General features: G+C 35.7%; 1 protein-coding gene across 3 annotated transcripts; it reads right to left on the minus strand.

Annotated features, from left to right (window-relative positions):
- Positions 1–11,260: 11,260 nt before the first annotated feature.
- ATP11B (ATPase phospholipid transporting 11B (putative)) lies at positions 11,261–116,278 on the minus strand. 3 transcript variants are annotated; one of them, XM_087439970.1, is made up of 31 exons: positions 116,045–116,278; positions 96,048–96,164; positions 90,777–90,866; positions 89,038–89,118; positions 83,919–84,026; positions 83,605–83,733; positions 82,887–82,990; positions 76,886–76,933; positions 74,702–74,766; positions 71,727–71,808; positions 70,891–71,041; positions 69,820–70,017; positions 67,566–67,805; positions 66,813–66,988; positions 66,078–66,146; positions 64,143–64,216; positions 63,966–64,069; positions 61,303–61,484; positions 59,863–60,066; positions 54,148–54,301; positions 52,476–52,578; positions 49,411–49,556; positions 48,122–48,181; positions 46,200–46,327; positions 45,008–45,146; positions 36,605–36,670; positions 35,967–36,070; positions 34,248–34,413; positions 31,624–31,709; positions 20,631–20,764; positions 11,261–16,240 (listed from the first exon to the last, which is right to left on the minus strand). In XM_087439970.1, the coding sequence occupies exons 1-30, from the start codon at positions 116,069–116,071 to the stop codon at positions 20,662–20,664; spliced, it is 3,504 nt and encodes a 1,167-aa protein (XP_087296096.1). In that variant the 5' UTR covers positions 116,072–116,278; the 3' UTR covers positions 11,261–16,240; positions 20,631–20,661. The 3 variants fall into 3 exon arrangements, with proteins under 3 accessions (XP_087296096.1, XP_004424738.1, XP_087296097.1); XM_004424681.3 differs by lacking the exon at positions 31,624–31,709; XM_087439971.1 differs by lacking the exons at positions 31,624–31,709; positions 48,122–48,181.
- Positions 116,279–144,179: the final 27,901 nt, after the last annotated feature.

Here is a 144,179-nt window from a genome sequence, read left to right on the forward strand (position 1 = left end):
GTTTCTGCTGAAAAATCTGCTGATAGCTTAATAGGGGTTACTTTGTAGGTTACTGTCTTTTACCCTGACTGCTTTTAAAATTCTTTATTATTGACTTTTGACAGTTTTAACATAATGTGTCTTAGAGAAGGTCTTTTTTGCATTTAGATAAGGTGTTCTATTAGCTTCGTTGACTTGTATATCCAGTTTCTTCCCCAGGTTTGAGAAGTTCTCAGGTATTATTTCTTTAAATATGCTCTCTGCTCCTTTCTCCTTCTCTTCTTCTGATATACCCATTAATATTGCATTGGCTCTTTTTATTTTTAGTGTTCGCCTTAAACTTTTTATTTTTCCCCCCAAAGCCCCAGTAGATAGCCGCATGCCATAGTTGCACATCCCTCCAGCTGCTGCATATGGGACTCGGCCTCAGCATGGCCGGAGAAGCGGTGCGTCGGTGTGCGCCCGGGATCCGAACCCGGGCCACCAGCAGCGGAGTGCACGCACCCAACCGCTAAGCCACGGGGCCGGCCCTACATTGGCTTTTTTAATGAAGTCTTAAAGTTCTCGTAGGGTTTCTTCACTTTTTAAAAATCTTAGTTCTCTCTCCTCTTCTACCTGAAACATTTCTATATTCCTATCCTCGAGCTCATTTTCTCTTCTATCTGACCTGCTCGATTTCCAATGATTTCTAATGCAGACTGTCTTCATCTTATTGAGTTCTTCAGCTCCAGAATTTGGTTGGTTCTAAGAATTTCAATCATCTCTTTGGTAAAGTACTCCTTCTCTTTGTTAATTTTATCCTGAGATCATTGTGAGGTGTTTTCTTATAGCTTGTTGAATTTCTTCTTTACAGCTATTTTGAATTCTTTATCAGGTCACAATATTCCATATTTTTGGCTTCAGTTGCTGGAAAATTGTCATTTTTTGTGATACTGTATTACTGTGATTTTTCATAGTGTTTGATGAAAAGTGCCTCCGGTGCTCCATTTGAAGTAGTGAACACTTATTTAGGTAAGGCTTTGTTTGATTCTAACAGGTCAATAGTTTAGTAATTAGGAGTCTTCCTTTTGTTTTCTGGAAGGTGGTACTGTAGCACAAGTTTTTGGTTTCTGTTACCAGAGCTAACTTCCTGCTAAGGTTTGGAGTGTATGCATTAAAAAAAGCTACCAGAGAGAAATAAAGAAAAAAAGGGTGGTGGGGAGGCCAGCCCTGTGGCCTAGTGGTTAAATTTGGTGCGCTCCACTTCAGTGGCCCAGGTTTGTGGGTTTGGATCATGGGCACAGACCTACACCACTTGTCAGCCATGCTGTGGTGGTAGAGGAAGATTGGCACGAATGTTAGCTCAGAGTTAATCTTCCTCAGCAAAAAAAAAAAAAAAAAAAAAGGGGGTGTCGGCAAAGTGGGGGATGTGTGTGCTTGGCACTTGGGGCTTTGGGTGTGCCCACAGCCCAGCAGGGAATCCTTGAGTTAGGGGATTGGGTCTCAGAGGTCTGTGAACAGTCGTCATCTTCTCAGAATCCCAGGGCAGACAGCAGGGAACGCATTCGTTCAGTTCTCTTTGTCTCTCCTACTTTCCTTTTCCTCCTTCTAGTCACTGTGATCTTTCCTCAGAGGGAACAGTGGGTCCCTCCAGCTGCAGAACACACGGCTGGGGAAATCCCCACTCACTGCCTTCACTCTCCATCTCCAATGCCAGAAAGGTCATGCTGGCCTGCTGCTGCCCTTGTCACTGTTGCCCACCACCACCTCCCTGCGTCCTCAGCCTCCTTCAAAGTCCTACCCACTCACTTTCAGGTGCACAGGTGGATGGATCTCTTGGGTGTCTGGGTGGGCTGTGCAGAGGCATCTTTTTTTGGTTATGGATGTCCAATTAGTTGCAAGTCAAAGGGGAAAGGAAAAAGTAATGACTCAAGCCATGATGCTGATGTCACCTCTCCTGATTTGCTAAAATCTTATTGAGGATTTTTAAATATGTTCATGAGAGATATTGGTCTGTAGTTTCCTTTTTTCCTACCAGTTCCCACATTGATTTCTGCTCTGGTAAGTCATGACTCCCTGTATTTGCCTGTCTGTCTTGCCAATATTGGGGGCAGCAGTTAGCCCCTTGTCCTCCCCTCTCCTATAGATCCAAAAAGAGTTGTTGATTTTTTAATCTGTTCAGCTTTTTACTTCTTGATAGGACAGAGTGGCAACTTCCAAGCTTCTTAAGTGTAGAACTGGAAACAAAGTCTCTACAGTACACTTAAAACATTTACCAAGATAGATCAAATGCTGGGTTTTAATATATTCCCAAAGATTGAAATCATACAGAGTATGTTCTCTATGACAGAATTATAAATCAGTTAAAAAAAGATATCCTCCAAACTTAGAAATCAATCACTTATAAATTATTAATCGCTAAAACACTTATAAAGCTTAATTACTTAAAGCTTAATCACTATAAAGATTAGTCAGTTATAAAGCTAGTGGTAAGGTTAAAAGACAAAAGTAATAAAAATAACTATAACTACAATAATTAGTTAAAGGATACACAAGATAAACAGATGTAAAATGAGACATCAAAAGCAAAATGTGGGGCGGGGAAGAGTAAAAATGTAGAGCTTTAGAATACATTCAAACTTAAGTTTTTATCAACTTAAAACAGACTGTTATAAGTTGTTATATGTAAGTCCCATGGTAACCACAAAGCAAAAACCTATGGTAGATACACAAAGATAAAGAAAAAGGAATCTAAGCATACCACAAAAGAAAAGCATCAAATGACAAGGGAAGAGAGCAAAAGAAGATGAAAGGAACAGAGGAACTACAAAACAGCCAGAAAACAATTCACAAAATGGCCGCAAGTATATACCTATCAGTAATTACTTTAAATCTAAATGGACTAAATTCTCCAGTCAAAAGACATGAAGTGGCTGAATGCATTAAAAAACAAGACCCATCTATATGCTGCCTACAAGAAATTCACTTCAGACACAAGGACACACAGACTAAAAGTGAATGGATGGAAAAAGATATTCCATGCAAATGGAAACCAAGTAGCTATACTTAGACAAAATAGACTTTAAAACAAAAACCATAATAGACAAAGAAGAACATTACATAATGATAAAGGAATCAATCCAACAAAGGATATAACATTTGTAAATATTTATGCACCCAATATAGGAGCACCTAAATAGATAAAGCAAATATTAACAGACCTAAAGGGAGAAACACTAATACAATAATAGTAGGGAACTTTAATACCACACTTTCATCAATGGATAGATTATCCAGACAGAAAATCAGTAAGGGAACATCAGCCTTAAATGGCACGTTAGACCAGATGGACTTAACAGATATACAGAACATTCCATCCAAAAGCAACAGAATACACATTCTTCTCAAGTGTACATGGAATATTCTCCAGGACAGAGCATATGTTAGGCCACAAAACAAGTCTTAATAAACTTAAGAAGACTGAAACCAAATCAAGCATCTTTTCCAAGCACAATTGTATGAAACTAGAAATCAATTACAAGAAGAAAACTGGAAAATTCACAAATATGTGGATATTAAACAACACATTACTGAACAACCAAAAGGTAAAAAAAGAAATCAAGAGAAATCAAAAATACCTTGAGACAAATGAAAATACAACATACCAAAACTTATGGGATGCAGCAAAACCAGTTCTAAAAGGAAGTTCACAATGGTAAGTGCCTATTTCAAGAAATAAGAAAAATGTCAAACACCACAAGGAACTAGAAAAAGAAGAACAAATGAAACCCAAAGTTAGTAAAAGGAAGGAAATAAAGATTAGAGTGGAAATAAATGAAAGAAAGACTAAAAAGGCAATAGAAAAGATCACTAAAACTAAAAGCTGGTTCTTTGAAAAGATAAACATAATCGACAAACCTTTAGTTAGACTCACTGAGAAAAAAAGAGAAAGGACTCAAAATCAGAAATGAAAGAGGAGACATTATAACTGATACTGCAAACATACAAAGGATCATAAGAAAATAAATAAAATTATAACAAAACAAAACAAAACAAAGGATCATAAGAGACAACTATGAACAATTATACACCAACAAACTGGACAATCTAGAAAAAAATGGATAAATTCTTAGAAACATACAAACTTCTAAGACTGAATCAGGAAGAAACAGAAAATGTGAACAGACTGATTACTAGTAAGGAGATTGAATCAGAAATCAAAAACATCCCAATAAACAAAAAGTCCAGGACCAGACAGATTCACCCAAGTCTACCAAAAATGTAAAGAAGTAGTAAGACCAATCCTTCTCAAACTCTTCCAAAAACAGAAGAGGAACGAACACTTCCAAATTCCTTTTGTCAGGCCAGCATTACCCTGATCCCAAAACAAGATAAGGACACCACAAGAAAAGAACATTACAGGCCAATATCCCTGGTGAACATAGATGCAAAAATCCTCAACAAAATATTAGCAAAGTGAATTCAAGAATACGTTAAAAGGATCATACACCATGATCAAGTAGGATTTATTCCAGCGATACAAGTATGGTTCAACATCTGCCTATCAATGTGATACACTACATTAACAAAATGAGGAATAAAAATCATATGATCAGCTCAATAAATGCAGCTGACAAAAGCAAGTGACAAAATTCCACAACCATTTATGATTAAAAACTCTCAACAAAGTGGGTCTAGACGGAACATACCTCAACATAATAAAGGCCATATATGACAAGCCCACAGCTAACATCATACTCAATGCTGAAATTCTGAAAGCTTTTTCTCTAAGATCAGGAACAAGACAAGGATGCCCACTCTCACCATTTTTATTCAACATAGTATTTTAAGTCTTAGCTAGAGCAATTAGGTTAGAAATAGAAAAGAAGGCATCCAAATCAGAAAAGAAGTAAAATTGTCATTATTTGCAGATGACATAATTATATACAGAAAACTCTAAAGATTCCACCAAAAACTCTTAGAGTAAACAAATTCAGTAAAGTGTCAGGATATAAAATCAATATACAAAAGTCTATTGCATTTCTATACACTAATAAACTATCAGAAAGGGATATTAAGAAAATCCCATTTACAATCGCATCAAAAAGAATAAAATATACCTATGAATAAATTTAAGCGAGGAAGTGAAAGACCTGTACACCACGAACTATAAGACACTAGTGAAAGAAATTGAAGTAAACACAAATAAAGGGAAAGATATTCCATGCTCATGGACTGGAAGAACACTGTTAAAATGTCCATACCACCCAAAGCAATCTACAGATTCAATGCAATCCTTATCAAAATTCCAATGGTATTTTTCACAGAAATAGAACAATCCTAAAATTTGTATGGGACTACAAAAGACCCCAAATGGCCAAAGCAATCTTGAGAAAGAAGAACAAAGCTGAAGGTATCATGCCCCCTGACTTCACACTATCTTACAAAGCTATAGTAATAAAAACAGTATGGTATTGGCATAAAAACAGAGAGATAAATGGAACAGAATAGAGAGCCCAGAAATAAACCCACACACATATGGTCAATTAATTTACAACAAAGGAGCCAAGAATATACAACGGGGAAAAGACAGTCTCTTAAAAAATGGTGTTGGGAAAACTTACACCATACACAAAAACTAACTCAAAATGGATTAAAGACTTGAACACAAGACCTGAAACCATAAAACTCCTAGAGGAAAACACAGGCGGTAAGCTCCTTGACATCAGTCTTGGTGCTGATTTTTTGGATTTGACACCAAAAGCAAAGGCAACAAAAACAAAGATACACAAGTGGGACTACATCAAACTAATAAGCTTCTGCACAGCAAAGGAAACCATCAACAAAATGAAAAGGCGACCTAGTGAACAGGAGAAAATATTTGCAAATCATATATCTGAAAAAGAGTTAATATCCAAAATATATAACAAACTCATACAACTCAATAGCAAAAAAAAAAAAAAATCCAATTATAAAAAATGGGCAGAGGATCTGAATAGACATTTTTACAAAGAAGACATACAGATACCCAACAATTACATGAAAAGGTGCTCAACATCACTAATAATCAGAGAAATGCAAATCAAAACCACAATGAGATGTCGTCTCACATCTGTTAGAATGGCTATTATCAAAAAGACAAGAAATAACAAATGTTGGTGAGGATGTGGAGAAAAGGGAACTCTTGTGCACTGTTGGTGACAATGTAAAGTGGTGCAGCCACTATGGAAAACAGTATGGAGGTTCCTAAAAAAATTAAAATAGAAATACCATATGACCCAGAAATTCCACTTTTGGGTATTTATCTGAGGAAAACAAAAATAACTCAAAAAGATATATGTCTCCCCATGTTCACTGTAGCATTATTTATAATATCCAAGATACAGAAACAACCTAAGTGTCCATTGATGGATGAATGGATAAGGAAAATCTGTGTAAAATAAAAAAATGTTTAAAAAAAAAAAAAAAAAAGGGCCAGCCCCGTGGCTTAGCGGTTAAGTGCGCGTGCTCCACTGCTGGCGGCCCGGGTTCGGATCCCGGGCATGCACCGACACATCGCTTCTCCGGCCATGCTGAGGCCACGTCCCACATGCAGCAACTAGAAAGATGTGCAGCTATGACATACAACAATCTGCTGGGGCTTTGGGGGGAAAAATAAATAAATAAAAAAATCTTTAAAAAAAAAAAAGAAAATCTTGTATCTGTTTCAGAAGTACATATATACACACGCACACACACAAAGTAATATTATTCAGCCATGAAAAAGAAGGGAATCCTGCTATTTGGCGCAATATGGCTGGACCTTGAGGACATTATGCTAAGTGAAATAACTCAGAGAGAGAAAGACAAATACCATATGATCTAATGTGTATGCGGAATTAAAACAAAAACAAAAAAACTGAGCTCATAGTTTAGAGAACAGATTGGTGGTTGCCAAAGGTGGAGGGTGAGGGGTGGGTGAAATGGGTGAAGGGGTCAAAAGGTACAAACTTCCAGTTATAGAGTAAACAAGTCATGGGGATGTACTGTACAGCATGGTGACTGTAGTTAATACTGTATTGCATATTTGAAAATTGCTAAGAGAGTAGATCTTAAAAGTTCTCATCACAAGAAAAAATTTTTTTAACTAGTGACAGATGTTAACTAGACTTATTAATCATTTTGCAAAATATACAAATATTGAATCATTATGTTGTACCCCTGAAACTAATATAATGTTATATGTCAGTTACACCTCAGTAAAAAAATAAAAAAGAAAAGAAAGAACACATGTAAAAATAATCTAGAGCGGCCTGCCCAGTGGCGCAGGTGGTTAAGTACGCACGCTCCGCTGCGGTGGCCTGGGGTTCGCCGGTTCAGATCCCAGGTGCACACTGACACACCACTTGTTAAGTCATGCTGTGGCGGCGTCCCATATAAAGTAGAGGAGGATGGGCACGGATGTTAGCCCAGGGCCGGTCTTCCTCAGCAAAAAAGGGGAGGATTGGCATTGGATGTTAGCTCAGGGCTGGTCTTCCTCACACACACAAAAAAATAATCTAGAAAGGAGAAATTACTTCAGACATATAGAGATAATAAGTCTTACGAACTAAATTGGAAAATTTTGATAAAACGGATAAATTCCTAGAAACATATATAAAATGTATAGGAATAACTTGAATAGACCAATGAATTGTAAAAAAAAATTGGAAATGGTAGTCAAAGACCTCCCCTCTCAAGAAACCTCAGGCCCAAATGGTTTTAAGGTTAATTCTACCAAACTTTAAAAACAGCTAATTCTATTTTATGCAAGCTGTTTCAGAAACCAGAAAACCGGGGAAAGTGGGAGACCTTTCCAGCTCATTTTACAAGATTAGTGTAACACTGACTCCAAAACCAGAAAAAAAACAAGAAAAAAAATTATAGGCCCATTTCATTTATGTACATAGATGCAAAATCCTAAATAAAGCAATAGTTAAATGAATCCAACCTAACACTAAGAATAATACATTATGAACAAGCAGGATTTGTCTCAATAATGCAAGGATGGCTCAACAACAGAAAATCCATCAATATGCTTCTCCACATTAATAGAGGAGAAAAAAAGTATGTGATAATTGAAGCAGAAACATCATTTTGCAAAGTTCAACATCTGTCTATAACTGAGCAAAGTAGGAATAGAAAAGAACATTCTTAATCTTGGGAAAAGCTACATACAGTCATGCACCACAGGATATTTTGGTCAATGATGAACTGCATATATGACGGTGGTCCCATAAGATTAGTACCATATAGCCTAGGCGTGCAGTAGGCTACAACATCTAGGTTTGTGTAAATACACTCTATGATGTTCATACAACAACAAAATCACCTAACGACTCATTTCTCAGAGTGTATCCCCGTTGTTAAGCAATGTATGACTGTATACCCAAACCCTACAGCATATATCATACTAAATGGATAAACCTTAGATGCATTCCCTTTAAGATAAAAAACAAGATTAGGATATCCATTATTACCACAAATGTTTAACATAGTGTTGGTAATCCTAACACTATAAGAAAAATGGAGTGAAGGAAATGAAAGGAAAAAAAAAATTATATTCCCCAAACATTTAGACATCAAACAAAACACCTCTAAATAATCGAGAGATCAAAGGAGAAATCCTAAAGGATATGAAATATTCTGAATGACAATGAAAATAAGATAAAATCTGTGGGATGTATCTAAAGCAATGCATAGAGGGATACGTACAGTTTTAAAGACTTTATTAAAATGAAAGGTTTAAAATCAATTAAGCTTCAAAAAAGCCATAAGTAAACAGCAAATTAAAACCCAAATAGAGGGCCCGGCCTGGTGGTGCAAGTGGTTAAGTGCGCGCGCTCTGCTTCAGCAGCCCGGGGTTCGCAGGTTCGGATCCCAGGCACGCACCAACGCACTGCTTATCAAGCCATGCTGTGGCGGCATCCCATATAAAGTGGAGGAAGATCGGCACAGATGTTAGCTCAGGGCTGATCTTCCTCACCAAAAAAAATTAATAAATAAAAATAAAACCAAAATAGAGAAGGAATAATAAAAATGAGAGCATAAGGTAATAAAATAGGAAAAAAAAAAAAAAACCAGATAAAATTAAGAAAGCCAAAAGTTGGTTCTTTGAAAAGATTAATAAAACTGATTAAACCCCTAGCAAGACTGGTCAGATAAAAACTCAAGAACAAGCGTGCCAATATTAAAAGGGAAAGCAGGAACATTACTACAGATCCCATAGTCATTATAAGAATAATTAAAAGAATATTCTGAAGAACTTTCTAGCAAAATATCAGCAATTACATGAAATGGACAAATTCCTAAAAGTCAAAAATTACCAAATTTGACAAAAAATAGAAAATGTGAATAATCCTGTATCTGTTTCAGAAATTGAATTTGTTATCCAAAGTATTCCCACAAATAAAAAACTCTAGGCCCAGATGACTTCAAAATTCCTCAAAATATTAAAAGAAACAATACCAACCTTACATAAACTCTTCCAAAAACACTTCCCAAATTGTCTTATGAGGCCAGCATAACCCTAATACCAAAACCTGACAAGGACATTATAAGAAAAGGAAATTATAGACCTATGTCCTACATAAGCACGGATACAAAAGGCCCTAACAATATTAGCATATCAAACAGCAATATATAAAAGGGCAACATATCATAACCAAGTGAGATTTATTTCAGGGATGTAAAGTTGGTTTAACATTTGAAAATCAACCAAGATAATTCACCATATTACCAAACTAAAACATAAAAAACAATGATAAATAGAGAAAAAGCATTTTCAAAATTCAACATCTATTCATGGTTCTCACCATGCCTATTGAACATTGTACAGGAAGTTCTAGCCAGTGCAATAAGAGCAAAAAGAGATAAGATTGGGGAAAAAAATTGCAACTTTTTATTCTCAGATGACAAGATAGTGTATGTAAAAATCAAGAAGATTCTACACAAAAGTAAAAAAGAATACTAGAACTGAATGAATTTAGTAAGGTTTTAAGTTACAAAGTCAAAACTACAAAAATTAATTGCATTTCTGTACTCTAGTAATGAGTAATTGAAAAATAAATTAAAAAACAACTCCACTTACCACAGTATCAAAAACCCGAAAAATTTTAGGAGTTTAACAAAGGTTTGTGAGATGTCTACACTGAAGACCATGAAACATTCCTGAGAGAAATTAAAGACCTAAAATAAATGGAGAGATGTATCATGTTCATGGATTAGAAGACTCAATATTGTTAAGATGTCAGTTCTTTCCAAATTGATCTACAGATTCAGAGCAATCCAAATCAAAATCATATCAGGACTTGTTTAAAAATTGATCAGCTGATTCCAAAATTTATATGGAAATGCAAAGGACCTAGGATAGCCAGAACAATCTTGACAATAGAGTTGGAGGATTTACATTACCTGACTTCAAAGCTAAGTTAAAGCTACGGTAATCAAGACATCAAAAGTGAGCTACTAGGTATAAGGATAAATGAATAGAACAGAACAGAAAGTCCAGAAATAGACCCACATTTATATAGTCAATTAATTTTAAACAGAAGCACCAAACAAATTCAATGGAAATAGAGAATATTTTCAACAAATGGAGCTAAACCAAACAGATACCCTTATGGGGTTTAGGAGGAAAGAATATCCTCAATCCTTGTCTCACACCATACACACAAATAAATCTGAGATGGATCACAGACTTAAACATAAAAGTTAAGACTATACTGCTTTCAGAAAAAAACATAGGAAAATATCTTCATGACCTTGGGGCTGACAAGGATATTTTAGACAAAACACAAAAAGTACATAACCATAAAGGAAAAAGAAATTGGACTTCATCAAAATAAAGCACTTCTGCTCCCCAAAGTCACCATTAAGAAAATATACAGGCAAGCCACAGCCTAGGGGAAAATGCTAGCAATACATACATCTGACAAAGAACTTAACATCTTTATATAAAGGATTCCAAGCATTCTATCATGAGACAAGCAACCTAATGAAAAAATGGCCCAAGACTTGAACAGACATTTCAGAAAAAAAGATAAATTTGCCAATAAGCATATGAAAAGGAGTTAAACATCATTAGTCATCATGCAAATTAAAATCACAAGGAGATATAATAGAACAACTCTCTCATAATTTCAAACAAATGCACATAAAATGGCACATACAATCACTTTGGAAAACTTTTTGGCAGTTTCTCATACAATTAAACATAAATCTACCTTATGACCCAGCAAGTCTACTAGTTATTTCTTAAGAGAAATGAAAACATGTCCACAAAGAATGTTCATAATAACTTTATTTATAATCGGTCCAAACTGTAAATAACCCAAATATCCATAAACAAGACAGAGAATAATTTGTGGGATGTTCATGAAACGGAACACCACTGAGTAGCAAAAAGAAACAAACTATAGATATATGAAACAACATGGATGAATCTCACAGATTTTGAGCAACAAAGCCAGATGCAAAAGTGAACATACTGTAAAATTCCATTTATATGAAATTCAAGAAGAGGTAAAACTAACCTATGACAATAGAAAACAGAAAAATGGTTGCCAAGGGCAGGAAGCAAGGCATAAATTCACTGGAAAGCAGCATAAGGGAAACTTGCTGGGATGATGGAAAGGTTCTTTACCTGGATTGGGGTAAGGATTACACAGATATATAGATTTGTCAAAAGTGATAAAATGCAATCCTAAAATCTTTGCACACCATTGTCTATCAATTTTACTTGTATACCATTTTACCTTAAAAAATTAGTATTAAAAATCTGATGTATCAGAAGAGGGCCTTCTGCCATTCCCAAAAAGAACCGTTCAGAGACATGTGGACTTATCTCCATTTACAGTAGCTTTGTCAGCCAGTTAGCTCTTCAAAATAAAACTTGAATTGTTTTTGAATTCACAAATTTTATGGTGAAATGCTGCTCATAAAATTTTTTTTGTCTTAAATTTCTTATTAAGAACATGATTCATCATGTAGTATAATAAAAGTTAAAGACTGAAGTTATCCTAAAGATAGTCCAAATCCTCAACTCCTTTTAAAAACAGATGCCTAAATTGACTTGTCCAGGATCACATTCTTATTTCATTTCAGAAATAAAAATACACTACATATATCATACATTGTCATCCTTTGCAAATACTAATACTCGGGCAAAGACAATAGCATACCCTTTTAATAAACATAGATTAAACAATTATGTGTTTTAACTGGCAACTGAAGAAACATTAGGAATAGTGATTGTCAACAGGAGGTTAGAATAGTTTATATATAAATATACATTATATCAGGTATATTTTAAAGAAAGCACATATTTTCTATGGACCAAAGTATTTCCAAATTCACACTGGCTGGCTTTTCACGAATGATGCAATTTTTAGTTGAAGTGTGTTGGTCTTTACAGTTGGTGCATTTCTATCACATCCTTTTTCAGGAGATGTACTGATGATCTATAAAACCTGAGTAACAAAGAACTTCTAGATTTTTGAAAACTGCAGTCAGTGAAAGGCATAAAGGCATTCCTATACTATAACGGAGGATAAATATAGTAGAATTTAACTCAAAACAAATTTGGCAGTGCTCGTTGTGATGGGCAGAGAGAGGCTAAAAATGCCTAAGTAATGGAAAAACACTTTTATTTATATAGGAAAATATTTATTCAATAAATATAATTTAGTAAACTTTAAAAAATTACTGAGAGCTGTACAATAAGTATACTGCATTTACTCACAATGCACAGAATTTTTAAAGGATTGTATTAGACAGCCACAGTGTCTGAGGTCCAAAATTTTAAACTAAGTGTTGCTACAGTATTTCCAGCTACTAATAAAATCTAACAATCACCATTATTACAAACATATCATTAGTTATGATCTATTTTTTGAAGGAATATCATTCAAGTTATCTCACAGAAACAGCATTTTATAATATTCTATTTTTATGAAAATAGATGACTCATTTCAAGATAGAAATAAAAATGTCTCTAAAAGGGGACCAAAATTAATGAAACATGTTTTTCATAACTCTTTGGTATGTTAGTTTTATTAATACATGCTTATATCATACCCTAAATCGATCTTTACAGGAAAAACACAAACATGGAAGATTTTCCCTTTTCCCCCAGCCCCCCAATAACTTTTCAGAGAAGCATCTTTAAAAAACTTTCAGTATTAATCGTAAATTTTTTAGTGGCCGTGACTCTTGCCTATCAGATAGGAGTCTCAAGCTTATCACATAAGCCCAAATTCACAATCTTAGGCAGTAGAAATGACCCTGGTCTGAGTAAAGGTATTTCTTAACAAGGTGATTTGCCTCTTTTTAATCTCCTACTCAGGACAGTGCCAGAGTTTGCATGAGGGAAGAAGACATCATGGGACATTAAGACCCAAGGAAGAGGGTAGTTAAGAGAAATTAAAACTGTAAATTTTCCCTTTTTCTTCTCGACCCCACAGCAAGCCTAGGGCTGCAGTGCTCCTGGCCCACACTCTACTCCTAGGGTGATCCTAATGCTTGCTGAAGCTGTGGCAGGGTGCTGAGTCACCTAAAGCAGCTGATGGGCAATTCTGGAAACTGACTCGGTGCTTGCTACTATCTTTAGGGCTACAGCCTTCAGAGATGGCAAAGGCAAGCAAGTGAGGCAAATAGATTTGAGACGGTTAATTAACTAGCAATAACACACGTAGCATCTTACTCTGGTTTTGGCAGATAAGAGTAAGTTAATTATCAACATCGTAATTTCCAAAGGATTTTCAAGAAACATGCAAAGGGGAAATTTTCTGTGACTACTGGTTATGTAATAATAGTTTTACAATATGAATATTAACACTAGAAAACTATTGAAAACTTGTAGACAACACTATTATTTTCTTAAATACATACAAGAAAATCCTTGTCTTACAGTTACAAGATAGTCTTCCTTTAAAAGGAAGGTCTTGAACAACAGAGCAAGATGACCATATCAGTGGAAGTCATTTACTTTTTTAAGATACAGTTCTCGAATAACTTCAAATAGTGAATGCAGAAAATGACATCAATCATTTAAGCACCATATAGGTTAGCTGACCTCCTGCCTTGCTGCAGTTGTCAGAGACTTCTTGACGGCTTTGTAGTCCTTCTCTAGTGTCAGTGGTCAGTTTAGTTGATGGCAAATAAACACTGTAAGGCAGATGTAATGCAGGCCTACTGAACGTCATTTTGTTATATGAACACTTTATAAGACATTATAAGGAAAAGCAAAGTCCATATTATCCTCCACTAAACTACTCTACCAAATATTTTCTGCAGTATTTCCTCTTCTGGAACATGAATTGCTGAGTGTATACATTGGACATTTTATCATCCCTTTAGTGTATTTCCAGAATAATAGTGTCTTCCTAAACCCAATTTTGGAATATCCAAGTTAAAGAAGGGCTATTTATGAAAAATAATATTTATGCTGAAATTCATAGCCTAATATCCTTGCATTATTAAAAAAGACAAATGTTATATTAGTAAAAATAGTTTATCAGTAAACAAAGGTAAAGTCTTAATTCTTGACTCTACATTCTTTGCTTATCTGCCCAATTCCAGAAGTCTTATATTCATGAAATGGGAAATGGGTGGAAGGTTGTGCAATAAATCTACAAAAAGGAGTTATTATATTCTCAAGGCAAAAGTTTTGCAAAACCTTATTTAACCATTCCATACAATTTTAAATGTATATGTACACAAACATTATATGCTTAGAGTCGGCTAACAGTTCTTAAACCAACAATCATTTCCAAAGTTTTAAACATTACTTTTTGTCAAAACAAATGACAACAATGGATCTACATGATAAATTTAGTATGGAAATTAACTATTGAAGTGCAGTGAGTTAATTACACTAATATGTAATCGATTCATCATTCTTAGCATTTTAATTTATTGCTGCCATTACCTCACAAAATTTAGCATTTTAGACTTTGTTTCACTTACATTCTATAGCCACACCTGAAAATTTACCTTATAATGGGACACTGGGCAAATTTCACTTCACTGTGGTAGTCTGCTGTAATTTAGATAATATATACTAACCTAAAAATAACAGGATTCCTATCTGAAATCCTTTATTCTAAAATCTAGCTTACAGAAAGGCAGAGCAAGTCTCAGTTAGCCAAAGAAAGAGGCTCTTCTCTTTTTATTGGTTTAATTACCATAATATTTTGATTTGTATAATTAAAAGTATTTGCAATATTTAAATACTGTCCAAATTTGTTTTTATTGATACAGTTGAACTTTACAACAGTGTCATAAAATACTATAAACAGAGCCTTCAGAGAGAGAGAAAAAAAAGCAAATTGAAATATATTAACCAGATTAAAGCATGCAAAATATCCAATGATAAACACATTAAATAATAATATGCTAATGGTATATAATTTACCCACTATAGGTTCTTCATATTCTGTCACAAAAATATTAGTAAACATCATATTGAAATTTGGTGAATGGACTTGATTCCAATTTATGTATATGATATACCGTTTGCATGTATATGGTTAACTTTACTGGCAGTGTTACAGTACCTAGAGAGAAGTTTGGTATTGGTATGTATTTACTACCAAAGTGCAGTAAACGATGTTTGGAAATGCATTCTCCTAATTTGCTCTGTGAACTTAGAAAGCATTAATGAATTAACAACATGGGTCACTGAGGGACCAAAATTTCTTACTATTCACATTAACTCTTCCCATGAAAAGCTTCAAATATAACTCTAATAAAAAAATAGAGTTTTCAAGGCAACTTTTCAGCATAATTTACAGAAGCAGATTTAAACAGAATACTCAATAACCAAGCTAATACTAAAAAATACAATTCACTAGGAATTATTTCCCTTTTCTATCTTGATATTAAAATATAGTGGCCTTAGCAAGAGGCTGAAATGCCATTAAGGAGTCCCCTAAGCACAAGGGAAGATCCAGACAAAGAGATGCAAAATGTCTCTTTATTCACAAAGTTTAACATAAGGGAGTTGAGAGGGGTTCCCGTTAATGCTTTTTGTTTGTTTGCCATTATAACTCTGAGTGGGTATGAACTACTCCAGAGATTTCAGAAAGTAAATCTGAAGAGCCAGTATGGCCATTACCAGGATGATCACACTGAATTTTAGGAAAGGAGTTGAAATGGCTCCCACAAAGTACTACTGCCACTTTAACAAGTGGATGATTCCATTGTGGAGAGAGTCAAGATGCTCCTGTCGTTGGTATAGAAAGGATCCGATGCACTCCATAATCTAAAGTAACAGTAAGAGAAAAGTTTAGCTCACCAGGACCTATGTTTTAATTAAGAAAAAAAATTTACTCTAAAACTTAAAGACCAAAGTGCAATGAGTATTAAAATAATCATTGATTGATTCATTTTTAAACACTAAAGAGAAGTTCTTCATACTAGCATTGAATGAACATTCTATTTATATTATAAAAAAACTTGGGAAAAATGCTCTAGTCATTATATAAAAAAATATTAGCCAAAATTCAGACATTCATCAGCATTAAAACAATTTGTATAGGTAGTAAAGCATATGACACTCTTAAAATCTTAACAATTCAGTAAGAAATAAGCACGTTTTAAGAGTTATGCATATTCAGTTTTACTGAAAAGCAACTAGGCTGTATTTTGACATCACAGAAGCAAACAAACAAAAATCCCATTTATCAAAAGCTTTGGAATCAAATAGTAGTATGTTCATATTATATTATTATCTCTTTTCAGCTATAAACCCTATTCTAAAGATTTTAGCATAATTAGCTTGACTGTAGTGAATACTTTATTCAATAGGTATCAAAGATACCTGTAAGTCACTAGGGTTTTCATTTAACTAAAACAAACGATCCTCTACTGGTCTGGAAAAGTTAACTACTGTCTGAATGATAAAGCCGATTAGCAATTAACACTTTATTTGCAGCTGTATTAATTTAAGCTAAAATAACTCAAGACCAAAAATAGCCTGTCATGCTTCAAGTAGCCTAATCTATTTCAAGAACAATATTAGGATTACCAAGTCAAAGGTGGTTTTTCTTAGAAGACTAAAAACACGTAACACGAAATACATTTTATGTAACTTTTTCAGGGTTTCCATTTTCCTTAAACAAAGATGTTAGAGGAAGAGACCAGCATTTAAAATGCCCAAATTCACTTTTATCAAATAATCTGCTATTTCCTAGGGACTCTGTTTGTATGTAGATCGAGTTTAAATCAATTAAGTGAGCACAGTCATAATGAAGTTTGGACCTAGAAATTTTACAAAGTTGGCAAAGAGGAAGACAAACAAGCAACCACCATACCAGTGGTTTACAGGTTCTCTAATTTTACTAGTTTCCAGAAAACCTTAAACAATATCTACCTTAGTTTAAGGAAGGCCTTGTTCACTACTGTTCTCTAGCACCTCGAACTATGCCTGGTACATAGTAGGCACTCAGTATTTGTGAAATAAATGAATGAAATGAGACTGAGCAGTTCTTAGAATAAGTATTTATGCAAGAAAAAGTATGCTCAGACACATATTACAAAACATAACTATCAACACCCCAATTATCTGAAGTCAAGTTTCCACTCCCAAACTGCCAATATTTTGTATTAGCTTTTCCTCTTTTCCAACCATTGCTTACATAGAAGAATCTTATCAGGTAAGGTTTCCTTCATTTTTGATCTTTTCAAAGCACACATGTGCATTCATATGTTAAATATCATATCTGAGAGAACACTAAACACCTGAACTACATAATAACAGTCATCTCCTTTCTATTTAGAAAATAGTTTGAATTAGGATAAAGTAACTGTTGGTAAAATAATAGAGAAAGTCATTTATTGTGAAGTACAGCCCTTTCGGGTACAAGAGGCCATATCCTTTATATAGCACCCTGATGCTATCTTTGAAAATGAGCTTGCAATAATGGCATATTTCTTTGACAACATCAATTAACAAAATGTAAGTAGAATTTTTAGGCATGGATGGTAAAAGTTTCTCAGCAGAGAAATCTGTCATATGAAAGCACGAGTTGTATTTCTCAAGTAATGCCCATTACCTCTTATGTTTAATATGTAATGAATTCAAGGGCTGCTACATTTTGTAATAGAAGCATCAGCCTTGCCCTTCCTTTCAATTAGATGTGAAATAGAAATGTAGAATAGAGGCTGTTCCAAAATCAAAACAGGAATGCCAAACATATTTCACTAATATAATTTTATGTAAAAAACAAAAACAAAACTCTATATTTCAAAATGACTTTCAGAGTTTAAATATAATGTTAATGGATCTATGGCAATTTTCATATAGCCCTTGGAAAAGCACCAAGTGGTTCTGCATATTGTATGATTTTATCCACTAGAAAAAAATGAACAGATCTCAAAAGACTTATTATTCATTTGAAGAAAAAAACGGAGATAATGACAGTAGTAACCAAAAATATAACCTGAGATATCAGACAAAATTGGAAAGGTATTTATAGTCTGTCAAATAAGATATTAATTACTATTAAACATTTTATCAGAAAAATGAAAAAATAAAGTCTTACGAAAGAAAAGAATATGGTACAATATTAAGTGAAAACAGGTACATATGATAACAGCCACCTTCAAGAGAATATGCCAAAATAAATCCCATAATTCCCGGGCCTGGTTCAAAACGGATAATGCAGTATAAAAACAGCTATGTAAAGAATAATGGGGGCATATTACCTAAATAATTGTAATCGAGAAAATGGGAATATATATAAAGCAGAAAAATATTTTTTGGCTCATTTAAAATTAATTCTAGGTTTTTTTTAATAGTTAATGAAGACATATATTGTCATTGAGGAGAATGTCCTGTTGAAGTAGAAATTTGAGAAATTCCGTAGAAGTTCTATAGTAGTCTCTTAGTCTAACTCCTATCTTAGCTCTGCAGAATAAAGCTGTCTTAAATAAAAGTCCTTCTGGAATTTCCTTTGGGAAACTTGTTGGCCTGGGTACATGACAGTGCTGCTTTCTTACAATGCATTTTAAAATACAATTGTGTAGGTCATAACATAAGTTCCAACAAATTTAACTGCTCATGGTAATTCTTTTATGTGGAATAAAATTACTACAAAATGGTATCATAGCATTACGGAAATATTTTTGATCACACTTTATAATCAATAAATGGAGACTGAAACCCTAGCCATTATATTAACATAAGAATGCTATTTATAAATGCAACTGTACCATCAAGACATGGCCATAACTAAAGGCAAAGTAGGAACTAACAAGTTTGCCAGTAACAGTTACCTGAATTTTATGATACATGAATGACATTATACTCATCATTTTTAAAACACAAAGGCTAAGCACGTATTAAAAATTCTTTTATCAACAGATACAAGTAGTGCCTCCTCCTCCCTTCTCCTTCCTCTTAAGATACTTGTTCCAACATTGTCCAAGCCACGGCACATGCAGAAAGTGGTACTATTCACATGGCACACTGTGGACAATGGAAATCACCATTTATCCCTGCCCACTTGTAACCCTTCATGCACACCAGTGCACTGCTGCTCTGCTTTTGGGAATATGATATCATTCACCAAAAAAAACACCAAAGTGTGAAAAAAGTTATTTCTACTCCTTAACATCCCCTAAATAATATGTCTCTTGGGGAAATGTATGAAGCAATGAATCCATTTCACTTTTAAATAAATTTAAGTGGCAGTTACCAAAAAAAAATGGCATTTTTTGTTATGATCCACAAAAGCAAGCACTGATAAATCTAATTCAACAAATAGATTTGGGAGGGGACAAAAATGCTAAGATTCTTCTTCTTTTTTTTTTTATAATTTTATTTATTTATTCCCCCAAAGCCCCAGTAGATAGTTGTATGTCATAGCTGCACATCCTTCTAGTTGCTGTATGTGGGACGCGGCCTCAGCATGGCCGGAGAAGCGGTGTGCTGGTGCGCGCCCGGTATCCGAACCCGGGCCGCCAGCAGCGGAGCGTGCACACTTAACCGCTAAGCCACGGGGACGGCCCAAGATTCTTCTAAACCATAATTTAAAGAGCCTGTTCTAACTTATGAACTTTTAATTAGACCACAAATACCATGTAAAAACTTAAAAATCACAACTCATTTTAAAACCTCATTACAGAGATAAAAACGGGTGGGAGAGCAGAAATACAATCTTTCGTGTTTATAAATACCTCAAAATCTCAAATGACTGTCAGAAAATATACATGAAAAATAAGAAAAGCAAAATCTTTTGTTACGTGTAGATTATTCTGTAAATACAAAAAGCAAAAAGACAAAGAAAGAACAAATACAGAAAATAAAACAGTATTATAGGTATAATCAAAAAAAGAAAGCTATAAAAACCAAATAAGCGCACCAGATACACTCCTAGTTAGTACATTTTAGAAAGACTGTAAAGCAAAATTTTTTGTTCATTAGATGAAAAGTCTCTTCAAAGGTGCTTCTCTTCCTTTGTTGAAAGAACCCCCTACCCCAAAGCACAAAGTGAAATCTACTATCAAAGAGTGCTAATAAATAGCACACTTCCTGCTTCAGTTGGTAAAACCAGCTGCTGATTTATTAGGCGTCTAGAGATGCAGGTTCATCCTGTCCCAGTTTACAGGATACTCATCTGCAGCAAAGGCTACTTAGAGAAATTTCACACCTGCTGACATGGGTTGGACTACATCTTCCTATTACTCGTTCCAGCATTCTTCCAACAGATGCGCACGTTGCTTCTCCTTCTGAGAAACAGCACATGGAGTCCAAGCACTTGACACTTGAATTTGTTTTAATAAGCTGGGGGAATCGAAGCAGAAAAAATTAGTTATTTAGAGATTTAGATTTCCAAAAAGCATTTCAAAAAAATTACAATAAGCACTTCAAAAACAAAAGTAGTGTATATAAACATGTTTTCTATAATACGGAAATGTATGGAAGGCTTTAATTTAAGTGTAATCATATAAAAATATTCAAAAGGCACTGTGTCTTAAATTAGAGGTCGAGTAAAATAACTATATAACCACAGCTGGATATTACTTAAATCTGCAAAGACTTTGGGTTTTAACATCTTATTTTAATAATTTATTATGGTCAAAATAATTTACATCAACTACTTGGAAACTTATTGCATTCTAATTCTTTTTTGAGTTTTTGTTTAGGTGAAATGATCCTACAATTTTAATTAAAAATGTTTAGCAGTTGAGAAAAGTGGAGTGTGAACTATTTTGAAGACTGGGAAATAACCAGGCAGGACCTAACCCAAATGTTCAACAACAACAATAACAGCAGCAGCAACATATACAGTCATGTGCCGCATAATGACACCTCAGTCAACGACGGACCACATATACAATGGTAGTCCCATAAGATTCATACCATATAGCCTAGGTGTGTAGTAGGCTATACCATCTAGGCTTGTGTAAGTATGATGTTCGTAAAACAACAAAATTGCCTAATGACACATTTCTCAGACCATACCCCGTCGTTAAGTGACTCATGACTGTAGTGGCAAACACTTTATGTAGTGAGTGTTTACTATGTGCCAGGTTCTAAGCACTTTACATATATCCACTTCATAATTATCCTTGAAAAAAGCATCATTTACCTTAAATTGCTAAGCAAAGATTAAGTGCCAACCATGCTCATAATCAGATTATCTTGCTTTTTAAAATTTAACTGATGGTACATATATTAAAATCTATTAAACAAGTGACTAAGAAGTACTATTAAGATTTAAAATTGAATTAATTTCTGAAAGTGTGCAAGATTCATATTGATTCAGGCATAAATAACCCAGCAAGATAACTTAAAGCCATACTACCACTAATTCTAATCCTGTTAAAATGAGGGGAAAAAAATATTATGACCACATAGCCCAATGAACCCCAACCCTAGTTTTGACACAGTCAGGGGTACCCCTTAATTTCTGAAGGGTTGTCATTTTAAATTTATTTTCATTCACTTTCTTTTACATATATAACACATTGCATAACAAATCTTTCGAAAGTATAGAGGAAGAAGGACAACAAAAATAGATTACAGTGTTGCAATTCACAAAGGTTGGGAATCACCAAGTGTCTAGTGTAGGCATGGCAACAGGGGACATTTGTGGAGACACTCACAATGGACAGAAGAAATGGATGGGGTGGAACGTAAATAACCTGGCATTCCAAACCTAAGCAACTGGTGAGGTCCTGCAAAATCCCTGCTTAGGGTAATCTTGCCAAATACCAAGCAGAGACAGACAACATGGTTCCTGTCTGGCAGTTACCAGATTGCACCAACGTCCTAGGATCTGCTAAGCACTGAGAAATAGCCAACTTTTACTTGTTCTTTCATTGCAATACTCTTGGTTTAGGACTGTTTACGGTACCGTTTCTTAAACTGTGTTTTGTGAGATGTTCACAGACACTTGACGAAAAAAAGTTCTGTGGCCAATGAAGTTTGGGAAACACTAGTTCAACGAAAGTCTCAACTTTAGACTTTTTGAGTAAGATACTACCAATAAGTCAGGATGCATGATCAGTCTCCACAGGGAGAGCTAGACATAGGGCAATTCTCAAATTTGTTTTCTCAGTAAACTCCCTCCCGCCCAGGAACATTAATATTCAGAGGTATAGTTTAGGAAATGCTAGTTCAGGTAACAGGATTTCATCAGTTTCCTAGGTTCCTCCTTGGGTCCCTGGGCTCTAGCTTCCTCCATGTCAAAATCACTGTCTGTAGGAAACAGGACTCTACAGCTCCTCCATGCTCAAAAGAGAAGAAGCATATCACCACAAGCAGGCCTTTAAGGCCCTTTATAACCTGGCCTCAGGCTGCCTTTCCTGCTCCACTTCCCAATGCTCCTGTGCAGTCTCCACACAGCCAACCAGGTCATGTTCCCTGCCTGTGGGCACGTGTCCGGGCCTGTCACCAATTACATCACATTCAGTTTAAATACCATAATCTCCATGAAAATTCCTTTACCTCTCCAACTATCAGTAATCTCTCTCTCTGTCTGGATTCTATTCCACTGCTTGTTTGCATCACTTAAATGGCGCAAGCACTTAAATTCAACTTATATTTAATGAGTAAGGCACTGTGCTGGTTCCAACAGGGGATAGCAACCCTATCCTCAATCTAGTGAGTTAAGGGTAAAGGAAAGGGTGGGAGATAAGTCAAGATCAAATAATAATGGCAGTTATATTAATGGAATGTTTACTATGTATGTACCAGTTACTACGTAAGACACTTCTCATGAATTATCTCATTTAAAACTTAGAACAACTTTTTGGGATGGGCACCATACTCAGACAAATTTTACAGATGAGGAAACGGAGAGGTTAGGAATTTGTTCAAGGTCACCTAGCTGGGGTTTGAGTCTTGGTTTCTTTGATTTCAGAGCCCAAACCTCCTGACTATGCCATTATACTGCCTTCTTATAATTATGGTATGAGGCAGATTACAAATATCAAGAAAGAGGAGAGAAAGCTCAAACCCAGCTGTTGTTGGTATTAGTGGGAGGGCACAAAAGATTTGATGAAAAAGATGGCATCTGAAATACATCTTGAAGACTGGATGGGATTTCAATAGCTGGAGATGGGGAAGAAAGAGCATTCTAGGCTAAGCAGAGAGAATGAGTAATTGTGTGTGGGCAGAAAAGCATGATGTGTATTCAGCACACGTTTAGCCTAAGTGTAAGGCAGAGTGGTTGTTACTGCTCCTCCCTTGCAAAAAGACCAGTGTGACTCAAAGCGTGATCCATGGATCAGTGCTGGTCCGAAAAAACTGTTACGGTCCCTTCTGGAGATAAGTGTTTCCGGTCTGTGAGAATAAGGGATTAGAAAATTCTATGGCAACTTGACAGAATACTTTTATAACTGTTGAATTTGAAAATAATTTAAAAATTGGGGCTTATTTTATGTATCTTTTAAATTTCATTTCCCAGTCATTCATTTTTATCAATTTTACAAACATAATGGTCTGCAATGGACTGGAAATTAAAAACAACAAAAGATACAAGAAAAAAACAAATTGGTCCTTCACCACATTTATCTGGGGAGCACTGAACTAGACCAGAAACTCAAGAGAGCAAGGAGTTTGGCACTTCTTAGTTTAACACGTGCTTTGCCTACACAGCTGGTGCTCAACAAACCGACAGGGATTCACTGAAGATGACAGCCATAAGGTCAGCAGCATTTGAGGGTCCACGTATGTGCAGAACACTGCTTGGGTCTGCACCTGATGTTAGATAATCATCTTGCTTTGCATTCATCACCTTTCACTTTAAAACCTAAGGACAGGTGTTAATATATGGGCAACCCAAAAGAGAGAGTAAACATCTTGAAACATCAAAAATATTATAAAGAAATGACTTCTTCAGATCACCTTTTGAAGTAAGCAAAATAGATTTCCTTTGCTTTTACTTAAAGAAAAAACCACCCCAGCTGCTTTGAAAATGCTGAATGCTGGTTAACTGTGTTTCTGTAAAGCTATCCATAGAAAACACTATACTGTTCTCCAGCAAACCTCCAAGCTCTACCACTCTCCCATAGACACATCTTTGATCTCAGATTCAAGAACTGGAAGCCCAGCTAGAGTACATGTAGCCACGGCTGCCAGTATAACTGGGGGTGGGAGTGGGGTGGAGTATTTAGATCTCATTTCATTCAAAGTAAAGAGAGCAAATCATTACTTTTTTTTTTTTTTTGAATACTTACAAATACTAGCAAAGAAAAAAAGTAAAGCGATGGGAGTGAGACCCTACCTGGTGGCACCAAGAAGTAATTTTTAATTTACCAGAAATTCTGATTTGTTGGCAAGACTCACTCTCCACTACACTTGCTTCCCAGGAACGACCATATAACTTAGAGCTGGAAGGGCTGCCAAGCAAAACAACTGTGGCGATTCAACATGACTATGTATGGCTAATAACAATTTCTATCTTTATAGAACTTGACTTTTGAAATAAATTCTGGCTCATTGCTCTCATTTCCATTATTTTCATATCAATGATGGTAAACATTTAGAAGTTTCTCCCGTTGCTTCTACAAAATATCTTCCTTAAATCTAAGTGTTAGAAAATTATCATACATTTCTACACTTTTTAGTCACTCCTATGACATCTTACCTATCAAAGCTTTTTTTAAATTAAGATAAGAATTATCAAACTATTAACTATATTTGTTCTTTTGCCCTTAAAATTGTTTTATATACTTCATAATAAAAGTGAGCACCTTACATAACCTTAAAGGAGATATTTGGGGAAAAGCTTTAAAGTATTATTAGGAAAAAAAAAAAAATTGTGGTTAAGCAAATGTTTTTCTTTTTAATGTGAAATCAAAAATCAGCAAATATTACTGATTTCCAAATTTGGTTAAGAATAATAAAACCCCTAAACAAGTAACAGCTTCATCTCATTATTCAGAACTGCAGGAGGTAGCTGTTTAGTAATGGCATTCAGATAAATGCTGTCTCTTACGCAAGGTCTATTTCTCCAAAACATGCCTCAAGCTCACATTCAGTCCTCTAAACTCCCTTCCTTCTTTCCTTCTCCCCAGTAAATAAACAAGAACTTTAAAAGATAGGTATAAATAAAATACCCCCATATTGTCTTTTAGGGATCTCCAGAGAGGAGATTTCTGTACGTGTTGCCTAAATTTAACTATGAAAATAAGCATACAATAAGAATTATATTTATTAGGCAAGCTTATTTTAATAATTTGGCTTATTCCTAGTTTCAGAAAGACTGAGGCCCCTTTATTTTAATAATGCACTTACATAAATAACAATATATGACTAAGAATTTGTAGTTTAGGTGAAGAACAGTATCAGTATCTGTGAAAAATGATAAAATCCCTAATTTTAATACAGAGGGTAAATCAGAATAGCACTAATTAATGAACTAAGCCATGGCACAGCTGATGTTAAGAATTCAGTTTTCTAAGTATCAATCATTTACATGTCACAGGATAACTGTCTGGTAGAAATAATGTCAATACTAATATTTTTCTTCATTTTAACTTTCAGATGAAAAAGCTGCTCAATGTCAGCACAGATTTGAAAATAACATTAGTTTTTTGAAGTGTCATATTTATCAGGTATGCATCTAGGTCCTGCCACTGGTGGCAACCTTATTATTATTAGTCTTTTAAATATTCGATTCTATTTGCTTACAGTGTTTTATTTATTCAGAAAAGTGTAGCTTTTAATGGCAAACAACTAAATACAGGCCATTAAGGTTTTCTGTTCCTTTGTAATTCAGTGCTTTGTTAAATGTGCAGTAGATCCAAGTATCTTTGTCACAGGAGAAGGTGACTTGTAGTTGGCTGAAACTGTTTAAAATGATTTTGTTGTTGTTGGCAGCAGGTTTCAGGTTTGGGGGTTAAGCACTCTGGTCCACAATGAGAAAGGTCAGTAGCCCCAGCCTCCTGTTGCTATCCCAATGGTTATTAGCTACAGCTGGAAAGAGGTACAGCTGGAAAGAGGGCATCCAGAGCAAGGCCAGGAATTCAGAGACAAAGAAGTGACAAAACAATGGAGGCCTAAGAGGCAGGTGACAGTAGAGGGAGATGACTAGAAGACCCTAGCCCATGGCAACATTTAGGGCTCAGTATAACGCTCTGCCTGATCAGACAAGGCTAACCAAATTTTGATTAGAAAAACAACTGCCATTTCAATACAGAAAAAATAGAAGAGGGATATTATACAACATTTATTTTTTTTAAAGTGATTTTTATCTCAAATTTGTGCCAAAGGCAGAAATACATGAGCAAAAAAATATTCAAGATGTATTTTATTTAATCAATTAAAATTCAGTGGTAAGCAGAAAAAAATTACAGATCAGGGTAGTACCCCCAGCAATTTTACTAAAACCATATACATGGTTTGGGGGTTCTTCTGGCTTCTTGCTTATAGGAAGAGAGACCAAATGTCACAAGATGATGAGAAAATTCACTTATCATCCCTTTCTAAAACTAACCATAACAAGGCCCCTGTTATTTAACAGGAGCATTCTAAGAACCCAGCTCTCAAGTGTACTGTGCATTTAACGGACATATTAAAGCAAAGCAGCACCAGATCCATGTCTTACGAAATATCCATCTCAACCTTTGGGGAACTTTTCTCACAAAGGACATAATTTTACATTTTTAGTATAGTTAGGTCCCAAGCGGACTATCTGCTTTGTGGATTATCCAGAGCACAACATAAATCCTGGCCAGCTCCCCTTCTTTACCCACTGAGCTCTTTAGCTGAGTTTTCCTTGCTGCCTCATCAGGGCATATTTTAAAAACTAAAAATCTTCCTATATTTATCAAAACAAAATACAAGATAAATATATTGTAAAGATAATCATATGAAGTATCCCAAAACAAAATAAAAATTCAGAATTCTTCTGAATTTCCTTCAATTAATAACGACAGTTGATTAATTAATCTTCAACATTTTTCATTTAGGGCAATTTACTAAAGGAATCTAATTTTAAAAATATGTCTTCCAGAATAATCCAGATTTTTCAAATTATTGTACCTGTTCCATGGTCTGATTTACAGTAGAGTTAAAGGATTTATAATCTTCAAGTAGCTTTGTTTTAAAGTTTCACCATTTATGAGGGTTTATCTCAGATGAGACAATAGTACCTTCTTGACCAGTAATTTACAATATACAAAATAGCAGATAGTCCAAGTAAAAATTTAATTATTAGTAGTAAGAATTTTTATCCTCCATAATTACTACCAAGTAAAATATTTTGCATACCCCAATTAGGTCTAGAAGTGGTTGTTAGGGTTTATTCCTCAAGAGGGGAGTGAATCAAGTCCTCATCAATTCATACTTTTTTATTACAAAGATATAACTATGAACGTTTATCGAAAGTAAGAACTGAGAGTTTGGTGAATATCAGTCAATAGAAAATTATTCAGTATCAAGTCTAAGCACTCACTTGATAATAGAAATAGAAATAGCATGACATATTTTCAAAAGGAAACGTGAAAAGAAACAATTTCTTGAATATAAGACAATAGGTTGTGAGAATACCTTACTAGGTTAGAATTTGAGGTGAAGTATGATTTAACACTATAACTCCAAAGAAAGATTAATAAAATATTCAGGAATGGACATACAAAAAATGTAAAGATCACAAAAAAGGAAACCAAGTAAACAAAAACAACATGTGAGACACAGAGAAGGAGTCAGTAAAGTAAAAACTGAAACGTCAGGCCAGTTCTCCCAGAGCATGCCCCAACCATGAGAACTTAGCGGATGTGTCCCCAGGAAGGTCCAGCGCAGTACTACCTAGTGCACGCAAGAACTGTCCTGCTGGCTGCAAGCCTCAGCTAGCAGGTGCCTACTGTCCTCCCCTCTGTGCTTGCTTTCAGCAAATTCATATGCTGAGCTGACTGAACCCTTATCTTCTTCCATCTGGAAGGACAGAAAAGCAACAAGTCTCATATTACAGAACAATACTCTCACTGTATATAGGGTTAGAATCAAAACAAGAAGTTGGGGTCCACAATCTGTAAGGCACAAATGAATGTTCACACAACAACACATTCATTTACTGTCACAAAAGAGAGCTAATAGCAGCTTCTTAAGGGGTATACAACAAAGCACGCAAAATAAAGCCATGATATTCCAGTGCACAAAGTTAAATTAAAACCAGGTTTTCTTCAATAAAATTCAATTTCTTCTATTAAACCAATTCTTTGCCATCAAGATTTAGGGTTCTTACCGCAAAGGTATGTCCCATTTCACACCTCTCATGCCCCCTTCTCAGAAGACTTCTCTACTCTAACTGGACTTCAGTGGAGTACAAGGGTCAATCACGTGGCCTTTCAAATAAATGTCAGACGTGGGTAAAGGGGGGGATTGACTTGATTTATTTAACCAAATTAATTTAATCTTTCATTTGAAATGTTTTTTTAATAAGTGTTAACTAATTTATACAAATTTCTATTATTTGCTTTTTTTCTATATTTGTTTTAGAGACCTTCTAAGGAGTATGTGCCCATAGCCATACTAATTTTAACCTTTCCTAAATTATAAGAAAATGTCCTCAATGAATTAAAAACATGTTTTCCCTCATTTCTGTGTGTTTTCTCAGTCTTAGGACTGACTAGTAATTATTTCTATGAAAAAAATGCTATGGTGAATTTCTTATATATACAAAAAATAAAGTAGACTTCCTTGGTTTCAAGACTACAATAAGTTTATGTAAAGATACTTTATCATTACAGCTTTGCCTATAATACAGGGGAGGGGAAATCCTCAAAATGAGTCTTCTTTTATTCAAAAGAATATTGTTAATAGTTTTGTGTTAATGGCTTTTAAGAAGTACTAAACTGATGAAGGATTTGAAAGCTCTTAAAGATATTTGGTATCTGTGCAATTTTCTTCTCTGTCACAACAGTAAACAAGCTACCATGGATCACACCTAGGAATACTGTTCAAAATGCAGTTCAAAAACAAGATGTATTCAAAATTCACAGGATGTATCAGCAGACAGATGTATGTGGGCACTTGTTCTTCATGCAGCTATGAGCAAATGCCCACCCAGGGGTCACTCACTGCTCATTTAAGCAACTGTTATTTCTGCCTGGCCTTTGATTCAGCATAGTATTTCTTCTTTTTGTTTTTCTCTGATGCTGATAGTAAGTAAACAGTCCACAGTATGTAAAATGATCATCTGATAGGTGAAAACGTGGATGCCCAGAGAAGTGAACTAATTAGGTTAGGACATATAAGGAGCAGCACCACGGGCAGCTCTAGCATTTGGGCCAACTGTCTCCCCTTTGTCATACACCCTGATTGCATTGTGGCTTGCAGCAGAGGCAACTTGACCAATATACCCTGCTCTCATTGTGTTCTTTCACAGATGAATGTTAAGTTTACCACTTTATTACATTATTACAGAGCCTGGGATCTCTTTAATTTTTGATCTCCTTGCCTCATTCTTTTTTAGTCTGTTATTGCCCAAAAAATGTGGCTTGATTTAAGCCAACATATGTGAAAATATAATTTCATAAAAATATTAAGATTATTCACAATGCAAAAGTTATCTTCCCTTGACAAGAGTTTGTCAGAGTGTTCTTTTAAATAATGAGCTCTCCTATTGCCTTAGAGTTGAGTTGAATGATTAGACGTTCAAAAACGTGATAAATATCCACTGTTTTCAGAAAGGCACATATGGATAAAACATGATATACATATTTGGCTCAAACACAGGTGAAAGCAAATCTTCAAGTTTGTTTCGATTTTAGTTCTTGTTTTAAACATGAAATTTAGTTGACTACTTGTTTTAAACATGAAATTTAGTTGACTACCACTTAAACACCCATTTGTATGTTCAACTACAATTACTGCATCTTTGTAATTCAAAGTAGAATATTAGCTTGAAGCTAATAATAGTAATTAAAATTGAAAGGTTTGGTAAAACTTGATAACAGCTCAAAATTAAGAACTCATAGAGTTACATAAGAGGTTATTTAAGCAGTGTGTTGTCAAAACCATTCATTTGATCAAGTGAGCATAGATTAGAAACTTGAGAATAAAAAAGAATTTAAAAAATATATATGATTAAGAATTCACAAGATACTGACAGGGGGAGAAACTGAAGAGTGCGAAAACTAAAAAAAATTTTAGTTATATTACTTGCCCTTTTCAAACCAGACTGGAGTTAAAGTTAATATATAGTTTTGGTAACTTAATATCACAAGTTCTAGGATTTAAGATTTCATTCTCTTCCATCAAAAGACATCTCTAGGGCTGGCCCCATGGCTTAGCGGTTAAGTGCGCACGCTCCGCTACTGGCGGCCCGGGTTCGGATCCTGGGCGCGGACCAAGGCATCGCTTGTCTGGCCATGCTGAGGTCACGTCCCACATACAGCAACTAGAAGGATGTGCAACTATGACATACAACTATCTACTGGGGTTTTGGGGAGAAAAAGGGAAGAAAAAAAAAAAAGGAAGAGGATTGGCAATAGACGTTAGCTCAGGGCCGGTCTTCCTCAGAAAAAAAAAAAAAGAGGAGGATTGGCATGGATGTTAGCTCAGGGCTGATCTTCCTCACACACACAAAAAAGACATCTCTAGACTACTGGTTATTTTTTGTGGAAAGTGACAGAATGGACCTGTCTGTGGAGATAAAGGTATATATAGGAGATACAAAATATATTGTTCAATTTATAGATGCACTAAACAGTAGCAAGGATATGAAATGCTTTGGCAGCCATTACAGTGTACAAAGACAAATATGCACATGTATTTATAACACAGATTAAGGTAAGATAAAAAACGGACAATTCTCACTTCCAAGTAACTGAAACTTAAAACTATGAATTTCTGTGCTTAAATTACTCAGCATGCAGGAGCATTCTTACATATGAATAATATGACAAGCAGAAGCATTAGAATTATGCTAGAAAAGGTAGGTAAGGTATAAAATATATAACAAGGTACAAATCTCTGTCTTGTTATTATGCTGAATTTTCTTCTCAAAGAAGAAATGAATATATCTTTTAGGTTTTAACATACATATTAATAAGGGTCAAATTAGAGACAGAGCTGTGCTAACAAAAATGCCCCACTCAGAATTCATGCCTCTGCGCATCTTTTGAATACTGTTTAGTTGACCTGTAGCATGCAGAAGAGTTAATGAGGTTCTACTCCTCCTACTCTACCTAAGTTTGCTCAGCTGATTCCTTGCCCTCGACAATGGCTGCAGTGCGATGAACTCGTCACTTAAAGCAACTGTGTTGGAGTACATCTATAAGTGGACAGAAAAGGGATGGGATATACAACAAGTCAGTGAGCTGTATTCATCACCTAAGAGACAGAAATAGGACAAGCTTTGTAAAGACATCTGTTCCTACAAGAGTAGGAAATATCATATACATATGACTGACATTTGTAGGGCTGTTGGCTTTGCCATCAAAAGAATTTATTCTTCACTCTTAATACCATACTATCATTCTGGAGAAAAACAAAGCTCAAAATAAATGCTGACAACTCTTCTTTTGATAAGATTTTTCTTGCTACTTTTGGCAAACAATGAAGTAGCTGACAATTTTCTAACCATTTCTTCATCATTTGAAATCAGAAGTGACAGTATAAGGCTGAAATAATACAGATTACCGCCTGTAGCAAAGGAATAATGTCACATATAGGCTTTGAATGTCCATACACTGTTTCAGCAAAAAAATCCGAAAACTCAGCAGGCTAGAAGATCCCTGAGTGGAAGTAGGGATGTTCTCTTTAGATTAGACCACAGTGGAACATCTGGTCAAGTCATTTAAAAGCGAATTTAGTGGGGCAAAAAGGGAGATTATACTGGTTTTCACACACACATAAAATGATTGATTTACACACACTCCATTTTTAATCAATTTTAACCTATGGTAAAAGAACCAAAATATACATAAAGTACTTTTAACTTTTTCTTGTCTAAGGGTTCACCTTAAGGTACCAAATATTTCCTATGGAATCCTTTAAAAAAGAGGCGATAGAAAAGGTAATGAGAACTAATTGCATCACCTTTTATTATCATTAAGAAATCTCTATGAAAATGCATCATAAGTTTGCAAATGCTCTGCCCAGTGTAGAACTTCTAGGATAAATGTAAATAAACCTGATTCTTTACTTTCATAAAGAATTAACTTTTAAAGTGATGTCATTAATATATTTTGGTGAAATATAACTTTATATAGGGCGAGAGAGAGACAAGTGTTCTCCATACAGTGTATTAAACATAGTACCCTTTTACTGTAAGTATTTATCTCTGAAGATCAGAAAAAGATAGGCAAACCTTTTTGATATATACTTAAGTAATATATTGCAGAGTAGAAAAGTTTGTCCATACTGATACAAATATAAGCATAGGCAGACAGTCATTGGATTATGCAAAGTTTTCAACCCCACTGGAGATCAGTATCATACAGCAACATCCTCATTGTCCTTATAATTACGTTTTTACTGAGGACTTACTACATACAGGGCCAGGGTTAGGTGCTTTATATCCATTATCTGTACCAGTCACGTAAGGTAGTAATTATTATTCTGATTTTACAGAGGAGGAAATTGAGGCTTAAGGAAGTGACTTAAGGACAAATATTTCATAAATGGTTAAAACAGTATTTTAACTAAGTTTGTCAGGCTTCAGAGGCCTATGCTGCTTCAATGGTGTTAAAATATATATTGGCTAGGATTGAGTTACCAAAGCAAATAAATGTTAAAGAAACGTTGATATGATCAACTGAAATTAAAACCAATACACTGTTTAGGAAGCCTAACTCAAATCACTAAATACTTTGGGAACGTATTCTATTTGTAGAACACGCAACTAAACTTCCAAAATTTAACCAAAATTTGCTTTGCACATAGCACATATGTGGAAAAAATCTCAACCTAGGCAGAACTAAATGATTAATAAATTCAGTGTTTACCAGGGCATAAAAGTTGATTAGAATATATTCTTGAGGATAGATATCCAATGCTATGGTATAGTTAATAGGACAAATTAAGATAGATTTCAAGCTCATGTACAAGTCAATAAACAAGAATGGCAAATTCAACTAAACAACTATCATTTCTTGAGCATCTACTATGTGTTTGAACATTATTTCATTTAAACCTCATTATGAAGGTAATGAAATAGATGTTTCTATCATAATTTTATCCATGAGGAATCTGAGACTTAAAGGTACAGAGCTACCAAGTGGTAGAACTAGGTTTTTAACTAACAACTATCAGGCCCTCAAGGCCATATTCTTAAACACTATGTAACATACTGTTAATATTTGCTGTAGCTTAATATTTACTAATAAGTATTTAGTGAGAGAATATATTTTATAAAAATCCATTCTGTAAAAATTATTTAGGTTCAAGAACTTATTTCATACTCTTTTATTGAAAACAATATAACCTGAAAAAGTATTATTCTGATTCTAATGTTTCTAAAGACATGGATATATATCCCAATTACAAATATACTTAATAAAATGCTGTGATAATATTATTTAAAACATATTTACTATTATTATCTGGATATAACTTGATAGTTTTATATTAAAAACCTGGAATTCTATTAATAACACAATGTAATTAAAAAATTATAATTTGTCAGAAGTCCTAAAATTAATAGAAAGAATAAGAAACAACTTTAAAAATATCAGATTTAACAATACTATAAAATACTTGATACAGGAATGGATAATTTCCTATTTTCTGAGATCAGCAAATTATAGTGACAGCTATTCATCTTTAAAGACCCCTAAGTAAAAAGGTAATGTATATAAAAAGCGGTTACCTGGGCCTTTTCAGTATTTGTAGGATGGAGTTGTCGGTCAAATACTTTCTTCACAATATCAAGAAACAGACATGTCACAACCATGAGGATTATGGCAAACCAAGCAGAACCACTTGATAGGAGCTGGATAAATACAAAGTACATATTCTGGGAGCCCAAAAATGGCCTGCAAAGAAAAATGTGGGCTTAATAAAAAACAGAAACTGACAAGACAGTTTCTTAATCAAGACATCATGTAAACCCACTACATTTGAAGGTTACCATTTTTAAGAATACTCCAGAAAAATGTTCAAAATTAGGAATCAGTATAATTTTGTGAATTGAATAACTAATAAACAAAATAGACTTTGTTAAAAATAAAACAAAATAGACTTTGTTAAAAATAAAATCCAATTTAATTGCTTTCAATGACAACTATAGTTTTTATTATCAGGAAAGTGGCAAGTAGTTCACTAACTCGATCTTAGTGGTAGGATACCAAAAGAATTATGTCATATTAATATAGACTTAAGAGACCAAGAAAAGTAAGAAAAAGTATGTAACAAAATATTTTCTACTAAGCAAGTAAAAGATTGATTACCCAAATCTTAGGTTGAAACGCTCTACTTCAAGTTTTTTCTCTCCAAACGTATTTTATTTTATTTTTTTAAATTTTATTTATTTTTTTCCCCAAAGCCCCAGTAGACAGTTGTGTCATAGATGCACATCCTTCTAGATGCTGTACGTGGGACGCGGCCTCAGCATGGCCGGAGAAGTGATGCGTCGGTGCGCGTCCAGGATCCGAACCGGGCCACCAGCAGTGGAGTGTGCGCACTTAACCGCTAAGCCACCGGGCCGGCCCTCCAAACGTATTTTAAAATAAACACACTCCCAAATATTAGTTCTACATAGTAGTAGGTATTGTCAAGACACTCTTTTTGGGTTTTTGTATATATTACTTCAAAAGAATATGGGGAAATACAAAAAGAAAGGGAGAAACAGGATTAAAAACAAACATTACAAATGATATTCATATGAGTATCGTTTTATGATCCTAAATGGAAATTAATATTTAGCTAATCCAAGTTTTTTTTTGCCTACCTTTTCTAATTTTTTGTCTGATACAGGGATTAAAGGTACAGCAGGCAAATGTAATGTAAATTCTCCAAATGAGAGACTTTAGTTGTCCAACACTTACCAAAGATTCTTAGGAGAGGCATTAATTTTTAATCTATCAGAGTAGCTAAATATCTGATTTTACCAATGAAGATGAAGTATACTATTTACTTTTCAGAGATAAGTTAACTCATTCATGAAAATTTAATGGTTCTATGTGATTTATTTTATTACATATATTAATAAATAATTTGGAGGCAATATGGTTAGTATAAAGAAGATTAATTGTGGAGTAAAACAATTAGAGTTTAAATCTTAGCTTTGCTACTTTTTAACCTTTGTGATCTTGGGGCTCAGTTTCCATACAGAAAAAATGGGGATAGTAAAATTACTGTGATGAATCAATGTAATATTTTAGGTAAAACATCTGAAACATAGTAAGTATTCAGTAATCGTTAGTTTCTTTTTTTTCCATATTAGTAAGATCAACTGAAAGAAGTAAATTTATTATCAGGATAGGGTCTCAAAATTATTCTGAGCAGAATTTGTTCATAATATAATCTATCACAATAAGTTTTTATTAGAGTTGAATCAATATAATTAAAATACAATATAGTCACTCACCAGAGAATCCCCCCATAAAAGAAAGAAAATACAAAATAGAATATAATAGATCCCCAGGTAACAAAATGGTTGATCCAAGTCCAAAAATGAGTTTCCAAAGCCATCTAAAAAAAAAAAATTAAAAAATCCTTAATATAAAATAATAAATCTTTAACCTCTCAGATAAAACTCAAGAATAAAATGTATTAACTATAAGTGACTAAGGTTCCTATGGCAAAATCCTTCAGAAGATAAATATTAATGAAAGAGTCCTAGTATGAAATTGAATAATTTCAAGTTTACAATATACTTCTTCTGTGAGGAAGCAGCACTGAAATTTCATGAGTACTTTAGTCTCAACTCGATGGCCTAAAACAACTTGTGCTATCTTGCATTATATACAGACAAGCAAAATTTCAGAGATGAGTATTGCGGGGCCAACCTTTATTTGACGATAAAAATCAGCTGAGCTTTCCAAAATAATGAACTTAAAGGCTTTTTTGGCGAAAATTAAAATGAATTATTAAAATAGCAATCAGTGAAAATATTCATGAGTGAAAAAGGAAAAAATAGCTATTTATGGCTAAAGAAATGAAGAAAATTAACTACGAATTACACAGACACAAAATGTCTCCATGTTTCTAATTTCTGTACCATACCTTTACTGTGACTGTAATAACCATGACTGTGAAGACCAAGGTGCCAAATGTCCAGTTTCCAAACATCTAAACAGAAAGAATAAACCATTATTGCATTATGTGTTAACATGATGCTAAATCAGATGTAAAGCAAAAAGTACCTTGATTCTTTACAAAAATTCACTCGCATTATTTAAGCCAGGTACATTTGACCTCTGTGACTAGATGAGTAAAGTTAAAGGAGCATGAGAAGAAACACCATAAAGCATTAGTATGTTTATTATTATGTAAAATAACCCTTTGGGTAACAATATCAGACTGGAAACCCGAAGATGGGTTAGGAGTTGTGTGGCACACTGTTTTTTAGTTAGAATGTTACTAGTTAGCAACTGCTTTATTCCTGTAACACAGTGAAAACGATAACAAAACCCTGTTCAATCACAATTATTTTCTGGAACTATTCCAACCAGTAGTTACAGCAAATCACTTGCCACTGTATTTCTGGACACAGTGTAGGCAGAGCAGGAAAAAAATTTACACACAAAACCAATACCTGAAACGAAAGATAATGGCCAATGGAATTACACCTCAAAGGACTCCATGTAAAAATGCAGTTAACGCCAGTCAGAAAGTATTCCCCTGGGCTTTACAGACAAAACTTACTAAGGTTTATTAAAAATGCAAAATCCATTCCCAAAGAATGTCAGGATTTAATTTCCACAAATAAGAACACAACTAAAAGTTTATGTTAATTTAGTTTACAAAGTAGTCACAGTTTTTACCATTGGTTTAACAAAATTATTTAAAAGGATCTGTTTTTTAATTATAGATTTCTAACAATTAGCATTTACTTGGCAAATTACTTAACCTCTGTCCCTCACATCTTTCATTTGTAAAATGGGGAAAAACCTTATAGGTTTCTCTAAGAATTAGGGTATGCAAAAAGGACAGTGTGCCTAGTACATAATAAGCAATCAATAAATAATAATTTTATCATCAACAATAAAACATCAGTTTATTTGTCAAGAGTTTATTTGTCAAGAGGAAAAGAACGGAAAAGTCATACTGAACTTCTCCTTATTTTCTTGCTTTTATCATCTCTAGAAACGACCTGGAAATACTGAAAATCAGTGGGACTCATTCAACTCAGCTCTTGGAGGAGAGCCAATCTCCTCTTTCCGGGCTATGAGCACAGATATTTGATGCAGCCAGGGAACCTGTGCCTGGAAGTGGTAATGACCACACATGTCTATCCTCAGTATCTGGTTTTACTGGGCTCAGATTGGAGCTAGTTACGTGGTATCTTCCTAAGAACCAGAGGATTTAGGGCTCCCTCTTGCATTCAAGGCCCTAGAGAGAGCTGTAGAAACACATTCACATGGTCTTTTTCTTTTTTTTCTGTAAAATTAACAAAAGTAATGTATTTCATCTGCAGTCAGTCCGTTAAAACTGCTCTCTCTTTCCAGTCTGACTTCCCCTTGAGCTAGTTGGTGATGAAGTGAGTGGCGGGGGCATTTTGGAGATCTGGCTAAAGAGAAGTTGAGTTGGGTTTATCACACTGGCTTGGGTTAAGTGGGACCTATTTATGTCACTCACAGTCACTTTCATGTATACTTAAGTTAGTATTCATAGTTGTATGCTTTTTCCCCTTAAAGAGGGCCTGCCAAAATGTGTGAGGTTTAGACTACTAAACCTGGATCTGCCCTGCTCAGAAGAGGCAGATGCTCAAAATCACCATCTGCCTGTTTTCTGGATCACTTCTCTTCTAATTGAATTTGTTACCTAATTATTTAATAGAGCCAAACTCGTATTCCAAATTAAAAAGGATTATTCATTCGTATACTCAACAAACAGTAATTGAGCATTTATTATTTGCTGAGTACCATTTCAGGCCTTGGGGATAAAGCAGTGATAAGATAAATTTCCTGACCTCATGGAGCTTACACATAGCGGAGAAGACAGATAACAAACAAATAAACCTGAATATACACTTTCAGGTAGACATTAGGGCTATGAGGAAAAATAAATGTAGAGTAAGGGGTCAGGAAGCGATGGAAGATGAGGGATATGGCATTTTACTGGTGCAGGCTAGAAAGGCCTCCTCGAGCCAGGGACATTGCAGCAGACCTGGATGAATAAGGGAGTCAGTCACATGCCCACGTGAGAGAAAAGCAACCAGGTAGAGAAACAGGAAGTGCAGAGGTCCTAGAACAGGAACAAACTGGTCTGTTCAAGAAACAAGAAAACCAGTTTGGCTGGAGTAGAGAGAATAAAAGGGAGGGTGGTAGGAAGTACTGTTCAAGAGGTAGATGGAGTCAGACCACAGTTGGATTTTTTTTTTCTTTTTACTGTGATAAGAAACCACTGGATGATTTTGAGCAGATCATTAGATATATGATTAAATCTTCATTTTTAAAAGATCACTCAGGCTGCTGTGTAGAGAACAGACAGTAGAAGGGGAAGAACAGACGCAGGAGCAGGAAGGAGATGGTGATGATTTGGACTGTGTGGATGAGGGGAGAAGTGGAAGCATTCAGGATATGTGTGACATTAGAACCACTGTGACTGCACACGGATAGTGAGAGAAGCGAAATCAAGGATGATTCCTAGACTTTTGCTGACCAGTTGGGTAAAAGGTGTTCCACTGATTAATATAGAGAGAATTGGAAGGGAAATGGGTTTGCAGAAGACATAAAAAATTCTGTTTAGCTCTATTAAGTTTGAGATTCCTGACACTTATAAGTGAAGAAGGCAGGTAGTTATTTGAATCTGAGGAGAGACCAGCAGACATGTAAATTTGGGAGTTTTCAGTATATAAGCAGCATTTAAACCATGGGAAGGATAGTTTACCCCATGTACAGATAAAGAAGAAAAGATGGCATAGCACTAAGCCCTAGGCCACTGTTCCATTCAGAGCAGTGGTTCCCCAATGGGGGTGATTTTGCCTCCCAGGGGACATCTGGCTGGGTCTGGAGACATTTTTGCTTGTCATAACTGAGGGGGTGCATGCATATGTGCTGCTGGTATCTAGTGGAGAGAGGCTAGGCATGCTGCTAAACACCCTACAATTCATAAGATGAAGCCCAACAACAAAAAATTACCTGGCTCAAAATGTCATAAATGCAGAGGTTGAGAAACCCTGGCTCTGAGGGTGGGAAGAGAAGACTGAAAAAGAATAGTTGGTAAGGAAGCCAAAGTAAGTTACAGAAGCTGAGAGAAGATAATATGGCAGGCAGAAAGGCTTTATAAACGGTGCCCAATGGTCGAGTTCATAAGGGCTAAGACATACTCTTGGATTTAGCAATGTAGAGCTGGTTGGTGACCATAAAGAATATGGTTTTGATTGGAGGGCTGGGGGCGAAAGCCCCACAGGAGTTATATTTAAGGGAGAAAAGAAGGCCAGAAGTATAAATAGCGAAAACAGATAACTTCTTCAAATTTTGCTCTAAGGATACACAGAAAAATGTAGCCAGAGCAATTTGTGAGTCAAGGAACTGTGGTTTTTATTAGAAGATGGGAGATATTAGAACATGTTTGTATGGTGATTGGTTTGATCCAATAGAATACGACAGATTGATAATGAAGGAGAGAGAGGATATTGGAGGAATAAAGTCCTAGGTCAGGCAACAAGGGGTTGAAGAATAAGCAAAAGAGAAAAACTTGTCCTGTAACAGGTTTAACTTAACTATACATCAATTTGTAAAAGAATTATCTTCCCTAGAGTTAATCAGTTGTTCAGTTCTCCAGTACAAACTCTTTCTTATAGATTTTAAACATTTGACCAATTGTTAGGTGATATCATAAGAAGCAACGTATATTTTTCTGTTCTCCTCTAGTGTATACTATATCTCATTTTCTATTAACTGCCTGGAATATTATTAGTGCTTTAAATATTTGTCTCATGAATAAATGTGCTGGGAAATTCTAAAATGAACTAGATAATCAAACATATTTTAATCACATAAACTTTTCTTAAAAGAAATCTATATCTACTTAGAGGAATTAACTTGCATATGTTTTCCTGAACGACCCGATCAGTAATTACAGTGGTTAAATCACTTGAATTTAAGTAAAGGATACTGCATTCTCTGTGGAATACAGATACAACATAGTATATTTCTAGTCTTAACACAGAGCTCTTATCAATTAAAGGTTAGGTTTCAACAGCTGATGACATGTATAGTGTGAAAGAGAATTTAATTAAGGACAGGAAATAAGGGGGGAAATCGTTAAAATTTCAAAAAAAAAATAGTAAACACTACAAAAAGGTTTATTTTTCTTTTTCTCTCAAAATTACAACCTGAAATTGTATCTCCTCAGTGTACCTTGTGGTTGCTAATTATTTCCCCCCAACCTAATTTGACAAATGGTCCAGACGTAGAAGGCTTGATGATGGGGTGAAGAATTACTTTTTCTTCCTTAATCCTTTCTTTCTCATTTAACTTTTAATGTGGTGGAACAGTGTAGAATATATATTTTAGAATAGTATTGAGGGTCTCACAATTCCAATATCTCTACTGGAAAAGTCTAACGGGAATTAGAATACCTCTAATAGCTTTTTCCTTTTTCTCCCAATCCTATGTTTTCTGAATTTCAAATATTTTAGTTTTTCAAACTAGGTATAATTCCATCAAGAGAAAAAAAAATAATTAATGGTAGACATTTCCCTTTGAGTTCCTGTACACTTCAGTAAAACAAAAACAAAATAAACAAAAAACTCTTATTTGGGTGGGATCTCATTTTAAACAGTAGTTACCTAGTTTGTAATTTTCTTATCAGATCACTGAGAATGACTGGAATAGATATTAGCTTTTCAGTTCCTGAGTTAACTAAAGATTCTTTTTGTCTTTATCCTCTTTTTTTCTGAAGCCTTCGGTTGAAACCACTAGAGAAGCAAAATGTCATGGAATGTTGGCATGGGAACTCAGCTACCTCTGAAACTATTCTCCGGATATTTTCCTCCCTACATCATCTTAGTTTTCCACTCTCACCATATGACTACAATTTCCTCCTTTCTGTTTCCTTTTTTATAATGTTTTTACTCTTCTTATATACAGTCATGCACCACATAACGTTTGGGTGAATGACGCACTGCATATAAGACGATCGTCCCATAAGATTAGTATCATACAGTCTAGGTTTGTGTATACCATCTAGGTTTGTGTAAGAACACTCTACAATGATCGCACAACAAAACTGCCTAATGGTGCATTTCTCAGAACGTGTCCCTGCCCTTAAGAGACACATGACTGTACTCTTACCCTAGCCAGGATGCCTTTGCCATTGCATTCTGTGGAAGTCTGTTTTAAATGGAGGTGAACTCTTTTAATGTGAATTGTTCCTCTCACATTTTTCTCTCACCTTCTTTCCTTATCTATAACCTTAAGTAGCACCTTCCCTTATCTATAATTTTAAATAGCTTCTTCCCGGAAAAAATTTTCTTGCTGAGGTCACAGAAAGACAACATAAGCTATTTCCCAAAGTCTTCTGGACAACAGCAACATTGTGAGAACAAGTGTGTACCAAGATGAGATGACTTACTCTCTAGAGATCAACAAAGAAGGAGATAAATCATTCTTTTTTAAAAAACACAGTCATTTGTTTTTAGTACCTCTCTAATTTACAGTATACTTAATAAACATTCTTCATTGCTGTTTACCTCCCAATTATTTAGCTTTTTTCAAAAAAAATGATTAGTAGCCAAATTCGTAGAAAGAGAAAGTAGAATGGTGATTGCCAGGGGCCGGGAAGAGGGGGAAATGGGTTGTTGTTTAATTGGGGTAAACAGTTTCAGTTTTGCAAGATGAAAAAGTTCTGGAGATCTGTTGTACAACAATGTGAATATATATACTTAACACTACTGAACTGTACTCTTAAAAAGTTGATTAAAAAATAAGTATCAATTTGTATATTTTAAATATGTGCAGTTTATTGTATATCAATTATACCTCAATTGAGTTGTTTTACAAAAATGATTTCATGGAAGTCAGTTTTCAAATTATTCTTGGAGGACTTAAAAATTTTTTAGTTACATCAAGATCTCTAACAAATAAATATAACAATTTTACCTTTTGTCAAAATTCTATTAATAAAAAAGAAATGGTGATTGTACTTTTCTATGAAGTCTGTTTAAAAACACCAATTCAAAAACAGTTGATCCTGTCAGATTACAGAAATAATTTAAAGGTTTATGTTAAGCTCATTTTTTTTTTATCCTAAACCCAAGGACTGTTCCATTTCTGAATTCACTCTACTAAGGTTTATTTATTTATTTATTTATTTTCTGAGGAAGATTCGCCTTGAGCTGACATCTGTTGCCAATCTTCCTCTTTTTGTATGTGAGCCACCACCACAGCTCAGTGGTGTAGGTTCGTGCCCAGGAACCGAACCCGGGCTGCTGAAACAGAAGCATGCTGAACTTAACCACTAGACCACCGGGGCCGGCCCTGTTAAGCTCATTTTTAACTTTAAAAAATAAAATGAAAAGATTACCCAAACAATATATTCACCAAATTACTAATCTGTGACTTTTGACAAATGTCTGTGATGATACTACTGTATGGTAAGACAAGCCCAGTTTTTAACTTATACTTATATTTCAAATATTGTGAGTATTTTAAGCCTGTACAAGGCTAGAGAAATTTTATGAGTTTAACTCTTCTACTATTTTGAAGAAAAACAATTAAAAATTAGTCACTAGTTTAGTCCTCTAATATATTTTTGTTCTCTGGCAACTTTGTTAAGAAGTAATAGTAAAGAAATGTCTCTTCTATGGTTTGCTGAAGGTAAAGATCTGCCCATAGGAAAGCAGTTTTTAGACAAACACACACAGGGTTGTTATTAGGATTTAATAAGCAAATACATATAATACACCTGGCACAGAGAAAAAACTCAATAAAAGGTAGTTATTATTTGGGAAGTGCTGTAATCTTTATGCTACTCAAACTAGATTCATATTTTTGTCCAAATTAGGCTAAATATGTCCTCAAAAGTGAAGTGGCAGTAATATCTATGATCCTACTCTACATCCTAAAGGAATTTGCATGGTTAAAGCCTCTCTACAATTGAAACACATTTCCTTCATTGCACTTGCATATTTTCTTATTATTTTACTTGCTTATTTTCTGTATCCCTCACAAGACTCTAAACTCCATAACTGAGTGTGTTAGTTACTCTCACATATCCAGAGCCTAGTATAGTACATTGGAATGGTTGGTCCTCAATAAACATTTGTCAGAAAGATAGAACTTCATGTTCTCCCAATTGCAAATCTTGTATTTCTGTGTCTCCAAGTATATTTTGCAATACTAAGTACTGCCAATGGAAAAGGGAAACTAAAGGTGACAAGCATTTCCAGTCCGCCACAGCACAACTGCTGTCATTTCCTTTCCACTGACTGAACCCATCTAGCGAAGCCTAGAGAGGCCTAGTTCTGCCAAGAGTCTCTCAACATGAGCACTCCAACCAGGACACAGTAACAACATACTGTGTGGCATTCTTCTCCAATTTCTCATTTCAGAAAAGTGGCCATTCTAAATAGTAACTTACGACCTCCTCAGAATTGCTAGTGTACACGGAAGAGTATGGTAGCACTTGCTAAGCATACCGAAAAAATAATTCATGCATTAAAAGCAAAAAACTAAATACTAAGTCCTTATTTCTCATCTAAAAAAGGTGGGTCATAATATCTCTCCAACAGGATTATTGTGAGGATTAATGGAGCTGGGGCGTGTAAAGCACTTAGCACAATAGTAAGCACTAAATTAACAGTGTTATTTTTATTAAAACACAGTCCTGAAGTGAACACCATGCAGGCGCTTGAACATATCCCCTTGTGTGAATTAATTTTTGAATAGAAAAATTGCCTAGTAACTTGAATTTCATATTAAGATTACATTGTATTGTCTTTCTGTTTTAATTTTCATTTGTATGAAATTTTATTAAGTAAAAAAAGTTTAAAATCTTTATAATTGCATTTTAATTTAATATCTGCAATTTTATAATTTTTTATTTTTATTTTTTTTGTGAGGAAGATCAGCCCTGAGCTAACACCCATGCTAATCCTCCTCTTTTTGCTGAGGAAGACCGGCTCTGAGCTAACATCTATTGCCAATCCTCCTCCTATTTTTTTTTCCCAAAGCCCCAGTAGATGGTTGTACGTCATAGTTGCACATCCTTCTAGTTGCTGTATGTGGGACATGGCCTCAGCATGGCCAGAGAAGTGGTGCGTCGGTGCACGCCCGGGATCTGAACCCGGGCCACCAGTAGCGGAGGGTGCGCACTTAACTGCTAAGCCACAGGGCCAGCCCATGCAATTTTATAATTTAAGGTGAATTTTATTTTTATTTTTTATGACAAAAAGTTATCAAAAATCGAACTAAATCAAATTATTAACAAGATTCTTTAAAAAACTATATATTTTACCTGGCCATTTCCAAGCAGAGATATATCTTTCCCCATCAGAAAACAGGATCCAAAAAAGAAAATAAAGGCATGACTGAAACCCAGGATGGTCCAATAAAGAAATGTTTTAATGCTTAGTTGACGGTTTTTACTAATGTCTCTGTAAATTAAAAAAAAAGAAAAAGGAAAACATTAGGATTCATTATTTACCCAGTAAGTGATTATTACAATTTGATAATTAAAAAACAAGATAGATTTTTAATTTAAAATTGCTTGAAAATATTAGCAGAACGAATAAATCCAAATTTACAAACCACTGCTTATAATAACATCATACATCTGTGTAATAGTTTAGAGTTCACATAATATATTCAAATACACTTTCTCATTTGATAAAGAAATATGATAGGTATAATACTTCAGTTTAATTGTGAAAAGTTCATTTATCTGTATTATATTCTATTGTAAACATTCAGTCACTGTGCCACAATTGTCTCTTTTTAGTGAAGTCATTTGAGTTAGATTCAGCACTGAGGCTCCTAACTGACTTCGAGTCCATCAATAGCTCTTATGGAAAGAACAGTCTGTGCCAATCTTGGGTCAAGCCCCGTCCTGGATATCCTGGAAAATCAAGGTACGTTATTGCCATTTCTGGATAACTGATACCTCTATAAGAGTGGAGGTCAGGTTAATGTGGGAACTATAAGCTAGTCCTGAGGAACAGTTCCACATCTCTGTGATTACTTGGTTCAGGGGATGCAGGAATAATCCAGGGGATTTGGGACAGGAATTAATGTCCTCAACCCTGCATTTTGCAGTGATTACTGCTCATGAATTTGGCAATGCTAGAACATGAACTAATTTTTTAGGAACTCTAGAGATAACCAATTACCTAATAACTTCTTTTGTGCACATGAAATAGAATATTACTGGTTTGCAACAACAAATGCAAATTGCACAACTGCCCAATGCATTCTTATGATGCAAGTGATCATTCCTAAAAACACTGGAAAAGTTCTTCAAAATTTCTTTGATGTTCAACAATTATAAACCATATGACAACTAAAGTACCTTCCTTAGTAAAGTGTTAATCACCAAGACACTTTCAAATGTATTTACTTATTTTTTAAGGTACTTTTAAAAATTGATAACTATGTAATAAACTACTTGCAGTCAGAACTGTTATGGATATTTAATACTGGATAATACTTACCGATAAAGGGTGGGCTTGTTCTGTAATATGTGAGGGTCAATATGCTGTTCCAATAGACTATATACCAGAATAGGTAGGGAAGTAAAACAAATATTGTATAAAGTCAGGTACACGCTGTCATACAGTGTCTAGAAAGAGAAATTGGCAGGAATTTTGAGATTCTAAACTATGTATTCCTATTATGCCTATCATTACAAAGAAGCATATTAAAAATGAGCATAAAAATTATATAATTTCTTCAATTTATACAAAAATCCATTTTAATAATTCCAATTTGTTTCTTATATAGACATAAACATATAATGTTCCTAGATTTATATTCTTTGTGGGAACTGGAACATTCTATTATGTCAAGTGATCTTGGAATTATAGTGAATTGAACCTACATTTCAAGATTCTCTATAATTTGGTCACTGATATAACTTTACACAATTCTCTTACATGTATCCTAGACTTCTCACTATTCCTTTGATATGCTACACATATAGTTTTGCTTTCATGGCTTTGTCTTCCCATCTAGGTCCCACACTTGCTTTAAGGTATGGTCCATGAAACTTGAAACATTGGCTCTAGTCCTTGATGATAGCTTCCTCTTCTCCACAGTCACATGTGCTACATTGGTACGAAGTGTTTACCACTATGCCTATGCTTCATATATTGTTTTTATAATACTGTCTCTCAAATTATACTGTAAACTCCCTGAAAACCTAATCAAAATAGGTTAGGTCTCTGTCATATGCTCTTAAAGCATTCTTTATTTCATTCAAGTAAGCAAACATTACTACTGGCAATCAATGCCTTAGCAAATATTTGGAATTTAGAGTTACAGGTTGTGAACAGAGGAGAAAACAGTGCTTAAGGGCAGAAACAACTCATGAAAAAACTAAGATAATTAAGCTCTTGTTATTTCAATAAACTAGAACGAATGTCTTATCAATTAGAGATGTATAGTGTGGTATGTGAAATGGGTGCTCAATTAGTCAGAAACAGTAGGTCTAAGTATGATTTAGTTATTAACTTAGCTACTATGTGATCCGGGCAAGTTAATCTCTGTGGATTTCAATTTCCTTTTCTATAAAATAAGAAAGAGTAGATAAGAAATGGCAAATGTGTGACATGTGTACAAATAAAGACCCACCATGTGCTCATTACAGCTACTGCTAACCAACTACAGGGTTTTCTCTCTGAGCCTATAGCTTCAGAATCCTTTTCAATATAGCACTCCTGGTGTCCTCTAACAATTATTTAGAGTTAGCTTCTGAGATGAAAGCTATATGTCATTCCTGGACTCAATCACTAAGGTTCCTTCCAAATCTAAAAAAATTCTATGAGTCAAAAAATAAATAATGAGGTAATCCCCCAACAGTTATCTGGCCTGGCTTGATATGGATTTTACAGAAATATTACATGAGGGCCGGCCCCATGGCTTAGCGGTCAAGTGCGCGCGCTCCGCTACTGGCGGCCCGGGTTCGGATCCCGGGCGCGCGCTGACGCACTGCTTCTCCGGCCATGGTGAGGCCGCGTCCCACATACAGCAACTAGAAGGATGTGCACCTATGACATACAACTATCTACTGGGGCTTTGGGGGAAAAATAAATAAATAAAAAATTAAAAAAAAAAAAAAAAAAGAAATATTACATGTAAGTTCAAAAAAGTTACCAAAAGTCTCTCATAAGCTGTTAAAAGTTAACATCTTTTTAAAAAAGGCATCCAGAATTAAAATATATTTTGATATTCTCACTTCAAACTGAAAATCAGAATATTGTGAATGCTACACTAATGAAATACATTAATTGGAAAAGTTTTGTCTTGTTATCTGTACGACCAGAAAAAATGGAAAAAGGCCCTCTAAGTACCTATCAAAAACTGAACACACATACTTGATTCTAAAAGGATAAAACAAAAGCTTCTATTTACTTACTTGTTGAGAAAACAAACAGTAGAACTGATATAAAAATTGGGGTGTGATAAAGCACACATTCTGAAAAACAAGATTAAATGGAAATAATGAAAATATTTAGGTCTAAGAGAGAACCAATTTCTAAAAATGGCTATTAAGAGTCCAGAAACACAATCTCAGTTGATATGGTAAGTAGAAGATCTGCCCATAAGAATTTGTCCATATAAGATGGGAAAATAGGATTTCCATTTTATTAAAAAATGTCTAAAAGTATTCTAAGCAGCGTTGCCAAGTATAAGAATAAAGATACCCTTGACTCCCATCATTGTCAAGCAATACCATAATTTTGAATTTACAACCTTCCAACTATTATTCAATACTTTTCATATGTAGTACAATAAGTAAGGTTTACTTAAACTTTAGGGCTATAATAGCTTTAAAATGCAAAAGTATTTAAAACACAATAAATGGAACTATCAAAACATCTTTCCATTTCAATACACATATGCCACAATAAAGCTATAATAATAAGCTAGAAAAAAACTGCATCATCTATTAGCACTATGCAATCTACCTCTTCTTTCATTGCCTTGCAGCTATTACTTAACTATAGGAAAATATGCCATAGAGGACACTCTGCTGTATTAAAAGTCTTGGTAGTCAGGGGCTCTTAACATGGGTTCCACAGAACCCCACCTTCCCCAAAAGGATCGAGAGATAGAATAGTATTTCAACATAATTAACTTCCTTGTAACCCTATGTATTTTATTTTATGCATCTAAAACCCCTATACTGAGTAGTAGTTTATACATCTCACTAGACTACCAAATGGTCATTTATGGGACAAAAAAGATTAAGAATCTCTGCTTGAAACCACCATATTAAAGTTAAATAAAACTTATTACTGGTTCAGGACAAAATAACATTAAAGAAATCAAATTGTGTTCTAATCTGCACAGTATAAAATATATCAATTTTAAGTGTCAATTTTGGTGTGTTTTGACAAATTTATACACCCATGTAACCACCACCACAATCAAATTAGAGAACTTTTCTATCATGCAAAGTTCTCTCTTATATTCTTTTCCAGTCAATTCTATCTCCTGCACCCCTGGCCTCCAGCAACTACTGTTTTTCTTTCTGTCAGTACACATTAGATTTATGACAAAATAAAGTATATTCCATAAACTGTTATTTTTATTTATAGAAACAATTTTTAAGAATAATTTGCATGGTGAGAGCATTCCTTAAAGCAAAACTTCAAATTACTATGTCAGTAATTGATTCTAAAATATCTCCATGAAACTCACCTTATAAAAAAAATACTGTACAAGGGTAGCTATTCTAATATAATAAAAATGACCATGAACAAAAAGCAATTTTGAGAGGAATTTAAATCTAGCTATTGCATAGTCACTGTTTCTTGCAGCTTGTCTTCCTTCTTTACCCATGATTCCTGTAACAAAGGGGACAAAAAGGCAAGTTCATTGATAACTGGTAAGTATAATTTTCATAAGATATCTGCCAATATCTTAATTATCCATAGCAGTTGAACCTGGACTTAGGATCACTGTATCCTAATATATAGCAGACAGCAGATTCCCAAAAGGTTGTTCTACTTCAATCAAATATGTAATCAATACAAAGCTACAATATATTCACCAGGCATATAACACCAATCTTCAAAGAATATAATAAAATAAAATACAATTAATATAAAAATAATAGTGAAAGTTCAGGATCTAATAAGAACATCAATTTTTACACTAATCAGCACAAAGTACTAGTTAATAGAGTTCTAATGGAAAGAATGTTATAAAATAGCTTTAACGTCACTATTTCCAAGGAACATAAAAAAATATCCAAATTGAGTAATTTGAACCTAGCAAAAATGAGCACATTTAACTGTTTTAAAACTTTCATGCATAAGTCAAACAAAATGTGCTTTTTAAAAGAAAAGTGTACAGGGGCTGGCCTGGTGGGGTAGTGGTTAAGTTTCCACGCTCTGCTTTGGTGGCCCAAGGTTCATGGATTTGGATCCCAGGTGCGGACATAATGCACCGCTTATCAAGCCATGCTGTAGCAGGTGTCCCACGTATAAAATAGAGGAAGATGGGCACAGATGTTAGCTCAGGGCCAATCTTCCTCAGCAAAAAGAGGAGGATCAGCAATAGATGTTAGCTCAGGGCTAATCTTCCTCGCCAAAAAAAAAAAAAAAGTGTACAATATCACCTGAAATTCATAAATAATTTTATCTGATAAATATGAGTACATTTCTTTTAGGTTACGATAATCCTTTAGGTTTCAAAGAGTTATTGCCAAGTCTATTTTTCAATCTGGAAGCAGCTTTGAAAAATTATTTTCAAAATTAAAATTTTTAATTTTTTCATAAAAGAATCAAAAAGATCCAAAATGTACAGGTAAAGACAATCATCTATATTCATAACACCTAGAGAAAAACACTATTTTTAGTCTCTTTAGAATTTTTCCTTCTGCATATTTTGTATTTAATATATATACAAACAAGTGTACAAAAATGGGATTATTTGTTTTGTAATCTGCTTTTGTCACTTAATAATTACGAACATTGCTTATATTTCTTTGTCAACATACTCATTTATTTTCTTAAAAGAAATTCCTTGATGCATAATTGCTAGGTCAATAGACACACATTTAAAATTTTGCTATACATAATAATGTAGGGTGTACCAGTTTACACTCCCACTAACACTGGATTAGAGCATTTGTTAATCTATACCTTTACCAATTCCAGGTTTTATCAATCTCTGTAATTTTTGCCAATCTGACAGGCAATTTAAACTTGCATTCTTTCGATTAACAGTGAGACTGAACAATTTTTTCATGTATTTAGTATTCATTTTAGATTTCTCTTTTTGTGACAACTAATGGCTCACATCCTTCCACACAGTTCTACTAGTGTGTTTTTCTTATCCTCCTTAATTTGCTAAGACCTCACGTATTAGGAATATTAAGACTTTGTCATCTATTTTGCAAATATTCTTTACTAATTTTTCTTTAAAATGTGTTTTTGAGGAGTGTTTCTGCCACACATACTGATCTTTTCCTTTCCAGTTCCTTGCTTTGTTTGATTCTGTACTTAAAAGATCCTTCTATACCTCGAATTACAGGATTAATTATTAAACTTTTCTATTATTACTTTTACGGTGTTTAAAAATTATCTAAACCCTTAATCCATCTGGAATTTGTTTTGCTATAAGCAATGTAAGGGACCCAACTCCTTTTCTTCCCCAAATAACTAGCCAGTTATATCAGTATTTTTAATCAAATAATTTGTTTCCCTACTTATTTGAAACATCTCCTTTGTTATATACTAAATTTCCAGATTTTTGAATCTATTCTATTCACTGGTCTGTTACCATACTAGAATCAAACTGTTATAAATATTACAGCTTTTTATGCTTTAATGTATGGCATAGGAAGTTATCATCAAATTGCTATGGAGATTTACGGGAAACAACAGTACAAACTAGGAAGAAAATTAAGTTTTCAAAATGAAGAGTTAGTTATCCCAAAGAGGAAGGCGTGGACTTGAGACATACAATGGAAATATCAGACTCAATAACTACTCATCACAGGACATTATAGAGGCAATATCAGAACAGGGACTAGCCTAACTCTTTTCTAACTCTACCATTTTGTCTTTCAATAAAAAACTCATACTCTTCCCTTTTGCTTCTGTATTTGTATAATAAAATTATTGAGGAAGACAGGTCAGAATATGCTTTAAATAGGAAATTATTGATAATTTAAATATAATAAAGTATTAGTATCCTGAATCCAATAAAAATTTTAGGCAAAAATAGAAAAGAAATTAGAATAAAGGTTATTAAATTAGAAAACTATCTGAAATTTTATATTTATACTATAGTTTGGTGTAATTTCCTGTCTCTAAAATTGTCTTTAAAATGAGTTGTGGAATCTGTAGATTGACAAATAAAGCAAATAATAACATCTAAAACAAGAATTTAAAACCATTAAGGCAATTATGTAAATCACAAATTTAGAGTTTAAAAATGATAAAATAATATGTGAAAGTACTTTAAAAGGTACAAAATGGCATGTAAAAATAAAGCTACTTTATTATGAAGGAGAATTGACAAAGATAAAATTCACTAATATGGTATTTCTTTTCTTGAAAATTTGGAATTAAAATATTCTAAATATTGGGTTTAATTATAATAGGCTTCTGATGGGAATACACCATGATATATTACCATGTTGCATTTAGTTTTCATTCATATATTTGATATTGCACTTTAGTCTACAAAAGGAAAATTCAAAATCACCAAATAATTATACCAACTTTAAAAGTTCAGGAAAAAAAATCAATCACCTATGCCAACATGTGCTTCTTGTATCATGCTTACATCATTAGCACCATCACCAACAGCCAATGTTATAGGTTTCTCAGGTGAGATTTTTATCAGTCTTATTACCTGAAAGACATATAACTAATTAGTTATTTATGACAAAATTTCAATTTTCTTGTATTTTTATAAAATCCTTTATCTGAAATGACTCTGCTTTAAGAATAGTAGAGTAATAAAATTAATTTTATATTAGAGAATAATACACACTGGGGTTCATTTTTTGAGAGATGTCTCCATTAAGATGTTAGGAATGTCAGAAATGATACAGCAGAACAGAGTACTATCTCTGAATTTTACGATGGGAAGTAAGAATCTTTTAAATACAACTTAAGGGCTGGCCCCGTGGCTTAACAGTTAAGTGCATGTGCTTCGCTACTGGCGGCCCGGGTTCGGATCCCGGGCACGCACTGACGCACCGCTTCTCCGGCCATGCTGAGGCTGCGTCCCACATACAGCAACTAGAAGGATGTGCAACTATGACATACAACTATCTACTGGGGCTTTGGGGGGCAAAAAAAAAAGGAGGACGATTGGCAATAGATGTTAGCTCAGAGCCGGTCTTCCTCAGCAAAAAGAGGAGGATTAGCATGGATGTTAGCTCAGGGCTGATCTTCCTCACAAAAATAAATAAATAAATAAATACAACTTAAATTTGTAAAAAGCTTAATAATGATAAAGTGTATAAAAAAACAATTACACTTAGTTGAACTTTGTCAGGCAAAATTTTTTCTTTCTCAAGAAATTATTCTTTTCATTTGATATAGAAGAAAGATAATTATTTACTCTTGTAATAAAATTTTAAAATTTTTAGAAAGCAATCAAAATTAAATTTAATAAAATCAAAAGAAGGGTTTCTTTGGAATTGTTGAACATACATTTATAAAGAACCTGGGTGTTAGCTCTGTTTGGTCTCTAGTTTTAGTCTGCATAGACTGGGGTATATAAATTATAATAATACAGGCTTTGTAACAAAATTCCATGAAGCCAAAAAAATTGGATGTCTAATTTATTAGACCTACATATGAAACAATCAGTGTTTAGATGTGCATTGTGAAGGATACAGTCTAAGACCTCAAATTACAAATCTGGAGTTATAAAACATATTTGTATAGGCTTTCACTGGAATCAAAGTTAGCTGAAATTTAATTACTTCCTGTATACAGCTTCATATCGGAAGTTAATTGGCTTTTCAACTTTTTGCTAAAGTTCTATTTATCACTTAATAGCCATTGTTAACAGAGATTATCACTTCATGAGAATGCAAGAATAAGCAGAGATCAACAGAACCACCTGAAGGTGCAGACAAATTTGAGTCTCATAGTTAAGTAAGTAACTAGTTAAGTAACTAACTTGTGAAACTTTAGTTATCACAGTTCAAACTTGTCTTAGAAAAATCACAAACTGCTATCCATCACAGACTTTCTAGATCATTATGAGTAGTTGAAACTTTAATATTCCCTCTGAAAACTCCAAAGGTTTCATGTACATGGTTAAAATTCAAAATATGAGAAGTGACTGACTCCTACTAAGATTCATATACTGCACACCATCAAATGGAACTAGATAAGGCATTAACCTTAAAGAACACTTTTAGATCTAAACATGTTTATGGAACTTTTTATAACACAAATATACTTTGGCTTTCTGCAGCGGTGCCATACGACAGCACAATACAGCTGAACAATTTCTGCAAACATCCATAAATAGTTTTTCATGCTCCCTGAGTGCAAGAGACAGGCTGGTTCCATCCACCACCAGCCCATGCTGAATCACATGATCCTCTTCAATTCTAAGAGAGAAAATAATTATATCCTCTGTAAGATACTTTAAAGCCATATTATCTACACATGTGTAAACAAAAGGTTTTTACTGAACCATTCACCCACAGACTTGATGTCACAAAACTGATATACCAGGGAACAAACTGAGTTGTATTACTTGACAGTTAAGACTAAGCAGAACTGACAGTGACTGATACAATGAGTAAACCATATGATATTCAATTTTACAATGAATTGGTATATAGATATAGTAACTATATTTTCTAAAATGTGAATTGTAACACATAATCTGAGGATATTCTCCCAAACTGGGAATATGAAAACTCACAAAAATAAAAATATTAATAGTTATACATTTAGCAAATCCTAACTTAAAAAAATTAAATGAAATCAAGAATGCTCAGGAAAATTCATGAGCTACATTCACCATGCGTGTAAGCAGAAAGGAAAGGAATGAAGGAATCATAACTGTCTCTTCATATTAACCCATATAATGGACTCTAATGCCAGATATTACTATACATGGTGGAACATGGGTAACACTTCCCCTGGGAGCATATGCTACACGAGTACTATTTAAAGTATAGTCTCATTACTGGCAGCTGGGCAAACTATTTGTTCACAAGAGACAAAAAGCTTGTATCGGTATGTAAATCAACTACATTTCTTTCTTTTTTTTTTTTTTTAAAGATTTTATTTATTTATTTTTCCCCCAACGCCCCAGTAGATAGTTGTCTGTCATAGCTGCACATCCTTCCAGTTGCTGTACGTGGGACGCGGCCTCAGCATGGCTGGAGAAGCGGTGCGTCGGTGCGATCCCAGGATCTGAACCCGGGCCGCCAGCAGCGAGCGCACGCACCTAACCGCCAAGCCACGGGGCCGGCCCTCAACTACATTTCTGAGCACACTATTTTGTTCAACTGTTTCTCCTCACTCCCCCTTTGGTAATAAGACTTTGTCGATGAAAGAAGCAGTGCATAGATTTACATTCTGGCGCAAACTCCTTCATGTTGTTGAAGGCCAGCGCTCAAAGCAGCACTGTGCCACATCCACAAGGAAAACACTGCAGCTCACCACTGGGTTCCCAGCACAGCAGACTGCTACTGAGAAATAGCCCTCCATTTTTATTTTATTTTTCCCCCAGCTTTATTGAGATTATTAGTGACATATAACGTGTAAGTTTAAGGAGTGCAACATGATGATTTGATACATGTATATATTGTGAAATGATTACCACAATAAATTAGTTAACACCTCTATCCCTACACGTAATTACCATTTTTTTGTGTATGGCAATAACATTTAAGATCTACTTTTTTAAAACTTTCAAATATATAATACACTACTGTTAATCATAGTCACCATGCTGCATATTAGATCTCCAGAACTTAACCATCTTATAACCGGAAGTTTGTGCCCTTTGGTCATCATGTCCCCATTTCCCCCATGTCCCCATTTCCCCCAGACCCCAGCCCCTGCAACCACTATTCTACTATTTCTAAGTTGGGCTTTTTTAGATTCCACATCTAAGTATTTGTATTCCTCTGTCTGACTTACTGCGTGTAGCATAATGCCCTCGAGGTCCATCCATGTAGTCAAAAAAGGCAAGATTTCCTTCTTTTTTATGGCTGAATAATATTCCTTTGTGTATATATATTTACATATATATATTTACATATATACACACACACCACATTTTCTTTATCCATTCATCCATCAATGGACACTTAGGTTGTTTCTATTCTTGGCTGTTGTGAATAATGATGCAATGAACATGGGGATGCAGACATCTCTTCGAGATAGTGATTTCATTTCCTTTGGATAAATATTCAGAAGTGGAATTGCTGGATCATACGGTAGTCCTATTTTTAATTTTTTTGGGCAGGAAGATTGGCCCTGAGCTAACATCTGTTGCCCATCTTCCTCCTTTTTTCTCCCCAAAGTCCCAGTAGATAGTTGCATATCATAGTTGTACATCCTTCTAGCTGGTCTATGTGGGATGCCGCCTCAGCACGGCTTGATGAGTGGTGTGTAGGTCCACGCCCAGGATCCGAACCGGCAAACCCCGGGCCACCGAACCAGAGCACGTGAACTTAACTGCTATGCCACTGGGTCGGCCCCTCTACTTTTAATTTTTTGAGGACCCTCCATACTGTTTTCCATAGTGGCTGTACCCACCATTTTTAAATGAGAAGTAAGACTTATTAAATAAGTAACAAGCTATAAAAACTAAACATATATTGATAAATTTCAGTCTTTTAATATTAAAAAAATGTTTTATAAGTTAATATGCCTAATCACTGTTGTACTGCACTGTAATTAATAAGTGGTAACCAATTCACTTTTATAACATAAGCTTCTTAAAAATGTTTTTTCTTTTTTTTTTATTAATTCTTCAATATCTGAAATCAGCACCTACATTGACTGTTTTTCCTCCCCATAGGCCAAATTTGACTTAGCAACCTGTGCCGCCTCCAATGGGTTCAGCCTAAGCATTGCCTGAGCACATGCCTCAGAAGAAGGGGCAGCAGCCAAAAGTGGCACAAAGCAGATCAGTTTTCCTAGGGAAACTTCCCAAGGCACACAAATAAGGTTTTCCTCTAAATGGGCTTCATAAATCAGCATATTAGCTCAGAATCCATGGGATATTTATGAAATATGGGAAAACACCTCACAGTTCTGGCACATAGTAAATAGCATCTGCTCACCTCTGTAGCCTTCTGTCTCAATACTTCCCATACCCTCTCCCATCTATTCCATTCTTTGGCCATACCTAACTACAATCAATTCTTTGAATGAGCCTTTCTCAGCTCTAGGAATTTGCATACACTGCCTCCTTTGCTTCTTGGTGTTACTCTCTGATCATTTAACATTTCATCTCTTAGGAGATAACACAACCACGAGCTCTTCCACAGAGCTTCCCTCCTCTGTCCACCCAAAGCTTTCTGTTCTTGCCTCAGTTACAATCAGTTGTGATAGGTCTATGACAACGTATTTACTTCTGTTTTTCCTATACTCTCTAACTGTTCTGAGAGTAAACAATACACCTTATATGATTCTGTGTTCCAAATGCCTAGATAGGAGACAATCAACATGTTTGTGAAGGAATGAATCTATAAACTAATGCATTCAAAGGTATGGAATTCTTTGCTCCATCCAATGTTTTTAGAATAGATACTTCTGGAAAGTCTGTAAACCAAAATCCTATGGACTTATATGGTTGTCTCAGACAGCATATTTCACCAAAAAGATGGTATCTCTAAAATATAACATAAATTTCACAGAGCAAACCTAAAATTCATTTTAAGCTATAGTCTTCACTTTATAATAAAGCTTTTATACAAAAAGGGAAATGAACAATGTCCATGATCTTAACAGAGTCACTAAAAGCACATATATAGTAGAGTTACAGAAAATATTTTATTTTATTGTTTATTTATTTATTTATTTTTTTGTGAAGAAGATCGGCCCTGAGCTAACATCTGCCAATCCTCCTCTTTTTGCTGAGGAAGATTGGCCCTGGGCTAACATCCACGCCCATCTTCCTCCATTTTATGTGGGACGCCTGCCACAGTATGGCCTGACAAGTGGTGCATCAGTGTGCGCCTGGGATCCGAACCGGCGAACCCCGGGCCACCACAGCAGAGTGCGCGCACTTAACCGCTTGCGCCACCGGGCCAGCCCCCACAAAATATTTTAAATACAAATAATAATTATCTTTAGATGGTTGTATTATGTTATTAACCATCATATTTTCTTTATCATTTGCAGTAATTTTTAGACAGACATTTATTACTTTTATAATTAGGAATAATATTTTAGAAGGCATATATAAAGTAAATGATTCTGAGCAATTAATTTCTATGTTTTATTAATTTCTATGTTTACCTTATGGTACTTAAATGTTTAAGCGCCACAATGGTGCTGGAATTGCTCCCAAACTATAGTATAATTACCTAGATCAATCATCTTTTTGAACTCAAGCAAAGAACCTTCTGAGAGGTGTACTGTCTCTTTAAAACATCCCTTAAACAAGTTTTCCTTTGTCGAAATCCAGAGTTTAGTACCACATCAAGGCTTGCATAACAAAAGTAAATAAAGCACTGAATGTACATTGACAACTGTGGCACCGTCTTTTCACATTCGTTTTTCTGCGTTAGTGTCGCAAGACTGCAAATGACAGGTACCTGTAGGAGACCGCAGATGCCTGCATACAAACAATGCTGATGCTTACACTGAAGCACTCCTTAATTTATTGTGAAAAATTAGACTGTGTTAACGGGGCTCCTAAATAAAGTTGATCTGCCTATAAAAAATTGATTTAGAAAAAAAGAGAATGAATTTAGAGTACAAATATTTAAGATTAACTTCCCAATTTGGTCATGTGAACTAGATCAGGATTTGCCAAATGTTTTCTGTGAAGGGCCAAGAAGTAAATATTTCAATTTTAGGTTTTGTGGGCCAAGAGGGTAAACTGAGATTTTATGCAGGTAGTTATATACAAAAGAGGAAACAAATTTTGACAAAATTTTTACTGACACAGTAAAAAATGTAATAATAATAACTGAGTATAATTTTTTAATCATAGAAGTCTACTAATGAGAAGAATGGACATCTTTTTTCAGGGGGAGAGGAACAATATTTTGCTTAAGTTGGGTTCAAAGTTAATGTTTCCTATTATCAAAATCAATTGCAAATGTCCAACTGTTAATGCTGATCTGTAATGAGATTTACATTTTAATACAATAGGACTATCTGTAATAAGATTTTATATTTCATCTTTGAATATGTCTTTTCGAACAGGTAGCATATTAAAGTGTCACTGAATAATAAACACCATGCTTTGCTATCTAACTTGATAATAAAATAACCCTGCACTGTGTTTTAAAAGTGTAATAGTAAAAGTCCATTTTCCTTTTCTGGTTTGGACATGATGGGTAAATACTGATAATAAAAAGTAGTAAAGTATGGCAATACATGTGGCACTCAAAACACCACCGAGTTATCACTGTGTCACTATGATTTGTAGTTTATGAAGCAGCAGTGAGCAAGGATAAAAGCGCTTCATCAGGTCTCTGTCACAACTAGTACTCAACTGTGCTGTTGTAATGCAAAAGCCTCACCGATAATACGCAAATGAACGTATGTGGCTGTGTTCCAATAAAACTTCATTTACAGACACTAAAATTTGAATTTCATATAATTTTCACAATGCAAAATATTATTCTTCTTTGGATTCTTTTTCATCCATCAAAAAATTATTTTGAGGGCCGGCCCCGTGGCTTAGCAGTTAAGGGCCCGCTGGCGGCCCGGGTTCAGATCCCGGGCGCGCACCGACGCATCACTTCTCCGGCCATGCTGAAGCCGCGTCCCACATACAGCAACTAGAAGGATGTGCAGCTATGACATACAACTATCTACTGGGGCTTTGGGGGAAAAAATAAATAAATTAAAAAAAAAATTATTTTGAGTTCATGGGCTGTAAAAAACAGGCAGTGGGCCATTTTTGGCCCATGGGCCATAGTTTGCTGACCCCTGAACTCCATGATCCAGATAATTATATTCTTACCTTCTGGCAAGCTGCCTCAATTGTTCAGCACATTCGCTGTCTGATTTCTGGTTTGTAAGTTCAAGAATGTTCATGGTTCTGTGAAAATGTCCACATGATAAACTCACACTAACAGCTGTTTCGTGTTTATCGCCAGTAAGTACCCATACTTTGATACCAGCCATTCTCAATGCTTCGATAGTTTCTGGAACTTTATCTTGTAGTCTGAAAACAAAAAAACAAAATTAATAGTAGAAAATATTTTTTGACAGTATTTTAAGTATAAACCACATAGTACAAGTAAGATAAATTCTGGGCTCCTTGACCTAGGAATGTGATGGTATAGTAACATAAGCGATATTTTTTCCCATTAGGAAAGAAACAGGAATAACCAAATTAGAGATCATCTGATCAACATAAAATCTACAACTTCATATTTTAAGAGTGTATCTTCAAAGTTGATTTTTGTAGAACCAAAGTAAGTATATGGTCTTCATAAACTCCTATTTTATTATAGTCTTAAATTTCAAATTGGAAGATTTTTCTCTTTTTTTGATAAGAAAATCGCTCATATCAGTAGTTTAAAAATCAGACTGCGGACAGTAAAGGGCTACATAACCTCAGGTGAATCTCAGAAATCGCATGAGGACAACTGAAAAGTAAACGGAAACCTAGATTAAAAAAACACAAACACCCTTAGATCTAGGGGGTAGAGGAAAACATAACAGACTTAATTTGTAGAATTCAATTTAATTCAAGAAACTGTGAAACATACATTGAGATATATGCTGGGGAACAAAGACAAAGAATAAATGGATCTCAAGGAATTCACAGGCTAACAGAGGAGAAAGCCTTTAAATAATTATAATATCCTGCCACAATTATAACCTCCACAAAACATGGAGACTTCACAAAGAAGAGAATTTTTAATCCTGCTAGGGATCAGAAAAGGTCTTACTGGAGTGGGGGTAATATCTGAGCTATCCTTTATGAACAGGTATTCACAAATGAATAAGGGAAGAATGATCCAGGCAGAAGTTACAAGGAACAAAGACACAAAATAGAATAGTTTTAACTATAGTTGTTGTTCAGTGGAGAACTATCGACAGTTTGGTACTGTTGAAGCATAAAGTGGAAGGGGGCAGTGGTGGGAGATGAGGCTGGAGAATTAAGCAGGTGCTTCAAGTCTCTGCATGGCACACTGAGGAGTATTCTAAAAATTCAAGCCTATAGGTGAAACCATACACAGCTGGATTCTTTTATCTATTTCAGATATCTGACTAAAACAAAAGTTATATATACTGACTGGGAAAAATTAAGGCATTAACTCTGTATTTTGATTTTAAATATATTAAGTTATTATAGGATGTTAATAAATGGAATTTGTCATAAATTAGAAACACTTGTCTAGAAAAATTCTTATGAGAGAAAAATGACATTGCCTATTTATCTGATACTTACCTGTCTTCTACTGCTGTAGCTCCAAGTAATACCAGATCTTTCTCTATGAACTGGAAGACATCTGCCAATTTCTCTTCCCGTTGCTGCAAGGCAGTCCTGGCTTCAAAGAGGCGTCTGTCTATGTCCTCATACTCTTTAGATGTCAATTGTCTATAGGCTATACATAGAGTTCTTAGCCCTTTCTAATACAGAAAAATTAAAGACAACAATTGAACAAAAGAAACTAATGAGGAATCAAGAAGTCATTGAAATAAACTGAGGACCGATTACCAAAAATCAGTTTACAAATAATTTAAAAAGTACTATCATTTAGTGATAGGAAATAAATGAAGTGTCACAAAGCCCTAATGATCTGAGTTATGGGACACATATTATCACAGGTCTTTCAATTTCTGAAAGAAATTATTAAAAAGTTGCTCAAAATAATTAAGGTCACTGAATTGTAGAATATTAGAGCCTAGCCAGGATCATAAAGATTATCTTCTCTGTGTGTGGTTTTAAAACTGTTTTACGTGAAAAGCCAGAAAGTTCTATAATGATACCTTTACGTTTGTCAAGAGAGAGGCAGCCCCAGGTTCTACTCTCCTGTTTTTAACCATTACAAATCCACTTTTATCTACTTCATCGGAATTTGTTTTAGGCAAAGGGGACCATAATTTCCTGAGGGTTCATGGTCTGACAAATTTGCAATTCAAATCAAGAAGTCTGTAAGGTAGCCATTATCAAACAAATGATACTTTCTAGAGTCAATGAATGAATGATTTTAAATTGCATCATTATATCTTCACTGGTGAATTGGAATTACACAAAACTTAGGAATATATATTTGATTTTCTGATTCTACCGGGCTCAAATTTTTCTTGTGGTGTTAATATTTGAAAGTTGGTACCTAAATCTAAAAGCTTATTAAAAAGTTCCTTTTCTTGCTATATATTTTCCTCAGAAAAACCCCCAAAAAAGGTCCTAATAGGGCCGGCCGGGTGACGCAAGCGGTTAAGTGCGCGCGCTCCGCTGCGGCGGCCCGGGGTTCACCGGTTCGGATGCCGGGCGCGCACAGACGCACTGCTTGGCAAGCCATGCTGTGGCGGTGTCCCGTATAAAGTGGAGGAAGATGGGCACGGATGTTAGCCCAGGGCCAGTCTTCCTCGGCAAAAAAAAAAAGGAGGATTGGCAGATGTTAGCACAGGGCTGATCTCCTCAAGCACAAAAAAATGTTTTAATAACAGGAAAGGGTAGATTTTTAAAATACTATATGACACTATTTAGTAGATTTCTAAATACTGGCATTCATTGATTTACAAATGACCCACAGCTATAACTGTTGCTCTTAAATAACAGTTAAGAGACCATGTGAGTTATTAACATATAAAATTAATTAATTCATTCTACAACAAATATTTATTGAGTGCCAACTATGTGTCAGCATTGTTCTAGATATTAAAATGATAGCAAGGTAGAACAATGTCTTTGTTCTCATGGATGTTACAGTGTGGTAGATGAACTAGATCATTAACAATTAGAAAACAAGAAATGGGAGAAAAGAAACCATAAGTAAGTAAAGGAGGCAGGTGAGCAGAGATGAGTATGCAGCATACATTTACAGAAATGCAGAAATGAGAGATCATGAGGTCCTAAGAGTGCGAGAGACCTTTTTAATAATTTTCCAATTCACATGAATTGTGGCACTTTGTTTTTATAAGATTCCCCTACATTCTTTTATTAAGAGAGACATAATTCACATACCATAAAATCCACTTCTTTAAATTCAGTGGTTTTTAGCATATTCACAGAGTTGTGTAATCATTACTACTACCTAATTCCAGAACATTTTCATCACATCCAAAAGGAATCGTATATCCATTAGCAGACACTTCTCTTCCCCGCCTTCCTCCAGCCCCTGGCAACAACCACTAATCTGCTTTCTGTCTCTATGAATTTGCTTATTCTGGATATTTCATATAAATGGCATGTGTGGTCTTTTGTGACTAGCTTCTTTCACTCAGCGTAATCTTTTCAAGGTTCATCCATGTTGTAGCATATATCAGTACTTTATTCCTTTTAACGGCCAAATAACATTCTATTACATGGATATGATACATTGTTTAATCTCTTCATCAGTTGATGGACATTTGGCTGTTTCCATTTTGTGGCTATTAGGAATAATGCTGCTAAGAACATCTGTGTACAAGTTTTTGTGTGGACACGTTTTCAATTCTCTTTGTATACCTAGGAGTGGAATTGCTGGGTCATATAGTAACTCTATATTACTCTACGCTCTATGAGGAAATGCCAAACTATTTTCGAAAGCAGCTATACCATTTATATTCCCACCAGCAATGTATGAGGGTTCCAGTTTCTCCACATCCTTGGGATTGCCCTCTGGTTTTTTAGCAAACCCCTCTTCTTACCATAGTAATCTGAGTGGTCCATGCAGCCAGAAGTGCCTTGACTATAACAGGTTGAAAGAGAAAACTTATATTTTAGCAGGTTAAAAGTCAAATTTTAACCAAAGAATGTGGAGCCAACAAATAATGTAACAGAGTTCCTATAATTTTTGATAAATTACTAATGCAAAAGTAAAATCCCAAATTTTTCATGTGCGTGTGTATGTGTGTGTGTGTGTATCTTTTAGAGTTTTTTAAATCACAGAAATTTGTACTCACCAAAGCAAATTCATCTACGTGAATTCTGGTTGTTTCTATTTCCCCACCTATACATTTAGGGAGAACTGATGATTCAGCTCCTTTAGCAAATAAAAACTTCTCACCTAAAAAGGAAATTGAGTTATCAAGCTCTTAATATTATATAAATAAAAATTCATGAAAGTTTACATTGGTTACCTGAAGGTGCCTGAACAATAACACTCATTCTCCTACGATCTGAATCAAATTCCAGAACATGAAGCAGTTTGTACCTAAGGAAAAAAAAATAAGACAAAAACTTAACTTTTTTGAATAATATTAAGTCAATGTTGGAAAGAATACCTATATAAGATAAATGGTTAACTTAGAACAAGGAATTAATCTCAACTACATTTTCAAGATAATGGGTTATGAGTCATTAATAACAACACAAGAGGGGGCCGGCCCCATGGCTTAGCGGTTAAGTGCGCACGCTCCACTACTGGCGGCCCGGGTCTGGATCCCGGGCACGCTCCCATGTACCTCTTATCTGGCCATGCTGAGGTGGCGTCCCACATACAGCAACTATAAGGATGTGCAACTATGACATACAACTATCTACTGGGGCTTTGGGGAGAAAAAGGGAAAAAAAAGGAGGAGGATTGGCATGGATGTTAGCTCAGGGCTGATCTTCCTCACAAAAAAAAAAAAAAAACCAAAAAAAACCCAACAACACAAGATAGAAATAGAAAGAACTGACATTTATCAAGTACTTACCAAACGCCATGTACTTTACATACCTTATGTCATTTAATATCCATGAGAACCAAAGGAGGTAGGTTTAATCTCATTTTACAGAAGAGGACTATTAAACTCAGAAAGATTAAGTAATTTGTCTAAAGTTAAATAAGCTGTGAGTGGCAGAGCAAGGATCGGAATTCCAGATCTGCCCAGCTGCATGTTTTTCTCACTAAAAAACGTGACTGATTTGCAACCCTTTTTTCTGCCAAAACACATCTGAGAAATACAACACACTCAAATTAGTAACAGAGGCTCATTATAGCAGTGATTCTGAACCTCGGACAGGGTATGTGTGTGCAGATGGGGGAACAAATGCCTCTCCAGGAAGCTGTAAAAGAATTTGTGTGGATGGGTCAGGTATAGCTTGAAAAGTCTTCTGGATGAATTTATACAATGATGTACACATAGAACGCACATCTCAAAGAAAAACACTGAGTGAAATGATGGTTTATAAGTTGATGAAACGAGCTAGACAGGCTCCTATATGAAAGCAGCCAAAGAATAAGCTCTATTTAGTTTGAAAAGGCACAGCTGGAGGGGCCAGCCCAGTGTGTAGTGGTTAAGTGTGCGTGCTCCGCTTTGGCAGCCCAGGGTTTGCAGATTCGTATCCCCAGCGTGCACCAACGCACCGCTTGTCAGGCCATGCTGTGGCGGCGTCCCATATAAAGTACAGGAAGACGGGCACCGATGTTTGCCCAGGGCTAATCTTCCTCAGCAAAAAGGGGTGGATTGGCATCGGATGTTAGCTCAGGGCTGATCTTCCTCACAAAAAAAAAACAAAACAAAAAAAACACAGCTGGAGTTGAGATATGATCAGAATTGATAAAACAATGAAAGGCATGAATATGATAATGGACTAATTTATCAAACAGTGGAAATACTGGAAATAAGACAGCTGTTCCGTAATGTTTAGAGATAAAATCATAGGAAATATAAGGAAGTTTTTCTTTATTTAGTGAGTAGAAACCTAGGAAACTCATTACCCCAGGAGTGTTTAAAATAAAACATATAAGTAAATTCAAGAACCATTAAGCTAAAATATAGATGAAAGATTCAGAGTAGAGTACTGTTACTACTGTGATGAGATGCAATATAATATGGACATCATTCTAGAGCAGGGGTCAGTAAACTTTTTCTGTCAAGGGCCAGATAGTAAATACTTTAAGCTTTGTAGGCCATATATGGTTTCTGTTGCATACTCTTAAAACTCTTTAAAAATGTAATGTAGTTTACGGGCTGTACAAAAACGCACTGTAGGCCAGATCTGGCCTGCGGGCCACAGTTCACTGATTCGTGTTATATACTAAATACTTAATATAATACATAAGAAATTACAACATAGAAAAAAATTACCGTTCCAGTTTTCCAAGTGTTTTAACTTCCATAGTGTCTTCAGAATTGCCAATAAACACGATGCCAATTCTAGGGATTAAAAGGAAAAAGAAATATAAGATTTAAGGGATAATATTTCATAATTCACAGTATGTCATACCTTGCATAAAAATTTAAAATATAAGTTTAAGATGTATTTTATAATAATTCCTTTGACTACAGCATTATTTTTAAGAACTTGAAGGATAGAGTAGGTCCAAAACAATACACGCACAAGTATTTCTCTCAAATTATATTATTCCTATTTCATAGTAACCAGACTTTTAAAGATATCTCTTCAAAATGACTCATCGCAAGCTTGACAAACTTATGACACATTACAAACTCTCACTTAAAATTTAAATGCACTTCTCCTTTATGTATTTATGAATTTCATCTGACAAATTAAATAATTTTCTAGTATTTTCACATTTTTATTTAAAAGGTGTTTTTCTGGGCTGGCCCCGTGGCTTAGTGGTTAAGTGCGCGTGCTCCGCTGCTGGCAGCCCGGGTTCGGATCCCAGGCGTGCACCGACGCACCGCTTCTCCGGCCATGCTGAGGCCGCGTCCCACATACAGCAACTAGAAGCATGTGCAACTATGACATACAACTATCTACTGGGGCTTTGGGGGAAAAATAAATAAATACATAAAATTATAAAAAAAAAATAAAATAAAAGGTGTTTTTCTGAAGATTTAGAAATTAGATTAAACTACCTTGCAGCAGCTTCCACTAGAGCCTTTTCATCTGGTGAAGATGCGTAGTACTCTAACTGGGAGGGTGCAAGGCTGGATTGCCAGGGACCATCACCAATGCCATCAGTCTGAACATTGCTAATCTGTACAGTGTGACAGAGACTGACTGCTTTAAAGAAGAGATCATGTTTTTTAATCTGTAGAAACATAATTAATATTCACAATAAAAAACCCATTCCCAAATAACATATAAGAAACCAGAAACAAAATTCTAAAAAATATAGTTAACAATTTGGTAATCTAAGATCTAGAACAAGAGTGCTACAATCTTGAATTGCCTGAATAACAGCTGGTTGTTTCTGACTCCAAAAAGTAAAATGTCACATTTGCTTCAACATATGAGTATCTTTAGAGGAGGCATAACCAAACAGCAAGTAAATGCAAAAACCCTTTTGTGAAGGAAGTGAGGTTTCAAAAAGTATTAAATAAATTTAAGCTCTCTTTCTCACCAAAGTGTTCTTTACTTCAAGGCAGTAAGGGCTTGCATTAACTTAGTCTCATTTAAATACCCAGAAAACTAAGGCAGACACATATTAAGTGACAAGTTAAACTGGGTTATGACTACAAATTCTCAGTGTTGAATCAAAGGACATACATTTCAAATATATATTCCTTGCCCCACTAACACTTAAACTTTTTCTGCTATAAGCCACCAACTACCAAAGAGAACTGTTTCAAATGAAACTTCTATTTATTAATTTAAAAATTACTTACTAGTTCAATTTCATTTTCAAGACTGGTTCCAAAAGAGGAACTGGTTGTAAGATGGGATAAGTTGTTAAGATGGGATAAACTATTACGATAAAAGGGTCCTTCTGAAGAGTCTGGTGTTGGTCCTTCAGATACAAGTCTACCATTGCTTTCTTGGTACTTTATGCCATTAATTGAACATTCCCGAAACTGCATCTCATTTTCCGTCAGTGTACCAGTTTTATCTGTAAACACATACTCCACCTAGAGATAGAAAACAAAAGAAAACAAACCTTTGTGCTCATGGTCCTATGTTAAACAAAAAAACCTCGTCCTCTGTCTCCTGAAGTCAAGTTTACCTATTAACGCTGATATACTGATGCCAAGATTCTTATAATCCAAGCACAATTAGATAATTAAAAATGCCATAGAAACGAAACAGGGTAACACAAAATATTTTAAATGTATATACACTTTGAAGTTTGTGGCATCTTTAGGTGCATGTTTATCTGTAGAGTTGACTGATAATGTGGTATTAGTACTTCTTTTCTATCCCTTGGATAGGTGTTTTTAAGTAGTAGGACTCAAGAATGATCTTTGAGCAAGGGTAGAAGGGATGCTTAATAACCTAGAATGTGAAAGAGAATCTGGCCCAGGAGAAATGGTACAGAGCTGGGAACAGGAACATAAAATGATAGCAACACAAGAAGTCAGAAGTGGGAAGTTGTATAAAATAGACAGACAGGACACTGAAACTGAGGGCAGGAAACAAACTCAGTAAAAAGGAAAAACATTTAAAAGAAAATATTTTAAAAAGTAGATAAGACATATAACATTATTACTCTTTGAGACTAATTCAAGAAAACCCCAAAAGAAGGTAGGTCCAAAAAGAGAAGGATGACACAGTCAAGTCTTGAAACAACTAGGATTATGGTGAGGATTTTATTATTGCAATGATGACTGAGAAAGAAGTCATTTAAAAAGGGAGGTAGACATCACAAGGGAAAAAAAAAAAAAACCTACAGACCAAAATCCCTTACAAAAATAGACACAAACCAAATCCAGAAACATATAAAATGGATTATATACAACATAAACATGCAGAATTTATCCCTGAAATGCAAGATTGATTCAACAAATACAAATCAATGAAAACTGCCAATGTTTAATAAAATGGTACTTGTCTTTTATTCTATTAATAAAATGATCACCTTGATAGATGCAGAAAAAGCATTTGACAAAACCCAAACCCTTTCATGATAAAAACACTCAACAAATTAGGGATAGAAGAGTACTTCCTCAATCTGACAAAATGTATCTACAAAAAACCCATAGCTAGCATCATACTTCATGGAGAAAGACTGAATGCTTTTCCCCCTAAGTTCAGGAACAAGACAAAGACGTCTGCTCTTGCCACTTTTATTCAACATTGTACTGAAGGTTCTAGCCAGGGTAATTAGGTAAGAAAAAAAGACATAAAAGGTATTCAGATTGAAAAAGAAGAGATAAAACTATCTCCATCTATAGATAATATGACCTTGTATACAGAAAATCCTAAGAAATCCACTAAATAACCACAAGAACTAATAAATGAGTTCAGCAACATTGCAGAGTAAAAAGGTTAATATACCAAAAGGGAGGTAAAGCTGGAAAAAAATAGGTTTGACCAAGATAATAAAGATAAGTGAGAAACTGTACTTCAAAGTTCATATTCTTGAGAATAGTAAAGATAAATACAACACCTGAGACATAGGAATTAAGCAAATGAAAAAACACAGCAATTAACTCTAGGAGAAACAAAATATGTAAAGAAGAAAATGTAATTATAGTATTATAAGGCACACATAAAGAACTAGGACCTAGTGAGCAATACTAAAACAGTCATAAAATGTCATACTAAATGTCAATAAATGAAAATGTATTAAATCACAAATTCTGATATAACAATACTGGGGGGCTATGGAGAGGCAAAGTGAGTATGTATGTGTCTGGGTATGTGTGTGGAAGGAGTAGTATAAGAGTTATATCTTTATAGTCTATAGTAAATAATGCCTAAAATGTAAAAATCAAGAAAGAATACTATATAAAAATAGAGTGCTAAATAATGGAAGAAACAGCTTAAGATTTAAAAATAGAAAACAGGAATTAGGTGTGGAGCAACGTAGGGCTGTTTTTTGGTAGGAGCCTCATAATATTTTCTGTTTTATTAGTCTTTGTATACATATTGTTTTGATAAAAACAATAAATTAGAAAAACAAAATAAAAGGATCATTTTTACCTGTCCAAGCTCTTCATTCAGATCAGAAGTATTGACTTGTGCTTTCTGATCTGATTCTTCATGATAGAGATCAAGATCCCAGCCAATAAAAAATGATCCAAGAAATTTCTGCATTTCTACTGTCACATATAATGAAATTGGAATGATGAAATTGTAGAGTACCAAAAAAGCAAGGAAGTCTGAAATAAATCTCAGAATCTATAAAAAAAAATTGTTTTATAAGAGAAAATATATGAGAATTATCAGAAAGTTTCATGTTTAGACAGACCATCAACTACGTTGAAATTCATTTATTGAACTGTCTTATTAACACATTTCCTTTGACTGTTTTGTTGTTCATTAGAATCTTAAACAAAGTAAAAAAAGAAAAGGTTAAATTCAAATTGCTTAATTTGTTACTTCAATGGCATAGCAGTACCACATTCTAAGATGCACTCTGTGAAAAATAAAATACGCAATTGTGAGTGACACTGAAAATATGTTCTTGTCATTGTCTGCTTTATGGTCTCTCAACGTTCAAATTTGTCTTCCAATATTTGTATTTTAATCTAAAGTGAAATTTGGAGAAGAATTATTTACCAAAATTGCAGGTTAAATTCTCTTGGTAGTCCATATTTAATCAGTTTAAAACTTTATATGACATAATTTGTGTTACTACTTCACACCATCAATAGACTGACAGTAAGACTCCCTGAATTATTCTGACAGAATTGAAAATAAATCAACTTACTCTTTTATTCACTTCTAACATACAGTAAATGGAATAAAAAATTGAATTTGTAGTACTGAAGTGGAATGCCAATATAAACTATTTAAATTTTTGTGATCTCTTATAACTATTCAAGTCATGCCATCCGGAATATAAGGTGCTTACACTCTAAAATGCAAAAGGCATATACCAGTACAAACATTCTGGCTACTCTTCGTTTGCAACGTCCTTTTGCCACCCTTCAGTAGAAATAGTTTTAGGAGATCAAAGTGGTCATTCCTATCAGGAGTCACTACCAAAGCAGTACTTGTGCCAAAAAAGCAAGTTTCCTTTACAGGAGAGTCAAGAACACCATAAAATACCTTACTACTATTTCTTTGATGTTCTGTTTTTTGGTTATACCAAGGTTCATCCCATTTTTCTTCAGCTTGCCATGAATATTTCAAGATAGTACTGATGATGGCTTCAGCAATAAGGATTATGAGGTAAATGATCAAAAATGTGTTCATTGACCTGAAATGCAAAAAAGAGAATATAAAACATATCAATTACGTGTTATTATATTCATCTGCTTGGAAATTAATACTGGTATTAAATAAGATAGAAAAATATGTAAGATATTGTGGTAGCTATTTAAAGGACACAGTCTTTGTTTTTAAAAAATGACCATTCAATAGAATCTATTTACTAGCCATAAAAGAACCCACACACAAGATTACAAACGTATTTACTATACTTATGGTACTGTTCAAAATGCTTATAGTATATGGATATAGAAATGATTATTTTTGACCTTGTATTCTGAGACCCTGCTAAACTCACTTATTAGTTCTAATAGGTTTTTTTGTTGGATGCTTACGACTGTCTGTGTGAAAAATCACGTGTCTTCAAGTAGGGACAATTTTACATCTTACTTTCTAATATTTATGCCTTTTATTTGTTTGCCTTGTGGAATAATGCTGAAAGGATAATGCTGAAAACAAGTGGTGAGACTGGATACTCTGGATACCAGCCCTTTACAAATATGTGCTTTGCAAATATTTTCTCCTAGTCTGTGGCTTGTCTTTTCATTTTTTTAACAATGTCTTTTGAAGTGCAGACGTTTTTAATTTTGATGAAGTTTAATTTAACAAAACCAAAATAATACACATATCCATAGTCATATTTATGTGTAAATGAAAATAGACAGTTTTCTTACTTTTCTACCGCAGATCGTTTCTGTGACTTGCTCTTATAATTTAATGCCATCTTAGTTTCCATTCCAGTGTATACAGCAACACCTGCAAAACAAAACAAGTCTTTTAAAATAATCTTCTAGCATGTTTCACAAGAGAAATGCACTCACTAGCATGAAAACATCTAAGAAAAAGTATTATCTGACATTTGTTAGAATCTGGCTTTCCTTTATGTCTTTTCAGAGTTTTTAAAAGGCTTTCTGAGTCCAATTTTAGGGAACTCCAATCACTCAACCTGCTGGATGGAAAGCATGGTGGTTCTGTTCCTGGGTTATAACTGAGATATCTGAACGAAACAGATGTTATCTGAGTTACTCCTCCTGACGGAGGAAAAGGATTTGGAAAGATAAAGATGGCAGGAAAGGCCATTAAAGATACAGCAAACAATATTAACCAAGACAGAAATGGAACAGCACTTTCTGTTAGGTTGCACGATGGACTGGGGTCAGAGTTTGAAAGGCCCTGAATGCCAGAATCTGGAGTCTAGACATAATTTCATAAGCACTGAAGAGATGATATGGAAATCTGTCAGAGCAAATGAAGTAAACACAAGGAAAGTGCTGTTTTTAAAATTTGTGCCTATGTGAATAACTCTGAGATGAGTGAGAATGACAGAAATAACGGGACTTAAACTGGGGAGTGAATGAAATTAGGCAAGACCAGCCTTATTAAAAAAACACTTCCAGGGGCTGGCCCCGTGACATAGCGGTTAAGTGCGCGTGCTCTGCTGCTGGTGGCCCAGGGTTCGATTCCGGGCGCGCACCAACGCACTGCTTGTCAGGCCATGCTGTGGCAGCCTCCCACATAAAGTGGAGGAAGACCGGCACGGATGTGAGCTCAGGGCCAGTCTTCCTCGGCAAAAAGAGGAGGATTGGCGTGGATGTTAGCTCAGGGCTGATCTTCCTCACCAAAAAAAAAAAAAAAAAAAAAAACCACACACAAAAAAAAACACAAAACACTTCGGAATTATACCATGGTTTGAATGCTAGCTCTGCCATTTATCAGTTCTGCGTCCTTTGGCAAGTTGTTTAATCTCTCTGAGTCTCAATTTCCCCATCTTTAAATGGGAAAAAATACCTCATAGAATTGTTGTGAGGCTTGTCTGACAAGTTAGTAAAGTGCCTAGAAAGAGACAGATAATCAATAAATGTTCATGCCCATCCCTAAACAGTAAGATTTGAGAAGCAGTGTAAGATTCATCATGCCCTCTTCCTAAAGATATGTCTTGGAATTTTCATCATTAGAATTATTCCTTAAAGGCAGGGATTATAACTCAAATGACAAAGGGCACCAAAATTACAGAAATGCGAGAAATCAGCCAGAACAATACAACAGAGAGAGGTGGTGCTGAGGCCAACAACAGCAGACCCATCTAAAGGCATTCAAACAGTTTCTTTTAAGAGTGTGAAAAGTGTAACTGCTAAAGAGATGTGTTAAAATACAGGCTTACACGAGAGTTCTAAAAAGCCCTTGGCTGTCTGGCTTTTGCCATCAGAACATTATTATGGTTTTCTTTTTTAAATTGTGGTAAAGTATACATAACATGCAGTTTATCATTTTAAAGTGTACAATTCAGTGGCACGTAGTACATTCACAATGTTGTGGAACCATCCTCACTAACTACCTTGAGAACATTTTCATCACCCCTAAAGAAAACCCTGTACTCATTAAGCAATCATCATCCATTCTCCTCCACTCCTCAGCCCCTGGGAACCACTAATCTACTTTCTGTCTTTATGAATTTGCCTCTTATGGGTATTTCAAGTAAATGGAATCATACAATATACAGCCTTCTGTGTCTGGTTTCTTTCACTCAGCATAATATTTCAAGGTTTATCCATGTTGTAGCATGCGTCAGTACTTCACTTTTTATGGGTGAATAATATTCCATTACATGAATACTCTTCATTTTGTTTATCATCGGGTGACGGACGTTTGGGCAGTATCTACCCCTTACCTATTGTGAATAGTGCTGCTATGAACACTCTTGTCCAAGTCTTTGTTTGCACAACTATTTTCAATTCTTTGAGCATATCTAGGAGTAGAACTGCTGGGTCTATATGGTAATTCTATGTTTAACTTATTGAGGAACTACCAAACTGTTTTCTACAAAGGCTGCAACATTTTACTCTCCCATCAGCAATGTATGAGGATTGCAATTTCTCCACATCCTCGCCAACATTTGTTATTTTCCGTTTTTTAAAGTATATGGATTTCTTTATCAGAGAGCCTAATACTGAGAGAGAAAATATAGTACAGTTAATACGAAAGAAGAGAATGAAGAAGAGGACCTCAAAAGCTGTAAACATTCAGCGAATAACATAAGCTGGCCACTCTTGAAAGGGGAGGAGCTAGTTGATAGCCAAAGGTTATCATCAACTTCACAATTTGCCTCGAGTTGATTCAAAGCATAGTGAACTAGTGTACATCTCCAATGCAAGAGCACTCTTTATTCATCCTTTTGAGCTGGTCAGTATATGTTCCAACAATACTTGGTATATAATCATAGGTCAATAGGAATTTGAGGAATGAATGAATGGATAAATGAATGAGTCAGCAGTTTTTAATCCAATCTAAGAATAATAATGGAATTATACAGATGGTTTACTGCACCATGATGCCAGATTATATTGGTTCTTATCCACCATTAATAGAAGTGCCAGAATTATCTTTTTAACACTCAGTTTAGTTTCACAACTATCCACAAAGAAATTATAAGAGCAAGGTTCTAGTTCATTATTCAAAAATAGGGATTAACAAGAAAAAATACAACACAAAATTATATTAATGCAATCTTTGTAAGAAAATTATCATAGACAACATTTAACTAAGTAATAAATTATCCAACCAAAAGACCACAAATACTGTGCTTTTAAAAAATACTTCATATAAAGCATCAACATGAATCTATAAGTAAAAATTTCCAATGTATACAAACCAAAAATTTCTTTTGTATTTTTTAATCTGGCTCCACGAAGCAAGAGACTCTCTGGCCCCAGAGGTCTAGGGGAAAAAAAATAACCAAAGGCATTGAAGATATTAAAAATTCAATTAAATTCTAAAATGGCATCTTCAGTAGAAGGTACTTGAGCTATTGTTACAACACTGCTTTCAAATAAACCCAAAATCTCAGCTACAATAAAGCTGTCTAGGTCAAACATGATGTTAGTCACTGTAACAACAAATATCTGCTTTAGCATTTCAGTCACTTTAAGATTAGTGGCTCAGAAATAAGATTAGGCCTGTAAATAAACTCACAAAGCCACCAGTTTCAAAATTTTTAAACATAAAACACAGCAAAATGAAAGATTAATAAGCAATGAGTTTAAAATGTTTAACAGAAAATGAAGTTTTAAAATTTTGACCAAAATTAATGAAGTTTTCAAAAGGAAAATTCATAATTAGAATGCAATGTAAACATAAGTTATAGTATGATTTGTGTATAAATGCATGAGTCTGCACAATTAAAATTAACTGGATTATAAGACATAATGTAGTAAGTGAGTTAGTACTTTTTCTAGATCGACACTAAAACTTGACTACTTGCATTGTACACTTCTTGGAGCACAGGTCTTCTTGGTGTTTGAATTTCTCTCCATTAAGGAGATATAAAACGAGAAGGAATAACTAGAAAGGAAATTGTATTTTCTTAGTGATAGCAAAATGATAAGACTCTGTTATGGATAAGTATAAAAGCCTTAATTTTGTTGATATTCCTTATGCTTTTCTGAAACATACATACATAGTTATCCAAATCAAACAGAATCTGAACCAATTTTGAAGATGTCTGCAAACCCAAAGACTCTAAAAAATTCAATGAACCAAGGAGGGTCAGGTGTTTGGGACATGGTTAACAAGTATGGTTTTATTAGATAGTCATAGTTGGAGTACACTCCACACATATTCCAAAACCAATTATTCAGGAGTCATAAAATAGCTCTTTTTCACTTGGTGTTGGTTCTAGCAATGAACAGAAAAACCTTGAGCTCACACTGGCATATAAAATTGGGATATAATGATGGCTTCAAATTAAAAGATCATTCATCAGTTCACTCAGGTTGCTTCATAAAAGAACATGGCTCATTTTTTTAATCATTCTAGGGGCTGACGTAATGTAATTGATCTTTTCCTTTACCAGCCATAATATCTTAAGGAAATGCAGACTATGTATCCACACATGTATTCCACTATGTCACTACAGAAATCAAAATAAAATCTAGACACAGTTATTCAGCAGGGGTCCTACTCTTACAAACACCTTGTTACAGAGTTTACTGAACGTGTTCCTATGTTAATGTTTATTAAAAATGTGAATCAGTGCTGATGCATATTTTTGGTGGCTTGTCTTGAAGACTTCATTAAAAAAATGTTCAACTCTTTATGTCAGTGACCTATTTCATGCAGCCAGTATAAACTGAACACGTCTCCAGAAAAGAGGTGGAATGTTAATTTGATTAGAAGTTCAAGGGCTGATTCCAAGATTTATTCTAAATTCTTGGAATCCAAATTCTAACGGCTTGGTGGTCATGAGTAACAATGTAATCTCATCCTATCAGCAAATGTTTGAAATGACGAAAAGCCTTCTTTCATGTAGGTGCCAGAAATTAACCTGAATATTGAGGAAAAACAAACCAAAACAACCAGCCAAACAAAAAACAAATCAGAAGAGCAAATATGAGGTTCTGGATTGGCCACTAAATATTTACTCTAGTTTCTGCTGAATGATTCTGAAGTGAAGAAGCCGATAACATTCATACTTGTTAAACATTCTATAAAACATGCTTTTTTATTCTGGACTTTAAGTGTAGTGGGTTTAAATGTGTAAGGATCTGAATAAGAATGGCTATGTTTTCTTTTATGTTACTACCTAATATCATTCGAAAAAGAAATACAAGTATACAAATAATCTTACTAAATTATTCTCTTATCATTTCATGGGATTTGTTTCATCCTCACTTGCTGCTGCTGCAAATTACTAGAAGATAAAATGCTAACTGCTTTTATGTTAACCCTTTTTCACGATATGCTGCTTACTTACCTAACCTCCCTTTAACTTGATTTTAGTCCCTCCTCCAAAGAATTCTCACTTAAAAGTAATTGGATAATGCACATTTCTTCTTACCTTAAAATTTCTTCCAATTGTTGAGTTATCATCATCTGACCTGTGAATCTATCAAAGAATTCACCATGTTACAAAAAAAACAATGATATATTACTTATGACATCAACGGGTGGAAATTTTAGAAAGTTTTGGCACTATTCTTATACATGAAACAAAACCAACCTTTTGAACTTTTGTATATATGAATGGTCCAATATTTATGTTAGAAATTACAAAAGTGAATAATTATTAGTCATTAAGCTTTAAAAAATTTAATATTCTTGCCATCTCCACGCCAGCTATGAATGAAGTAATGAATGAAAAAATGTTTTCAAAACAGCTATGCAAATGTTATATATTACTATTATTAGTTTGGTCATCATGAGAATTTACAATTGCTACACAAAAGATGCATACATTATTTAGCTAACAATGAATGCTCACATATTTCATCACAGTTTACTAAATAAGCCTCCTGTGACCAGAATCATTCATTCACTCATTCATGTACTTATTCATGCATTCATTCATCCAACAAATATTCATTGAGTAACTACTATGTGTGAGCTAAGTGGTGGGAATAGAGTAGTAAGCAAAAACCTATTGGTGAACTTCAGAGCTTCTTTAACTTTTGGCTGCCTGAAATCTAGAATGAGTGGCCTGTTATCATAGCATATTTTCATAGCCTGGCCTTTCAGTTCCAACTTCCAATACCAAAACAGCTCCATAGCATAGAGTCAACTCAAGTATACAATTACTTTCTACTATAGTGGGAAGTAAATTCTGAGCTGAAGCAAATTCTAGACAGAGCTTCATGTTAATCATTTAACTGGGCAAAGAAATATTAAGCATTCCCTTCCAAACATCCCCTATCATTCCTCCGGTTTCCAGGTCACCGATGATTTATCCCTTGCAGACTTTGGCTTCATTGTTTCTTGCTAATCTCTTGCTTCCACTTCCTTCAGCTCCCTGTATCAGGGAGAAGCAGTGTTTTTTTATCATCTCCACTTAATGGCATTTTATGTAGCCCTGGTTCCAGCCTCAACTTTGGATTTAGGTTCAAAGAACCAATTCAGCTAGTCTCTCCATGGGCATCTTTCATAGATGATGTGTGATCAGTCTTTTTAGATTTTTCTGAGTTAAAATGAAGGAAAACAGGTCTTTTGTTAGAATTTATCTGTGCTCTTATCCTTGATTCTAAGGCACTTATTGTATCTGTTCATGCCAGTTCCATGCTAATTAACTCATCTTGCACTTTCCTTAGTCCTTTCTCCAAATCCACACTTTGATTTGTTTCAAAGTGGAAATAGCTTTATTATTCTCTTTTCTGATTATAAAGACTACATACACTCAAACACACATATTTTATAAAACGATTCAGACAATATAAAAGGACATCAAAAGGGAAATAATCACTGGTAATCTCACTACTCAAATATAAACACTTAATAATTTGGGGTATGTTATCCAGGCTTTTTTTCCATGCACATATAGATAAATATATATATATATAAGTTGAAAACAAAAATAGGATAATACTATAAATACTATTGGTAACATTCCTCCCCCACCCCCAACATGTTCTGTCAAAAACAGGGATTTACATCATTATTTTTAATGGCCACACATAGTACTGCATTTTTGGGTCACTGCATAATTTATTTAAATGATTCAATCCTGATGAAAGTTTAGTTGTTTTCCAACTTATGGACAGTCTAAATAATGTACTCCTGAACAACCTTGTATATATATCTTTTCATATTTTCATTAAGATAAATTCCTAGGAGTAGAATTTCATAAGAAAAAATTCCTAAAAGTGGAAATGCTGAGTAAGAGTCTAACAAATAAAGAGGTGAAAAGAAGAGAAAGAAAGAACTAAAGGAGCAAAGGGAAGAGAAAATGGCAAATACTGTGAAATAGGCACCTCCTAGAGGCTGCTCCTAAACAAAAGGCTCTCCTAGTTTTTATTTCTTCCAGTGGCTTGGCAGAGATCATTTCTTTTCATACTTTAGCTTCTCTCAATAAGCTATTAAAGTTCTTTAAAAAGGAATAATGTAACCCCAATTAATAAACAGGTAATTGGGAAGGAACTGACAATGTTCAAGGAGGAGAAATTAATAAACAAACATAGAAAAATGCTTAGCAGTTCTAATAAAAAATAAAACTAGTGTTTTACAACTAGTTATTTATAAAATCAGCAAAACTTGTAAAACCTGATAAACTTATACTTTGCTCATGGCAATGAAAAATTAGTCCAATGCTTTTGTAAAGTAATGTGTCAGTACGTTTATTAAAGGCCAAATTCTATTAGGGCTTTAATCCAATAATTCCACTTCTGCAGCTCTGTCTGTTCTTAAGGAATAATCTAGTACCAGATCATAACTCCAGGAGGCAGGAGCTATCATTGTTTCTTTACTGTTGTAGCGTCAGTGTCTAGCACTACACCTTGGTTACGGGAAGCACTCAATATCTGACGAATGAATGGGCAATAAAAATGTTCACACATCCTTCGATTGAGTAATAATTTGGAACTCTATCACTCATCCATTCATTCAACAGATATTCATTGAGTGTCTACTATATGCCTGGTACTGTTTTAGGTACTTTAATTCAATAGTTAATTAAACTATACACACACAAATCTTGCTTGCATATATCAGAGCAGTAACTCAATAAAAGGGAAAATTTAAGTGCATAAAATTAAGTATATAAAGATATTTACTCTTTCAACTGTGAACAAATATGTAGTAAGGCCTCTTACATGCCAGAGCTGTTCTAGGTGTGTGAGATACATCAGTGAAAAAAAACACCCAAAGATTCCTGCCCTTGAAGTTTACAATTTTAGTTAGAGAGACAATAAGCAATAAACATAATAAATAAGTAAATTACATAGTATACTAGAAGGTATTGGGTATTACGAAAAAAGAAAAGCAGAACAGGATAAGAAGGATTAGGTTGCAGTATTAAATAGTCAAAGCAGGCTCCACTGAAGAGGTGATTTAAGCAAAGACTAGAAGGTGGTAAAGGAGTTAGACAAGGAACAGCTAGTGAAAAGCTGGGAGTGGATATGGCATGCTCAAGGGAAAATAATGAGGCCAGCGTAGCTGGAGGATGAGCAAGAGGGAGAAGAGTCAGAAATCAGGTCAGAGAAAGGTTGGGGATGAGGGCAATCAGTAAGGTTGTATAGATTATTATAAAGATATGGGTTTTGACTTGGAGTGAGATGGAAAAGCCATTACAGGGTTTGAGCAAAGGAATGCAATTATCTGACTTGCATTTAAAAAGGATCACTATGGCTGCTTTTGTGAGAAAAGACTGCAAGGGAAAGAAGGGAAAGCAGAAGAACCAGAAGGATGCCATTGATGGCAGTAATCCAGGCAGGAGATGATACTGGGTCAGACCAAACTAGTAGCAGTGAAATTGGTGAAAGATGGTCAGAGTTTGAATGTATTTTGAAGGTAAACCAATGGACTGGGATGAGATGTGGGAGAAGAGGTGAGGAGAGGTGAGCAGAGAAGGGATCTGGGGAGTCATGGCTGACTCCAAGGTTTTTGGCCTCAACAACTGGAAGGATGAAACGTCATCAACTGAGATGGGAAAGGCTGTTAGCATAAAAAGTTTTGGAGGGAAAATCAGAAGTTCAGTTTTCAACATAATTAATTTGAGATTTCTACTAAATATCCAAGTGAAATTGTGGAACAGGAAGTTAGATATAAGATTCTGGAATTTGGGAAAGAAGTCTGGGATAGAGACATAAATCTAGGAGTCATCAACATGTAGATAATCTTTAAAGCCATCAGCTTGGATGAGATCACCAAAGGATTGAGTGTAGATAGCTAAAGGTATAGGTAGAGAAGTGAAGAGGACCAAGGACAGTCCTGGGGCACTCTAACATCAAGCAGTCAGGGAGAAGAGGAGAAATCAGCAAAAGACATTGAGAAGAGGGACTGGTGAGGGAGGAGGAAAACCAAGATAGGGGAGTGTCCCGGAAGCTAAGTGAACTAACTGTACCAGAGGAGGGAGTGATGAACCATCCAACCACTGGATTTTGAATTGGTGAACTTATTTATAATAAGGCGCCATGCAATATTTGCAATAGCCAAACAATGAGAGAGTTGGGTATTGAAAGATTAGGGAATGGTTAGGTTCTAGTACACTCACTCAGACTGTTATGCAGCCATTAAACATGATCATTAAGAAAACTATGCAGTAAGATGGAAAATACTTTTTTTTTTTTAATCACAAAAGCAATTCATATTCTTTCAAGAAATGTTAGAAAATATGGAGAACAAAAAGGTATTAAAAGCAGCTGAAATCCTACCACCAAGAAATAACTACTAACATTTTGACATGTAATTCTTCCAGGTTTTTCTTTTTCTCTGTACCTACCCATTTTTCTATCTTGCTACTTAACTACCTATCAAAACACACATACATACACATTTCTTTTCATATAACTGGGATCACATGACAGCTACAACTCTGTATCTTATTTTAGTATATTCCTACTTCATTAAATTCTTTGAAAACATCACTTTTATTATCTACATATTTCATCTTATATCTGTACCACACACCCATTTAAGCATTCTCCTACTTGGACATTTAAAATGCTTTCAATATTTCCCTTTTATATAGTATATAGTAAAGCGAAAAAACACAATGTTATATATATAATGTCTTTACAGCTATGAGTTAGTTCCTCAAGGACAGAAACTATGCTTATTCGTCTTATTTATCATCTATCATAATGAGCATATAGGTGCTCAACAATAATTTGTTGAATGAATGAATAAACAAAAACAGCAATAAAATTTTTAAAGTAGTGATATAATTAATTATGAGTATTCTTTCCATTACTGAAGTCTTCTATAGTAGTTATATTACATTTATATTTAAAACAAAATGTATACATTTAGTAAGGAAGTGGAAAAGAGAAAATAAGAAAAACATCTTATATTTAACAGTGAATTATTTCCTATTAAAAGAAGTTTTTTCACTTTCACCCCATTTTCCAAGATAACATAAAAATCATCCACCAAAGCATTAGTCATATTTGATCTCATATTAATCTTATGCTTGCGTAACGCTGCATCATCTTTTAGTTTTTAATAATTTTTTAAAATAACTCATCATTATCTGAGACCAGGAAATAATAGAAATCTTAAAGTTCTAAATTCTTCACAGTTAAATCTATTTTAAAGTTTAAATGCTCTTAAAGCACAGGACTCCAAATTTTTACAGTTAATTGGAAAACTCTACACTGCATTTGACTGTGATGAAAATGCAAGATTTTTATAACATCACATAGAGAAAACTCCATTATAAATGTATTGATCCAGAACAAAGATATGTAAGAGATCTGGAAAAGCCAATGACTAATGATAAGATTTTTAAACATTTCAACCAACAGAGGGAGATATATAACATGACAAGAAGCTGAGGGTGATTTTTTACAGTTTGGTTGTAATTTACATTCTATCACCACCTATTGAGCAAAAATGAGCTTAATTTCTCATATAAGTCTTTAATAATAAAAAGTTGTTTCCATTCCATAGCCCACAATAATTAGCATTATCACAGAAAGATGACTTACACTGTATTTAATAGATTATAATATTAAAAGGAGTTAGTTCCTAGGGAACACAAAGACACAGTCCTTGCCTTCATGGAGTACACACACACATCATTAGCTTTTCTTCTTCTAAGGAAATAATCTCACTTCTCCTATAACTACTATTACAGTTATGAAGTTTACTACTACAGTTATAAAGCCAGTTCAAATTGAAGTAGAAGATAATGGGAAGAAACGTGTGATTAAAAGCACTGCTTCTGAATTAATACTTTGGCTTAGAATTTTGGCAAATTCTGTTTTTAGTGTTTTTTTCCCTCTTAATTGATGTCCCCTTCCTTCCCCCAATAATGTCTTCAATTAGCTAAAGATTTCATTGTACGTTTACAATTGTAAAAATGAGATCTGTAAACAGGATTTAAAATGAGTATGCTGACTATCACACCACACCTGTACAAATCTGCTTCTGGTTGGTGACATTCTATCACAGCTTCAAGAGTGTCCAAACTGGCAACTGTTTGTAATACTGCTGTTTCTGGAACGGCCACATGTGTCTGGGGAAAAAAAAAAGGATTCAATTGAACAGTTTCAAGATCCAAACGGGACCTTAGATCTCAACTATTTCCAACTCTTTTCTAGATGAAATCACAGCACACTGCACTTGAGATCACTTAACTGTATAGCAGAGAAGAGGAGAAAGAAGAACGCAAAATAACAAGCAGCAAAAGAAGCTGCTGTGCCTAGCTGCCGACAGAGGCAACTTGCATATGAGGAAATGCGGTCTGTTAACAGTCACTACTGCTCCAAGTTTATTATAAGCTATTTAATAGGAAAACAAATCACTTTTCATCCTTGATTGTACTCTGAAAACTGAGAAAAATTTAAGTGTGTCCCTTATTTAAAAAGAACCATAACATTAAAAGATTATATATTTCCTAAAAACACTTTCTACTTTTCTTTAACTTGACTAAACCATGTGAGGCTTCCCCTGAAATAAATATATAACATTATTTCTTTTAAAAAACTTAATTTTTTAAAGTTTCAGGAATTTAAAAAATTTCTCCTTTATCATGTCAAACTTCATTACCTTAACCAAAGGAAAATATCACTATAACCCAAAGACATTCTGTTCACCAAGAGCAACACTCAAACATATACACGTACACACCTTCAGGTTAGTTTCTCCATCCAAACTAGCAGTTGTAACGTGACAAGAACCATCAAGTCGATCTGAGGACAGAAGCACCAAATCTGCAGGGAAAATTTCATCTTTGGCTACTCGAACAATGTCGCCCACCTATGAAGAATTTTGGGGAAAAGTGAATACAGATTTTAAAAGGCAAGAACTTATTTTTATTGAGTTCTAAACAAGTGGTCTGTCACAATATTTTAATGTAGGAAAGCAGGATTTTAAAAGATATAATCAGATTAAAATTTGTGATACCAAAATATAATTGATTTTATTATTTACTAAATGCATACCCGAACGTTTTTGGATCTAGTTTTTACAAGGCCACCACTTCGAACAACATAAACAGGAGCTCCATTTACTTCATTATCTGAGTTATGTCGTAACCAATCTTCATATCCCTGTAAATATCAAAATAATAAAAAATACCCTTTTTAGTATAATTAGAAGATACTTTTAACAGATGAGAAAAAGAAACACAAAAACTTCCCCAAAACATTTCATTCACCAGAATTACATTCGGCTATTTTGATGCATATAATCATAAGTATCTGACATTCATTCCTACTAGAAACACTCTCTTCTCTTGGTTTTCATTACATACATGTTCTTGGTTTTCACAGTACCTCTTTAACCACTCTGTCTCAATTTCCTTACAGGACGCTCCCCTTATGGCACTTTAACGGGCCCTCTTTTTACCCTTCACTTTCTCACTACAAAATTTCTTCTATCCATGTGTCTTCAAAAAATTCTGAAATTTATATCTCCAGCCCATATCTCTCTTCTGAACTCTAAACTTGAATATCCAACTGGATTCTTAATATTTCCATTTTAATGTCTCATAAATATACTAAACATTTCAAAACTAAATCGATGATGTTATCCCCCAAATCTGTTGCATTTCCAGTGTTTCCCATCTTGACAAATGACATCACCACCTACTGAGTTGTTCATAACAGAAATCTGGGGAGTCATTCTTGATTCCTACCTTTTCCTAACACCTATTCAATCAATAAGTTCTATGGCTTCTACACAAAAATGACATTTTAATCATAAAATATAAATTCAAAGCATTATAGACAATAAATAGAAAAATACTGAACAGATTTTGAAACTGAGGTTGAGTTCTTTTACTTTCTTAAACAGACCAACAGAATTAACTATAATTTGTACTTCAAAAAAAAATACGGTAGACTATGTGGACCATCATTAAAAAGGGAAACAGAGTGGCCGGCCCGGTGGCACAAGCGGTTGAGTGCGCGTGCTCTGCTGCTGCGGCCCAGGGTTCGCCAGTTTAGATCCCAGGCGTGCACCGACGCACCGCTTGGCAAGCCATGCTGTGGGGGTGTCCCATGTAAGGTGGAGCAAGATGGGCACGGATGTTAGCCCGGGGCCAGTCTTCCTCAGCAAAAAAAAAAAAAAAAAAAAAAAGAGGAGGATTGGCAGATTGTTAGCACAGGGCTGATCTCCTCACAAAAAAAAAAAGGGAAACATAATCTTTTCACAAAGAATCCTTTGACTAAATGTTAAGAAGTGGCAATTTTTTTTTAAGTGGAAAAGACTTCTTGTGCTATTTTAGAGAAAATTCAAGAACTCAGGGGTACAGCAATAAGCACACATAAAACGACATCCAAGAGATAGCATTAAGTGATAAAAGTAAGGTATAGAATGTGCTGTGTTCTATGCTATCATTTATGAAAAAAATACACTTGCCCATGTGAACATTCTGTATAGATATCTAGACTAATGTACAAATAAATAATGGCTCCCTCAGGGGAGGAGAACTAGAATACTGGGTGTTAGCAGTACAAGAGACTTTCGCTATATGCTATTTTGTACTGTTTCCATTTTTAAAAAATATGTGGATACATTACCTAAAAAATATAACACTATAAAATATAAAGCCAATATTAAAGATTGCTTTGAAGGTCTACTTTTTCAGGGAGAAACCTTTTGGGAAAGTATTCTTTTTTTTTTTTTTGGTGAGGAAGATCAGCCCTGAGCTAACATCCATGCCAATCCTCCTCTTTGTTTTGCTGAGGAAGACTGGCCCTGGGCTAACATCCGTGCCCATCTTCCTCCATTTTATATGGGACGCCGCCACAGCATGGCTTGACAAGCAGTGCATCGGTGCGTGTGTAGGATCCGAACCCAGGCTGCCAGCAGCAGAGCGTGCGCACTTAACCATTACGACACGGGGCTGGCCCATGGGAACGTATTCTTAAGATACTTAAATTATGCTGGCCCCATTTAAGACGTGGTAGGTCAATTTTAGAGAAATTTAACTGAGGGCCAAAACATCTTTTCTGAAACTGTCAAAAAAGCACACTTCCTTAAAGTCAGACGACATTAATAGTAGAATAATAATAAGGAAAATGTTATCTTTTTTAACACAAGTTTGCAAATTCTAATTCATCCTACATATTGCTGCCAGATTAATCTTTCCAAAACATTGTTTTAATTCACTACCCTGTTCAAAACTCCCTCACAATAACTTTCAATGCTTAGAGGAAAGAATCTTTCAGCCTCCTTAATTTAATACCAACCTACATTTCCAGTATTATCTTTTAGTACTTTCCTATACAGGGTCAAACATTAGTTAGACATGTTAGTCCTCAAAACAGGTCTTGCTTTTTCTGGCATTTGGGCCTTTACCCAAGTTGTTTGCCTCACCTTTTCCACCAAATGTCATTTTACCCATATTCCAAGTCTCATCTCTAATAATATTTCTTCCATGAAACCTTCCTTGATTATCCAGATGAAGTGTTCCACCCTTTCTCTGAGTACCTACAGATCATTGGCTCACTACTACCTTATTAAACTATAATTATTTCTGTATTTGGTCTTACCTTCCCTACTTTGTAGGTTTAAAGCTCATAGAGGGCAAAGACTACGATATTTACCAGAGCACTATATCTTACATTACACGACTAGACAGAAGACTTAATATGCAAATACGGTTGGGAGAAGTTAAAAGAAAAAAAAGTAACAACTTCATTCATCTTAAAGTGTAAATAACTGATAACAAAGCTTCTCCTATTTTGATAAAAGGGCAAAGGGCAAAGATAGACTAAAAGGGGACAAAAGAAGAAGGGATTTGGAACATGGCAACTTTCCTTTTACAATTTTTCCAAAATTTATTCTACTGATCTATAGTGATGGATATATAAACCTGAACAGTACATTCTAGTATGTTGCATGTTTATTTAATGAGCAAAACTGAGGAAGAGTTGTGGCAAAAGAGAAAACTATCAGTCCTGAAATTGTTTCTGAGAAGGAAGAAAATCCTTATAGATCAATTTCTCTTTGAAAATTATATGACCTTTCATATTTCCCCTTTTGCCTTAATTGTCTAGAAGCTCTCAAGTAAATTTAGTACTTAACTGCAATAACCATCCTAACACAGGTTTGAAGTATAATCTTCCTGCTTCCTACCTTTAGAATTTATGTTTTTACTTAACCCTCAGAATTTATGTTTTTACTTAACCTACTTTGGAAGGAGACAGGTTGTCAATTATTATTATATTAAACTCTCTCATTTAGCAGATATAAATTCACCAGCATTTTTTCAATTCAGTGAATGGCATCACATTCCAATTAAACCCAGTCTATATTAGGCCAAATATATACTGGGAAACCAGGGCAAAAAGTATTGCAACATTTTACATTGCTTTAAAAAATAAATTCAATAGGTTCACTCATTCATTTATTCATCTACCAAATAAATATTTATTGAAGGTCCAATATGTGCACAGCCTTATTTCCAGCTCACTGGAAATAAACTGGTATATAAAACAAAGACCCTGCCCTCATAGAGGTAAACATTCAAATGAACGGACAAACTAATAAATATTTATTCAATAGAACAGGTAGTGACAAATGATACGAAGAAAAAAGACCAGAGCAGGAAATGAGAGTGTGACATGGGTGAGGAAAAGCCTAAGATATCCAAGTGGAAATGTTGTGTGAACAGTTGTAAATGTGTGTCTGGAGGTCAGGGGATAGTTTCAGGATACATATAAATTTGAGAACCATCAACATATAAATGGTACTTTAAGCCACTAGACTAGATAAAATCACCTAAGAGGAAACTATATATAGAAAAGAGGTCCAAAGGACAAATATGTGTTACTTTGATGAAATAAATGACATCTGCAAAACCAACTAAATATGTAATCGTATGAAGTAATTTGGATGCTTATGGACTTACACAAATTCTAGTCTCTAATAGAAGAGTGAAGAAAGGGAAATCAAATTAAGTAAGAGCAGCAGCATGATATTCTGATACACTAGATACATCATGTAATTGTTAATCTATAGATTCTGCTTATCCTTCTTATGTAGGTAATAAAGAATATACTACATGCCAGAATTATAAAATGTTTGTCAATTTTATTTCCATGTCAATTTAAACCTTATCTCTAAATCTTATAAAATGGAAGTTTATCATATTTACCCAAGAAAATTCAATTAACTCTCTTTCAGGTAGCAGGGATCATCCTTGTATAATGGAGCCCCTGCCAAGATTTTTTGAGAAGTGGTAGCTATAAAGACATGATACTTGGGGCCGGCCAGGTGGCACAGTGGTTAAGTTTGCACGCTCTGCTTTGGCTGCCCAGGGTTCGTGGGTTTGGATCCTGGGCGTGGACCTACGCACCACTTATCAAGCCATGCTGTGGCCGCGTCCCACATATAAAGTAGAGGAAGATGGGCACAGATGTTAGCCCAAGGCCAATCTTTCTCAGCAAAAAGAGGAGGATTGGCAACACATGTTAGCTCAGGGCTAATCTTCCTCACCAAAAAAAAAAAAAAAAAAAGACATGACATTTATATGAATTTATTTCTTACTCAGTATGCTTATCCAATAACCCTGTTTCTCTACACCTAGATTTTAAAATCAATTCAAGATTTGGTTGAAGCTATTTCCCCTAGGATTCTACTTTACATAAAAATCATCTTGACCAAAGAAAGTTATAAAAAGTAGGAGTCACCATACAATTTTTATTCAAAATGTTCATGCCAGAAGTACATGCTCTACTCCCTATAAACGTATATGCCTTTCAAATTTTATTTCCTTTAAATATTGCCAAATTCTACAAAGATAATTATAATAATTAATCTGTTACATATATAAATTGGTTAGTACATATAAAATGCTTGCTTTTGGATGCTTCCTAGGTGTGTCAAGAGAACAACATATTTTAACAATGTAATCATTCCATGAGTCACTAGGTACCTGAAATATAACAGAGGGGCTAAACTCAGGTTAATTTTACCATATGCAATTATCAAACAAATTTGCTGCTTTCTTACGGAAATTATATTCACAAACATAAATGTTCCTTTGAAGCGGAAATGTTTAGCAACTTCTGAATGACTGGGGGTAAAACAACAATAGAAAGCCTTTCATACCTGCTTTATGGCAGTTACTGTTATCACAAAGAATAAAGGAAGTCCACTGGTAATTGGACTGGTAGGTGTATCAATCATAAGCTAGATTTAAAAAAAGAATGCAAAGTATTATATTTATTTTTATATTGTACATGTCACACTATTAACGTCTAAAATCGCATACTTACTGGGAATTCGGAGAACACTATATAAAATGTATATTATGGTCCAGAGTAAAAAATAATAGGAGATATTATGCAGTGAGTATAGTTTAGTTTACAGGTTCACAAGTTCACTTTGTTAGCTTTTATATGGTGTTACTAGAACATTTCAATCTATTGCATACCCACAAACATTGCCAGTCACTCTGCCTTCTTAACACACAGAGTACTTAAGTTCTTCTTCGGTATTTGCCTAAAAGTAGAGCTACAACTGCTCAGAATCTCATTTCACATTTCTTTGCCCACCCTGATAAATGGTGAAGTCTTTCAGCAATTCTTACCCTGGGATTCAGAATAAACTCACCACTTAGGGAGAAAGAACAAGGAATTGGACTAAGGAAAGGGTTTTTTTCCTACAAGTGATTTTGTTACATCTAGCAGAGCCAGAGGGGTACCAGCTTGGAAAATGATGCTGCAATTATGATCTAAATCATACAATCAATTTCAATACACTGTTGGAGAAGTAAAGAAATTTTTGCAGTAATTACGTTTGGTTAGTTAGAACATAGGTCCAATGATCTATTAATGCTCCTTTACTCTGGATAGGTAAATTAAATTTGTTCTATTCCACAGACAAGCTGAATTCCTGATCTCAGCGAGAAATTTCACAAACACATGCGTTACGTGGACATGGTTAGTATAAATTTCTCCCTTTTCTGAGAAAACCAAGCTGATGTTCTACTGATAGAAAATCAGAAAATCCTTTTCTGTTCATGAATAAAAGCAATGTTTTTAAAAAGTAAATGTTTCCTCAAGCTTCAAAGTGATTACTTGACAAGTTTTTTCTTCTTTTGAAATCCCAGGTTCTACTGAGAGAAAAGTTCAGAGTTCACACAAAAATTCAATGCCACACTGAAAGAGACTGCTAAAGTATTATCAGAAAAGAATAATCTCTTTAAAAGAAAATGACAATCATTATTTTAAAATTTTGACTTATACTCAAGTTTCATAAGCTGTTGTCTTTATATTTTGATATTTGGGAAAAAAAAGCACAATGTGAAAATTAACAAACTGTCAAACAACTTAGAATTAATACAGATTTAAGTTAAGAAAATGGTCTTCTGGATAAAAATTTATACTTATGGGGATTCTGAAGGATTTTTTAAAAATTTTAAATAAAAGTAAAATTTAAATAACAAAAAAAGAAAAGCCAAACAAAAATTTACTTTGTACAAAGATGGTTCCATAAGCAGAAATGTGCCAAAAACATGTGCTGTATGTTAAAAGTCAAAATATTTATGTTCTGAGGCAGAGTACCCGAAAGACGATGTTATTTTCTTGGCTTGGATTATGGTTATCAGCAACACATCACATCAATGATGAAATAAAATACAATTAATCTTAAAATTCACAGGCTATTTTTTAGAAATCCAGATGTGGTTTAAATCATTATATTCACTGAATACAATGGGGAAGCTCTGCAGGAAAAAAATGGTCCCATAGTCAAATGATTTAGAACGCAGTGTAACTTTTCCCTTAAGACATATTTTTAGAAATCACGTCTATAAATTTAACAATCTATTGAGTGATAAAGCTTACCTGAACCAAAAATATAATAAGAAAATAAAAGTTTGCCACTCTTCTGAATTGTTCAAATAAAGTTTTTGGAACAAAATTCCACACAGTATACTAAAAAAAAAGAGAAGAGATCGATAAATATTTAAAAATAATACATACTATATAGATGTAATAATAAGAAAAGTAAAATCAGATTTACTAAGCCCTTAGACAAATTCATGTAACTCTTTATACTACAGAAACTATTTATCTGGTTTTTGGAGTTTCAGGACTTTTTCCCTACTCTTTTTTCTTTACTATTTATTGGTAATTTCAGTATAATTTTTAAAAATGAGATAAACTGGAACTTATCAATTTTGCTATTAAATTCTTGATTTTTTAGAAGTTGGAGATGGCAAATGTAAAACAACATTTTAATAATTTATTTTGGACTTTGGTTACAGAAAACTAAACCTAATGTTAAAGATAAGAAGCGATAGAAATGCTGACACTAGATAAAATTTATTTTATATTTTATTTAGCTCAGTGTCAGAAACAGAGGAAATGGTATAATTATTCAATTATTCTTTGTTAAGTATGGAACATGGAAAAATAACCTAGAATGTGAAAAAAATTAAAAAATACTTTAGATAAGTGATCACTGGTATAATCACCAAGAAAATCTCATAAAGGACATGAAAATCTGTCACAATGTCAATTTTAAAAGTAAGATAGTAGAGTATAATGGTTAAGAACATAGATGTTAGGGGTTAAACTGCTGTGACCTAAATCCTAATTCAAGGTCACTAAATGACCTTGGACCTAATCTCTCTGTACCCACTTTGACCTCTACAAAATGAGGACAATAATAATAATCATAATGTATAGGGTTGTTATAAAGATTAAATGAGGTAGTATATTTATGAAGCACTTAGGACAGAACTTGGTTCATAATAATTGCTATATAAGTGTCTGTTATATTATTAATCAGCTTATAAGCCTATAACTCTATATTATAGGTTCAGGGTAATACAGTACAATTTTACTTGTGTCACTCACTACTCACAACACAACTTCATATATGAAACAGGGAAACGCCCTATAGCACTGTTACTTTACCCTATGTACCTTCTCCCAGTAGAATGTACAATCCCTGAGAGTAGGGAAATTGTTTTATTTATTGCTCTATCTCCAGCATTTACACTGCTACTTGGCACAGTTGGAGATCAAAACTTTAGCAGAACAGATGAATACAGGTGAAACGGGTTTTTCTTTTTTTAGATAAGTATCCTGATATCAGGCAATGAAGCCTTAATAGTTACTGACCAATTCAAGATTTTTAAAGTAGTTTACCTAATTTTCTCTGGTGCAATGTATGATGGTTCTAATTTCTGAATTTTCATGTCAAAAAATCACTTCTTAATCAGTTGTTTGAGATTTTTAAAGTAGTTTACCTAATTTTCTCTGGTGCAATGTATGATGGTTCTAATTTCTGAATTTTCATGTCAAAAAATCACTTCTTAATCAGTTGTTTGAGACCTGAAACAGCCTATCCCATATGAACAATTTTATAAATAGTAGGTTCCCAAAAGAGCCCACAAAAGCCTACCTGACCCAAAGGTATACAAGGAGTAGTATAATACCTAACAACCTTTCATTCTTAGGTGAAATTATATTTTCAGTTCTACTCTGGGGTACCTGAAACATATTTTCTTGTGGTAGTGGTAGCACCAGTGGCTCCAGAATGTGGGGCTGGGAATTACATTCAGGGCTCTAGAGAAAAGAGAGGTAGATACTTCCTGGAACCAAAAGAAGTCACTGCTCAATGTGTACAAATGAGATGGTAACTCTGGGTGAAATCATCTCCAGCTGATCTTAACTGGAGTAAAAAGACAGTTGTCCCTACAGGGGTCAAAGTATTCCATGTAACTTCCTCCGTCACCAATTCAAATGTTTAAAACTTTATAAGAATGAAGTTAGCAATGTTCTAAGTTTACATCAAGCTATTTAAATCATAACAGTGACGATATATTTTGTCTTCCAGAATCTTGAAAAGAGCAACTACATAAATTGGCAGTAAGGTAACTGGTTTCAGGATATTTTCTTTGGCTAGCTCAATAATACAATGGAAAAACTCAGAATAAATAAAAATTTCTTATTAAAACTAGCTTACAAATGTTAGGAATTGTTGTTTCCAGGTTTTCTGAAATGCAAACATATTAATAGATTGAATGAAGTGTGAATTTTTGCTTGTCCTGTCATATATAGAGGAGGGACTCTAGTAGAATAATATTAAATATAAAAATTTTTAAGAAAAATAATGATTTATTATGCTTTAAAATTCTTTTAATTATTATGTAATATTGGCCAAGAAAAATGAATTAGAAGTGTAACTTCTCTATGGTTATACATATGACTATAAAATTGACCTTTTTTTTCTCCTAAGGTCTAACATTAGTAAGAAAACCAAAACATTGTTATAAAATTAAATCTATTACAAAGAAGGTTAACTTTAAGATAAGGTAGTTCCTATGGTAAATTAAATTAAACAAAGCTATATCATGCATCTACAATGTTTAAGACGCACTATAAGGGGAAGAAAGATAAGTTTAATATTAAATAGAGGGGATTAAGAACAATTATCAATAGCTGTATTCAAAAATACAGTAAATGAAGGAATATACAAAGAATTAAAGGAAAAGCAGTCAGTGAGAGAAAAATTTAATGAAGAAGGTCATACTTGACATGGGCTTTAAGAGAGGAACATTCAACATGCTGAAAATACGGGGGGGCAAATAGAGGGAGAACATTTCAGGAAGGAAGGATAGCATGAACAAAGGCAGATAGGAGCAAAGTTCATCACGGCTTTTGGGGATAGAAGATAATACAGCCTGGAAGGAGTTTAAGGGAATAACAGGTGAGTAGAAAGGTAGTAAAAAGGGAATAAGAAGAAGTTAGCCTCATTTAAGTTCAGGAAAAAACTGACACTATCTATATAAATACCTACATTCTTGAAACTGTGGTCAAAAACATGAATTCTACATTTCTACAAAAACATGAAGTCTACAATCTTTGCAAAAACATAAAACCTACATTTGAAAAATTATGGTTATCAACACAAAATCACAGCAAAGGCACAGTGGTAGGGAAGTTCAACATGAGTTTATTTATAGAATAACAGGTAATCTGATTTAGAAGTTTAAGAAAGCAGTAGTGGAATAATAAGGAAGTAATAAGGGAGTAATGAGAGAAATGGTCCTCATGTATGCTAAAAAAGGGCAATGTTTATTTAAATACCTACATTTTGAAACTGTGGTCAAAAACATTAAACCTAATACTGCTGCATATGAAAACAGTCATATAAAGATATTTAATCCCCAAAGTTTTCCAGGATACTCAGCCTGCAGTATAGGCAGAGGAGTTAAGTGGTCCTGTGAACTCCCAGCAGATAAGAATTATAAAAACTAGATTTAAAAAAACTATTTAAAATCCTTGACTGGGTCCAAAATATAGACAGAAACTAAAAGAGAATTTAATTAAAAAAAAATTGCAAATGGAAGGAGTATGAATTGTGAGCTATGGCTTCTTAGCCTGGAGACACTATCCAGCTCTCACAACTACGGCAGCACAACAGCAGGGAAAAACTACACCCTTATCAACAAAATATGACAGAGATTAGAGTTCAGGGTTGCAAATTTAAGGGGAAAATACTGGTAGTGAAAGGACCACGTGAGGAAAATGACCCAAATTCATTACATAAACTATCCAAATCCAGGCTGACAGCTAAACTATGCACTAAAAAGAAATGAACTATTGATATTGATACTTGCAACAACAAAAATGAATCTCAAGAGCGTTACGTTAAGTGAAAAGAAGTCTGACACACAAGAGTCATACTGTGTAACTGTATTTATATGAAATTCTAGAGAAAACAAATCTATAGTTACAGAAAGCAGATCAATGGTTGCTAGTGCTAGAGGTGAGGAGGAGGGGGACTGGTTGCTAATTTTTGGAGTGAAGGATATATTCTATAACTTGATTGTGGTAGTGGTAACATATTATACATTTGTCAAAACTCGTCAAATTGCACACTTAAAATTGGTGAATTTTATTGTATACAAATTATACCCAAAGTTAAAAAAAAACTTAAAAATTTCAAGAAGGACTTTCATTTCTTGCACAATTTACGAAGAACTGTGTCATTAATTGAGAGCTCCTCCATTACCCTAGATTCTGATATTTCCCCTTCCTGCCCTTTGCTTTAGAACCATTGTCCAAAATGAGAAACGTCACTAATGGGTGTGTTGTATATATAAATAATGTGAAGGCTGTAAAAAAAAAGGGCATGGCAAAGGAACCACTGGCCTAAGACAACATCCTTGGGAAAGATGAAATCAGGATTAGAAAGAAAATAGTCACTCTGGAAGGGAGGGAAGAGGCAATGCAAAAATGCTTCTTAAGGTGGTCTGTGAAGCAATGGCTATGATCTAAGGAGACCTTTATGCTTAGTCTCTTTGATTCACATCCTCTATAACTGTACTGTCTAATAAGGTAACCATTAGCTGCATGTGGTTATTGATATTTAATTTAAAATGAATGAAAAAATAAGTTCCTCAGTGGCATGAGCCAGATTTCAAGGCCTAAATAGCCCTATATGCCTAATGGCTACCATATTATACAGTGTGGAAAATATTTCCATCATGAGAGAAAAGTCTATTGGACAGCATTACTCTATAATCTTCAGTTTCAAAATAAACTAAGACATCTCAAAAATAGAAAAAAAATGAAACAAGGAAGTATACATAAGAGTAAAGCAGTACTTTGGTATTATAAAATATTTACAGAAGAAGGATAAAATTGGAGGAAGTCAGACTTTAAAGTCACACAAAACTGAGTTCAAACTCCAACCTCGTCACTTACTAGTGTGCAACCCTGGGTAAATTATTTCCTGGCTTCAACTCAAGAAACGAATATAAAAAATGAGTATAACAACACTTTGTAAAAGTTATCTCAGAGTTGTTTTAAGGATTAAATGATATGAGAAGTACCTAATGTAGTGCCTGACACATAGCATAAATATTAGTTCCTTAGTTTAATTGCAACTAAGGATAATTTTTGGCATGTTGGCTACCTGATATTAGCAATTGGCAACTCCTTTTATTTTACAGTTCCCAATTTTGGTTAAGATAAATCTACCAACCACCATTTCCTTGAATTTTTAAGGATATAAATGTATACTAGAATACACAAATCACTTTTCAAAACAAAATGGTACATATCTACAGTTTTAATAATAAAAGTGTTAATTCTTACCTTAGATGAAATGATCCGGTTATCTATAAATTTCTGAGGTGTGTAAAGGCCACTCTGAGGAAACCTGTTGGCTATGTAAATAGTTCTTGTTTCAGTTTGATGTGGTGGGTCAAAACCCTAGGACCAAGCAAAAGAAAAAGTAATAATGGTCAACAAGGTTAGTTATTATGATTCTTTACTGTTGGTTTTATTTAATTGATCAGATTATACATATTATTACTGGCCTTGAACTGCATAGAGATTCAATCTATTTAATTATTAGGATAGTTAAGCCATACAATTTTTTCTTTCACAGGTAAACTGGTACATTATCTTCAGATATAACTAACTAGGTTAATACCTCTGGTAATGAAAGACAGTCCATAAACATACTCTGTCAGAAATAATACCACAAGAAACAAAATCATATAGAAGGCTTCTTTCCCTTCCTTTCCTTCCTGGGGGGTTTCCTGCTTTTCTCTTAGGACGGATTTCTACTCAGGATGTGGAAGTCCTGTGTAGCTACAGCCTAGTCAGCACCTACCACATCTGATGACAGAGGTTTACATTTTATTTCTTCTATACCCAGATCAACTCGGTTTCACAGAGCTTTGTTCCCAGAAGACTTACAATGCATAAGGTAGAGTCTTGCTCAGATTCATTCCCCAAAACCATCTCTTTATTCTAGTTACATTATCAATTGACTCCCTGAAATGTGGACATATATTATAATTCTGGCCTCAAATTAGAAGACCATCTCTCAAGGTACATTTAGAAATGATCTCTAGTGGAAAAGATTCCGCTGGTGACAAGAATACTCATACTTTATTCCTACAGTATTGTACTCTTTTCCTGAGTGGCAAGTGAATCTTCAATACTCCTTTGGTAGACCTCGGAAACCCTTGACAGGCTGAAAGTAATCATCAAATGCAAGACCTTTTTTTTTGGTTCTAACAGGCAATGATTTTAAATTTCTTCGACTTTTATTTTTTTCATGGTGGTCAAGGGCTATGTACTAGTACTACTAAGTTATTAAAAGGTCAATTAAACTTGGTATCCAAAAGCTACAATGATCCATTTTTAGATATTAACGACTCTAATGTAGTAATCTATTAAGTAAGTGATGTGGCTGCCATTCAATAATTAGCATCCCTGTAAAATTTCCGTTAAGCACAGACATACAGACAGTGGAAATTCCCACGTTACGTAGAGGAATATTTTGTTTAGTATATCAGAATATTAACAGTGCTGTGTATGGTTCTCAATTGCCGTTATTCTCGGTTTTAAAAAATTTACTTTGTGATCCCAGAAACAGCTAGTACAGGACTGTGCAAATTAAATGCATTTGTATACTCCATAAAAAAACACAGTTTAATTTTATTTGTTTATGCTATTGATAGTGATGATCACATTTTGTAGATGTGCCATTATGTGACTGATTTCAAAATCATGTCTCTTCAAGGACAAAATGTGGCATGCATATTTATTTTCCTCTCAAATTTTCTTTTAAATATTTCACAATTGTGCCCTGTAAGGCATGTCTCAACATCAGGGTTGGAACTCATTGCTCTATCTAGACTATCACAATCTTAAAGATACATGCCATTTATTCACTCAACAAATATTTATTGACTTTAAGTACTATGTTAAGCCATGAAGAATTATGTGATTTGTTATATACTCAAGCAAATAATAACATGCTCCAATTCAATAAATAAATGAATGAACAAATAGTCTGAATGCTACTGCTATAGTCTATAGCTGTATTTCTCAAAGGGCACACAGGAAGTTTGCCTGTAAAATTCATCAAATTACAAGAGGGGCACACAGGTAACTGGAGCGTTAGACTACATGAAGCACATTTATTCAGCATCCACTCTGTAACCATGTTAACATAACACTAAGTTACACACCATACATGTAAGCTTCTGGGATAAAGTAAAGAAAAAAGAAAGTAAATTTGAGCGTCTAAAAGAATATACAAACCTTTAAGAAGATGTCAAGACAACTGAGACTGAGAACGACTGGTACACAATTTTATTTTTTGCTAAATTCTAACCAAGACTGGATTTTATTACTATGTACATCTAAGGTTAAGAACAAAAACAAAAGGAAGACCCCCCTAAAAAATCTATGTTATATATATATATATATCTCTACACACACTACTGTTACATCTCATTCATGACTAGTGTGCATATATATATCTATATATATATAGATATATAGATATAAACGCATGCATTTTCCAGGAAGCAAATGCTCATCATTCTCTATTCATTTCTACTGGATGTACCAGTGATCACATACTAAAGTTTTGGAACTCCTGAGATTTCTACAATTATTTCAAGGAGATATATTGAAATATTCCAAAAATAAAATCAATTTTAAATTAAATTTTACAGTCAGCATGATCTCAACCAATCATGTTATAATCAATGGCATGCATATACATGTGGGTGTGGGTATTTTTTTCACACACAAAATAGTTAAGTTTTTTTGTATTTGTGACTGTACAGCTAAATGTTCCTTATGGAAATTAAACCTATAACTTCAGTTCATTAGCATTATCTTCTCTGCAAGAAATTAAACTAACTCACAAACTAAATAAAATAAAAGAATGAAACTGTCCAAAAATGAAGAAAGTGACTTAGAACAGGGTCCATAAATGGGCTCCAAGTCTGTGAATCTCTGAAACTATATGCAGATATGCATATATGTGCATTTTTCTGATGAGAGTGAGTGCAGTTTTTATCAGATTTTCATGATGTAAAGAAGCTTAAAACCACTTACCTAAACTCTTGCTTTTGTAATCAGTTCCCCATCTCAATATTACATATTTTAAGAATGACACAAGAGAATCTTTATGTTTCAATAACACCTTCACTTTCTTTAACAGCAGTCAAAACAAACATCTGTTATCAGAATTAATTGTATAACTATACTGCTAGTGTGAAGTTCAAGTATAATTTCACACTATTTCTAGCAAGCATTATCAGCAATTCTATGGCACTGAGAAAGAATACAATCTTAACTCCCAAATCACTCGGTCAAGGCTACATGCCAGGGTTCAGAACTCTTTGGCACATATCACATTTTCTGTTGTCATCCCAGACTACCCACTCACAGCCTCAACCCCTTGATGCTTGCCTGCTCCATTCTCCTCTGGTTTCACCTTGTCCTGGGCAAAGGAACCGAGACAGATTAATGCTATTCTAGCCACCTTCATTTTATTTTAATACCTGCTAAAAAGTAGAGTCTAGGCTTTGCAACCACACATTTAAACTATTTAAAAATAAACTCTCATACTCTAAAAAAGTACGAAATTCAAAACCTCTTTTCTCTTCTGTCTGGATTTGTGAGCATATGTTAAACCCACAAGTACTAAAAAAAACAAAAAAGAAAGTAGGCAAGTATTTAAGGTGGAAAAAAACCTCATAGTGGCATTCAGGGGAAGAATTGACACGTGGGATTGATTTGAAAGAGACTCTTATAACCACAAACATGATGAGGCCTAGGGAAACCAAACCAGCAAAGAGCTTTATAATTTTTAGAAGCTGATCTTTGGCACAAAGCAGTACTTGGAAACAAATCACAACATTTTACATTTTCACACCAAATATACCAGCCTCTGTACTATCTTAAAATGTCAAAGATGGTATGAAAAATACAAGCATTATAAATAAAAGACTGAAGAAGAGACTAAAACTATAGTCCCATAATTATTGTCACACTTTTTCAACATAACTAAGAAAACATCATCTTTAGAGTTCACAGTGATAAAAGTAAATTTGTGCCTCTTATCATTCTTATATGTGATCTATTTCCTCCATAATAGAAAGAAAAAGCTCCAAAACAAACCCCCCAAAACCCAAAAACAACAGAAAAAGAAACTTCAGAATCAAAACTGCAATAGTATTGTAACTAAACTAAATGAACAGAAGCTTTATTTAGGTCACATGCTTTATATGATAAACATTGATTTTTGTTGGCTGTATGTTCCAACAAACACAGACACGTGAAAATGGCCTGGCAAAAATACAATGCTTCTGGGGAAGAATGATTTAATGTATTTTACCAAATCTACAAACTTAATTGTGAATTACTGCTTCTTAGACATAGACTTAAAATAAAATATACCTATATGAAGGTACTATAAGGGCAAGATAATTTTACACTGTTAGCAGACCAAAGCAAGGTGATAAGAGAATAACTTAAAATGCCTACAATGTAAACAAACACAATAATCTCAACTTTTTGTTTCATGTTACATAATTTTCATTTCAGGATTTAAGGTAATTTGCCATATATCAGAACAGTCTGGGCTTCCAAAAACTTTGGCTTAGTGCAGGGATGGATTGGGACTCTAGCTAAAGGATATAAAATTTAGAGTGATCTTTGACTCCAAAATTCTTAGATTATCTGCCAATGCTTTACTACAGGAAGCTCATTTCTGATAGGCTATGATATTACTTCCCTAACTTGATTACCTACTCCAACATATACTTCCAGCAAAAGCCTTCTCATCCTTCTAGTTTCAGCATAAAAGTTTCCTTTTCTGTGGAGCTTTACCTGATAATCCCGCTTCCCCAGAAACAGAGGAAGGCACTGTTATTTACTATGCCCACCAAACCTTTTACACACTCCCATTATAGATTTTATTACACTGAATTGTAATTGCTTGTCAGTATATCCATTTCTCCCTCCAGACTGTAAGATTCTTAAAAGCAGTATGTGTTAGTTACTTAGTAATATTTACTAAATGGGTTAAATTCTCTAGTTTTCAGGTTCACAGTTTGGCTTTAAAATACCTTTAATAATAAATTTTCTACCAAATTGAATTTAAATTCAGTGATATTCAAATGGAAAAGGAAAAACTTTAAAAGTGATTCTGTAGTACCATTACTAGTGAAACAGGATCTAATAGGAAACTTTATTCTGGTGTTCCTAGATTTATCTTGTTCTCATCAGATTTATCTTATTCTCATCAAAGCCACTTACTTGGCTTTACAGTTGGTGGGGGTTCATTTCTGGATGTCAAAGAAATCAACTTCTATCAGGGAAACGTAAATCAAAACAACAATGAGATACGACTTCATACCCATTAGGATGGCTATTATAAAAAAAAAAAACCAAAAACCAGAAAACAATAAGTATTGGCAAGGATGTGGAGAAACTGGAATCCTTGTGCACTGCTGGTGGGAATGTAAAGTGGTGCAGCCACTGTGGAAACAGTATGGTGACTCCTCAAAAAAGTAAACATAGAATAATCATATGATCCAGCAATTCCACTTCTGGGTATAAACTCAAAAAAAGTGAAAGCAGAGACTCGAACAGATATTTGTACACCCATGTTCACGGCAGTATTGCTCACAATAGCCAAACAGTAGAGGCAACTCAAGTGTTCAACAACAGATGATGGATAAACAAAATGTGGTATATACATACAATGGTATGATATTATTCAGCCTTAAAAAGGAAGGAAATTTTGACATATGCTACAACGTGGATAAACCTTGAAGACATTATGCTAAGTGAAATAAGCCTGCCACAAAAGGACAAATATTGTATGATTCCTTAAGAGGAATTCCTTATAAGGAGTAAGAGTAGCCAAATTCATAGTTTGCCAGGGCTTGAGTGAAGGGGGGGAAAACAGAGTTAGTGCTTAATGGGTACAGAGTGTCAGTATGGGAAAATGAAAAACTTCAGGAGATGGATAGTGGTGACAGCTGCAAAACAATGTGAATGTACTTAATGCCACAGAACTGTACACTTAAGAATGGTTAAAATGGTAAATTTTATGTTATGTATATTTTACCACAATTAAAAATACCAATTTCACCTATTTGGGACTTTACCATGGATTTTCTGGATTAGAAGAGTCCTACTCGGCCATAATTTAACCATGATAATGAATGTCTCTTCTTTGCTAGACTGGTGATTTCCGTGTATGGAATCACACACATGGAATCACAGAGACATTTATGATAAAAATAAATGTGTGGGGTTGTTTTAGTTTAGATCAAATTTAAAAATCATAGGTCTTAGTAAGGAATAATTTAAGGTTTCTATAACCAAGAACCCTAAATTTGATTTTTTTGGTCTGCCTATCCAGTTGAACACTGGCTGGATAAGGGTGTAACTAGTAAATCTTATAACTGTGGAATCCAGTTTGGAGATAGAGGGGTAAAAAGAAATTTCTACCCATGTTTCTCAAATACTTCTGAGCCTTCTCCTTCTCCCTTCACAATCATAAACGGCAATGACGACAGCTTCCTAGGCCCTCCTTAGTATATCAGAAGCAATGGGTTACAATTCCGAGACAGGCCAGAGACATGTAGTCAATCAAAAAATAAATCTTTGACATATCTTCAAAATTTAATATTTAAAAAAATATATCAATCACAAAGACACAACCACAAAATTCTAAACAATAACAACATTAAAAAGCGTATTGAGGGGCCGGCCCCGTGGCTTAGCGGTTGAGTGTGCGCGCTCCACTGTTGGCGGCCCAGGTTCGGATCCCAGGCGCGCACCATCGCACCACTTCTCCGGCCATGCTGAGGCCGTGTCCCACATACAGCAACTAGAGGGATGTGCAACTATGACATACAACTATCTACTGGGGCTTTGGGGGAAAAATAAATAAAATTATAAAAAAAAAAAAGTGTACTGCAGTCAAAGAATAGAGATGCCAGATGAATCCTATTTAGTTATTTAGTCAAGAATTGACACAAAAGGTAGAAAAAAGTAGGGTGGAAGGAAGATAATACAATTGTCCTATGAATTATATGTATAGGAGACCTGTTTTCAGGAATGTCTGAATCAAGAAACCGATACCAAGTGAGTAACAGTAGCAGCAATAACAAAAACCAACAATCTTGTACTTCCTACCAGTCCCACTTTCCACAATCTAGACAACCTACCTTTCATCGTGCCAAAATAAACATTTTTAATGTTTCTCAAAATCCATAACACTCTTGTTCTTACACAGAATGAAATGTATGCTGTTCCTGTTATCAGATAGGTATAATGTAATACGAAGCGTTTATATTTAGCAAATCAACCCACCTAATACTATTACTGACAAAATGTTTCTGAATGACGATATACTTTGCTCTCCAGACTTTTCTATTCACCTGTTGTTTTCTGATTGGTTGCTTAAATCTGATTTCCTATTCTCATTGAGAGGACTATAGGTAATAGATCTCTATTACAGCTAAGATACTATATGCCTCAAATTCAAAACTGCTTTTGGGGAATGAGCCTAAGGGAAGAAAGGAAGATTTCTAGGAAGCATTTCAGAAATAAAGTTGGTACTGATTTTCACAATGATGGGAGTGGGGGGGGGCAGTCTACTGGCATTTAGTGGGTGGGTAGATGGCTGGATGGGGCAGAGATACTAGACATTCTGCAATGCACTGTAGAGTCCTGCCAACAAAGGAATGTTCTGTGAACCAGACAACTTCCAAATGCCCTACCTGATATTCACGTTGATAAAAATCTCTTTAGAATAATATGAACCTCCTATTTACATATAAACACAAAATATTCTGTATGGATTTATGAATTTTTCAGGAATGTAACTACCATGTATATTGAAAGAAGATAATACTTTGCTTTGTCAGAACTTTATAAAGGGTTGTTCACGATTTCAGAAAATTGCATCACCAATGGAAATGTCACTTAAATTTGAGTCACCAATACACTACACTTTTAGCAGTCATCATTAGTAGCCATGCATTCACAATGATTATAGTACCTGATTATTCATTATGTCTATTGTGGTTATGATTGAGCATTTATATACTGAAATAGATATAACTTAATATAAATGCTATTTTCCCTTCATAAGACAACTAGGGTTTTAATGTTGATTTTTTTAAAAAAGTTATTTATGTAGGCACGTTATATATTTAAATTTTACTTGAGAATGAGAAAGGAGGAAGCATTTATAAAATATTTGTTAGAAATAGGGAACATTGGGTGCGACAGGGCACCTATGTACTTAGATGGCCAAAATGTAAGTTATATTACAAGTATTCACTATCTTGGGTCTCTAACAGAATCCCTCCAGTTAGAAGCTGATGCTTGTATCATGAGCAGTATAGCCAGCATGCAAATCAGGAAATGACAACAAATATTTCCAAGCATAGATTTAAACAGGCTAATGTATTAGGTAAAAAATTCTAAACAACAACAACATAAAAAACATACTGAAATCAAAAAACAGAGATACTGAGTGAATCCTTTTAGTTATTTAGACAAGAACTGAAACAAAAGGTAGGAAAAAGTAGGGAAGGAAAAAAGGAGGGAAGATACACAATTGTCTTACTAATTTTATATGCTGGGAACCTGAGAAACATGCTTCAGAAGAAAGTAAAACATGTCTATACAAGGTTAAAAAAAAAAGGATTCAGCAAACCCTAAACTATTGCTATGAAAATTTGAAAATTAAACTTTAAGCACAGAAATGATTATTGGCAACACTGGGTCAAACTGACATAATTCTGAAAATGTATTTAAAAAACACACAAAATAATATTGTAGTGTATTTTCAGTTCTTTCAGCAAGCAGTTCATTTATCCTGCATAATGACTATCAAAATTGTACTGCTGGGGCCGGCCCCGTTGCTTAGCAGTTAAGTGTGCGCGCTCCGCTACCGGCAGCCCAGGTTCGGATCCCGGGTGCGCACCAACGCACCGCTTGTCTGGCCACGCTGAGGCAGCGTCCCACGTACAGCAACTAGAAGGATGTGCAACTATGACATACAACCATCTACTGGGGCTTTGGGGAGAAAAAGGGAAAAAAAGGAGGAGGATTGGCAATAGATGTTAGCTTAGGGCCGGTCTTCCTCAGCAAAAAGAGGAGGATTGGCATGGATGTTAGCTCAGGGCTGATCTCGCTTACAAAAAAAAAAATTGTACTGCTGATCTACAGTTCTTGCCTTCAGGTATCTGCCTGTATCTAAAGAGTTTACTTTAGCAACCAATCAAAGAGTATGTACTGAGTACTTTCTATGTGCTTTCTAGTGTGCTAAGGACCATTGATGATAAAAAGAAATATATGACTTAGACCCTGACCACCTGAAGTTGATGAAACCTTAGTGATTTAGGCCTTATTTACTTACCTTAGATATTACCTAATTTCCTATCACATATTTAAGATCAAACTAGAATTATTTTCTGGTTTTAATGTGGGACACCCTGCATGGATATCTAATAAGCAACTAGATAGTTTGTTTAGAGGTTAGGAAAGAGGGTTGGACTTGAGATTGGCACCCAGCAAGCATAATGATGATGGTTAAAGTCAAAGATATGTATGAGACTGCCTATTAAGAGTATACAGAGGAAGAAGAGAATAAGGGTAAGAGAGAATTCCCAGGGCTATCATTTAAGATACATGTGGGAGAAAAGGAATAAGCAAAGGAGAAAGATCATCAGAGAAGAAGGAAAACAAGAAGAGTGGTGTGGCAGAAAACCAGGAAGAAGAAGGTATAAAAGGAATTATGTCATATGCTGCAAGGAAAGATGAGAACTGAAAAAAAGACTACTGAATTTAATAATTAGGAAATCATTGGTGGCTTTTGGCAATACAGTTTGAATCAAGTTAAAAGTGCTACATCAGACTGATAAATGTCGGTAGACGAGGATGGGGAAGTAGGGACAGTGGTTAACTACTGAAAAGCTGGATCAAGTGAAAGATTTTTAGTGTAAGCAAATTATAAGCATATTTTTAGGTTTGAAATGAAGGATCTGGTAAAGAGGGAGAAAAATCAACTTATAGGAAAGAAAAAATTATTGAAGGATCAAGGAGGAAAAAGAGAAAATGATCAAGAGCCAAGGTGTAAAGCATTAACTTTGGAAATAGATAGGATGGCTCCTCATTTAAAATGGAGAAAACTTTTTTATTTAAACACGAAAAATGAAGAAAGTTGAAATCATATACTATCACATTTTCTATTTTGGTATTTCTATGAAATATCTTTGAGATGAGTTGATATACTTATCACTTGAGTAACTGAGTTCAGTTACTCAGTGTATGTTTACAGACTTCTTATCTTCCTATGGCTTTCTACATACACTCATATCTCTACTGGAAGCTCAGACTGCTGTCACAAATCAGATCACCAGTTCCTTCCTTTATGATTCAATTAACTCTAATATTCACATTCACTTTTTTTTTATTACTAATAGATAATTCTTGTACAACAAAAATAAAACAAAATTAAGAAACTTGGAGACTCTTTATATCAATGGTCATCACAATGACTTCTGATAACCAAAGGCATTGGGTTCTCACAGTTTTAGATTTCACAGACCAGTAAAAAATTTTTTAATTGAGAAACTGCCATAAGGTTGCCAACTTTTTATTTTTCCAAGCAAAAATATTAACAAAAAAGAAAGTAAGGAAAATAATCTAAGACTTTAAAAGACAGTTCTTCTTGAAAGTCTGAGAAACTGTCACAGCCCAGAGGAAACTAAGAATGCATGATGACTGAATGTGTTATCTCATATGGAATTTTGAACCAGAAAAATGATACTAGTGAAAAACTAACAACATCTGAAAAAGTATGGAGTTTAATAATAAGGTATTAATATTGGTTCATCAGTGTAACAAATGTAGCATAGTAATGTAAGATGTTAATAATAAGAGAAACTGGGTGAGGGAAATGTACAGGAATTACCTGTATTACCTTTGCAACTTTTCTAAGATAAAAACTTTATTTTTTAAAAGTTAAAAAAAAGACAGTTCTCAAAAACAAGGACATCGATAAATTTAAGCAAAGACACACACACACAGATATATGCATGTTACATCGACTTAGTTTTTCTCATTTTGCCAGAAACCACTGAAAACTTTACCTCAATCTACAGAAACCATCATCATTAAGGAACCCACGGTCTAGGAGATTATAAACTATGAAGACTGTGAAAAGCATCTGATTATTTAAGAATTTTGACTTTTACTGTCTCATAGTAAATTCCTAAGTTTTGTTTTTTTTTTTTAATTCTGCAAATAGATGCTGGAAAACAAGCTGATCAACATTGGCGGTTGATCTGGCAGGTTAAACACTGCATCAGTTCCCTTTAACGTTGCATAAAGAGTGGGATCCGCAAAGTCTGAGGGTCTCCTGCATATCTAAGTTAGAGGCCAGTTCCTTTACAACATTTAAATTTCAATAGGAAAACACAAAGTTAAGAGAACTACTTCCCTGTCTTTCTAAAGAATCAAGTCCACCCTCACATCTTTGTTATAATTTTCAGAACTTACATATTAAAGAGCATAGTGGAGAACTGAGATAAGCAAGAATGTCTACAGTCCCTTTGTAGTTCAGGAGATGCAAGAGTGAAGAAACAATTTTCTGGGTAACATGTGATTAAGACCTAAACTGACTATATACTTCTCAAGCTTTATCTGTTCATTGCACTCACTGCAAAAGACTCTTCAAAGCAAATCTCAGAATACCAATATGTAACACAAGTATTTATTGAGAAAAATGTGCTTGATACTATGCTAGGCACTGTACCAAATTTAAGTAAAAATATTTGGCCATTCTGAAATATCAAGCCACTTCATGTCACTTGTTAAATTATCCTATAATTTAATTTTTAAAAATTCAATTTATAAATACTATGAGCACGGACTATATGCTAGGTAACATGCTCGGTACTGTGGAAATACCAAAATGAGAAGTCAGGGCCCCTGCTCTGAACAAAACTTGATTTTTTAAAAATATGGCCTCTTAATAAGCACAAAAAAAGTGAAACAAATAAAATATCAAGTAAAATGAGTAAAATTTTGACTGAAATAGCAGTAAGTCATTAGATGACTCACTTTTTTTTTTTTTGAGGAAGATTGGCCCTAAGCTAACATCTGTTGCCAATCTTCCTCTTTTTTTCCCCTCTCCAAAGCCTCAGTACATAGTTGTAAATTCTAGTTGTAGGTCCTTCTAGTTCTTCTATGTGGGATGCCACCTCAGCATGTCTTGATGAGCAGGGAGTAGGTCTGCGCCAAGGATCTGAACCGGTGAATCCTGGGCCACCAAAGGGGAACGTGCAAATTTAACCACTGTGCCACAGGGCCGGGCCAGCCCCGATGACTCACTTTTTTCCCTACAGAAAATTATTAAATACATTCTTCTGAATAAAGAGTTAAAAGTATGGCATAATTCCATTAACAGATGTAATAAAAATTAATAAAAATGGATAAACTATCCTATCTCTTTCCAGCATTTCCAATTTCTATTTCAACATCATAAACTTCAAAATAATTTTTGGGCTCCTAAGGTACAAAAATGGAAAAAAAGAAATTAATAACTTTGAAAAGCTTTCAAAAAATTTGCGATGCTGTTCAAGGTCAATTTAAATGAACTGCATTTTACATTAGATAACATTTTCAAGAGGAGATACATAGTCATGTGTCGCTTAATGACAGGGATACGTTCTGAGAAACACGTCGTTAGGTGATTTCATCGTTGTGCAAATGTCATAGAGTGTACTTATACAAACCTAGGTGGTACAGCCTACTACACACCTAGGCTATATGGTACTAATCTTATGGGACCAACTTTGTATACGGGGTCTGTCATTGACCAAAACATTGTTACCAGCACATGACTGTACATTAAGGTACAAGCAAGGACTAATTTCTTCTGGTACCTGAAATAATATGTGAACTTGAGAATGGGCATGGCTGAGTAACTACAGGAACTCTTGATCACTTCTCTCCTTTTCCTCTACAAACTTGTCACTCCCATCTCCAGAATACCACTGCTGCTAGAAATTTCTTTCCCTAACCCATTTCTAATCTTGCCTCACTCTTGGCAGATTTAAGATGGCAAGATTGGTAAGGAGAAATATAGGGAAAACTGCTGCTACTGCTCATTCCCTTCACTCTGCTAAACTCCCTGGGTTCCAGTCCTGCCTCTGGCACTAATTAGTTATTGACCTTGGAAAAGTCCATACTTCGAACAGTTCCCTAGACTTCACAAAAGCAAAGATGGATAAAATCTTTTTTTTTTCTTTAATTAAGAAGACTTAGCTAGGCTTAAAATAAGATAATCATTTCTGTAATCAGGAGCTGAGCCTTTGAGACTCTGAGTCTGGAAATAGGCAGTCTAAGTTCAACTCCTACAGCATGATAAAGATTAATAGCACTCCCCTTGTACCTGGATCCTAGAGCCAGGTTCAATTGAAAGGAGGCTGAAAAAAGCTGTATACCTTTAAATATATATAAAATCTCCAAAGACAGGATAACATCTATTTTTTTTAAAAAAGAAGAAAATATTATGAGATAAATCAGGCAGATACCCATCAAGAACAGATGGAAATGAAAGAGATCCAATAATAAACTCTGGAAATGAAAGAGTCATTTAAATGAAAAATTCAGAAGATAGGATGAACTCTAGATTGGACACAGGTGAGAGAATTAGTGAACTGGAAGCCAGAACGAAGGAATTCACACTGAAGCAGCACAGAGAGAAAATGAATGAGAAATATGAAAAAGAAGTCAAGAGCCATGGAGGACAGATTAATGGCAAGCAAGAGTTCTAGAATAAGAAAAGTTAAAGGCTGAGAAGCAATATTTAAAGGAAAAAAGGACTGAAAAATTTTCTGAACTGTAGAAATAAGAGCCTTCAGATTGAAAGCAGATACAAGTGCAGAGCAGAAAAAACAAAAATAATATGCAATATGATGGATACAGCACCATAAAATTATGAAATATCAAGGACAAAGAGATAATCATAAAAACAATGTGAAAGAGATTATCAACAAAGTAATGACAATTAGATTAAAAACATATTTTATACCAGCAATAATAAATGTCAGAAAGCAATGGAATAAGTAGTATCTTCAATATGTTGAGTGAAAGTAACTGTTAATCTGGAATTCTGTATCTACCTGAATTAGTATTAAATAGAAATTATGAAATAAAGACATTTTAAGACATAAAAACTAAGAGAGTTTACCACCCATAAACCCTTGCTTAAAAATAGCTACAGGGGGCTGGCCCTGTGGCTTAGCAGTTAGGTGCCTGTGCTCTGCCACTGGTGGTCCGGGTTCGGATCCCGGGCGCGCACCGACGCACCGCTTCTCCGGCCATGCTGGGGCCGCGTCCCACATACAGCAACTAGCAGGATGCGCAGCTATGACATACAGCTATCTACTGGGGCTGTGGGGGAAAAAATAAATAAATAAAATTATTTTAAAAAAAAATTATTTAAAAAATAGCTACAGGATGTATTTTAGCAAGAATAAAAGTAAATCCAGAGGGAAGAGGTGGTATGCAGGAAACGATGGTGAGTAAAAGACATCACTAAATCCTTATAGTAAATCAAAATGAGTAACTATTAAAAAGTTACAAAATGATTTGAGATTAAAAAAAAGTAGAACTAAAAAACACATTACAGGAGAAAATATCTGCAAATCACATATCTGATGAGGATCTTCTATCCAGAATATATAAAGAACTCTTACAACTCAATTAAAAAAAATTTTTAATGGGAAAAACATCTAAATAGGCATTTCTCTAAAAAAGATATATACATGGCTAATAGGAACATGAAAAGATGTTTGAAATCATTAGTCATTAGGGAAATGTAAATCAAAACCACAATGAGATACCATTTATACCCACTACCATGGCTATAATCAAAAAGTTAGACAAAAATAAGTGTTGGTAAGTGTTCCAAGACATTGGAACCCTCATACTTTGCTGGTGGGAACGTAAAATGGTGCAGCCATTTTGGAAAACAGTTTGGCAATTCCCCATAAAGTTAAAAATAGAGTTACCATTCGATCCAGTAATTCCACTCTTTAGATATACACCCAAGAGAAATGAAAATATATATCCATGCAAAAACTTGCACATAAATGGTCAAAGAACCATTATTTCTAATAGCCAAAAGGTGGAAACAAACTAAACGCCCATTAATTGAGGAATGGTTAAACAAAATGTGGTATATCCATAGAATGGAATATTATTTGGCAATAAAAAGAAATGAAGTACTGATACACGCTACAACAGGGATGAACGGTGAAAACATTATGCTTGGGGCCGACCCGGTGGTGTAGTGGTTAAGTTTGCACGCTCTGCTTTGGCGGCCCGGGGTTCACAGGTTCGGATCCCAGGTGTGGACCTACACACCACTCCTCAAGCCATGCTGGGGTGGTGTCCCACATACGGAAAAAAAAAATAGAGGACGATGGGCACAGATGTTAGCTCAGGGCCAATCTTCCTCAGCAAAAAAAGAGGAAGACTGGCAACAGATGTTAGCTCATGGCCAATCCCCCTCATCAAAAACAAACAAACAAACCAAAAAAGCCATTATGCTAGGTGAAAGAAGACAGTCACAAAATACCACATATTGTATGATACCATTCATATGAATGTCCAGAGTAGGCAAATCTATGGAGACAGAAAGTAGATTAGTGACTGATTAGGGTTGGGGGCTAGAGGTTTGGGGAAATGGAGAGTGAGAGTTAATGGGTAGCAAGTCTCTTTTAGGGGGCATAAAAATGTTCTAAAATTAGAGTGTGGTGATGGCTGCACAACTCTGAATATACTAAAAAACTTGTATATGTTAAATGGGTAAATTGTATGGCATGTGAGTTACATCTCAATAAGGCTGGTAAGAGAAAAAAGGTGGAACTAAACTATTATGTAATAGTAATGTGGAAGGTGAGAGATGGAATTTTGGGGTTAAAATCTTCTAAATCACTATATTATTTGTAGGTGGATAGAGACACTAAATATATAGGCATAGCTAGAAAATAAAAAGGATGAAAATATAATCTACAGCTTTTACACCATCAAAGGGAAAAATATGAATAGAAGAAACTTCTTAACAAATTCAATGTAAAGCCAATCAAAATCCCAGAAAGATTTTCCACAGAATTAGACAGTGATTATAAACAGCATACAAGGGCCGGCCCCGTGGCTTAGCGGTTAAGTGCGCACGCTCCGCTGCTGGCGGCCCGGGTTCGATCCCGGGCGTGCACTGATGCACCGCTTCTCCGGCCATGCTGAGGCCGAGTCCCACATACAGCAACTAGAAGGATGTGCAGCTATGACATACAACTATCTACTGGGGCTTTGGGGGGGAAAAAAAATTATAAAAAAAATAATAAAATAAATAAATAAATAAATAGCATACAAAAGAGTAAAGATCCAATGCAATTCTGCAAAAAACCAAAAAGGACTGGGGGTTCTGCCTGGCCAGACATCAAGATTTATCATAAAAGTACTTTAATTAAGACAGTGCATTACTGGTACACCAATAGATCAACAGATGAATGAAACAGAATAGAGAACCTAGAAAGAGAACAAGATATGTGAAAGAGAATGCTGGTATACGACAGAAAAGGCAAACAACACAGATCAGTAGGGAAAAGATGGCACATTCAATAAACAGCATTAGGACAAATAACTTTCCACATGGGAGAAAACAAATTCCCTACACAAAAGTCAATACCAGATATATTAAAGACATAAATGTTGAAAAACTAAATTTTAAGACAATTTGAAGAAAACACTAGAAAAACAGCTTTATGATCTTGGTATAGGAAAGGAATTTCTAAATAAGTAATAAAAAGCAGAAATCATTTGCCTAATAAATTTACCTACAAATAAATTTAAAATTTCTGTATCAAAAAAGACACCATCAACAAAGTTAATTATAAGGGACAGACTGGAGAAAGATATTTACAACATATACAACAAAGAATTAGCATCCAGACTACAGAAGGAACTAATAAGGAAAAGACAAACTACCCAATAGAAAAATGAGTTAAACTATTCATATGAATGAAATACAGGACACCTGAATCTCACTAGCCATCAGGAAAATGCAAATTTGAACAAAATGAGATACAACTCACACCCACCTGACAGGTAAATTTTTTCAAGTCTGACAGTACAAAGCATTGACCAAGATGTAGGGAAAGGGGAACTCAAATGTTTTAGAAAATAATTTGCCAATATCTAGTAATAGTTATAATGTGCACACCCCACAACCCAGCAATTCCACTTCTAAGTATTCCAATTAAAAAAAATAATAATAAACATAAATAAAAATGGTCACTGTAGCATTTGTTGTAATAGGAAAAAAATGAGAACAATCTAAATATCCATTAGGGAAGAACAGACTCCCAGAAGACTGGCTAGGGCAGGGGTTGCTTCATTTTGATAGTTCCAGAGCCTAGCAACGTGCTATCAGAGCAGGTGTTCAGAAAATGTTTGGGTCAATGAAAAAATAAACAAGAAAGAAGTGGTGTCACCTAAGAGTGGATGCAGAGCTGAGAAACAGCTTTTGTTATATGGAGAACTAAAACAAAATAGACAAAAATCTCTGCCATCAAGAGATAAATGAGACAAATAAGTAAATTATAGAGTATGTGAAATAGTGATAAGTGCTAAGAGAAATAAGCAGGGAAGGGGGATAAGGAAGTACTGGGGAGGGTTACAATTTTATATTGAATGTCCAGAAAAGGCCTCACTGACTACAGAAGAAATATACAACTTTAATGAAGACAGTGAAATTATTAAAGATTTTGTTTACCTTGGTTCAGTCATCAATTTAAATGGAGACTGCAGCCAAGAAATCAAGAGAAGACTGAAACTTGGGAGGGCAGGAATAAAAGAATTGGGAAAGATCATCAAGCATAAGAAAGCGTCAGAGACTCAGGCCAAGATTATCCACAACCTTGTATTCCCAATTACTATGTAGAAGTGCAAAAGCTGGAGACTGGAGAAGATTGACAGGAAAAAAAATTGATTTATTTGAAATACAGTGTTAGAGGAGAGCTCTATGGATACCCTGGACTGCCAGAAAGACTAACAAGTGGGTCCTAGAGCAAATTAAGCCTGAACTATCACTGGAGGCAAAAATAATAAAACTGAGGCTGTCCTACTTTGGGCTCATCATGAGAAGGAAGGATTCTTTGGAAAAGACAGTAATGCTGGGAAAAATAGAAGGCAGCAGGAAAAGAGGAAGACCAAATATGAGATGGACTGACTCCATAAAGGAAGCCACAGGCATGAGTCCACAGGAGCTGAGCAGGACTGTTGAGGACAGGACATTGTGGACATCACTCATTCACAGGGTCGCCAGGAGTCGGAGCTGACTTGACCACACATAACAACAAACTTAATCAGATACAAAGTCCTACATTGGCACGGGTCTAATTACATACTCTGAAGATCTGATACCTTAAAAGTAAAACCAGTAAGGCGAGCAACTAAATGTCAGAGATAGCATTTTTTACACCCAGCAACTCGTTCAACTTGTTACCCACTCTATAAGGCTGTTGTCATGTAAATTAACCACACAACTTCCTTCCCTTCCTTTCAGTTACGTTCATTTGAAGCCATTTTAAAAAACATTACCAGATTGTCTGTCCTGAAGATGAGAGTGGTTATACAACCAGGATTTTATTCAGGTTAACAAAAATATCTAACGTTGAGAAGTGGTGTCTTAATCTACTAGGAAAAGCTTTAAGAGAACCACTTTAGAATCACCTTCCTACCACACAAAAACACCATCAGGTAAATAAGCCTTCTATACATGAAGACTGGCAAATCTAAAGCATGAGATCAGATCTGTAATAATTAAACTTCCAGAGTCAAGTTACCGTGCTATGGCTTATTGCAACAAAGCCAAAGTATTACAACAATATGGAATTATGACATCATTAGCTTGGATTCCTAAGAAGGCATTTTTCTGGGATATCTGAATTTACAATTAGCTAAGAACAGAGAGCCAACACTTGTTTGAGGGAATGGCAGGCAGTCCTAGTTTTATTTACAAGATATTTTTTTGAGAATGATGCCCACTGCAAAATGAATTAACAGAAAGTTGGCTCTTCTGAAACAGCATACCTCTTAGTCTTAACATTAAAATGCTGTTCTAGAGCAAGGAAAAACAGGTATCAATGCTTTAGTGCCACAAAATCTTTACAGTCCCCCCAAAATCGTTTTTGCTTCACTGCCTTTTGAATTAGTAAATGAAAACACTGAATTGTAGCAGCATTTAATTAACGCCATTTAGAAATTAAGCAGCAACCAGTAACAGACCTCATCACAGAGATAAGATTAGTCTTCTTCAGCCAGGAGCAATTTCTGTCCTAATTGCTACTGTTGCCTTAGTGCTGTATTTGCTGGGCTGTAGTTGCCAGGAAGCAGGAAAGATTTTTCTCTCTGAATTAATTCCGAGAAAGGTGGCGCTTTTTATCTGCCTTAACTCACCCTTTCCTAGGATTTTTTTCTCCAGATGTTCCAGTAAAACTGAAAAAGTTAATCACTGGTTCCAAACCTGTCTCGTTCAAACTGGCTTGAGGAGAACGGAAAAATATCGAGTTCATATTCCAAAAGTTTCACTTGGGGTGGGATGAGGACACGGTAGAAGAAAAACAGTCCTTCAAAACTATCGTACATCTCTTTTCTGAAACTAGACGGGTGTTGGAATATTCTTTCTTTCCCTCACCTAGGCCTTGGGCAAAATTTCCTTCGTTGAATGTGGTTAGACTAAAGAAAGTACCCTCCTCCTTGATAATCCCCGCAATTCTGAATCGTGACACCCCAAGTGAAAACAGTGACGAGGGGGGCTGAAGGCAAGTCCTCCCCCTCCCCTTCACTCAAACGTGTCCCAAACTGTTAGAGGCGGGAGACACAAGCCTCTTTTCTCCCCCCAGGACCTACTCTCCCTCCGTTCCCTCGCCCTGTGTCCCCAGCGGGGAGCCCGGCCACGCTCCGGACCCCCGCCTCGGGCCGCAGCCGCCCAGGAGCGGCGAGCAGGGAGTACCCGAGAAGCGCGGGCAGGAGGCGGCCGCCCCGCGCCGGCCTCGGCGGCCCGGGTTTGGAGGCGAGACGCGCGCCGGCTGCGCGGGCTTCGCCGGCTCCGGCCGCCTCCGCTGCGGCCTAGCCCGGCGCCCGCGCCCCGGCCCTTCCGCGCCACCCGGGCCCGAGAGGCCGCGCGGGAGCGGGCGTCCGAGAGATGGAGGGGCGGAGGCACCTACCAGCTGCCGCCGGATCCAGCACCACATGCCCCCGCCGTCGCCGTCCCGGTCCCGCGGGACGCGGGAGCCGAGGGGCTGCAGGACGAGACCGACGAGCCAGAGGTGGGAAGCGGGAGAGCCCCTCCGGCTTAAGTTCCGCTCGTCGCCGCCGCCGCCACCTCACTCCCAGCGCCGGGTCCCCATCCCGCCGCGCCGGCCCCGAGGTCCTACAGGCGCGGCCTCGGCGCCGCCCCCGCCCGGCGCAGCTGAGCCTGCCGCCGCGCCGCAGCCACCTTCATTATTGACCGTTGTCAGCCAAAGCACCGCCAAAACTCCGCCCCCGCCCGGCCCGGCCCCCCGGTCCCACCCGCCCCGCCCCCGGCGCCTCGGGCCGCCTCCGGACGTGACGACAGGGGCTGCGGAGACCCAGGGCCGGCGCGCTCCGCCGCCGTCCGAGCTGAGGTCAGCCGTGTGGGCGGGGCCGGCAGCCAGCGTGGAGGGGCTGGGGATTCTCGAAGGCGGGTTCTGCCCTCTGCTCCCCTCCCCTCATTCCAAGGATAGGGTTAAGTCGCGTGTGTGTGTCTGTCTCCGGAGTCTGCAGCTTCTAGCCGACTCCTCTGTTTCTACCTCCTGTTGCAGGTTTGTTTCTGGCTCTCTGCCTCTTTTGGGCCCCCTGTCCCCCAACACGCACAATCTCGAGTGTAGTGACTGAAGGTTAATCCACAGAGGTCTCCAGTTTTGGTTCAGTTAAGTTGCCAAAGGCTTTGTCTCGACGCGTAACGCAGCCCTCTTTAGCAGACCATTGAACAGGGGCTAGGGGAATCATGATCACTACCTTTAAGTAATTTTGAAAGGGGTTGCAACTCCCCAGTACCTGGTCCAGTTTGGACTAGTGTTTCCGGGAGAAGGGACGAGATAACTCTGTTTTAGGATGCTAAAATGAATAGGTTAGGGGGGAAAATACTTTGTATGGAAAGGTAGTTGTTTACTGTTAACTGCCAAACTCTTGCAGTCAAAAACACTAGAAGTAGCAAGACCTAGGTGAGATAAGGTTGTAGATAAATGCAGATAAGAAGGAATATAAAAGCAACTGGAACAAGCCTTTGACTTGAAAGGCTGAAATGAAGCGCCTGGTCTCTGTTCAAAAGCAGCCACATAGACATCTTGGGTCTTATGAATAAGAATTGTGTGGAATATTTTTGCTGAATTAAGGCGCACTTCACCACTCAACACACAGGAGTTTGTGTTTTTCGAAAAATGTTGTATTAAGTGAAAACAAATCTAACCGAGATTTGCTTGGCTAGGCAAGTTATTGCATATATGTACTCAGTCTTTTACTTTCAGTAGACAATCGTTATTATATAATGATTATCCAGCACCACAAATAGAACCTTTCCTGAAGGATATTTATGATCTATAAAACCAGCAGTGTAATTTTATGTTATGAATAATCCAACTACAAAAATTAGCTAGGTATTTAAAGAGAAAAAGTAATCTTACTTTTGTTCTTGTGACTAAACCTTGCTTGGGGACCCTAAAAGAAAGTTTATGATACATTTACTTATTTGTTATAGTGATAAAACATTACTACCGTTCATGGAACACTCGTGTGTCTCAGGCCCTGTATTAAGCTCTTTACTTGCTTGGTCTAATTTAATCATCATCAGTCCTTTGAAGTGGATATTATTATTCCCATTGAATGGATGTGGAAATGGAGGCTCAGGTTAAGTAACTTGGCAAAGCTGGGATTCACATTCTGGATGGTCAGGCAACAAAGTTCATGCTCTTAAGATATGTAAAGAAACAAAAATATGACCATACCTACTTTTATTCATCTGCAAGTGGTCTGATTAAAATTAGGCCTGGAAGTATTTATATATATGCCACCAAAGTTTGTCAAGACAACCTAAGAAACAGATCTAGAGGACACTTGGTGCATTATTATTTAACTGTGTCCCAAATTTCAGAAGGTAGAAGTGGGAGGAGGAGTGATTCTAAATGCCATGGTGGAATATTGTAAGAAGTGATCTCAAGATAACTGTGTAAAGATCATAATTATAGCTCAAACTGTCAGGAACAGAATGAGCACTCAAGCAGTGTTCTAAGCAGTTTTCAAGAGCAATATTATACATCTCATATTAATCCAAGGAGCATAAAATAGAGTATTTTGATACCGTAGAGTATAACCTATAACCTTTAGTGGTGATGAAATCAATTTAGTGTGTCATGATCACTATTTTATTTTTTATTTTTTTTTTTTAAGATTTTATTTATTTATTTTCCCCCCAAAGCCCCAGTAGATTGTTGTATATCATAGCTGCACATCCTTCTAGTTGCTGTATGTGGGACGCGGCCTCAGCATGGCCGGAGAAGTGGTGCGTCAGTGCACGCCCAGGATCCGAACCCGGGTCGCCAGCAGCGGAGCGCGCGCACTTAACCGCTAAGCCACGGGGCCGGCCCTATGATCACTATTTTAAAGAAACGATAGAAAACAGAATATATCGTATAGTGTAAGTAGTATGTATTGTTTTGTGAAACTTTTGTTTTGCATAGTATTGGGACAGTTTCTGGCTAGTCACAAGCATTTACAGGAAATGGGCAATCCCTGGAATTTTCTGAACAAGGAAATGGCATGATGAAATCAGTGTTATCCCATAAACAGTATATGTGATAGGTTGGAGAGAGAAGAAAAGTCAGATAGGAAATGACTGCTGGCGTGAAGTATTGAGTTCAAAAGTCCTGGCCGGGGGAAGAGCCAGAAGTAAAGCATGTTGTAGGGCATTGTGATCTGGTAACAGATAAGGAAACCTGAAACGTAAGCCAGTCCATATGAAGTGACAGACCTTCCAAGAGAAGAAGCTTACCAGCATCACTTAATAGCCACTGAATTAATGGTAAATATGGTTCTTTTTGTTGGGTAAACTTATTAATATAATTCTGTGCTAGTTATACTTGTGAGATGTGTTCATTCCCGGGGAAAAAACATCTCCTGGTTAGGTGTAATAGAGATTCAGATATAACAAAGACGAAACAAAGAGGGCTGTTTTTCTTTATCAGAACATCTTGGACTATCAACAGAAAGAAAGCACAGACTGTGAACTTGTTAAGGTCAAGATTCCTGGCTTATTCATTTTAGTGCCCATAGTATCCAAAGAGTACTTGGTAAATGTTTGTTAAATGAATGAATAAGTTAATGTCAATGACTGAGTGGTTAGAGAAAAAATACCTAGTTCAGAAATATCAGTGATATAAAGCGAAGCATACTGAATGATTTCAGGAGATCCTAAGCTGTGCTGTAAGACCGGTAGTCACCATCCTTTAGACCCTGTTGTGTGCCTCTCAGAACTCTTCACAAGTCAGTCAGTTTGAAGGACGCCGAGCCTTGCCAGACTGTTACCTTAATTATTTCTGTAGCAATAGAGCCATCAGATGGGCCCTAGAATCTGCTTTTTTTTTTTTTTTTTTTTAAATGAGGAGATCAGCCCTGTTCTAGCATTTGCCAATCCTCCTCTTTTTTATGCTGAGGAAGACTGGCCCTGGGCTAACATCCGTGCCCATCTTCCTCCACTTTATATGGGACGCCACCACAGCATGGCCAGCCAAGCAGTGCGTCGGTGCAGGCCTGGGATCCGAACCGGCGAACCCCAGGCTGCCGCAGCAGAGCGCGCACACTTAACCGCTTGTGCCACTGGGCCAGCCCCTCTATCTCATTTTTTGAAAGGGCAACTTTTCACTTTCTCAGAATCATAAATGTAGTAGATTACAAATTATTCCACTTAAAAAGCAGTTTCTTATATAGGCAACACACTATTTGACATTGGTCATAAAGGAATCTTTTCAGATGACATGCCTACCCAGACTAGGGAAACTAAAGAAAAAATAAACAAGTGGGACTTTATCAGATTAAAGAGCTTCTATAAGACAAACGAAACCAGAATCAAGATAAACAGACAACCCACCAACGGGGAGAGAATATTTGCAAAACACATCTGACAAGGGGTTGATCTCCATAATATATAAAGAACTCACACAACTGAACAACAAAAAAACAAACAACTCGGTCAAAAAATGGGCAGAGGAAATGAACAGACACTTGTCCAAAGAAGATATACAGATGGCCAATAGGCACATGAAAAAATGTTCAACATCACTAATCATCAGGGAAATGCAAATCAAAACAACACTAAGATATCACCTCACGCCCGTTAGAATGGCTATAATCACCAAGACAAAAAACAACAAGTGTTGGAGAGGATGTGGAGAAACAGGAACACTCATACACAGCTGGTGGGAGTGCAAACTGGTGCAGCCTCTATGGAAAACGGTATGGAGATTCCTCAAAGAATTAAAAATAGAGATGCCCTATGACCCAGCCATCCCACTACTGGGAATCTATCCAACGAGCCTGAAATCAACAATCCAAAGAGGCTTATGCACCCCTATGTTCATTGCAGCATTATCACCATAGCCAAGAAGTGGAAGCACCCTAAGTGTCCCTCAACTGATGACTGGATTAAGAAAATGTGGTATATTGGGGCCGGCCCCGTGGCTTAGCGGTTAAGTGCGCGCGCTCTGCTACTGGCGGCCCGGGTTCGGATCCCAGGCGCACACCGACGCACCGCTTCTCCGGCCACGCTGAGGCCACGTCCCACATACAGCAACTAGAAGGATGTGCAACTATGACACACAACTATCTACTGGGGCTTTGGGGAAAAAAAGGAGGAGTGGCAATAGATGTTAGCTCAGAGCTGGTCTTCCTCAGCAAAAAGAGGAGGATTAGCATGGATGTTAGCTCAGGGCTGATCTTCCTCACAAAAAAAAAAAAAGAAAAAAAAAGAAAATGTGGTATATATATACAATGGAATACTAATCAGCCATAAAAAAAAGACAAAATCATCCTATTTGCAACAACATGGATGGGCCTGGAGCGTATTAAGTTAAGTGAAATAAGCCAGAAAGAGAAAGACAAACACTGTATGATCTCACTCATATGTGGAATATAAACCAACACATGGACAGAGAAAACTGTACTGTGGTTACCAGGGGCAGTGGGGGTAGGGGATGGGCACAAGGGGTGAAGGGAGTCATATATGTGGTGATGGACAAACAAAAATGTACAACCCAAAATTTCACAATGTTAAAAACCATTAAAACATCAATAATAAAAAAAAAAAAGCAGTTTCTTTCTGATTAATTATCATTCCAGAATTTCCAGACTAGACTTTATAGGCAAAGAAAAAACAGACTTCAGGCAAGCTTTTCCAGTACTGACCAGAATTATATATTTTATCACCTTGTGAAGAAATTCATTAGGAACAGTATACCATTACATATTTTCAACTTTTCTTGAAAATTTCTCTAACAGATATCAGTTGTGGACTAAGTTATATGAACTCAGTTTTAATTTTTGGCTATTTATGCTTACAGAACTGAAACTCAAAACCACTGTGAGAGTTATGATTCATAGAAATGATCTTTTCCTTGAAAAGTCAAAGTATGGAAAGCATAAATATGTTCTGTGTCTTCCTTATTTTTAAGTTGCCCTTTAATAGCTTGATACTGCTTTTGCGTGAACTAGATACAGCATTCTAGCACTTCTCTTGTAAAAAAACAGAAAGGTTAACTAGTTGTATACTTTTTGACTTAGTTTTACTTGTCATGAGAGAGGAGGAGCTTAAAGAGCTCTTGTAATTGAATTACTGACAGAAAGACTAATGGCCTCAGGTCATATGCAGCAAAACCAAAGCTGCTACCGTAACAGACTCCGACACTTAACCAACTTTTGGTTACTTGTGCTATACAATAGATCAAATTATTTAGCAATCTAGAGGCGTTAGTTTTGTAATACTTTATCTTATGGACATCACGAGGAAGTTTCGTTGCTCAAGGTTAGATATTTTATGAGTGGTTTTTTTCCAGATTAAAATGACCACGTTATGTCAAAATCATAGAGACAGAAAATAGAATGGTAGTTGCCAGGGGTTAGGGGGAGAAGGGGAATGGGGAGTTATTGTTTAATGGGTGTAGAATTTCAGTTTTACAAAATGAAAAGAGTTATGGAAATGGATGGTGGTCATGGTTGTGTAGGGGAGGAGGACAATTCCTCTACCCTCTAGGTCCTTCTGGCTGGTCTACAAATTAAATTGACGTGAGACAGAATAACAGGAGAAAAATCAAACAGGCTTTATAACGTGTATACATTGGAGAAACCCAGGAAAACTGAGCCACTTGCCAGAATGGCCGAGGTCACCACCTTAAAGACCATCTTCAGTTAGAGACAAAGGAGGATGTTGAGGGTGAGAGGAGTCAGTTATGGGAGATTACCAGAAAAAGCACAGTAAACAAGAGTAAGGTTATTATGCAGATTTAAGTTCTTGCCTTCTGCATTGATAAGAGTTTCTAGAGATAAGGTCATCCCCCTCTTCCTGGTATAGAAAGGGAGACACCTTTACAAATGGAGATTTCCCTTGCAAATGTAAATGTCTTTTACAAAGGCTAACTTCTACTTGGTTTTCAGAGCTTTTCCCATGTCTGCGGTTTTTAAAAAAAAATAACCAACCGAACATAATCCTCATGCCAAAGAGACACATCTTGAGGTGGCAAGTTCTGCTCCCTTGCAGTTGCACAACATTATGAATATATTTAAAACCACTGAACTGTACACTTAAAAATGGTTAAGATGATAAATTTTATGATATGTTTATTTTACTACAATAAAAAAATGGAAAAAAATGACTGCATAGGTAAGTGTTTGCTAACAGCTGCTTCAGAGATTTTCTAAACTAAGCCATCACAGTTGTGTTCAAAGGCACATCTTGGCATTTGCCCTTTTATCTGTATTAGAATGGATCCCAATTTGTTTTTTGTGGAAAATCTTGGCTTAGCCTACAAATATTTCCTCAGTTCCACTCTGTTTCCTTATCTTGGAGGAAACATTAACCCTATCCCCAGTTCTGCTGAGTACTAGCAGAAATGAATATGCCCTAAATTGCCAACACACTTGTCTGTTTTGCAGCTATCAGAAATGCTCAGTTTTGAGAAGTAATGTTAATGAAGGACTTCCTGAAGACTATGCACTCCGTTTAGGTGATCTAAATTTTTCTCTTTTGATTGAAGAAAAATGATCAGAAGTCTGTCTTTGCATAGTCTTGTTTTGGCTCCTCCATGATTACTTTTACTGACCTGCAGTTGAGGATCATATGACCAGCCGAAGTCTAGGGCTGGTAGGAGGAGGAGCCTCGGGAACCCACGATTGTTTTTGCTGTGGAGGTGCAGCTCAGAACGCCGCTCCCTCATCACACTGTGTTCTCGTAACGAGAGCCTGCAGAAACTCATTACCACAAATGACTGTGCTTCTCTTGAGCAACTAGTTTGTTTTATAATCTTCTGAGCATTTTGAATTATGTAATCGAATGTGCTTCCTTCTGTCATGTATTGGTAGTTCACTCGCTGGACAGCAAGTGTCCAGACTCTGAAGTGTACATTTTGTGAATTACTTTTACCCTGACTTCTTATTTTGCCTAGTCTTAGTTTCCCTTTGGTTGGTTATTCCATTTCCTTAATAGTCATGATATTGTGTGTATTTTGTAAGCCATCTTCAATCCTTTTTGGACAGACGGAGTAAAGGAAAATATAAGACATAAGTTATTCATTATTGTAAGTCATAAAGATTAGTTTTAAAGTGAGGTAACAGTGAACCCCAAATAATCTAATTTGAAGATTATGTGATTTCCTTTACCTCCACCAAAATTACATATATATTTTCACTACTTTACAATGACTATAAATGTTAATTTGTACGCGTAGGAGATTGACTGGAAGTGAACAAAATGATGAGTAAAGGCTGAAGCCAGGTAAGGCAGTATGTGAAAGGAGGAAAAAAATGTGAGCAAGAAGAAAACATGCTGAGTCTAAGAGAGAAATCAAGAACTGTGTTCGTTAAGATTGCAAGAAGTAGAATGGGTTGAAAGTTGGATATTGAGACATACTAGTTCAAAGAGACTTCTGTATAGGAAACAGGAAGAACGTGGCCAGTTGTTCAAGGGATTAGCCTGAACATCTGATTTTGGTAATAGCTCACCACTAAGGAAGGATGTGGGCGATTCATGGTAGTAACAGTAAGGGGCTATCAGAAAGCTGCTGAGGGTGTGGTGGGGCAGAATCCTGGGTAATCTTGAATAACAGACAGCAAGCCTGTTGCTTCCTTAGTGCTCTGGTTGGCTGAGAAGAAGTGCTGTGGGATAGACTGAAGACAGTGACTTGGTTGGTTTGGAATTAAGGGAGATGGGATGCTGGGGCAGAAACAGAATGTAACCAGGAGGCGAAACCACACTTCGCAGGGAGTCAGGTAAGAGGAAGACCTCAACTGGAGAGAGAGCTGAGATCTGCCAATGGTTCTACAAGAACCCAGAGCAGGAGAAATCCTTGGGTATCCCCAGCACTTATCCTGGGGTCTGGCACATAGTATGTGTTCAGAAACTTTTTTGTCATATAAATAAAGTTGGACCAACTTGAACTCTGTCTCTATGTTATTGTGTTAGCCACTTGCCTGTGGTTAATGTCCCGACGTGGTTCTCATGGCAAGACGGCCTTTCCTTGTGCATATATGACAGGATCTGGATGAGTTGGCCTTTGGAAGTGACTCCCTACAGAGGAGAGGAAATAGATGAATGGGTCCGAGACCATGGTCTCAGTCACCTTCGGGTCATTTCACATGCTGCATGTACCCTCTCTTTGGAAATCTTTTTCTGATAGTCTCTACCTTCTTCTTACTGAGATAATCATTCTTCATCATTTAATTCTCAGCTTAAAAGTTACCCTTCAGAGAAGGTTAAGTCCCCTTGCAGAGCTGAGTTAAGACATTTATAAACCCTAAGCACTTAAAAGAATCTGTTAGCTGCCTCTCTCCATCTAAATATGAATTCAAACACAAAATAAAAGTGAAACAAACGTTTACTTTTTTTGAAATGATGTACAACAAAATGTATACATATCCTGGGTAACTTCTTTGTAGATTTTCTTCTGATTCAAATTATCTGCCTCTGTCTCTCTCTCACAAACACACTGCCCTATGCTGTTTCTCTCTTCTTTTTTCTTGAGCCTCTGCTGGTGTCCCATGCACGTGCTGAAGTCAGCTGGCCAGGTAATTCTGCCGTTTCCCCATTACTCACAGGGTCCAGTACCAGGAAGAACTTGTTCTTATTTAAGGCCAGATCATGGACACATGAGCGTCTCAGAGTCTTAACAGTTCTCATGGGCTCTTATAGAATGTGTAGATGGAGTTTGTCTCCAGTTGAAACCTGGAAATCTCTTCTTCCTGGATTTCCCCTCTTCCTCTCGCCCCCTGTGCCCTTCCCCAGAATCGCAGTTCCCAACCTCTCTCTGACCCTTGGGTCAGAATCTGAGGAGAGATGCATCACTGAATCCAACATGGGAGAACAACAGAAAGTACTTGCGTTCTTCAAAGTGGGGCATTTGCTGCTGTTGATCACCTGTTTTAATGTTACTTTGATGCTTTATTAATTTTAATATTAATATTTAATATTATTCATAATAATAATTATCAGAGTTGAGCAGTTACCCCCTGCTCTTTAATTCCTCTCTATTCACCTGTCTCAAATTTCTGTTGATTAAATGTTAGACTGAGAGTAAATGTATGCTTAATTAAATTAAATTTGGCTACTTATAGAAAGATGCAGTTTAACTATGATGCAATAATCACACCATTAAACACTATACATTCTTGTAACTAATACAGAAGTTTTCTTTATAACAAATTTATGCAATAAATGGGAAGATCTCAGTATGGTGCACAGAGAAAATAATTGTGGAATAAAAGACATCTTTTGTGAATATACAGTGCTGGAGGGCTCAAAGTCTGTATTACTTCTTTGTATTTCTCTCTCCAACAGTATCATCTCTGTGGATAATAGATCTTGGATATCTTGCTCTCACCTATCTTTCTTCTCTGTATCCCCAGTTGGTTTCAGCTTCCTTCTTTGCAAACAACTGTCTTTATTTCATCATTCATATAAAATGAGCATTTTTGAAAGCTAGTGAATCAACAGAAGCCAGAAAATCATATATGCACACTGTATGTTTAATAATGGTGTGCAGTCTGATTTCTGTGAGTACAATTTAAAAAAATTTTCTGTTTAAACAGAATTTATGTGTTAGCAACCTCTGTTCTCTCAGGATTACTTAAGTGGAAAAGTCCCTTTAAGGCTGTAACAGAACTTGTGGTATAATATTGATTGATCAGTAATGCAAATTAGCTTTAAGCTTACCTTCAAAATGTGGGAAAAATACATTTAAATCAAAATTGAAAGTAAGACCCTTAGTTCTGGCTCTGGCTTTCCTTAGGTGGTTGATACTCTCAGGCCCATGTCCCTCATAACAATGATGAAGATTGTTACCTTATGGAGTACAAGAATAATCTGTTGACCTTTACTATCAGACCTGAAATAAAGGTGCTAAGAAGAAAATACTGCTGATTTTAAAGTTGTAGGTAGATTCAATAGAGTTTCACTTCCTCTGCCGACATTTTCCAAACCACTAGACCACTAACTGTTCCCTTGAGACTTTGTGGTCATTGTAAAGTGAGATAGCAATTTGATAATTAATTTATTTAATAATTGAGTGCAAAGACACAATTGAGGCTCAAAACCCACAAACCCCAAATCCATGAAATTATCCTGTTTTGATTGTCTACTTTAAAAAAAATAAGCAGGTGGTTTAAAAATAGCTATTTCATTTTGCATAACCACAGTCTGAGAAAGCTTTCAGAAGACTGTTGAGGTTTGAGCTGATGATTTCATTAAGGAAAAATCACTACCTGCTTGCTAACTTAGCCAAAAATATGATTTATCTCTAATATAAACTCCTGGAAATGAAAAATATACTATTGAATTTTAAATTATCAAAACAATGAATCAAGATTCAAGTTGCTTCAAGGATGGTAGAGTTGGTTTGATCGTTTTGTCACTTCCTTTATATTCTGCCTTCTCTGGGTTTACAGTCACTAATTTGTCAGATGCAATTATGTTTATGAATTTAATTTTATTTTGCACTTTTGGACAAACTAGTTGTATTCCCAGATTATAAAATGTTTGGTAGGAGTTACTCTTTATTTTTATTAAAATTATTCACTAGTTTTTCATATTATTTCCCATAATCTTACAACATGATTGGAATAATCATTTAGTATCTAGAAAAGCTGTGATATATACAATATTTGCTTGGGGCTGATTGGTCTTTTAGTGCACTGCATTTCATTTAATCCATACACCAAGCATTATGTAATAATAATAATAATAGTAATAATAATAATAATATCAGCAATAATGCCTACTATGTGTTAAGCACTTACTAGGAGCCAAGCCCTGAACTAAATAACACATTTTCTTCTTTAATCCTAACTGTAATCTTGAGGTTGGTATTATTTTATTCCTATCATGACACTATTATTATAGGTACCATTTATTAAGCTTAATATGTGCTGAGTGCTTTACCTATATTATATCATTTAATCCTCACATCAACTCTGTATAGTGAGATTACACAGCCATATGGCCAAACGTTGTTAAAACACTGAAATACTTCCATCCTGGTGAACAGCTGCTGCCCTAAATTCCCCCAGTGCCCTCCCCACCCTATTTCTCTGGCCCAGCTCTTCTGTGGACCTCTCAACCTTGCCCTCCTTAAATCTAAAAACTAGAGTTCACATGGGGCACAGTAGGAGCCCGCCAGGGCCAGGGCCAGAGTCTATTCTGAATGGTTGGTGCCCAAGCTGTACCAGTTGTTAAATGTTTTGACTGTTAGCAGGGATGTAGGTATTAGTCCCATTTTGCAGGTGGGGAAATTCACATACGTCCGTAAAAGTTAAGCAACTTGCTCAAGATCACCCACCTAGGAAGTGTCAGACCCAGGATTCAAACGCAGGTCCCTCTCAGGTTAAAATCCCTGTTCTTAACTATTACTGTGTACTAAAAAATGGAGAAAAGCCAGCTGACTTTTGAGGTTGACTTCCCAGGCCCAACATGAATAGCTCTGAAACTCTATACCCTGTGTCTGACTACTTGTACAGGGAATTTTAAATCTCATAATGTTTTTAATACTTACCTTAACGCTGTGAGAATATTGTTCTCCTAACTGGTTCCTAGCTGTAGTAATGAGCATGTAAGTACTGGGGTGATGGTATTACTTTGCATTATTCTGCCCACAAGCCGATATCACTGATTTAGCCCATGTTGTATTTTGTGATAATCTCTCTATGGGTAGAAATTACCTTATTCATTTTATGACTGGGCCGACAAAATAGCAGCCTTGGTATTCAGCCTAACCAAGAATTTTGTTACAAAACTAACATTTTTATATATTTTTAAATTAGATTTACTTTTATATAATTTTAAAGTCCAAAATCTGTATACCAAAGGCTGAATCCCTTGGCATTATATTTTGCTTTTCTACTTCTCTGTCTCATCTATCATGTCTTTCTCTTCATTCCTAATAAACAGCTAGTTTCCAATTTAGCATGTATAAATGTCCAGGTCACTTATGTAACCCCATCCTTAGCGTTAAAGGAAATTCAAATGCTGTTATTACAGTGCTGTGTATCTTTTAAAGGCAGTTACTTAGCACTAACACATGAATCAACAAATCTGCCAACTACAAATAAAAGTGAATTTTATTTATTTAACAAAATGCAATAAGCCTCCCAGAATTGAATATGCCAAATCCATGCACCAAAGCAGGAAAATTTAACTAGGGGAAAAGCAGAAATGCCCTGATGTGGTGAGAGAAGCAGTCCATTTTATCCATGTGTAGCATTTGGAGAGAGAATAAGCAGGAAGACCTTTGGAAGATATGTCTGGCATCAGGGGCAGGGCCAAGAAAGTATCTTAACGGAGGCCCCAATCTGGCTCTTTTTCTGGGACCGCAGCCTGTGCCTATCTCTTGCTGACCCATTCAAGTTCACAGTGGGGCTTTTCACTCTTTCTGAAACCCCTGGGACCAGTGGAGGAGTCAGCCTGCAGCAGCACCAAGCAACCTCACCCCAAAGCAGCAGCAGGGACCAGATACCCACCTGTTAGTTCTCCTGGGCCCTGAGCAACACCTGGGGCCCTCAGGCTCTCTGGTGATGGTTAATCTGGGACTTTCAGTAGCAATTAGGAATGGATGCGGCCTGCCCCGTGGTCACCTTTCCGCAGGTTCAAGGTGGCTGCAGGCAGGATCTGAGCTCAGAGAGTTGTAGGAACACAGCTGAAGCTGGAGTTATTCCACCCAGGGAGATCAGAATTGGTGAGGAGCAGCCGAGGTGGGAGCTGTTGTGGTTGCCGAGGACCGGAGCAAGAAGAGTGGGAGTCCCCGGGGACCCTGATGGAAGACAGAAGGGACCTGGAAGGGGAGGGCTGCATCCCTAGCAGGCACCCTGGAGAGGGCCTGAGCTGGCGATGATTGTGTTATCCTCATTGCATTGTTTTTTTTTCCTGGGAACATGAGGAGTGTCTGTTAAAAAAAAAAACAAGTCACCCAAGTTGTGGGAAGTTCTGTCATCTTTAGGGCCACACTGTGAGACTAAATGCTCCAGTCATACATAGTTGCGAAAATACTCTCAGAATGGTGGGTTGCTTCCTTAAGTGAGAGACCATCAAACATGCACAAGAACAGCCACATTTCAACATATGTTTATTGAGGCCCTACTATGTGCTAGGAGCTGTATTTGCTACTACATAGTTCAAGGGAGATGGAGCAAGTGAGTTTTCTTTCACCTGAAGCAGACAGAAAAGGAAGTTAACTTCTGGATGTCATCTCTGTGCATCCACCATTATGTTTACATTCTGCAGCTGCAGTGTGACCTGGAGTGCCCCATGCTCACCAGTAAGGGCGTAGACATTTTGAAATGGGAAAGATTTGCTTGATACTCGTCAATGCAGAGGGAATTACCTGGGGAAGACTTGGAGAATTCACTGTTCTGTAGCGTCTGCTCCAAACATTGCCAATTAGAAAACGTTTCGTCAGTATTTTGAAGTTGATCAGACTGGGGATGTTCAATTTAGCAAACCTCCCCAAAGACTGACATATGAAACCAGAAAGGTATTGTATTAATTTACACTTAGAAATAAAACCTTCAGGGATCAGGGAGCCCATCGTTTAATTTTTCTTCCTCTTATTCTCTGAACGAAAACCCTGTAAGAAGCCAAACTATCAGAAGATACCTTGAGGAGCATAGGCTTAGAAGAGGAAGTACTTATGAGAGACATACTTAATGGCATTATGTTAAGAGAGCCCAGTGTACACACTTCTGCTCTAGGGAAATACCTACCAGGCAGACCAGATACTTAGTAGAGGCTGGCTGGGTTCCCTTTCCTCAAGACACGAATTAACTGAGCTCTGCCAATGTTTACACTGTGAATCTCCTTTTCCTATATTTTTGTGGCAGGCCATATCTCTCTGCCTTTCTTATCTTCACTCTATTAGGTAGAAGATTATTTTGTCTCTTTAAGGTGCATCTAAGTATTGATTTTTGGCTTAACACCCAGAGGGCTATCTTGTTTCCCATTCTTTGAGAGTATCTCCTTATCTCATGTACTATTTGTAAGAGTGATTACTGAACTTTTAGCTATTAATTATTTTGACATCATTTCCATTTTTACGTTAGTTTCAGAAATGGAAGAAAGAGAGAGCATGAAAATAGAGTACATCGTTAACAAACTAGGTTTAAAATTAGGATTTCCTAATGCCTAACCCTTTGATAAATTCACTAGTTTTTGAAAGTTAATTATATGTTATTATTGCTATTTTAGTTCACATGCTTATTATTTAATTGGGCACTGAGGTGCCAATTAAAAGGAGAAAGGTCAATTGTATACTAAAGAAAACAATTGATTAAATTTCCTAGAAGTAAAATCCATGAAAGATATAAAATATTCTGTAAAATCATCGTCACTTGGGCATTCTCTCACTGTGACTGTGTCTCTGTAGGTCAAGAAAATTGCTAAGGCTTGTAAACTGTTCAAAATGGATAAGCAAAAATTCCTATCAGTTTTAAATCAGCTCAAGTCAATTGGGTTGCTTGACACTGAGAACCCTGACTAGTACACGGGGTCTAGCCTAGAGCCAGGTCCAGCTAGCTGCTCTGTGAATGGTTTTTTCAGAACCCCCTCCTCTTTTTGCTTGCTTCTCTGGGTTCAGCCAGAGCCATGGTTAGGCTTGGAAAGTCACCTTCCCAGGGGAGCAGGCAATGCATTGAACTGTATCTGGATGGCCACAGGATTGGTTGTTAAATCCACTGGGTTTTCCAATGGAAAAAAAATGAGAGGGAATGTCATCATATATTGCAACCCTCAGGGAAGCTTCCTTCCCAAAACAGTACCCCCCTACTCCCATCCTCAAGAAACCCAATGTGTTAATTAATGTTTGCTAAATAAATTGATCATTTTTTCAGAAAAACTAGTTTTTAAAAAACTTTTACCTCGTGTCTTCTCCAATTTTTTTCCCTAAATAAGAATGTATAGAGGTGAATAGTTTTGTTATTCAGAGTAAATTCCTGAACCTAAGTTCAGGGATATAATTGAATGTAAGAAGATTCAGGGTTGATTTTGGATTAACATTGTTTTTTGTAATGCTAAATTCATATTTTAAAGTCATACTTTTAAAAATACAATAATGATTGAATAGACTGTTTTTCATAAGAATTTAAGGTATATAAACTCACCGAATTTTCTGAATAGCCTTCTATTGTGGTTAAAGTATAATCAGCCCAACTTTACAAAAAAGCAAATTAAAACCAGAAATATTTATATCCACTCCTAGTAAGCCAATTTATGAAAACTGAGAATTCACCAGATTCTGAAATTCCCTGCTCCTGTTATATAGTTATGTTGTTAAGACATGCCTTTTAATAGTTCAAGAAAAATATCTCCTCTACTCAAGAGGAAATATAGTTAGTAAACAAATATGTGGAAAAAATGTTCATCCTTGATAGTAATCAAAGGAATGCAAGTGAAAGCAACTTTAAAACAGCATTTTATATCTACTAAAATAGCAAAAATTATAGCTTTTTGTTAGAACAATTGCCAACATTGAAGTGAAATTATATACTCATTCTTGATGGTACTTGAAATTAATACAACCCTTTTGGAAAGGAATATGGCAATAAAGAACAGTAGACATAAATATAATAAAGTCCTTTGTTCCATTAATTCTACTTTGAGGAATTTATGCCAAGAAAGTAATTCAAAAGAAATAAGAAGATATATACATGAGTACATTCATTACCTGTTTATCCACAATAATAAGACATTGGTGTAAAGTTAATAATATTAGGGGTATAAGTTAAAATGTGGGTTGATCATCTTTAGAAACTAGGTACCACATTCCTTCATTAACCTTAATTGAAAATGAGCATCTATTTCATGATATAAATATGTAGTACAGAGACTACAGACACAATCCAGCAGCTGATAGTAGTGAGAAATCATTGATTCTGCAATATAATGTCAAACTTATAAAATTTAATTACTAAAATCTTAATAAAAGTTCAATAGTCAATGATCATATTATGACCTGTACCTCAGAATAGCCTAATAGTGATGAAGGAAAAGTTTCTCTTTTATAGTATTACAGCCAATGAATTAGGAAGAAATAATAGAATTAAGAGTATCACTACATAGGCGTTGCTCAATAACGGCTGCTTGCATCGCAGGAAAACAAGCAGACGTGGACCTTCTGATGGAAGTTTATAAACACCTGTGAGGTAGTTCTGTCCTCACCAAAAAAGAAAAAAAAAAAAGATTTAAAAATGATGAAGTCTCAGATTTTAATTTATAGAAAATATACTGGCTAGAGGAATATGTTTAATGAGTCCATGGATATTCAATCAGCAAAATCTAGACAGTGAGGACTTCTGCAGAACTATAACCTTTTTCTTCAACAATAAAATTGCAAGAAAAAAAAAGAGAGAAATCCAGGGAGAAACTTACAGATTAAAGAAAAAAGTCCTCAAGATACATATCAACCAATAACAATATGTGGACCTTGTTTGTATCTAGATTTGAACAAACTGTTTTAAAAAAAGGTTTTATAATTACCATAAGGAAGATGTGAGCACTGGATATTAGTAGTATTAAGGAATTTTTCCTGATTTGGGAGGGAGTGATGGTTTTGTGGCTACTTAAAAAGGGAAGTCCTTTTTTTTTCTTAAAAAAGATGCATATTGAAATATATGTATAGAAGAAATGATACAATATCTTGGATTTGCTTCAACGTAATTGGAGTTTCTTCAAATAGAACTCACATCAATTTTGTTATGTGACTGAAGTTTGTAGAATGCTGCACATGTGTTCCAGACCTTTCCATTAATAAATTTGTTTATTCATTTGAAGGACCTTATCTTTTTTCACCAGAGCCTATTTAGAGCTTATTTCTGCTTCATGGATTTTGTCTAGCTTCCCCCAACAGCATATGAACTCTTTCCCACATTTGTTTCTTTAAAAAAACATGAGCACAAATTCTGCTATTAAAATGTAATTCTGCCCCTGGCATTCTCATCATGAAAGGAAAAGGCATAGAATCTGAGACAATTAAACTCATGAATACTTATCAGATGCACATGATGGATTAAGCATGGAGTGTGATAGAGACAGGTTAAAAATAAACTCTCTGTCTTGAGAAATTGACCATCTAATCAGGGGAGAAAATCATGTGGAAATAATTATAACAATAATTAAAATTTCATGCATTTAACTTTAATCCTCACAATGACTCCATGAAGTAGGTATTATTATTATTATTATTATTATTGTTATTACTAAAATACAAATGAAGAAACCAAAATGTGCCAACTTTAGATAACTTGCTCACTGTCACAGAGATAGTAGATCAGCATAAAAGGGCCTGGAACCCAGGTCTCTGTGAAGCAAAAGCACCTGCTATGCACAATCATGCAAAATTAGTAGTAGTCTAATCAATTGAGATTTACTCTGAACCTTGTTTGTGTAGAGCAATGTACAATGAGTGTAGAGCAATGTACAATGAATAGTGCCTATATAGACACTGCCACATGAATGTTATGATAGTTAATTTTATGTGTTAACTTGACTGGGCCATGGGATAACCAGATAGTTGGTCAAACATTATTCTGAGTGTTTCTGCAAGGGTGTTTTTAGATGAGATTAATATTTTAATCAGTAAGCAGATTGCCCTGCATAATGTGGGTGGGCCTCATCCAGTCAGTTGAAGGCCCAAATAGAGCAAAAAGAATGACCCTCCCCCGAATAAGAGGGAATTCTCCAGCAGACTGCCTTTGGACTTCATCTGCACAATTAGCTGTCTTGGGTCTCTGCCTGCCGGCCCACACTGCAGATTTGGACTTGCCAGCCTCCGTAATTGCATGAGCCAATTCCTTTTAATAAATCTCCTTCTCTCTCTCTATGTATATAATTAGTTCTGTTTGTCTGGAGAAGCCTAATACAAATGTACTTCAAGAAACCCAAATAGAAAGAAGCAGTGCTTAAATAACCACTAAATTTCGCAACAGTGACACAGTAGTTTTATATGAAAATGGTCTTTCCTTCCCATGCATCATATACCTGAAAAAACGTGCTTCTAAATGTCATAAACAGATGATCCTCCCTGCTGTATTTGATTCCATCTTAGAGAGAAAAAACTAAATGAGTTTGAGTTTTGTCATCACCAGTATTTTTCCAAATCATTCTATTAGAAATGTTGACCTTATATACATCTTGTACTACTACTTATGGAATAAAATTATCAATCAATTTCATACACATTGGCAGGTCCCATGCTAGGCACTGAAAAAACCACAAAGTAGTCCCTGACCCCAAGTAGCTTATAATCTTAGTTTGAACCAGATAAACTAAAACCGTTAAAATATAATGCTACCTGCCATATTGGCGGCATGTCTCAACTGCAATGGGTACAAAGAAGCAGTGTCTAAATCTATAGGAGAGTCAGGAAGACATCCCAGAATAATGGTTTTTTTGTGTATGTGAGAGGAAGATTAGCCCTGAGCTAACATCTGTTGCCAATCCTCCTCTTTTTGCTGAGGAAGATTGTCTCTGGGCTAACATCTGTGTCCATCTTCCTCTACTTTATACGTGGGATGCCTGCCACAGCATGGCTTGATAAGTGGTGTGTACGTCCATGCCCGGGATCCTAACCTGCGAACCTGGGGCTGCCAAAGTGGAGTGCGCGAATTTAGCCACTACGCCACCAGGCCGGCCCTCAGAATAATAGTTTTAATGTTAAGAAACTGTATTTTGGTAGGTCATTACAGACTGATTTTCCTTTCAGACCTTCACTTAAGGCAAGCTCCACATTATATTAACACAAAAGGAATCCTGATCCTGTTTTTTTTTCTTATCAATTGGCATTCTGTACCTAGTTCTACAGATAATGAGACTACCTTAATACCTATGAGGAACTCATGTTTTCCTAGGCAATTTCATTTTCTCTCTTTCTGTCTTTTACAGAGTGCTGGAAGATGGGTTTCCGAGCAACATTATGCTGAATGAAATTACACATGTCCAAAATGGAGGCGCATCCCTTTTTCTCTTGTATACTCCAGATCAATAATGTTAGCCTCTGACTCCAGTAGCAGACCTACAGAGAGAGAAAGAATGATTGATGTCCTCATTGGTTTTCCACACTCAAATGCAATTAAGGATTTTGAAATTTTTAAAAATAATTAACAATAAGCTCTCCTACTTTTCTGCCTTCCTTGGATTAGTTTTTCTTGTAAGCCATCCCTGGGAACTCATATTTAAGAGCTTGATGGTCATTGACATTAATGAGACTGATGTTACCTTACAAGCAGCCCCTTTATGCCTATTTGCTCAATCAAAAACAAATTTAATCAGGGGCCAGGCCCATGGCGTAGTCGTTCAGTTCAGCACACTCCACTTCGGCGGCCCGGGTTTGTGGGTTCCAATCCCAGGCGCGGACCTCCACCACTTGTCAGCCATGCTGTGGCAGTGACCCACATACAAAGTAGAGGAAGATTGACACAGATATTAGTTAGCTCAGGGCTAATCTTCTTCAAGCAAAAAAAAATAAAACCAGACTTAATCACTGCACTGCATGCTGTGACTTAGACAATGCTCTCAAATTAGACTCTTTTGTAACTTGTGTCTCCTAGTAACTTTCTTGATCTAATTAGGATCTTGACATTAGAACAGATTTTCACATCAATTGAGAGTAGAAAATAATGGTCAGATTGTAGGCATACTTCCATGATGTAAAATTGACTTAATTTTAGGGCCGGTCTGGTGGCGCAAGCGGTTAAGTGCACGTGCTCCACTGCGGCAGCCCAGGGTTCGCCGGTTCAGATCCCGGGTGTGCACCGATGCACCGCTTGTCAAGCCATGCTGTGGTGGAGTCCCATATAAAGTGGAGGAAGATGGGCACAGATGTTAGCCCAGGGCCAGTCTTCCTCAGCAAAAAGAGGAGGATTGGCAGATGTTAGCTCAGGGCTGATCTTCCTCACAAAAAGAAAAAAAAAAAAAACGCTGCCTTAATTTTATATATATTTTAAATCGAGAGGTTAGATTAGATATCTTTCATTATCATAAGAGGGTTTCTGCCCTTGTATTCCCTCCTTCCCTCACAGAATGGCATTCTGAACAATAGTGCTAAAAAAAGAGTAAACATTTTGAGCAGAGACAGATTTGCAACTTACTGGCCAGGGAGACACTGACTGTGATGTATATGTGGCATTTTGCTCATTGGAAGGCATAACAGCTTGATAATATCTTACTGAGGGTGGAGGGGTGGCATGTGACAAAGTTCAATTTGTTTGATGCAGACGTCAGTGGCCAAGAGGATCTGATTTGACGGGCAGAGCAGGCAGCACTAGTTCTGGATGTTCTGGGGCCTAAGACGGTAAAGCAGAGAGGTGTGTTTGTGATGAGGTGAGGTATACCAGGGGCGAGCCCTGGAAATGGGGCCAGCAGCAGCCAGGAGACTAGCCAGCTTGCTGAGGTTCAGAGCTGGGCTCCAATCTCACAGAGGTTCAGGAGGGAGGTGTGACTGGGCACCAAGGACCAGCTGTGAAACCTGGTCAGTTTTAGTGAAGCCAGAGAGGAATGGTGGCTCCTTGGTGCTCATGTGGCATCCAGAATTTGCTTTTCACCATGGGGAACTCAGAGGAGCAGATGAGCATTATCCCAGGGGAGGAGCAGGTAGGAATTATGCTGGGGCTGGGGAGGGGCAAAGGTTTCAGCCAATTGTGATGGATCTCACAGTTGGAGTCCAGTCCTATTGGGAGTGTCCTGACAACCAAGAACCAGGGACACAGAAGGGAAGCCAGTGAGGCAGGCTGACCAAACACAGGAGAGATTGGTATGAATACTTCCCAAAGTCCTGTGTAACATTTCTACTTATGTCTCATTGTCCAGAATTTAGGCCATGGCTACAACTAGCTGCAAAAGGCTGGGAAACATAGTCTTTTGTTCCAAGTGACAGTGCTCCCGGATAAAAATTGGGATTCTGTTAAGGAAGAAGAGGAGAATTGATATAAGGAGGCAGTTAACTTTCTACCACAATCCCCATGTCCTCTGTAAGAGCATTGGCTTTTTCTTTTTAAATCCTGACTCTGCCACTTGCCAGCAGTATGACCAAGCACAAGCTAATGGATTTATCTGGATCTCAGTCCTATTATCTATTAAATGGGAATATCAGTAACTAGACCACAGGTTTGTGAAGATAAAATAAAATGAACATGTAGATGGTACTAAATACATTTTTGTTTCCATTGTCATAAAGCTGGTTCTGCTTTTCTCTTGATCATTTTGGTTCTTTGATCAAGACTGCCCTGGTGGATCATCTTAGCCAGGTCTTATCCATGAAGATAAGGAAGAGGACTCATCCAATTCAATTCTTCTTAGGTCCTGTACCCTCAAGGAAGGGAGTGGTAGTATAATAAAACACATTGTATGGATTCTTGACATTTAACAATTATTGGTTTCATGAAAACTTTTGAAGAAATTTGCTAGTTTGGATCCAAATTGGTATACTCCTGAATGGTGCCTTAAAAACAGTTGTGTGTCATCCTGAAAACAAAACAAAGGTTAGAGTTTATTAAAAATAGTTATATTTTGTGTGTCTGCCCTAAATGAAGTCCAGTTTATGGAACCTAAACACGGCAATACTTGCTGCTTTACAGTAAGACATTCATGGCAGCGTGTTTTTCTTGTTATATGACTGTCACCTGTTATACCTCGTAATCGTGGACTCATACCTTTGGCTCCAGCTCTTGTTTGCTAGGGCAATGTTGAACTTAGATTAGACATGAACTCTTTGCAAACTCATTGGTTGAAAAAGTCCCTTCAGAAGTGCAGTACTTGATTGTCCTCCTTTTGACTTTCTCTGCATTTTCTGTCTTATCTCAGTAACCATAGAAATAATGAGGCGAGGTGATGGTGGTCCAGATCCACTCCTTGATTGCATAGAAGATGACAGTTGCACTAGTGCTTTGTCAGTGAGGATTTGACAGAAAAGGGGAAGGGTTGAACCTTAAACAGCAGCTATGCTGGTTTTGAAGGAGTGTGGGAGAAGGGCTTACTGCCCCTGCACTCTTGTCTCTGCTCTCACCATTAAAGGCACTCCCAAATCTCCTGTGCCCCTTCACTTTTCCCTCTACAGGTCACTGATGCTCACCCCTACTTGGTCAATCTCTCCCACTTAGATTCATTTGTCTTTACCTCCTTCTGTTGATCTGTATGACTCTGTGTCCTCTCTCAAGGTGTACAGCGAATGTGAGTTTTGGAATTACAAAGATCTCCTATGAGCTAGTGTACCTGATCCTCAATTTCCTGCTCTCTAAAATTGTAGTAAAACTTTCTTCTCAGAGTTTTTTTGAGGATTAAAAAAAAGACATATTTATGTATACGTTTCTAGGCATTCAGTAGGCATTCTATAAATGTTGGTTTATTTCCCTAGATATCAATGTTTCTCCTCCAACCATTTCCATGTTCTTTTTACCTCTAAAATTTTACTACTTAAAACGTGGTCTGAGGACCAGCAACATGGAAAATGCTGAATCTCAGGCCCCACCCCAGACCTACTGAATCAGCATCTGCATTTTAACAACATCCCCAGATGTTTCATATACATATTAAAGCTGGAGAAGCATTGCTCTAAAACAAAGACTCCTTCTCTTTCTATCCTTTTTCCAAAGGGGAAGGAATAATGAGCACCACTGATTGAATGTCTACTCTGTGTCAGTTGCTGGTTTCTTGCCTGCCATTTCCCTTATCCTCACTCTGTGAGGTTGGCACTGTCATCTCCCTTTACCTGTGAAGAAACAGAAACAAAGGGACGTTCACTCCCCAGCCAAGAGCAAGTAGGCTTGGCACATGGGAGACTCAAACTCAAGTCTTTTTGCCCAAACACTTTGCAGTACTTCAAAACCACATGGGCCTACTGGCTTTTATTGCTGGAGAAGACGACAAAAGTGAAAAAAAAAAAGAAAAGAAAATGAAAACAAAACAAAACAAAAAGACATGGAAACATGAAAGGTAACCTTGAGTTTCCATGAAATCAGTAGAGAACCACTTCCTTGATGACTGATTCCAGCTGTACTCAGTTCTTTTCCAGGTTCCTTGCCCTTTATTTGATATTGACATACATTTTGGCACCTAATAAACGATGATAAAATATTCCACAAACATGAAGTGGTTATTTAGTTTTCGGCCTGTTTGGTGAAATGATGTAGCAGCTGATTGTGGCATCTAACCCAGCATGTGATTGTGTTGCTTTGTTCACGACGTTTTTTCAGGTATATTTCTTCTCTCAACTAGATTCCATGTGGGAAGGGGAATACACCTGTATAGTATTTATATTTCTGGAATGGGAAATGAAATTTAGCTTCAGGTTATTTAACAATTTTAGTTCATCTGCAGTTAACAGATTACATTTTATTATTAGTCCGTCTCTTGATTTGAGCAAGAAATCCATGCTGATCAATTTCATGTTAGATCAAGAGACAGTATCTCATATCTTGTGTTTTGCACTAATCTCGATGTCTTAAATTTCTTGCTATGTTAATAAACTCCCTATGACTTTCGAAATTAAAAAGGCATGAAACATTAATTAACTGAAGTATTTGGGTTTCCCATGTGGATTTTAATAATTACACCATTGATTCCATACAGATCAAAATAAATAAAATATAATAATTGACCCAAGTAGAATAAGGTAGAATATACCTTATATTTCTCTATAATGTTATTAAGCAATAAGAGGTATGCTGGAACCACAAACTGATTTTTAATCTTCTGGAAGGCTTTTTGTAGAGGAAAATATTTTACCTTTATAACATTCTTAAATAAGTGTTTTGAAGAGCTTATGATATGTACTGTAAATACAGATATATTGCATATTTGAACTACCAAGTTAATAAACTGTACCAATTTACCAATTTTTCTTCTATTACCAGTTTTTCTATACTTGGAAGCTTAACTCACTAGACGACATTCCCTAATCAATCAGAAATGGGATGATAACTGCTCCCAGTAAGTAATTTTTTTAAACCTCTCCACTCCACTTATTCATTTAAATTTGTTAAGACATCATTCTGTAAGAGGGAGTGATTATCTGAATTTATCCTCTCTGGATGCCAAAGCTGTGTCTGTGAAACTCGGGAAAGTCAGGTATCCACCCATTCCAGATACCTATCTGTTGTGAGAATGAATTTCAGTTCACAAACAGCTGTGTAGGAAATATCACATTTCTTTATTTTCCCTAAATCAACTGAAATCTGACTCTGAGCCCCCATCCTGCAGAACAGGCAGAGAATTCACTCACTGTCTTCATTGGCTCTTGCCAGAGGACCGTGCTAAGATTCTGGGGAGATACTGACCATTCTGGTCAGTGACCATTGGCCCACCTTGGTTTCTGCTGGCATGCCTGTGTCTTGTCACATGGTCTGAGGGCCTAGCTTGCTTCTGGACCATGCCTGGGGAAAGAGAATCTTGGGGGAGCTTTGCGACCCCTATGCCTAGGGTCTGTCCTCCTCAGAAGCACTATAAGCCTTCCCCTCAGAGGCCTTGTCTTGTCCTGTGGACACTGCCGTCAAGCTATGCAACAGGTCTCTGGTCTCCACAGAACTCACTGACTTCTGTCCCATGTCCAGTCTCCCAGAATCTTGACTTTCTCTCTTTTCTGATTTTAAAAATGTTTTCCTCTCTCATCTTCCCCACCAAGACACCCAGGGTTATGTCTTCTATGGACTTAGGTTTTTCAAAAGACCAGAAGAGCCTCTAACTTCATATGTATATCTTTTCAGCTCTGTGAAAATTCCTAAGGTAAGAAGTTACAAAGGACTTTCCTTCTTATGTGAGACCGGAGGAGGAGAAAAACAGGAGAATTGGGTAAATTAGAATTTAAAAAAATTATCCTGACACAGGTCTATGCAATCCCTCAAAGAAGTTTTTTCTTGGCATTCTATGGAGACAATAAAATTATTTATGTTTGATTAAGTCTGCTCTAGAATGAAAACTCTATACACTTTACTTATAAACTACATTAAAGATAAATATATGACATTTAAATTTCCAGTGCCTCCTGGAACTGGGAAGAACTTGGAACCCCGGTTTAGGTGTGATCTGTGTTCTTTTGTGGCATTTCCTCTCTTACTTCTGCTCATGGGAGTATTTCAAACTTAATATGTTAGGAAGAGACATTCTTTACTTGGGGTCTAAGGGAAAAACAGATTCTCAAAGCGTTTCCTTCGTAATGTCATTAAACATTCCTCCTGCTCTCTCTATGTGTATATATCATCCTGTTTTTGTTTCATAGATTCAATATTTTATCTTTTTTCTTTGAAGGTACTAATCATAGTCTATTTGAAATTTATTTGTACCCTGCAGTATTCTCTAGCACAGGAAACTATGTTTTGTATATATACATCTCCAAATAGATAATCATATTTTTAGATTTGTGTATTTTAGGTTTGTATTTCAAGTATATTAAATAAATATCCATGTATAAATTGATTTAAAGACATTTAACTGCATAATTTGAAGGTTAAAATCTTTTTTTTTTTTGTGAGGAAGATCAGCCCTGAGCTAACATCCATGCTAATCCTCCTCTTTTTGCTGAGGAAGACCGACTCTGAGCTAACATCTATTGCCAATCCTCCTCCTTTTTTTTTCCCAAAGCCCCAGTAGATAGTTGTATGTCATAGTTGCACATCCTTCTAGTTGCTGTATGTGGGATGCTACCTCAGCATGGCTGGAGGAGCGGTGCATCACTGCACGCCCGGGATCTGAACCTGGGCCACCAGTAGCAGAGCGTGTGCACTTAACCGCTAAGCCATGGGGCCGGCCCCTAAAATCATTTCAAAAGGAGAAGAATATGCCGTTTTTCCAGAGTAGTTTCCATAAAACTAATTTTATGCAAATTATATGCTCCTGAGATATGCGTGATACAGAATTTTATATAGTATATTATATTTTAAAAGTATTAGGATATGGTAATAAAACTCTTTTTGGAAAGTGAATAGGTGACTGATAATTTCTCTCTTTGCATCATGAGAGATGGATAATAATATGGGTTCAGAAATTGGACTGCATGGTTTTGAATCCTGCCTTCACAACTTCTGTGTGATGTTGAACAAATTACTTAACCTCTCAGAACCTCCATAAAATGAGGATCACAGAGTTGTTGTGGGGATAGAATGAAAAAAATACATGTAAGGCACTTAGAACTATGCCTGATACATATTTAGTACTTAGTAAATGTTAGGTATTATTAATATTTTTTATAGAACGAGGCACCACTGTAAATGATCATGGTATGTAATCCATCCCACCAATTATTTATGGATAACTATTACTTATACTTTTGTTAAAAAGTATTATATATAATATATTTGACATATTTGCTTCTTAGAATAATGAAGCTTCAGAAAATTCACAGTGTATTATCAAATGTGATTGTCTTGAAGAGCTATTGAGTGTGATCTCAATCAGCAGGGTGGGAAAGCCTTACTAGAGAATCACATGGAACTCTGCCATGAGACTTTCTGATACACACCCACCCCCTAAACAACACCCACACACTCACATCCACACTCACACATATATAGCAAAAAGTACTGCTTGCCTCAATGTTTGCATGTAAGAACAAACAAGAAATCTATGTCTCTGAAATAAAATGTTAACTTTTCATGCCAATATAGGTATTTATTGTTTGGAGGAACATCATTTAGTAAATAGGTATTAGAATTTTACAGTTGGTTACTTAGGGTACTATATTTTAACTCAGCATCATTCAATCTTCTGAGATGTGATGCATTTTCCTCCTTCTTTAATATTTGTTCTAATAATAATGGTATCTGACATTCATAGACCAATTACTACATGCCTATGCTTTCTTTGTATTAACTTGCAACAATCCTATGAGCTGGATACTCCTTATTTCCATTTTAGAGATGAGGCACAAAAGTTCAAGTAACTTGCCTAACGTTAATAGCTAGTGAGTGGTGGAGCCAGGATTTGAACCAGAGAGTCAGCTCTAGCACGAGCTCACTTTACCACTATACCATACTATACACTAAGATATGTATTAACGGATTAAATATGTAATGTTCCACAAAATGCCTGACTAGAGTTTGCGTTTGCCGGGGGGTAGATTTTAAATCAAGTGAAAATCAGAAGTGTGACTCTGAGATTGTATTACAATGAACTTTTATAACATTTTTGTAAAATGTTTTGTATAGAAATATATCTTATCCAGTTAACATAGATTTTGTTTTTTAAGCTCTAAGTTGGTTCTTTAAAATGAAAAAAAAAAGGATCTGTAATGAAACTCACTTTGTCAAGGAATGTGTTGAATGAGACTGTGAAAATAATAAAAATGGCACCTTATATTTGTCTAGTGTTTTATTTTTAAAATGTGTATAGGTGTTGAATTCGCTATTTCAGGAGGAACAATTCTTTACTTTGGAAAAAGATCCAGCATTTTCTAAGCAGTACGTTATCACATTCATTTAACTAATGAACTCCCTAAAGCTTTACAAGTATTATCGACTGTCCTCAGGCAGCAGTAAGGAAAACTATGTCACTGAGTTACTGGCCTCAGGAATGTTGGGCTGATAGGGGAAAGTTTACTCTCTTGTTAATTTCCAGGAACT

This window comes from Ceratotherium simum, chromosome 15, assembly GCF_057802395.1.
Source record: "Ceratotherium simum simum isolate JZ-2026a chromosome 15, ASM5780239v1, whole genome shotgun sequence".
Lineage (NCBI taxonomy): Eukaryota > Metazoa > Chordata > Mammalia > Perissodactyla > Rhinocerotidae > Ceratotherium > Ceratotherium simum.

What these genes read in the sequence shown, in the direction of transcription:
- ATP11B (XM_004424681.3), bottom strand. Translation starts at nt 116,071, where the DNA reads ATGTGGTGCTGGATCCGGCGGCAGCTG. An exon ending in CAATTGGAAGAAATTTTAAG is followed by an intron (nt 74,767 to 76,885) that starts GTAAGAAGAAAT and finishes TTTTTCCCCTAG; the next exon opens with ACCTCTGGGGCCAGAGAGTC. An exon ending in TACAGTATTTTTTTTATAAG is followed by an intron (nt 48,182 to 49,410) that starts GTGAGTTTCATG and finishes CTTGTTTTTCAG; the next exon opens with AATGTGTGCTTTATCACACC.